Source organism: Myotis nattereri (assembly GCF_964212035.1).
Source record: "Myotis nattereri genome assembly, chromosome: 3".
Lineage (NCBI taxonomy): Eukaryota > Metazoa > Chordata > Mammalia > Chiroptera > Vespertilionidae > Myotis > Myotis nattereri.
In genome coordinates, this window is record NC_138077.1 from 207829666 (window position 1) to 207969317 (window position 139652).

The 139652-nt window shown below is 52.1% G+C and overlaps 7 protein-coding genes across 8 annotated transcripts in view; 2 read left to right on the forward strand and 5 right to left on the reverse strand.

Moving 5' to 3' along the window:
* Positions 1 to 5068: 5068 nt before the first annotated feature.
* Positions 5069 to 13285, forward strand: AGMAT (agmatinase (putative)). Its single transcript, XM_081085632.1, has 7 exons — positions 5069 to 5380; positions 6537 to 6739; positions 8560 to 8608; positions 9627 to 9822; positions 10517 to 10696; positions 12357 to 12441; positions 13110 to 13285. The coding sequence occupies exons 1-7, from the start codon at positions 5109 to 5111 to the stop codon at positions 13181 to 13183; spliced, it is 1059 nt and encodes a 352-aa protein (XP_080941758.1). The 5' UTR covers positions 5069 to 5108; the 3' UTR covers positions 13184 to 13285.
* Positions 13286 to 14037: 752 nt separating this feature from the next.
* DNAJC16 (DnaJ heat shock protein family (Hsp40) member C16) lies at positions 14038 to 43708 on the reverse strand. The gene is made up of 14 exons (XM_081085631.1): positions 43530 to 43708; positions 39360 to 39426; positions 37816 to 38146; positions 35776 to 35960; positions 32961 to 33065; positions 32094 to 32252; positions 23603 to 23733; positions 22351 to 22534; positions 21422 to 21604; positions 21195 to 21271; positions 20150 to 20230; positions 19947 to 20045; positions 17746 to 17916; positions 14038 to 17293 (listed from the first exon to the last, which is right to left on the reverse strand). Exons 1-14 carry the CDS (start codon positions 43694 to 43696, stop codon positions 16900 to 16902), a joined length of 2334 nt encoding a protein of 777 aa, XP_080941757.1. The 5' UTR covers positions 43697 to 43708; the 3' UTR covers positions 14038 to 16899.
* Positions 43709 to 47772: 4064 nt separating this feature from the next.
* On the forward strand, positions 47773 to 59034 carry CASP9 (caspase 9). 2 transcript variants are annotated; one of them, XM_081087362.1, is made up of 9 exons: positions 47773 to 47964; positions 49862 to 50228; positions 50574 to 50608; positions 51470 to 51646; positions 52087 to 52176; positions 52259 to 52406; positions 56583 to 56762; positions 57353 to 57462; positions 58229 to 59034. In XM_081087362.1, exons 1-9 carry the CDS (start codon positions 47833 to 47835, stop codon positions 58319 to 58321), a joined length of 1332 nt encoding a protein of 443 aa, XP_080943488.1. In that variant the 5' UTR covers positions 47773 to 47832; the 3' UTR covers positions 58322 to 59034. The 2 variants fall into 2 exon arrangements, with proteins under 2 accessions (XP_080943488.1, XP_080943489.1); XM_081087363.1 differs by having other exon boundaries at positions 47775 to 47964; positions 51539 to 51646.
* A 481-nt stretch (positions 59035 to 59515) lies between these two features.
* LOC308516411 (chymotrypsin-like elastase family member 2A) lies at positions 59516 to 70607 on the reverse strand (the record flags this gene model as incomplete). The annotated part of the gene is made up of 8 exons (XM_081087364.1): positions 59516 to 59533; positions 62642 to 62794; positions 63798 to 63943; positions 65866 to 66002; positions 67903 to 68031; positions 69153 to 69250; positions 70239 to 70327; positions 70568 to 70607. The coding sequence occupies 8 exons, from the start codon at positions 70605 to 70607 to the stop codon at positions 59516 to 59518; spliced, it is 810 nt and encodes a 269-aa protein (XP_080943490.1).
* A 6451-nt stretch (positions 70608 to 77058) lies between these two features.
* On the reverse strand, positions 77059 to 83630 carry CTRC (chymotrypsin C; the record flags this gene model as incomplete). Its single annotated transcript, XM_081088179.1, has 8 exons — positions 77059 to 77144; positions 77755 to 77907; positions 78533 to 78678; positions 79399 to 79535; positions 80337 to 80462; positions 81616 to 81713; positions 81814 to 81905; positions 83543 to 83630. 8 exons carry the CDS (start codon positions 83628 to 83630, stop codon positions 77130 to 77132), a joined length of 855 nt encoding a protein of 284 aa, XP_080944305.1. The 3' UTR covers positions 77059 to 77129.
* A 3095-nt stretch (positions 83631 to 86725) lies between these two features.
* EFHD2 (EF-hand domain family member D2) lies at positions 86726 to 103274 on the reverse strand. Its single transcript, XM_081087263.1, has 4 exons — positions 102793 to 103274; positions 90309 to 90456; positions 89145 to 89279; positions 86726 to 88279 (listed from the first exon to the last, which is right to left on the reverse strand). The coding sequence occupies exons 1-4, from the start codon at positions 103104 to 103106 to the stop codon at positions 88148 to 88150; spliced, it is 729 nt and encodes a 242-aa protein (XP_080943389.1). The 5' UTR covers positions 103107 to 103274; the 3' UTR covers positions 86726 to 88147.
* Positions 103275 to 112662: 9388 nt separating this feature from the next.
* Positions 112663 to 139652, reverse strand: part of FHAD1 (forkhead associated phosphopeptide binding domain 1) — a 93576-nt gene continuing 66586 nt past the window's right edge. Inside the window, exons 24-32 of the mRNA XM_081087264.1 lie at positions 138751 to 138910; positions 137400 to 137532; positions 133373 to 133499; positions 132653 to 132777; positions 129127 to 129210; positions 128533 to 128753; positions 127825 to 127990; positions 115786 to 115934; positions 112663 to 113468 (exon numbers count right to left, since the gene is read on the reverse strand). Coding sequence (XP_080943390.1) covers positions 115818 to 115934; positions 127825 to 127990; positions 128533 to 128753; positions 129127 to 129210; positions 132653 to 132777; positions 133373 to 133499; positions 137400 to 137532; positions 138751 to 138910 — 1133 coding nt within the window. The 3' untranslated portion in view covers positions 112663 to 113468; positions 115786 to 115817. The remainder of the gene's footprint in view (positions 113469 to 115785; positions 115935 to 127824; positions 127991 to 128532; positions 128754 to 129126; positions 129211 to 132652; positions 132778 to 133372; positions 133500 to 137399; positions 137533 to 138750; positions 138911 to 139652) is intronic.

The window sequence follows — 139652 nt, forward strand, 5'->3', positions numbered from 1 at the left end:
TATTGATTTTTTACAGAGAGGAAGGGAGAGAGAGAGTTAGAAACATTGATGAGAGAGAAACATCGATCAGCTGCCTCCTGCACATCTCCTACTGGGGATGTGCCCGCAACCCAGGTACATGCCCTTGACCGGAATCGAACCCGGGACCTTTCAGTCCTCAGGCCGATGCTCTATCCACTGAGCCAAACCGGTTTCGGCATACTTGTGTTTTTACAAGACATCACGCCTAAGAGGCTGGCTTAAAGGATGAAGCAGGTACTGGAACTTACGGTTTACTAGAATGGTGCTCTGAAACCATTATTCTGTCTTGGTACACAGAGAAAATGATACAATTTGTATGTCTCACTGAGGTAAACTGGGGACAAAGAGTGGGGAGTAGGTTTGGGGGCATTTGAATTTGTTTTGGTAAAAAAAAATTAATTACACTTTCTACATATTGTTTAATTATGATTTGAAACATAAAATGAAAGCATTAGAGACAGCATTAAATATTGAGCTTAGCCCAGCCTGTGTGGCTCAGTGGTTGAGCATCGACCTATGAACTAGGAGGTCATGATTCAATCGCAGGTCAGGCATATGCCCAGGTTGTGGGCTTGATCCCCAGGAAGCATGCAGGGGGCAGCCGATCAATGATTCTCTCTCATCATCGATGTTTCTATCTCCCTCTCCCTCTCTCTTCCTCTCTGAAATCAATAAAAATATGTTTGCCGAAACCGGTTTGGCTCAGTGGATAGAGCATCGGCCTGCGGACTGAAGGGTCCCAGGTTCGATTCCGGTCAAGGGCATGTACCTGTGTTGCGGGCACATCCCCAGTGGGAGGTGTGCAGGAGGCAGCTGATCGATGTTTCTCTCTCATCGATGTTTCTAACTCTCTATCTCTCTCCCTTCCTCTCTGTGAAAAATCAATAAAATATATATATATTTTTTTTTTAAAAAAAAAATATGTTTAATGAAAACATTTACAAAAGCTAAAATATTTTTTTAAAAATATATTTTATTGATTTTTTACAGAGAGGAAGGGAGAGAGATAGAGAGTTAGAAACATCGATGAGAGAGAAACATCGATCAGCTGCCTCCTGCACATCTCCTACTGGGGATATGCCCGCAACCCAGGTACATGCCCTTGACCGGAATCGAACCTGGGACCTCTCAGTCCGCAGGCCGACGCTCTATCCACTGAGCCAAACCGGTTTCGGCGTTAAAATATTTTTTTTTTTTTTTATTTTTTTTTTTTTAAATATATTTTATTGATTTTTTACAGAGAGGAAGGGAGAGAGAGATAGAGAGGTAGAAACATCGATGGGAGAGAAACATCAATCAGCCGCCTCCTGCACATCTCCTACTGGGAATGTGCCCGCAACCCAGGTACATGCCCTTGACCGGAATCGAACCTGGGACCTTTCAGTCCGCAGGCCGACGCTCTATCCACTGAGCCAAACCGGTTTCGGCTAAAATATTTTTAAAAATGCCTTATTCGTCTTTCATGAACAACTATGCAATGGAAATTTCTTTTGATAACATGAATGGATTTCAAATTCAATCAAACTCATGCCAAGCACTTTAAAGTAACGACAGAGCTCTGATTTAAAGCATGTTCCTTCACGGTTGATATCCTCTTGGTATGTACTGCTACTCACTGTTTATGGCTAGCTGGAATCTGTTCTGATTGGTCAATGTCTGCGCCATCTCAGATGTTAACTAGTTTTATTCTCATCCTGCCCAGAAGCATTACTGGAGCAGCCTCCCTGAAGTTAGCTTGGGCACCAGCCGAAAATGGATGGAAGTGTCTGATACGATGTGAAGACAGATCTGGGTCAGCCACCTGGGGCTGCTCTGGCCAGACCCCCAACCAGTCTCCCAGCCCCTTCCCTCCTGCACCTGGAGTTGTTGCTCTTTCTCTCTGGGTCCCTGGGACCCAGCTCCTCTAGCTGGGCCCCGGGTCCTTGTCTGTGATGCACTGCGGTGCACTCTGCAGCTTGCCTCTGAGGTGAGTGTCCAGGTGGGGACACAGGGCAGGATGTCAGACTCTGATTGGACCAGCCTCTTCTTGGACTGCTCAGAAGTGACTGGCCTAGCTGGTGCCCCAAAGGCTATGGGATCTTTATGTTGTGTTCCACCTGTAACCCAATTGCAATACACCAGTGTGCAATGACCGCTGGCCAGGACACTCTGCGGTAGAGGAGATAAAACATACAATGACCACACTCCTATTATTTATCAACTAGAGGCCCAGTGCACAAAATCTGTGCATTCGGGGGAGGGTCTCTCAGCCTGGCCTGCGCCCTCTCGCAGTCCAGGACCCCTCGCTCCTTACCACCTGCCTGCTTGCTGCTCCTCACCGCTTGGCTCGCTGCTCCTTAGCGCTGCCACGGAGGTGGGAGAGGCTCCTGCCACCGCAGCTGCACTTACCAGCCATGAGTCCAGCTTTTGGCTGAGCAGTGCTCCCCCAGTGGGAGCACACTGACCACCAGGGGTAGCTTCTGCCTTGAGCGTCTGCCCCCTGGTGGTCAGTGCACGTCATAGCAACCAGTTGTTCTGCCATTTGGTTAATCTGCATATTAGGCTTTTATTATATAGGATGTGTGGCTTATAACTGACCCTCCATTAATCCTCATAAGAACAACCAGTAAGGACCAGCATCCCATTTTACAGAATGGGAAATAGGTTCAAAAGGGCGAGTTGCTCAGGTTGACATGCTAATCCATACTTCCCTGACTGGTGCCTCAGGGATGCACACATTGGTGGGCTGAGGAAAACAACAAGTTATTAATTAGAGTGACAGCTTCACTTGAAAGTTTTGAGGGACAATTTAACTAGTAAATAATATAAAAGATCAAACATGAAACGCCAAAGAAACATTGTGCTTAATGAGGGCAACTTGGAGCTATGCACACACCCCCCCTCTCCCACCCACCTCCCTCCCCATTCCACTGCTGGAACGGGGAAGACTTCTCTCTTCTGCCATCAATGACTGAGATACACTGATTTAACTTTTTTTTCTGATTCTAGATCTCATACTTACCTCAGGTTAGAAAATTGTTAAGGTTTTAAGAGCGTTTCAAAGTGGTTTAAGCGTGGGTTTCAGCTGAACATTGGGAGTGAGGAGCTGGGAGCTGGGGAGGGAGCGTTGCAGGCTGAGGATGGGGCATGAGCAAAGTTAGGGGGCGAGAGAGTGGGCTGTGGAAGGTGAACACCAGCGGGAGGGACAAGGACGTGAAGACGTGTCATGGGAAACACGACGAGAATGGTGGGCTGGCTTCAGGCTTCAGGCTTCAGGCAGTGTGATCTGGCAGAGAGGTCTGTGTGGTAACGACAGCGGTGAGACCGGGTTAGAAGCTAGAGGTGGGAAGGCCTGAACCAGAGTAGCTGCAGAGGGAAGGAGTGGAGGCCTTGTGAGCAGGAAACCGTCAGGACCTACCAGAGGACGGGGCAGAGAGCAGGGTCCAGGGCGGGGAGGTGGAAAGGCCGCTGACCTTGCAGCCCGCCTCAGGTGCTGTCGAAACACCCAGCTGGTGCCTCAGTGGTTGAGCGTTGACCTGTAATCCAGGAGGTCACGGTTCAATTCCAGGTCAAGGGCACCTGCCCTGGTTGTAAACAGCCAATCAATGATTCTCTCTCATCATTGACATTTCTCTCTCCCTCTCCCTTTCTAAAACCAATACAAATATAAAAAACAAAACCAAAAAGCACCCAGGTGGATTGATGATTCTCTCATCATTGATGTTTCCATCTCTCTCTCCTTCGCTCTTCCTCTCTGAAGAAGCTCCCAGGTGGGGAGTTAGCAAGTCAGCAAATGGCTGACCGAATGACTGCAATTTGGGCTGCGAGTGACCTGCCTACAGGTGAAAACTCTCACTGGAGGCCAGGAAGGTACACGGAGAGCGGGGCTCACCTGGCCGAAGAGGCCACCTGAGGGAGATCTGACGGAGGGGAGTGTTCAGCAGGAGCGAACCACAGCGAGAGGTCCCGTAGTGCCTGACACATAGTAAGCTCTCAAACATTGTGAGAAGAATAAAGGAAAAGCCAGGAGTAAGAAAACGCAGGACGAGCGACATGAAATACTGGTGGAATCCGGGCAGAACCACGAGATGGTTGTCTTTGTTCCAGGAAATGTGGGGACCTACTTCCCAGCAGCCCCTTCCAACCTGAACATCCCTCACTGACCCTAAGGAGGTCGAGTGGGTGGGACTTAATGTGCAACCCCCCCACCCCCCCCCACCCCCGCCCCCCCAAAGGTCATGATTTAATGCGAACTCGAACTCGGGCCTTTCCCATTCCATCTCAGCCTCTGGAAGTTAAGAAATATATCATGCCACCAAGTGGGTGACGTCACTCATTACAAATCACTTCCTTTCCCCCCTCCCAGGACCCCCCTTCCCCCCCCTCCCCAATGCAGAGGACTGCAGAGGAGTGGGCTTGGCCCCTGAGACCTTTTTAAAAAGTTTGCTTAGAAAGGCTGGCTGCTTCCGAGAACCCCACCCAGACATTATTTTTAAAAAGGCATTTTTACTTTCTCTCGCTTAGAGAAAAGTCGTTTCCCTTCAAACCTCTCGGGTTTTAAAAACTTATGAGCCCGAGCCGGTTTGGCCCAGTGGATAGAGCGTCGGCCTGCGGACTCGAGGGTCCCAGGTTCGATTCTGGTTAGGGGCACGTCCCAGTGGGGAGGGTCCCAGGTTCGATTCTGGTTAGGGGCACGTCCCAGTGGGGAGTGTGCAGGAGGCGGCTGATCAGAGTCTCTCTCATCGATGTTTCTGGCTCTCTGTCCCTCTCCCTTCCTCTCTGTAAAAAATCAATAAAATATATTTTTTAAAAAACACACAAAAACAAACAAACAAAAAAAACTTCTTATGAGTAGAAGCAGCTGCCGAGGTCCTTGGGGGGCGCAGACACGCCTGGGCAGGGCCGTGGGCGCCGGTGGGGAGCCCCGGCCTGGCTTCATTCCCCAAAGGAGCCAGGGGCCAAAGTCCAGCAAGGGGAGCGGGAGAGACCGGTCCCGGGGCCCCTCCCCCGCCCGATGCACCGGCGCCCCTGCCCTTTGAGCCCGGCCCAGCCCGGCGCGGGCACTGGCGCCCTGGTCGCCGCGGAGACAGGCAGGCCCGGCGGGCGGGATGCTGCGGCTGCTGGCGTCCCGCTGCGCCCGGGGCCCCGGGGCCCGCGGGGTCGCTCGTCCCGCCGCGGGGCTCCGCGATCGCTGCCGCGCCCCCGGGCGCCGGGCCTCCGACGCCCCCCGGAACCTGCCCCCCAGCTCCGACGTGGTGGCGCGGCCGGTGGGCGTCTGCTCCATGATGCGGCTGCCGGTGCAGGCCTCCCCGGAGGGGCTGGACGCCGCCTTCGTCGGGGTGCCCCTGGACACGGGGACTTCCAACCGGCCCGGGGCGAGGTAAGGCCCCAGGACTGAGGGACACGTGGCTGGAGAACGCGCGGGGGCCTCTGCTCACCGGCTCAGGTTGGAAGCTGGCTCCTGGCTCCCAAGGGCCCCTCATCGTTTGAGGGTGGATTTCCGTTTTTCTGTATCAAGCATGACTGGCATCCCCTGGTAAAGAAAAGGGGTTCTCCGAGCCTCTCCATGCCATGACCCCCCGCCTGGCGGGGATGGAGGCTGGGGGTGACGCCAGCGCACAGGGGCAGGGTCCATCTGCGCGCGGCAGAACTGGCTGACCCTGCCTTAAACCCTAGAGGTCACCTGCTGCAAGAATTGCTCAGGTCAAGGCCCGGGCCGTTAGCTCTGTTGGTTAAAGCGAGAGGCCTGATAAAGCCTGCAGGTTCCATCCCCTGGTCAGCGCACCTACAAGAGTCAACCAGTGAATGCATAAATAAGTGGAACAATAAACTGATATCTCTCTCTCTCTCTCTCTCTCTCTCATCAATCAATTAAAAAAAAAAGAATTGCACAAATTAAAGCAATTTTTCTAAATTCAAGTCAGAGGCAGTAAAATTCATTGTCCTAATTATTGAGCTTCAGCTATTTCTGGTTCAGCTCAGTAGCAATACATCTGACTGCCGGTCTATATGATAAATGCCACTTTATTAAAAGTCTACCAAGCGCACGGCGCTTGGCATAGGTCATTTCATTTAACTCACAACAATGAGGTAAGGTAAAGACTGTCATTGTTTTACAGGTTAGGAAATTATCCACTACCATTTAGGAAGTTGGTGATGGGTGGGCTCCTAAATCTGTGCCTTTATTTTCTCTCTCTTTTTTAAAAAAAAAAAAAAATCTATCTTTATTGTTGAGAATATTACATGCCCCCCACCTTTAATCTCTTCACTATGCAGCCTGGAACAGTGTTTCTTGATCAGGGTTTTTTTGCACCCAGGGCTTTTTTTTGGCAGAGTCTGGAGGCATTTGTGGGTGTCAGAACTTGCGGGAAGGGGTGCTACTGGCATCTAGTGGGAACAGCCCGGGAATGCTGCTAAACCTCCTACAACGCACAAGATGGGCCCCCGGTACATCCGGCCCCAGATGCCACCACTCCCGAGGCTGAGAAGCCCCTACTTAGATGGGGATGCTCAGAGGACGCTCCATCTCCTTCCAGATTTGGACCCCGAAGGATCCGGGAGGAATCAGTGATGCTTCGGACAATCAACCCCAGCACGGGGGCCCTCCCCTTCCAGTCCCTCATGGTCGCAGACCTAGGCGATGTGAATGTCAATCTTTACAACCTTCAGGACAGCTGCCGCCTGATTCACGAGGCCTATCAGAAAATCGTGGCTGCCGGCTGTGTGCCTCTGACCTTGGGTAATGGCATCTGCAAGGGCAAGGGCAGCGATGTGCTCGGATAGCTTACCCTGTGGTCCAACACAGCTGCTTCTCCAGGGCAAGCCCCGGGGAATGTGGGACAGTAGCCTGGAGCCCATTACTAATTCCTGTATCTCAATCCCAGGGGAGAGGGTATTTAAATGTTCGACTAGTGTGACAGACAGGATTAGATTAGGGTGAGGCACTCGCCTCTGTGCAAAATTTAAGGGGTGCCCCAAAAGGCAACAGTATTACTGGTTTTCCTTTTTTGCCTGAAGCTCCCCTATGGCTTAGAACAGCACAGTTACTGGTCCCATCTTTCTTTAAAATTCGTCATGGATTCTTTTTTCTTTTTTTAAGTGTGTTTGTTAAAGCTGGGGACAGTGAAGCAAGGAGGGGCTTATGATAGACAAAGCAACAGGAGAGTCCAGGTGGGGCTGCTTGGGCTCACTGGAAAGTCAGAGAAAAGGGGCCTGGGAGACAGGATCAGGGGTGTTTTTGTTTTTTTCTTTGATGAAATTTTGTTTTGTTTAATGTTACCTTAGAAGAGTATTACTGAGTTTCTCGGCATCCCTTAAATTTCGCATCACCTACCTCACTCGCTTCACCTTTGTCCCAGGCCTGGGATCCAGGTCTGTCAACAGGGGCTCGGTGTGACTTTTGAACGATTTCAAGGACATAGTGTTAATGACTTTGAGAGAACAGGGTGATTTCCTCCTTGGCAGGGTCTACTTCAATGTATCTGGAAGCTTTCCCTTCCCCTCCCCTACCTCGCCCACTCTCATTGTAGCATTTGCTTCTCTCTGGTTCACAGACAGTTAAAATGACACAGCCCTTTTTTGGGATAGTAATTAATGCTTGCCAAAGAGAGCCTGAGGAGCAGAGTGGTTTCCGGATGGCCTGGTTTGAAATCTCAGCTCCACCGCCCCGCTAGCTATTTAGGCCTCATTTCCTCATCTGCAAAATGGGAATAATAATAACAACATCTACCACTTTCTGTTATGCGAGAGACATATAATGAAAATTCATACAAATAGCCCAGCGTTGTGCTTGGCATAGTTAGAGCTTCAATAAATGTTGCCGCCCTAACTGGTTTGGCTCAGTGGATGGAGCGTCGGCCTGCAGACGGAAGGGTCCCAGGTTCGATTCCGGTCAAGGGCATGTACCTTGGTTGTGGGCACATCCCCAGTAGAGGGTGTGCAGGAGGCAGCTGATCGATGTTTCTCTCATCGATGTTTCTAACTCTCTATCCCTCTCCCTTCCTCTCTGTAAAAAATCAATAACATATATTTAAAAAAAATGTTGCCTACTATGATTATAGGTATGCATAGGAATACTTTTCTAGGCCTGTGCTATCCAATACCGTCGCCACTGGCTGCATGTGGCTATTTAAATTAAAAGTAACTTAAACTATTATTTAAATAATTAATACATTATTCATTATGGCTTTAATTAAAATAAAAATTCAGTTCCTCAGTTGCATGAGCCCCATTTTAATAGCCACATGTGATTGGTGGCCGCCATATTGACCAGTGTATTTACAGAACATGTCCGTTCATTGCAGAAAGTTCTATTGGACAGAGCAGTTGTGGGCATTCTACTTGTAAGCCTTAATTTAACTTCTTCTTTTAAATGACAATGTAATTTCAAACACCCAGGGCCCCTTTCCTCACGGAACAAAATCTTATTTTAGCTGGGGTTGTAGTTCTTCGGTCTAACAGAAAGGGTGGCAGAAGTGGGCAAGTTGAGGATTGTTCTGTGTAACACACAGTCCTCTACTTTTATCCACATTCCCGATGTTTTCTTTTTTCTCGTTGCAGGTGGAGATCACACCATCACATATCCTATATTGCAAGCCATGGCAAAAAAGTAAGTCCCAACTCTCTGGGCCCAAGCAAGGTTTCAAAATTCGGGAGCTGGGAAATGAGTTGTTTGCTGCTAGATGGCATCAGGTGACCTCTGCTGGCTCCAGTTATTGGGGGTGATTGGAACTTCGCGACTGAGTCGCTGCTGTGGATCAAAGCTAAGGTCGGGCTCCAGGCGTCCCTGTCAGTCACCAGCTAGAAGCCAAGACTATTATTAACACTTCTGGCTGCCTGCCCTTGGCCTGGGTCCGCCCTGGGATGCACGGTCAGTGTTTGCCTCTGTTTGGGGAAGATGAGCCCCAAACCCCAGTTAACTTGTTTCTGTTTTGCTCAAAGGCCAACCCTAAACACTGCCAGGCTCGGTGGTGCTGCTTGCGGAGGAGGGGCCCTGGGTTTGTCCCTGCAAGGGCCCCTTCCCCAGAAAAGCTGGGAGAAGCTGGCTTTTCCAGTAGCAGAAGTCTACCAGGGATTGACTGACTGTGAATTAGTTTGAGAAAGGGACAGATGGGCCACGTTGGTGGCAGCTCCAGAATTCATAGAGGGGAAAGACATGTGGGTAGAATTCTGATTTGGGGGTGGGTGGGTACAGTCTTGTCTCGAGGCTGTTTGCCTAGCATTACTTTGGATTATGTATTTCTTCTGGGTGGCTAGCAGGGTTGATGAAGATGATGGCGAGAGAGCTGGGTCCAGGCTGCTTCTCGGGGCTCCAGCTGGAGGATGGCAGCTGAGCTCACCCTTCGTTGTCACCTGCCTAGCTCTCTCCATCTGTAAGTGAGGCAATTCTGGGTGATAGGTAGTAGGTGGCAGCTGAAGCACATGTCTATTTTCGGCCTGACTTGTCTGAGTTTATGGCTCTGAGATGCGAAGTCATTTGAAGACAGGAACCAGTTGCAAGGCCTGGAACTGTTGCCAGGTCTCCCCTCCTTGGCTACGCACACTCATCAAGTTTTGGTGGCCTGGAGGGTGGCTGTGCTCAGTCCCTGGGAGGAGGCCTGGCCCCTGAGCTGCCCTGCTGTCACCAGGCATGGTCCTGTGGGACTGCTGCACGTGGATGCTCACACGGACACGGCTGACAAGGCCCTGGGAGAGAAGATCTATCACGGGACCCCCTTCCGCCGGTGCGTGGAGGAGAAACTTCTGGACTGTAAGCGCATCGTACAGATTGGCATCAGGGGCTCTTCTACGACCGTGGATCCCTACAGATACAGCCGGAACCAGGTGACAGACTGCACGCCCTTCCCTCTGTCCCCCACCTGCACAGTGCCTTCCTCTCCGCTGCTCACTCAGTGGCAGCCATGGACTCCAGAGGGCTTGAATAAGCAAGTTCAGAAAAGGGGAGGAAGGCTGAGTTTACCCCCAGAGGGTCATGTGCATCAGAGAGGAGCGAGGATGTTGGTTCACGAGGCAGAGGAGGCCTCCTGTTTCTGGGGTGGGGGGACTAGCAGAGACGAACCAACCCCTGGGATGTTGCTGTCTTGGAAAAGAGCTGGGGAGGTCTCAACCCGAGGCGAGGGGACCCCTTAGTTCTCCTCTTCATACCCGCTGGGCAGAGCGGCTCCCAGGTGAACACATACGACAAGAGCCAACAGGAAAAGCCCAAGGCCCCATGCAAAGGCCGGGCTTCTGGACAGAGCTGTTCGGGAAGTGCTCGAGGGAGCTGGCCTGAGCGTCTCGCTCTTGGCTTGCTGATCCCGTCTCCATAGGTCAGCTCTGACTTTCTCCCTGCCTTGCCCGTCATCGTCCCTTCATTCCTCACCTGTGACATGGGGGTGGTAGTTCCCTCCTCAAGAAGGTTCAGGGTCCAATATGATGGGTACGTAGCGCTTAGCACGGGGTTGGCCCGGAGGAAATGCCCAGGCAGTGTGCCCTGCAGAAGCCTTGACCTCCCACTCTCCCATGCCTCCATCCCCAGGGCTTCCGGGTGGTGCTGGCTGAAGACTGCTGGATGAAGTCGCTGGTCCCTCTGATGGCAGAAGTGAGGCAGCAGATGGGAGGCAAACCCATGTATATCAGCTTTGATATTGACGGCTTGGACCCTGCCTATGCCCCAGGGACAGGGACACCGGAAATTGCTGGTCTCACCCCTAGTCAGGTACGGAGGCTCCACCCTCGACCATTTGTGGGGGTGAGGATTTTTAACGCCCCACGTTTCTGGGCCTTGTGGTGAGTCTTCGGGAATCAGGATATGTTTTTCTTTTTTTCTTTTCTTACAGTAGTGATTAAAAAAATATTGTTGAAAGTATTACATGTATCCCCTTTTCCCTCCCAGGATAGGGTTTTAAAAGCAGGGCACGTGGGCCTTTCCTGTCCTCGGGGCCACCCTAGGTTTGAATACTGACTCGCTGAGGACTGGGTTTTAGCCAAGGCCCTCATTTTTTTTAAAAATATATTTTATTGATCTTTTACAGAGAGGAAGGGAGAGAGATAGTTAGAAACATCGATGAGAGAGAAACATCGATCAGCTGCCTCCTGCACATCTCCTACTGGGGATATGCCCGCAACCCAGGTACATGCCCTTGACCGGAATCGAACCTGGGACCTTTCAGTCCGCAGGCCGACGCTCTATCCACTGAGCCAAACCGGTTTCGGCGAGGCCCTCCTTTTTTATCGTGATGTTACAGTTCTTCATTTGATTTTCCTGCTGCTGGTTCTGCAGTAGTTGGTCCATGGGAACCATATGGTAGTACCCCTCTCAAGGACATTTTGGGGTTAGATTTTAAAAAAGTATGCACAGTGGGATTAACCAGCTACCAAGGTAGTTCAAGAGTTTTAGAACGACCCAAATAGTTTCCCATAGGATGTGCTGAGCATAAAGGCAGGCAGGCAGGACTGGAGCGTGGTTATGGTGAGAAGGTAAGCTCCAGGAGGTAAGGCCTTTGGTTCACTACCCTGTCCCTGGAGCCTAGAATAGTGCCTGATATTTAAATGGTAGGTACTTGAATTTCTCCGGTGAGGAAATGAAGCTTGCTTAAACCTAATCATTGTCTCATACCCTCTAAGAAAGGGCGGTGACAGCTGCCTCTTCAAAGCCCTTTTCCGTTCCCACCAGAGAGATTTCTAAAACACAGACCTCATTCCTCAGCGTCTCGTCCTTCTGGGCTTTGCACCTGCACAATGGAAACTCCTTGAGACAAAGCGATTCTTCCTACCATCCCCTCCTGACCCTGTCTCCCGGCCGTGTCTAACTTGGGTACTTCTTCGCAGTGGTGCCTTCTCCCTCGCCCTGGGCTGCCCTTCCCCTGCTCAGCGGCTTGGTCAATTCATTGCGCTAAGTGTTTCCACCTTGGGGAGGCCTTCCCCGCCTCTGCGGGCTGTCACGTGTTCCTACTTGTTTTTCCTGAAGTCCTTAGTGCAGTGGTTGGCAAACTGCGGCCCCTTGAGAGTGGCTCTCCCATAAAATACCACGTGCGGGCGCGCACGTACAGTGCCATTGAAATTTCATGGCCATACTCAAGGGGCCAAAGAGCCGCATGTGGCTCGCGAGCCGCAGTTTGCCGACCAGTGCCTTAGTGCATGACATTGAAATTATTGGCTTGCTTGTCCCCATCACCACACTGTGGAGCCCTCCGGAGCAGGGGCTGGGCATCGGTCAGCTGTGATGGCCACCGGGGTGCCTGGCAGTCGGTAAATGCTTACTGAGGGAAAGCAATAGTTTTGAGTCGGAAGGTGGGCACAAGTTGGGAGAAATCCACGGAGGCGTCCACTGTTTGTTTTCGTGGTCAATGATTTCCACGTGGCTCGATTGTGGACAGGCTCTGGAGATCATCCGGGGCTGTCAAGGCCTGAACGTGGTGGGCTGTGACCTGGTGGAAGTCTCACCGCCATACGACCCTTTTGGTGAGTAAACAAGAAACCTGTGATCCCTCGGCAGCTGCTAGTTCAAATTTTATTGACCTCGTTAATAGGCAGCAGATGGATGGGTCCTTCTGTGTAACTCAGGAACCTGCTGAGCATGCCCTACAGTGAAAAGAAACCTTTTATTGCGCACCTTACAGACACAGCTAATGAGCCCTGACAAAAGCCCTGGAGGTTGCTGAGTATTATTAGCTTGCCCACCAGTCAGCAAAAGACAGGAACAAGCCTGCAGTTTAGTGACAGGGTGGCACACGGCCATCCTACTAATATTTCAGGAAAAGTGAATTCCCAAAGGATAAATAATAGTTACTAATATCAATAAAGTGGGGAATTAGCTGGCTTAGGAGAGATGCTCAAAGCAGATGCCAGCCTCATAATTTTAATTTAGAAAACCTTACAGTTAGGCCGACTAGCCTCAGAGGATGATAAATACAATACACACCATTGTTATAGGTTTCCTTTTGGGGAAAATCTGTTCTGACAGTAAACAAAGAACCTTCTGTATTTTAAAGTAATATTTCCAAATGACTGATGCGGCAGAATGCCCGGAAAGCAGGACCCCGAAAAGGAAGACAAGGGGCGGAGGGCTGAGCAGTTCTGGGAGGTGTGGCCTGGGGGCTGGTCTTCACGCGGGTTTTACTTCTCTGCAGGAAACACGGCCCTCCTGGCAGCCAACCTGCTGTTTGAGATGCTGTGTGTTCTCCCCAAAGTGAGAGTCGTCTGAACCTTGTGCTCGTCAACACAGAATAACAGATCGCATCAAGGACCAGTTCTTAAGCACCTGTCAGTACTACAGAGTTTGTGCCAATAAAACTTTCTGCTCCAAGTGTCAGTGGTGGCTGTAAAATCAGGGCACAAAGCAGAACTCGAATCCAGACTGCTAATATTTCTAAGGAGTTTGAATTAATTTAAAAAAACAGTAGCCCTTGTGCTGTGCTGATTTCTTCCTTTAATGAAAGATGATGGAGGATAAAGGGGGAAGGGGTGGAGAAGTCAGTTTAAAGTTATCTAAAAATTGGAGGAATGAAATTAAAAGATTATGAAATAATACTGTAAAACCTCCCATATTTCTATAGTATCTTCCTTTAAAGCAGGGGTGGGGAACCTCTTTTCTGCCAAAGGCCATCTGGATAGTTATAACATCATTCGCTTAATATAATTCACTCAATATAAATTTATGTTGCTATGAAAAAAGCGCTTAGATTTATTGAATTTCGAGTCCCGCCTGCGGTTGCCTGGGCAGGGTCAGACCAGATTATTTCTAGGTCCTTATACAGCCCTGGGGCCAGACGTTCCCCGCCCCTGCTTTGAAAGAAAGTCACACGCAGATCCTAATAAACTTCCCACTCAGAAGCCCAGGAAGGTACACGAAATGGCCTCCCAGGAGCCCCCCGAGACCCTTCCTCAGTCTGTTCTGCATTATCTGCTCTTCCAGCTGCCACACCCTCCAGGACAGTCAGTCGTTCCTGAAATCTGCAGTCGCCAAGTGCTGATTGTAAGCACCTGCCGAGTTACACGCAAATTCAGTTTTGCTGGTAATGTGTCTACGATAAATCATCTCGATGCAGGAGCTACCCGTAATCATCACACATTAAAATAGTTTATTTGTTTTCAGTCGGTAATATTCTTAAAACAAAAATAACATCAGCTTTAGTGCCTGTTCACAATACAAAACAAAAACAACATAAAAAGGACACCACTTGCCAAATAAGTTACTTGTTCCTAAGAGTATCAAAAGTGCAAAATATCCACTTTCTTTCTAGGTCTGTCTCAAAAGTATAATCACAAACTGAACAGAGAGTCAGCAGTTGCCACACTTCATTTGTTTTCAAGGGACAATGGCAGGTATTAGGATGCGAGCAACATTTCATTCGGTAAAATGTTTTGCATCAGCTTTTAAAGAGTTTTCCTTAACAATTTTCTTGGAGTGTTTGCTTCTACTCCCATTTCCCAAACGAGGCAAATCATTCAGATCCTATTCTCTTTATATCAGGAAAACATTTGTGTACTGAACGAGGAGGAAATCAACCTATTACATGAAAACCACAACCAAGTTTCATGGTCAGTGAGTGATGGCAGCGAGACCACGGTGCCCAGGGGAAATTGGGGCTGCCTTGCTCACTGAACCAGCTTAGCTGGGGCTGCCCACCTCTGTGTTAGACACATCGTGCCACTGACACCTTGGCAATAAAAAAATATTTGGTAAATGGGTGTGTATTCTACAAAGACTTTTAAGACCACTTTTCATCCCCATCTGCTAAACATGATGCGTAGATGCTATCAACCAGAAAAAGCTACCTCTAAAATCATCAATGTTGCCTTTTGAAGATACATATTTGAAAACTAGGAAGTTGAAACCAAAACTGGGTCTGTGTGGTTACATACATTAGGAAGAGAAACGGTGGCATTGGCTGAGCAGACAATGGCTCATACATTTGACACAAAAGTAAATAAATTAATGGAAACAACATTCAGGAAGAAAGGCTTGCTGGCCACGGGTAAAGTTCATTTTAAAATAAGAGCTCCCAGTGTCCTCTGGCAGACATGCCTGCCCAGAGAGATCTGTAGAATTGGTGGGCTGAAGTATTAGCCAGGAATGTTTCCAATCCTATTATCTTTCCTTTCTTAGTGCAAATGGCAGGTGCTTTTTATTTTAATGATGAAATTTTTAAAAATCAAATCTGGGGAGGTTTTGGTTTTCAGAAATTATGGCCAGGAATCCCATTAGTACCAGAAATTAAAATCTACCATAAAAGCAAAACAAACTCATTTAAGTAAACTTGGCCATAAAAGACCCAGAAAATAACTTTGAGGAGTGATGCATCAAGGAGCCAAATGAATCCCGTGATCACTCCTATCTGGTCAGGTGCCATGCGAGGCGGCCCTCAGAGTCAGCGTCCACTTCTGGAGGACCACGTGGGGAAGGAAGCTTGGCAGTGATTCTTCACCTTTTCCAGAAAGCTGTAGATTCCATGACAACTACAGCAATTCCTGGGCTCAAATAATTGACTACTTGTCACTGTAGCTCAGTAGTTAAGTCATTCGGGATCCAAATGGCTTAGTTTAAACCAGTTATGATTAAAGAAAATACTAACTTATTTTGTCCCATCACTGATTTTGACCTTTTACTTTACAAATTGCTCTTAAGGGGCCATCTGCTTTGACAATAGAATAGACCACTCTTTGAGGTTGTCCACACCCCACTGGTGGTTTTGCCCTAAAGAGAAAAGGTAAGCTCTCCAGCCTGGCGTCCATCTCACCCTCAGCTCAGCAAGCTGGTGCCAGGACTGACCTGCTACTGGTGGAGCAGCTGTAAGTGAAGAGTGAGATGATGAAGACGAGACATCCACATACAGGCAGGAGCTCAAGGTAATAAGCCTTTTGCAAAACAGGAGTCTAGAACAGGTCTTGGTTCACTTGTCACAAATGAGGACTTGACGATACAGCACTTTTGGGGTAACTGCTCAAAATACAATTGCTGAGAAATGTTAGGTTCCTTGATACACAGACGTGACTGGTATTTTACTAAAGAGACACCACTCGTGGCAGGTGGGAATAATTTGTCTTCCGTTTAACATCTACTGGCTTATAGCAGCTTATCTCTACGTTCAGAGAACAAGGTTAAAGTTATGGCTCCTAATACCCATACCCTAAGACTGACAGAGGCAGAAAGGCATCTAAAAACATACGCATAAATGGCTCAAGTCGTTACAGTACTTTCTGCCTCTCGGCTACTTCTCGTGTTGGGGAGGCGGCTGATGGGACGCTCAGGGAGGGGTCACTTCAGTCACTGCTAAGCCCTCCCTTCTCTTGCCTTGGGAAGAACCCAAACTCACATGCAGAACCGCACTCATCCCTATGCTTTTAAAACCATGGCTGACAAACTGCAGAGGGGGATACCCCCAAAATATCCGTTAGCCACTTACTACCAGAAAGACCGCTAAACGTAAGATTGCTGGGACCCGGCCTCTTTCAGGCCGTGGGGCCCAGAAGCTGCTGTGGGCTGTCCCACTGTTACAGCATGCACCGCAGCAGAAGCACAGGGGCCGGGAGCGGGGGCGGGGGGAGGCGGGTGAACACCCCAGCCAGCGACCAGCACACCAGGCTGCTGGTACCGCTGCAGGGCAAATGTCTGTGCTCCCGGGCACGGACACTGGACAGGAGAGGGGGTGTGAGCGCGGGAGGACCGTAGGGAAGAGGGACGAGCGGTCTATTTTAAATAGTGCGGCATTCAGACAGGAAAGAAAATCCCAAAGGAAAATATTTTCACTCCTAGGTTAGAACAGGACAAAGCAGGACAAAGGAAAGGTTCTTCTGGCCGCTGCTCTAGAAGAATCATCTAAAACCTAGACTCTGTCCGTGGTGACAGTGTGAGTCCTGCCAATACCTGTGCGCAGGGGCCTGCAATGGGTCTGAGGAGTTCAAGTCTCCCGCTGCCCCTCAGTCTAGCTCAGGCCAGGACGGGATGTAAAACCTCTGCAAGGAGCCTTCCAACAGGCGCTCCATCCACAGGGACAGCTTGCTCAGTTTCCCTTTGATGGGCTTGGACGCAAGGCTGCCGGCCTGCCCTCGCGATTCCCCCGCGGGCAGGGAGGGGTCAACATCACTCGCCCCCAAGGCTTCCTCCTCTTCCACTGCTCTTTGGGGCTTGAAGAGGCAGAAGTATTTCTTGTGGCCATTCAGAGCCAGCACGTAACCCGTGTAGTCACGCTCCAGGAAGTGCTTGTCATACTGGTTTGGGATCGGGGCTGCGTCCTGAGCAAATTCTAACAAGTATTCCAGCCACTCTCTGTGTTTATCGAGACTCAGGAAGGAGAAGTGCAGGCAGCTGCTCCTGTGGAGGAAGAGAGTGAGGACTGAAGGCTTCCTGACACTCAGCTGCGGGAACACCAATACCTGCCAGACTTCATGCCGGGCGGGGCCAGGTGCAGACGCCACGCAGGATCCTGTGGGAGCTGAGGGCGCCCCAACAGCAACACCCCCCCATCCCCCCACCCCCGGCCTCTTACTGGGTGTCACGTCACTCTCAGTGTCCAGCTCCAGGAAAAGACACAGGAGCCAGAGAATAGTCAGTTTCCTGAAAGGGCCCCAGGAAGAACTGAGGGGCACGAAGTCAAGGGGCAGAGAAGGCTCCCACTTCTGGCTTAGACAGGTCACGGCCACCACGGCGCTGCACGGATAGAGCTCCTCCCGGCCCAAGAGGAAAGGATGTAACTCCCAGCCGGCCCCCTCCTTCCCAGATGTGCCTGCTGTCTCCCCGTCCCGCCCTCTCTCACACGCGCTTACCCAGTGAACATGTAGACCTCCAGAGCGAACTTCTGCAGGAGGCTGGTCTTGGTGGAGTTGGACAGGATGAGGACCACGTTCATGTGGCCTGGCCGCAGGCGCACCAAGTTACTGGTGTACGTTACATCCGTGAGTTCCGTCACCTCCACAAAGCCTTTTCTAGGGTTCTTGCTGTGAAAGAATATGGAGCAGTTAAGATATTATCAGAGGCCCGGCCAGTGTGGCTCAGTGGTTGAGTGTTGACCTATGAACCAGGTCACAGTTCGATTCCCAGTCAGGCGCATGCCTGGGTTGCAGGCTCAATCCCCAGTAAGGGGCATGCAGGAGGCAGCCAATCAATGATTCTCTTTCATCAGTGTTTTGCTCTCTCTCTCTCTCCCCATCCCATTCTAAAATCAATAAAAATATATTTAAAAAAAGATATCAGGGTAGTAAAATGCCATTACATTTAAAAGAACCAAGCAGAAGAAAACGCTATGTTCGGAACATTTGAGATCTTTCTCCCCAGGATATATCATCAGTTTGGATCAAATAAACCCATAAAAATTCTCTACAAAAAAAAAAAAAGAGCCCAGCCGGCATGGCTCAGTGGTTGAGGGTCGACCTATGAACCAGGAGGTCAGGGTTCAATTCCTTGTCAGGGCACATGACCGGGTTGCAGGCTCGATCCCCAGTGTGGGGCTTGCAAGAGGCAGCTGGTCAGTGATTCTCTCTCACCATTGAAGTTTTTCTCTCTCTCTCCTGCTCCCTTCCTCTCTGAATTAAAAAATACATTAAAAAAACAAAAACCCACTATGTTCTAACCCAGCGGTTCTCAACCTGTGGGTTGCGACCCCTTTGGGGGTTGAACAACCCTTTCACAGGGGTCGCCTAAGACCATTGGAAAACACATATATAATTACATTTTTTAAAAAATATATTTTATTGATTTTTTACAAAGAGGAAGGGAGAGGGACAGAGCCAGAAACATCGATGAGAGAGAAACATCGATCAGCTGCCTTCTGCACACCCCCCACTGGGGATGTGCCCGCAACCAAGGTACATGCCCTTGACCGAAATCGAACCCGGGACCCTTGAGTCCGTAGGCCGACGCTCTATCCACTGAGCCAAACCGGTTCTGGCTACATTTTGTTTTTATGATTATTCACTATGCTTTAATTATGTTCAATTTGTAACAATGAAATTGGGGGTTACCACAACATGAGGAATTGTATTAAAGGGTCAAGGCATTAGGAAGGTTGAGAACCACTGTTCTAACCAGACAAGATACGTTATTTAATACTGGAGCCTGGCGCACAAAATTTGTTTATGGGTAGGGTCCCTAGGCCTGGCCCTCTGTGTGTGGGGCGACCGGCGGGGCAATCGGGGCCTAGGCGCCACCACCCACCACAGGCGATTGGAGCCTGCTGGCTGGGGGGAGGGGCCGAGAGGTTGGCCAGTAGGCCTTGATTGGGCCATCGATGGGGGCTTGCGGGCTGGGGGCAGCTCCTGCGTTGAGCATCTACACCACTGGTCACTGTGCGTCATAGCTGACCGGTCATTCTGCTGTCCGGTCAATTTGCATATTATGCTTTTATATATATGGATTCGAGAGCCCAATGCACTAGGAGGACTGGGTGGTCCCTGCTTGGCCTCCTGGGCCTACAAAGAGATTCTCAGTCGGAGCAGAGCAACTTTAGGATAGGACGCACCATTCTCTGCTTCCAGCTCATCTAGCATCTCTCTGATGTGCTTCTTTGTTTCGTGCCCTCACTGTTAAACTTGCGATTGAGAAACCAGTGATCCTGAGCAGAAGGAGGCCCAGTGTCTGCATGTGGAGAGGGTCCCAGTGAACAGGAATCGGCGGCGACCTTCCCTGTTCCCACCTCCCACAGCTGGATGGGAACCAGAGTTCTATACACACATGTAGTCAAACTCTTATTGATGAGACCACACGGGCTGCGGGTCAGCAGCCAGGGGGAGGTGGGCGTGGTATTTTGTTAGACCAGGGGTAGGGAATGTCTGGTGCCAGGGCCATATAAAGCCCTCGGAATCATTTGACCTGGCCCTGCCAAGGCATTAGGGGTGAGTTCATTAAATGTTTGACCAAATAGAGCAGGCTCATTTTTAAGTTGATCGTTTTGTAGGGCCCTCGAATGATCTTATAAATAGCCAAACAGCCCTTGGCGGAAGAAAGGTTCCCCACCCTGTGACAGACAAACCTGGTGTTCTCTCTGGTGAAGCTGGACACGGTCTTCTCGGCCGTCTCCTGGGCTTTCTTTTTGTCTGGATTTTTTGACTCTCGATCATAGTTTGAGTCACTAAAGTGAGAAAAAAGGAGTTTTACAAAAAAAAGAGGACAAACCACCGTGAGGTTTGGGCCCTCCCCACAGAGAGCCATGCTGAGAAGCCGTGGAGGACTCACCAGAATGCCTGGATGATGAAGGTGCCGAAGAGGACGAATAAGGCGGAGAAGGCCAGAGACAGGAGGGGTATCATTTCCCGCCTAAAACGAAGACAACAAGCTTACAACCTGCTCCACTCTACATGGGCTGCTGTGACATAGCAGTGAATGCTTTTAGGTTCCTCTCTCTGGCTCAAAAGAACAAACCCCCAAACAACCCCAAACCAAAAAGCTTTCATATCAATAAACACTTTCTAATTCCATACAAAGAGAGGTTCTTGGGGGTGGGGAAAGCAGAGAGTGCCCTCCGGCTGTTAGGATGCAGAGATTGCTTATTTTCAGTTCAATTCTGTGCCTCAGTATTACAGGCCGTGCCTAACATATCCTGCAGGAGGCAACAGTAAGGAGGCAATGAAGGATTTAGGTTGTGAGCAGGGACAGGGGGGTAAATGGTGACGGACGGAGACTTGACTTGGGGTGGTGAACACAATGCAGTGTACAGAGGCTGTGCCCCTGAAACCTGTATAATTTTATTAACCAGTGTCACCCCAATCAATTCAGTGAAAAGGAAAAGGGGCGTTAAGATGTACCAGGCCAGGAACGATTAATTCCTGACTGGCTTGTACACCTGCACATTGGACTACATGTGTGTCAGGCTCTGTTGTCTGGAAGGGCAGCCAGTGGGAATGAGTCAATCAGCAAATATAAAAAAGTGAAGTGATGGAGAGAAAGAAAAAGGGGAACGGTGTTGAAAAAGTGTAAACATTCTTCCACCTGCCTATGCTGAATATACACTCACGTCAAAGAAGAATAGACCGTTTTCAGATCAACTAAAGGACTTGTATGCATGCATATAAGCATAACCAGTGGACATAAGACATTGGGGGATAGGGGAGGCTAGGGGACTGTCTAGGGCGGGGGGATAAAATGGACACATATGTAATACCCTTTGTAATACTTTAAGCAATAAATTAAAAAAAAAAAAAAGAATAGACCGTTTTCAAAAGAAAAGCAGCAATCCTGCCATTAATAGAGCAAAAGACACGCCATCTCACAACATTCCTACCAGTTGTTGAAATACAGGTCTTCCAACCAGTCTGAGATGTAGGAAAAAGCAGTGACAAACCACCGAACGAGGAAAATCTATTGAGAGAATGAATGACGGTCAAGACCGAGCCCCTGAGCCCCAGTGGGAGAAGTCCTCACCCCAACACAGCGCTGCTGCTGAGCTTCTGTGCAGCCCTGGGAGCCACCAGCCCTGCCCAGCACCCACTCCCTGGGCCACACGCTTACAGGGGCAAGTTCATCGATCAAGTCGGGGAGCACAGCTTCCGAGGACAGAAGAGTGGAGTCTTTCCGCAGCTGCTCGAGATAACTCAGAAGGATGAATTTATCATTCTCACTCCCTGTCCAGGGGTCCTCCAGGGTCTTGTAGACCACCCTGCCTCCCATGTTGCGCCTTTCAAAGATAGACACCTGGGAGAAAAGAGAAAAACCATCAGAATTCTCAAAGAATGGTACGTCACTGTTGTTTGTTTTCTCTTCAGAGAGGATGAGAAAAAGGGTCTAAGGAAGTCAGCAATAAACTCAAACAGATATGGATGAGTATAAAACATTTACAAGAGATTTATATTTTTCTGACAAAAGAAATTATGGTGACTTTTTATGGTGACTTTCTGAAGCTTCTGTTAAAGTTAAAGCTCTTTCTTTTAATAAGCTTTGTTCGATAATCTCTTTTTAATTTTTATAATAAAGGAACCCTTTGTTTTTAGAGAGGTTCTCCATGACTACCAAAATGATGAAGAGAATTTCATGCAACTGTAGAGAGTGATGACAAAGGAGGAGAAAGGAAGGAGAGATCAATCAGGATGCTGTGAGTGCAGGCAGGGGTATTTCGACAGCACATTATTGGTAGCTTAAGGAAGATTTTGCAAACTAGATAGGCGATACTAGACCTGCCATAGGAAAAACTGGTGAAAAGGATTGATGCTCTTCAATCTCTACTCACAGAAAAGGTGCTTTCTGTGGAGGTAAAAGGCCGAAAATCTAGGAGGTGGTCACCAGGGTGAAAGACCTTTAAGAGTAGGCTTTCAAAACAGGCTCAGAGGTTTCTGGGTTTCCTGGAGTTTGTATTCAAAACTCCCGAGGAAATAGGACACAGAATCGAGTGCCAGTGCTCGTCAAGAGCTGGGATCAGGACCAGGACGGGGACCACGACTCACCGCCGACTTCCCTCGGAACGTCTCGCTGTCTGGCAGGAAGGCGTTGGCAAACTCCGGCTGCCGATTGCTGTAGACGTGCATGAATCGCAATGTGTCTTGTGAGTTTGCCTGCGCGAAGGACAGGAAGGCCTCAAAGGCTTGACTCGACTTGGTGGCCTCGGGAATCAGTAAAATCACACAGTACCTGCACACAACAGAAGACAGTATCAGCACTCCCGAGGCACGGCTGGAACCTGTGATGGCAAGTGAGGGTGAAGGAGAGGACGTGCTCATGAAGGGACCCTTTGTCTGCATTCACTAAAGACGTGAATGCATTTACTAAAGAAACTCCATGGTCTGCCGAAACCGGTTTGGCTCAGTGGATAGAGCGTCGACCTGCGGACTGAAAGGTCCCAGGTTCGATTCCGGTCAAGGGCATGTACCTGGGTTGCGGGCACATCCCCAGTAGGAGATGTGCAGGAGGCGGCTGATCGATGTTGCTCTCTCATCGATGTTTCTAACTCTCTATCTCTCTCCCTTCCTCTCTGTAAAAAATCAATAAAATATATTTAAAAAAAAAAAGAAACTCCATGGTCAAAGTCTAACGGGAAAATATTTCCAAGTCGTTCCCGACACACTTCTTTCTCGGACCACCCTCTACCACACTCAGGGCTGTCTTCTGAGGCAATGGTCACCGAGTCCTGGATGCAGATGGGCCTTTCAGAAGCCATCTGGCCTGGTTCTTCCACTACAGGCCGGCTGCTCACCTCTCAGCTCACTGGCTGCTGAGCCTCATTCTGAAGGGCTTCCTTTGCGATGGTTCCACTGGGAAGTTTAGCTTATCATTCACTCATCCACTCTCCCAACATCTCCTGAGCACTTCTAGAATGATTGTGCCCTTGTGGAGCCTCTATTCGAGACCCGCAAACACTCACCCTACTATTGTGGGAATAGTGACTCTCTCGTACTCCATGCTTCTTTAAGGAAACATCTCTCCCTGACACCTGGCTGAAGTCTACTCATCCTTCAGGTTTCGGCTGAAGTGTTACACGGCGGGGAAATCTTCTCTGACCCCGAGGGCAGGCTGGCACATCCAAAACTTAGTCCTAAGGGACCCTGAATTAATACACCCCACTGCTCTAACAGTTGTCAGTCAATATTTGCTACATAAAGAATAAACTCCGACCGCCACAGGGGAGGTGTGAATGGCCTGTAGGAAAGTGCGCCGTGGCCCCTCCACTGCCACGACAAGCAGAGCAAAGCCCGGCCTTACTTCCTCTGTCGGTGAGACCGCTTCACGGGGCAGAGTTCCTGGAACAACTTCTGGTTGGTGAGCCTGGTTGCTAATAGATACTTGTTTTGGCTGATGAAGTCATTAATGACCTCCTTCTTCGTATGTGGGGCCTAGAGGAAAACCAAGAAATAGTTGATTTTATTCAGTTTTCTCACTGAAAATGAGCTTTATGTGTAACTCAATAAAAACGTGGCTCACCCTGGCTATCCTATATAACTGAAGGCTAATATGCAAAGTGACCGAACGGAGGATGACCAGTCGCTGTGACATGCACTGACCACCAGGGGCAGATGCTCAGCGCAGGAGTTGCCCCCTAGTGGTCAGTGCGCTCCCATAGGGGAAGCGTAGCTCAGCCAGAAGCCGGGCTCCGGGCTGGTGAGCGCAGTGGTGGTGGCAGGAGCCTCTCCCGCCTCTGCTACAGTGCAAAGGATGTCTGACTGCTGGCTTAGGCCGGGACTAAGCCGGCAGTCGGACATCCCTCAAGGGGTCCAGGACTATGAGAGGGTGCAGACGGGCCTTTCAGACACAGGCCGGGCTGAGGGACCCCCAAAGTGCACGATTTTCATGCACCAGGCCTCTAGTTGTAACATAAAAAAATAAGAAAGATCTGTTTGAGCAACTAAACATGTGACCTTCAACAATTCAGGGTTGGGGCAATGCTATGGTTATTTCAGGTCAAACGATAGCCATGTGCTCCTTCCACTGGCAAACTCTGTATACTGTTTTATGTTGGCAGATTAAAAAACCCAATCATTTTAGGCAAATTTACTTTCATTTAAGATTTGTAGCAAACTGAACAATTAAACTCCAAAGTAACAAATTTATCCTATACTAGAGGCCTGGTGCACAAAATTTGTGCACTGAGGGGGCGGGGCGGGAGGGAGGCGTCCCCTCAGTCTGGCCTGCACCCTCTCGCAGTCCGGGATCCCTTGCTCCTCACTGCCCGCCTGTTTGCTGCTCCTTACCACTTGGATCGCTGCTCCTTAGAGCTGCTGTGGTGGTGGGAAAGGCTCCCACCACCACTGCAGCGCTCGCCAGCCGTGAGTCCGGCTTCTGGCTGAGCGGCGCTCCTCCTGTGCACTGACCACTGGGAGAAGCTCCCGCATTGAGCGTCTGCCCCCTGATGGTCAGTGCGCATCATAGGGACCAGTCGTTCTGCTGTAATGGTCGCTTAGGCTTTTATTATCTACACTAATAAAAGAGAAACATGGTAATTGGCGTACGACCGCTACCCTTCCCGTTGGCTAATCAGGGCAATATGCATATTAACTGTCAGCCAAGATGGCGGCCGGCAGCCAGGCAGCTTGAAACTAACATGAGGCTTGCTTGCTTCAGTGACGGAGGACTCCAACGTTCCCCACAGGCAGCTGCAGGCCTCTGAGCCTGCAGTTTCCAACATTGTAACAAATACAGACGCTAAACAAAACCCCAGAAACCAACTTTCAGCTAGTCGGGATCTCAGAGCTGGAGTTGATACAGAGTTTCGAGAACCGAAACAAACCAGATACCTGCTTTCAGGAGCGGAGGCCTAAGAGCTGGAGCCAGAGCTAAAGCTGGCCCAGAATAAAAAAAAAGAAAAAGAAAAAAAGGAGCAGTTGGGAGCTTCAGTCCCAGCCTGAAAACAGCCCTCAGCCCCTCACCCAGACTGGCCAGGCACCCCAGTGGGGACCCCCACCCTGATCCAGGACACCCTCAGGGCAAACCAGCCGGCCCCCACCCGTGCACCAGGCCTCTATTCTATATAGTAAAAGGGTAATATGCCTCCCAGCACCGGGATCAGCAGAGCCGAGAGGCCTCCCGGCACCGGGATCAGCGTGACAGGGGGCAGCGCCCAAAACCCCTGATCGCCCTGCGGCTCTGTGTGTGACAGGGGGCGGGGCCACAACCTCCCTATCCGCCCTGCTCTGTTCCTGACAGGGGAAGGCACCCAACTCCCTGATCAGCCCTGCTCTGTGGGTGATAGAGGGCGGTGCCCCAACCCCCCCTCCCCCCAACAGGCCTTGCTCTGTGTGTGATGGGGTAGAGCCATAACCTCCCCATTGGCCCTGCCCTGAGTGTGACAGTGGCAGCGCCCCAACCCCCTGATTGGCCCTGCTCTGTGGGTGATAGAGGGCGGCGCCCCAACCCCCTGATCCGCCCTGTTCTGTGTGTGACAGGGGCAGTGCGCCAACTCCCCTATCGGCCCTACTCTGTGAGTGACAGGGGGGAGCTCCTCAACCCCCTGATGGGCCCTGCTCTGTGCGTGACAGGGGGGAGCTCCCCAACCCCCTGATGGGCCCTGCTCTGTGCGTGATGGGGGGGAGCTCCCCAACCCCCTGATCGGCCCTGCTCTGTGCATGACAGGGGGTGGTGCCACAACCTCCCCATCGACTCTGCCTTGAGTGTGACAGGGGCCGGTGCCCCAACCCCCCAATCGGCCCTACCCTGAGCATGACTGAGGGTGGCATTGCAACCTCCCAATCCGCCCTGCTCTGTGCATGACAGGGGCGCCGCCCCAACTCCCCAACTGGCCCTGCTCTGAGCCCAACCAGGGGCTGCACCTAGGGATTGGGCCTGCCCTCTGCCACCCGGGAGCAGGCCTAAGCCAGCAGGTCGTTATCTGCCAAGGGGTCCCAGACTGCGAGAGGGCACAGGCCGGGCTGAGGGACCCCCCCTTCCCCCCGAGTGCACAAATTTTTGTGCACTGGGTCTCTAGTATAGATAATAAAACCCCAATATGCAAATTGACCAAATGGCAGAACGACCGGTTACTATAACACACACTGACCACCAGGGGGCAGATGCTGGCAAGCACAGCAGTGGTGGTTGGAGCCTCTCCCACCTCCACTACAGGCAGGCGGTAAGGAGCGAGGGGTCCCAGACTGAGAGAGGGTGCAGGCCGGGCTGAAGGACTCCCCACCCCCTCCACCCCCCCCACCCCCCCCCACGAAATTTTGTACATCGGGCCTCTAGTTAAGTATATAAGGCAGACTACAAAATTGTATGACCACTTTGTTATTAGTAGCTTTCATACATTTTGAAGGACTAAAATTATACGGGGGGTGGGGGGTGGGGCGCAAAATTAGTTTTACAGTTGCATGTACATGAAAAAGAGTTTATTCTTATATTATTTACTCTTGTATATTTTTTCCATACAAACTACTGTAAACCTACTTTTGCCCACCCCATATACTGCAGGTTCTCGGACCACAATCTAGAAAATATAAAATGTGAACCAGAACATCCCTGTAGTTAAGAAGCACACACTGAATAACCTATTGATCTAAGAAAATACATCAGATATTAAAAAATATTTTGAACTTGAATGATTAATGAAAATACTATTTACCAAAACTTTGAGATGCAGATAAAAGTAGTACTTAGAGGGTTATATTAAAATGAATATAACATAAATTAATGAATTAGATATCTGTTTCAAGAAGTTTAAAAGAACAGCAAAAAGATAAACACAGAAAGAAGGGTATAATAAAGGTAAAAATGGAAATCAATGAAACAAAAATTATAGAAAAAGAAGAAACAGAAGAATTAACAAACTCAAAATTGGTTCTTTGGGAGAGCTAATAAAATGGACAAATCTCTGGTAAAACCAATCATGGAAACAAGAGAAGACTCAAATAACCATTATCAGTGTGTCAAGGAGGAATTGCTACCTATGTCACAAAGTTAAAAAAAGAAGTTCATTGAATTGAAAAACTTGGATGAAGTAGAAAAATTCCTTTTAGTTCAAATCTCACAATCACACAGACACTTGTCCTCAAGACAACCTTTGCACTTGGCATCAAGCAGACTGTTTTATGCAAACTTCCCATTTTATCACACAGAATATTAAAAACACCAAAAGACGTGTACTCAAGGGCCAATTTATCCTATATAATAAAAGCCTAATATGCAAATTGACCAAATAGCAGAACGACTGGTGGAACGACTGGTTGCTATGAGGCACACTGACCACCAGGGGGCAGATGCTCAACGCAGGAGCTTCCCCCAGCCTGCAGGCCCCAGGCCAGCCATGGCTGGTGCCAGTGGGGAGGCCCCCTCTATTGCCCTGCCGATTTCCCCACAGATCAGCCCTGATCACTGGCCAAGCCTAGGGTCCCTACCCGTGCATAAATTTCGTGCACTGGGCCTCTAGTTTATTAATAAAGTTAATACTTCTTACTGCTTCATCAAGGCTATGAAGTAAAATGAGTGTTGTTTGCTTGTTTTTATGGAAAGGGCTTAGGAAGAAAAACATGACCACTGGTGGGGGGTTTACGCACTTGGTTACCTGCTGGTCGTTTCACCCACCATAGCTTTTGCACCATCAGTGCAAACATCAACCCAAAGGAGGAGAAATTATGTCTAAGGTTATGAAGACAGTTTTGATCTCACAGGCTTCTTCAAGGGCCTTTGGGACTCGCCACCCTGGAGTCTGTGAACCACATTCTGAAAACGGTGGTGGTAGAGAAACTTGTGCTCAGGACGCACTGGACTCATGTCCTGGCCATGGCATCGCTGCTCCCACAGCACGGGAATGTCCGTCAACAGGAGCGTGAGTAAATGACAACGTGGCTGTAAACACTGCACACCCAATGAACACACATTAACTAGAGCCCCGCGAAATAACTGGTGCTTCTAGCATCACACTAAGCCACCAATCGTTGGGAGAACTTGGTTTATGTTAAGCACGCATTTTTACCTCCTTAAAGAGCAAATTGGTGAAGCATCCACTGTGTCAGTAATTTTGCAACTGCATTTGGTTTACAAGTTTCCCTGGGGAAGGAGTAATAACAAGTCTGCAGAGTAGCAGCTATTATTAAAAAGCAATTTAGGCAATCTTCACAGATTAGCCTCGACTGACGGGACCTCTGTCCTCTTCCTTCAATGGCGTTTGTTTCCTTGCTACTCCCTCTCAGCTTCTTCTGTCACCGTCAGGCACCGTTTTCATCTGCTGGTGGTTGTCCAGATTTTGTCCTTGGCCTCTTCTCTTACTTCACATACGATGTCTGGGAGATCTCCCCATACTCAGGACTCCAGCTTCTAACCATTCACTGATGACCTACAAAACTCTATCCCCAGCTCATCCTAAGATCTAGATCCCTGTATTCAATTGCCCAATGGACAGCTCTCCTTAGACTTCCCATAGGCAGTTCCAATTCACTATGTCCATAGCTGAATTCATTACCTTCCTCCTACACCTGTTCTTCTTTCCTTCCAATCCACCTCCCACGTATTGTCCTTCCCCTTCCCCCCGGTCTCAGGTGCTTGTCTTCCATGTTCACATGGCACCCATCTAAGTGAGACGTCTGCTATAGAGGACAGGAATTGCCATTAGGTCTCTCTCCTCCCCAACTGTGAGTTGGGGACAAAGACTAACTCTGGATGTCACAGCTGGCTCTGTATTTATTACATAGCAGTACTACATTCATTACTGAATGAATGACATAAAAATTTTATAGAATTTCTTGGCCCTGGCTGAGTATCTCAGTGGTTAGAGCATTGTCCCAATAAGCCAAGGCTGCAGGTTCAATCTCTGGTCAGGACACATTTAAGACGCAACCAATGAGTGTATAAATAAGTGGGACAACAAATCAATGTTTCTCTCTCTCTCAAATCAGTAAATAGAATTTCTCATTCTTTTCCTTAAAAGAAGGTCAAAAGGTCCTTGTTGATTTTTTAAAAATAACATTAAAAAACATAAAAGAATACATGTTCATTATAGGGATTTCTTTTTTTAAAAAACAATTTAAAAAAATCATCACTCGAGGATCTATATCAGCGATGGCGAACCTTTTGAGCTCGGCGTGTCAGCATTTTGAAAAACCCTAACTTAACTCTGGTGCCGTGTCACATATAGAAATTTTTTGATATTTGCAACCATAGTAAAACAAAGATTTATATTTTTGATATTTATTTTATATATTTAAATGCCATTTAACAAAGAAAAATCAACCAAAAAAATGAGTTCGCGTGTCACCTATGACACACATGTCATAGGTTCGCCATCACTGATCTATATACATATTTTTAATATACTTTTTTTTATTGATTTCAGAGAGGGAGAGGGAGAGAGACAGAAACATCAATGATGAGAGAGAATCACTGATTGGCTGCCTCCCGCACACCCCACACTGGGGATAGAGCCCACAACCTGGGCATGTGCCCTTGACCAGAATTGAACCTGGGACCCTTCAGTCTACAGGCCAACACTCTATCCACTGCGCCAAACTGGCTCGGGCATTATAGGGATTTTTGAAAATCCAAATATTAACATAATTTTTCCATCAAGAGATAACTACTACTAATGTTTTCACCTATTTCCAGTTTTTCCTGTGTATGCACACACACACATTCATGTTATAAACTTGAGATCAGTGTTTAAACTGAATATAATACAATTTTGCATCCTGCTTGCTCTTTAATGTTCTATTATGAAGATAATCCTCATAATTAAGTATTCTTTTTTTTTAAAGAAATGTTTTTATTGATTTCAGAGGGGAAGGGGGAGGGAGAGATAGAAACATCAATGATGAAAGAATCATTGATCGGCTGCCTCCCTACTGGGGATAGAGCCAGCAACCCAGGCATGTGCCCTTGACTGGAATCAAACCCGGGGCTCTTTGGTCCACAGCCAACGCTCTATCCACTGAGCCAAACCAGCCAGGGTCATTACGTACTCTTGAATGGCCATTTTAAATGGCTACATAAGGTCCCTGCTTGAAACGTACTAATAATTATCCTGCTGGTGGTTATTTATACTCCCCCTCATTTTTGCTATTATGAGTGACACTTAACACATTGTATACGGGAAACGTATTTATACGTTCTACCAGTGTAGTAGAGCGTGGGACACATATTAATATGTTTTTTATAGACTAGCGGTAGAATGCGGGTAACGTATAAATACGTAAACTAAAGTTATCGTAATTTTACTGAACGTTGCCATTTGCGCAAAAAATTAGCAAAAATGGCCCGCGCCACCTGTTAGCGCGTGATAAAAACTACCCACAAACAATGTGTCAACATCTCTGTATGTAATCCCATGTCCCTTAGGTCTTTACTCAAGCATGACCTTACCTTAAAATGAAAACTTTCTTCCCCAACACTCCACATTCCTCTTTCCTGCATTATTTGTCTCCTCAGCACTTACCACTAACATACCATAATAGAGTATGTTATGCTGTCTGTGGTCCCCACTAGAATACAGGACGAGGAATTCTGTTGGTTTTATTTGGGGCTGGATACCCGCATGCAGTGCAATGTTTGGCATATGACAGGGACTCAGGAGTACTCTTTTTTTTTTTGGCGCCCAAACAGGGACATGAATCAGGAGTACTCCTGATGAATGAATCTAGGTAGTTGATTCATTACCACCCAATTGCTTTTCTGAAAATTTTAAAGAGTGTTTCTTTCTACCAACACTTCTGAGTATTTTTATTTTGAAAATCTTTAACAATTTGATGGGAGAAGAAAATGTAAAATTTGCCTTTTTCTGATTATTAGTGAGATTTAATTAAGAAAAATAGATTTTTATTGATTTCAGAAAGGAAGGGAGAGAGAAAGAAACATCAATGATGAGAGAGAATCACTGACCGGCTGCCTCTCGCATGTCCCACATTGGGGATCAAGCCCGCAACCTGGGCATGTACCCTGAATGGGAATCAAACCATGATCTCCTGGTTCATAGGTCGATGCTAAACCACTGAGAAACACTGGCAGGGCAATGAGATTTAATTTTTATTTAATTTTTTTTAAGAGATTTAATTTTTAAAAGAATTTATTGGTCACTTGAATCTCTTCTCAGAATTTTGTTCATATTCTTAGCCCATTTTTTGGGAAAAGGTTTATTATTTGATTTTTGTGGTAAAATATACACAACATAAAACCTACCATTTTAACCATTTTCAAGTGTGTAATTCTGTGGCATTACATATCTGCACATTGTTCTGCAACCATCACCACCATCCACCTCCCAAACCTTTTCATCTTCCCACATGGAAACTGTCCCCATCACACACTAACTCCCCTTTCCTTACTCCCCCAGCTTCTGGCAACTGCCATTCTACTTTCTGTCAAAAGATTATTTTTAGATGCCTAGCCAGTGTGGCTCAATGGTTGAACTTTATCCCATGAACCAAGAGGTTGCTGTTAGATTTTGGGTCAGGGCACAGATTGGTTTGCAGGCTTGATCCCCAGTAGGGCGCGTGCAGGAGGCAGCTGATTGATGATATTTCTCTCACTGAGGTTTCTATCTCTCTACCCCTTTCCCTTCCTCTCTCTAAAAATCAATAAAATCATATTTTTTTTTGAGCAAAAGAGTACCAATCAGATGGAAAACAAACTTGTTTGTAAATTCTGTGTCTCTGAAGGAAGAAGTGAAAAGCTAGTTTCTTCTCCTCACCTGCTTTGCTCAGTTTTGCTGTTTAGTGTTTACATGAAGGCCCGAGATAAAATGCGAGGGCAATCTTGAAACCAGCTGGCTCTCACATACCTCGATAACGTCTGTAGGCTTGTTTATGTACTCTTTAAAGATCAAGATGGTGGGAACATAGACGTTGACGTTGTACTGCCCCGTCATCTCTTCCGCGCCTCTCGAACCGACATACACATATCCAAATAAAAAACTGTCTCTGTGTGCAAAAGCAGTCAGCTGTTAGGGCATAAGAGAGAGGAAGAAATGAGGTCAATAGCACAGCATGTAAATTACAAATCAAGTGTGACTTCTTACATCAGATGAACACTAGCTTATGGTATGGCCCCGCTTGGGCTGTTACACCCTTGTACACTTGTAGAAATTCTATGGTGTTCATGCATGAAAACCGCACCAACAAAGCTCAACACAATTCTTTTCTTTCATAAAGAGAAAAACCATCATCTTATTGAGATGCACACTGGGTGAGGGGCAGGGAGTGTTTGAGGAATTACCTGTACCCCAACTATGTGAGATGGCAGTGACCATCTCGTGTCACAGTGACAACCAGAGGTGTGCTGGAAGTGTAGACTAGGGTCTCACTGAGAGGGCAGCTGTGGAGTCAGACAGGCTTCAAGGGACTCAATACTCCCCATACTGCCAGGGGACCTTGGGTTGTTATAAACCACTCGAAGTTTCAGGATCTTGGTCTATAAAGCAGGGATAATGTCTAGGTCATTGGGGTTTTTTGAAGATTCAATGTATCATGTGTGCGGAAAGCACAGCCTTGCAATAGCATCAGGAGCTGCTCAGTGCACAGTGTTTAAGGCAAATTTCTAGTCTTTGAACATTTCTCATGGGATAAGCTTTTACCTACAAAAAGGACACTCAGGCTACAAGTTCTTCCCAAGGAAATAACAGAAAACATTACCCCAGCACACAGAGTACCTTGAATGGCAGTGGTATAACTGGCATTTTGTCGAACAGAAGGACATGTGGTTTATTCTCTTGCTGCCAGCCAGAGAGGAATTGGACATAATTTTTATTTGTAACCTTCAATTGAAAAGAGAATGTTAATTTCAATATTGAATTTTCAACTACTGTACTATCATTCAATCAACAGATAATTACATAAAATAAAATGTGTAAAATATTTTATAAAAAATAAGAAATGCAGGCAACTAAGCTTTTGTCTTCATTTGACTAAAACTATTAAAAAGAAAGAGATGTTGCCCTGACCGGTTGGCTCAGTGGATAGAGCGTCGGCCTGCGGACTCGGGGTTCCTGGGTTTGATTCCAGTCAAGGGCATGTACCTTGGTTGCGGGCACATCCCCAGTGGGGAGTGTGCAGGAGGCAGCTGATCGATGTTTCTAACTCCCTATCCCTCTTCCTCTCTGTGAAAATCAATAAAATATATTTAAAAAAAATAAAAAGAGATGTTGATTTCATATTTTCATGTGTTCCAACTCTGAAAGCATAATCTTTTCTAAAATAATTACTGACCATAATATTTAAAAAATGAGCTTTCAAAGTTGGTTCTTGCTTCATTACAGGCTAATTTTTAATTAACCTTAATCTATTAACCTTAATCTAATGCAGAAGATAATGCACCAATTGGTCTTTTAAAATAGCTTAAATAAAAATAAGTGTGCCTGAGCCAGAGTCAAAACTCTCATCACTCAGAGCATGGGATTTTGCCATTTTGGTGACACAAAACTGGCCCTGGACTAAATGTTGCTCTGTCCTCAATTAGAGAAATTTAAAACAAGACCTGAAAAGACCACTGTTCCCAAGGAACTTAACCACATCCCAGAACAAAGCTCAGGGGTATTTATTGGAAAATAAAGACATCCCAATATCAGGACCCAACAGGTAAAAGGTACACTATCTAGCATCCAAAAGTAGAAACCCTGGCCAGTGTTGCCCAGTTGGATGAGCATTGTCCCATGCCCAAAAGGTCGCTGGTTTGATTACTGGTCGGGGCACATGCCTGGGTTGCAGGCTTGATCTCCCAGTAGGTGTGCAGGAGGCACCGATTGGTGTTTCTCCTTTTTTCTTCCTCTCTCTCAAGTAAAAAGAAAACATATTTGAAACAAAACAAAAAGTAGAAGGCATGTAAAGGAAGGGGGCGAGGCCTATCAGCTGAAACGAATCCAAAAACATAACAGATGATAAAAATAAGTGGGCCCACCTCATCTATACATTACATAATTTCATTTATTGCCATCTGAATTGCTACTTTTGTTTTTCCCTGTTTATGCTTTAAAATAATCCTGAGAGAACAAATTAAAAGCATAATTAAATTTCTATCTAGAAATATGTTAATAATTTAAAAAAGTATCTTTTCACTCTGCTTCTAGAATGATCTCTATAAAACCTCAATCTGATCATTTCTCCTCATTGCTCAATTGCTCCATCACCTGCAGGCCAAGGCCCAGGTTCTGTAAAGATTCCTCTTCATGCTCTAATGGAGTCCTCTCCCACTCACTGATGCTTACTTCATACAAAGCAGGCTGTTCCTGCCCTGGACCGCTGCCTGCCTGGAACTCATTCCCTACTTCCCTCTCCTCACCTGGTAAATACAGAACAGGGTCATTTCTGCCAGGAAGGCTTTCCCAGCTCTAATATACCGGAGGGAAAAAAGCACCCACTAGACTGTGAACGTGAAAATTATCCTCAACACTTGTCCCAGTGCCAGGCAGAGAACAGATGCTATGTAAAGGCTGGAGGAACCAGCAGGACAACGCATCATGGTTTCAGGAGCCTACCGTGCTCTCTGACAACTTCCTTTCCAGATAATTCCACCAAGTATTCCTCCTGCAGGTAATGATCCTGCAGGACAGACAATGAACCGTGCAGGAAGAAATTTGATGGAAATGTCTGCATGTTCACTTTCCCTGGTATTGTTAAAGGAACAAACCATTTAAAGTGAAACAAGAATCCTGTTCTAGTTCCTCTGATCCCTGATTTAAGAGACGGGGGGGAAAATGCTTCTTAAATATAAAACCGTAAACTAGGATGAACTCTTTGTGCCTGGCTTCTTTAGCTCAACCCTGTATGTGAAATTTCATCATACTGTGCATCACTGTATGTTCTGGAAGTTCCAAAAATAATACTTGTGTTCATGGAATCTGGTATTTTCTATAGATATGGTCATTAAATCTACAATTAGACGGAGCTTAATTTGAATAGTCTCATAAGAAAAGTATCTTCAGAGGAACAAGGCGATGAGTCGGAAAGAAATCCTTTATCTTATAGGTTGTGGTCCAACCTTTTGCTTAGGGCAGTGGTCGGCAAACTGCGGCTCGCAAGCCACATGCGGCTCTTTGGCCCCTTGAGTGTGGCTCTTCCACAAAATACCGACTTCTGCGCATGGGCCATGAAGTTTCAATCGCACTGTACGTGTGCGCCCGCACGTGGTATTTTGTGGAAGAGCCACACTCAAGGGGCCAAAGAGCCGCAAGTGGCTCACGAGCTGCAGTTTGCCCACCACTGGCTTAGGGAATAAGAATCACTGTCATTTTAGGCTCAGAGTCCTAGGACCGTAAAACTGCACAGTGGTTATTAACGGGGAGGAGCTCTGTGTCTCTCTACTTCATCTGTTCAATTTCAGTCTCTGACAGACGCCATGGAAAATACCTGGTGTGAATGATACATTAATTAACACGTCGCTTGCCCTGCTCAAGTGACCACAGGTAGAGCCTGGGCAGCCAGCAGTCAGTCCCAGGCACCTCGCCAACTGCTGCTCAGCCAGGTACTTACTTTCTCCACCAAGTTCCCTGGAAGAAGATTCTCTACAAACTGCCGCAGGTTCTCTGGGACAACCGCGTTATGGAAGAAGGAGACTTTCCCGTTTATGACTCCGACAATAGAGGGTGTGCTGTGTGCTCCCAGGTGCCGGGCCAGGCGCCTCTCGTACCCAGCATGGACCACGCCGATCCCTATACCTGAAAAGTATGGGGACCTACATGAAGCCTTTTGTCCCTGGCAGTTGAAGAAATGCTAATTAATTTTTAGGTGTGAAATGATGACCTAGCAGAAGGGGGTATCTGACACTTGTCCTTCTCTCTATTCCTTCTGCCTTAGTTCAGGCCAGTGGTTGCCGCCTTGTCAGGGCTGTAACCTCCTTTCCTCTGCTCTCACGTTCTGTAACCTGTCCTTCACGTAGCTTTAACAGTTAGCTTTCTATAGCGTAGGTCTGATTAGGTCACTCCTCTATATAAAAACTTTTCTTGGCTTTATTACACATTAAAAAATGAAGCCCAGCTTCCTTAGCCTGGACTGTAAGGCTCCTTACTACCTGGCTCCCAGCTCTTCCTCCCCTGCCCGCCCCCCCCTTACCTACACCCAGTCACGCCCTGCTGCTGCTGGCTCTTCTGAGAATGTTGCTCTGCTGGCACTGTTCCTCCTGCCCTAATGTTACTCCCCCGCTTCCTGCCCAGCCAACTCCTAATCACCTTTCAAAAGGGTAAGTAAAAAGTTGGTGCTTGACGGTCATTGAATTGAAGAAAGTAGACTAATACATTTCAGGAAGATTTTTAAAAGAAGCTTATAAAATGGGCGCTTTCAAAAATTTAACTTTGGTAAACTAGAAAACCTAGTTAATCAGAAATTTTCTAAGGTTAATTTATTAAGTGCTTCCTATATATCAGGCACTTAACAAAAAAACTGTCATTTAATATTCAATCTCAGGAAAGCATTTTGGCAAATCTGAGTATCTGAGTGCTTCTGAACGACAGGTTGAAATGTCTGTTTTAGAAGAAATGAACCAATGGTTTTACAGCGCATGGCCTCTCCAGAGAAACATACCCCTCAGGCTGAGTCTGTCTGTCCCTTTTTAGTTACTTAAAATAGGTTTGCGCTCTCTCTCTCTCTCTCTCTCTCTCTCTCTCTCTCTCTCTCACAGACACACACACACACATATTTAGTTCAATAACTCTAACTTTACGGAGTTATTAAAATAAATACCCTCCCTGGATCACTAAGGTTTTCCTGGCACTAAGTGGTAACAATAAACAAAGGGAAGACTAACCTGCGATCGAGAATGGTAACGCACGACCATTGATGTTATGGGCTGAATTGTGTCCCTCATCCTACCCCTTGCAAGACCCTAACACCCAGGACTTCCGAATGTGAATGTATTTGGAGAGTGGGCCTTTAAAGACGTACTGAAGTTAAAATGGGGCCTTCTAAGGGTGGGCCCTAATCCAATACGACAGGCGTCCTTATAAAAAGTTTAGTACACAGAAAAAGAGACACACCAGACCATGCACACAGACAGAGACGGCCATGTGAACACACAAGGGGAAGGCCACCATCTGCAAGCCAAGGAGACTGCAGAGAACACCAACCCTGCCAACACCCCGATCCTGGACTTTCTAATCTCGAGAACTGTGAGAAAATAAATTTCCGTTGTTTATGTGGTATTTTGTTATGGCAGCCCTAGCGAATTAATATACAGAATGAAATCACAAATACCATACGAATAATCTGAAAATCCTACCAGCCTTGACAGTGATGCTTGAGGGCTGCTTTGTTCACCAATCATTTTTAAGCTTCTCCTATGTATTAGGCCCCCAGCTAGATGTTAGAAGACTATATAGGTAAAGCTTCAAATTAATAATGCAAAGTGAAATTGGCTGATTCATTTCCCCTGAAAATGTGTCCTTGAAAAATACTAGTCACCATGAACTTGTGAAGAGAAACCATACCATTCATTCTCCCCAACATCCCATAAAACTCAAGATTTAGAAAGTTACGTTCTCCCATATAAACATCTTCCAGTGAATAAAATTATCTTACCCAATCCTTCTAGTTCTTCGACTACTTCTTTCCAAACAGGCTCTATGTGGATACAGGTAAAGCACCAATCTGAGGTGACCTTAATGAGGTAGGGTCTCTTGAAGCTATCGGGAACCACTTTATTCACATAATATGAAAAGTGCAATAAATGTCTCTCATCAATGGGCTCCTGATGCTCAGAACCAAAGGGGAAGTGCATGAACGATTCCTCAAAATAAAAATTTCCTGGGAACTGGCGGAAGCGATGCTCTTGCTGCTTCTGGTGGTCCTGGCTCTCTCTACCCTGTCCGTAGATGTCATACTCAGATCTCTTTTCTTCATGGGAAAGAATCTATAAAGAACGAAGAAAAAAAAAAGAAATCTATGGAACGAAAAAAAGTTTACCCAAAGAATGTTCCTGTAAGCAGCTTGGAAGATATGAGAAGAAAATAAATGTAGATATGACATGATTAGATATTCTAAATCAGTCACTCTCCATCCAGAACACTCTCTCAATAGAAACATTAAGTATTTCAAGACCAAATTACTCCAGTCACTTACTCATGCTCATCTTGGATTTAAAGACTTTTGAACTATCATAATACTAAGCACATCAGTAAAACAAATAAAACTTAACATAATGTTGACCACCAGGGCTCAACCACAAGAAAATTGACTAGGTCATGCCACTTAATTGGAATGATTCAAACCGAAATATGAAAAGCTGGACACCAAAAAGTAACCCCAGACTGAGCTCAGTGTCTTGTGTGTTGGCCGACTTTGTTTTAGAAATAACTTTGATGTCTGAAATTTGAGACCCCGCTTTAGGATGAAATCATTCGAGGTGCGGGGCTGTGTGGTGAAGAGCATTACCCTGCCCAAAGCGGGAAGCTTATCTTTTGTGTCTCCCGGACACACTACTTAAGCTGACATGTTAGAAAACTGTTGAAAATCTTGTGTTTAAATGTATTTGCAACCTTGTGTCACATTAATAACTACAGGCAAATTGGTCTGTAGTTCTTTAAGTTTCTAGAATATGTGCTGCCAATGGAGTACATCATGTAAGTTTCTAAAGAGGAAATAGAGATATACCTTCACGGTAATCCTACAGTTCTAATTAAAGCCTTTAAAATAGGCCATTTACTATTAATTTTTATTTTTAAAGTATTTTTACTGATTTCAGAGAGGAAGGGATTGGGAGATAGAAAATCAATGATGAGAGAGAATCACTGATTGGCTGCCTCCTGCACGCCCCACACTGGGGCTCGAGCCTGCAACCTGGGCATGTGCCCTGACTAGGAATCAAACCATGACCTCCTTCCTGGTTTATAGGTTGATGCTCAACCACTGAGTCACACCGGCCAGGTTAGGCCATTTTTTAAAAAAAAGCTTACGTGCTCAGGTACTAGTTCTGACACTGGATGTGGCCAAATATGGTCTCTCTACCATCATCTAGAAACTGGGTCAAGGGCATAGGGAATATGCCCTGTCTGAGAAGACTTTATTACACAGTTAGACATGCTTTGTAGGAGCTAATAGATGCATCCCAAAGTTTGACACAATACCTCGTAAGCCTTGCTAATTTCAATGAACTTGTCTTCTGCTTGAGGATGTTTGTTTTTGTCAGGATGCCTGAAACACAAAAGGGCAGGCGGTGAGAATGGGCTTAATGTTTCACATACGGTCAATTAACATCCTTGTCCACAAGGTTCCCTAGCTCAGAGGCAAGTGGAAGGCTATTTTGTTAGGACAGTTTCTTAAAAATGAATGGTAGAAGCAATCAGCTGCTTCACATGACTATTAAAAAAATGCAACTTTAAAACAGGCAATTTCTTCCCAAAGTATTTCAGCCGGGCACGGTTTCAAAGTGCAACAGGAGACAGTCCTGCAGCATTTTCTAGGAAAGGTGGGAAACACGTGTGCCTTTACAGTGCTCCCCAACACGGCTAACGCTGGCTCACGCTAAAGTCACTTATCTGTAAGAACCAACTTCTTTTCCGATGGCGGCATTTCATCCCAAAGCTAGAACGGTATCAACGATATCAATTTCTTCTCAGTCAGACAGAGGAGATAGCTTTAAGGATACAACATGAATTTGTTGAATAGCAACCATGTTTCAAATAGCATCTTGCTGCTATGTTCAAACTAGCTCATTTTCGTTTTTACTATTACTCTGGCTATCATTCTACCTACGCAGGCCTTTTACCTGCAAATAGATAATGTTTTCAAGGCCACATGTTTTAAGATGTGAGCAAAGTCTACAGTTTAAGAAGCAAAATGATTTCAACTAATATTGGAACAACTATTTGTTTGCTATTATACACAGCCAGCAATTATCCATCTTGTGGTCATATCTTATTATGTAATCTGCTTGTTTTTATACCAATTTCAGCTTTGGGGAGTTTAAAGTCCTGGAAAGTAGGGGCTGGGTTTAATGTCCTTAGAACCCCCTAAGATCTAAATCAGTGTTTAATTTTTCAGTGTTCATTTTATTGAAACTCTATTGCAGACCTTATTCTTTATGTAATCACTTCTGCTAACTTCTAGTAAATTTCCTCTAGTCAAGGTTCTGGAAAGAGAACATCCACTGGGAAGCAAATGACTACTAAAAACAGCACCAAGTATATCAGGATAAAAACAATTTGCAACTTGACCAACTTATTCTAGCAGGAACATATTTTTAATGAATTATACCATACATCCTGATTTCAGTAAAAATAAAGAAACTACAAATGGTTGGTTGTTGAATTTGGACATCACTCCCTAATAATACTTGTTATGAATATTAATGGGGAAAATCTCAGCTGGTATAATGAAAATAGTATGAAAAAGGAGACATATGTAATACTTTGAACAATAAAGGATTCAAAAAGAAAAAGAAAAGAAAATAGTATGACTTAAGGAAACAAGGTGATGGTTTTGCAGCATGTTTCTGGATGACAAAAAAAAGGTGCTTTAAATATTCAAACTCAGGCTAGGGGCTGACAAGATAAAAGTTACGTGATCATACAAATAAAGATTTAACAGACAGAACTCTGTAGGGTGAAGGGTAGGAAGGGACTTTTAAAGGGACTGAACCAAAGAGAGCTGTGAGGGCAGCTGGGTTAAAACCACAGATCCTGCAACAGAGGGAACTGCAGGACAGCTTCAGCTTATAAGGAATATTTTTCTAAACACAGGGAGACAGCACAATGCTGACAACAGTTAGAAAAAGATAACTTCAGCTCTAGGAAAGTGCTGTTCAATGCTATTTTCAGTGCATGAAACATTTCACAAACTGCAATCTATACACATCCTTTACATTTCAAAGGGAAGAATATACTGTACTTGGCATCTACAGGTAGTCTAGCTACCTCTAAGGGAATAAAAACAAAGGTAGAAAGAGTAATATAGTTTGAATGACAACTGTAGTTAAAAATTAAAAAATACGAAAAATAGTGAAAATAAACATTAAAAGTAATATAGTAAAGTATTAGAGAAATCTACTGTTCAGGTGACTGGCCATGTTATACCCCTTTGCTTCAAATAAAATTTTGTGTTCCTCTACTCTCATGTTCTGTAACCTGTTCTCTGTAACTCTTTTCTTTGGAGTGGGAGGAATTGTTTATTTTGCCAATGTAGATGACAAAATAAAAGTACCTATGATAAAACTTCTTTATTGGAAGACAAACAGTTCTCCTGAGAAAAAAAAGTTATTTTAAATGGTTTCACAAAGCAAGAGGCTCACTCTTGAGAAGTCTAAGCAACACTATTATAAAACATAGGAGAGGAAGGCTACAAATCCAATTCAGCAATTAACCACATCCCCCTGCTATAGTTCATTTTGAGAAAACACTACTATTTTTCAGTGCATATAAAACCATTACAAAAGGAGACAGACTATTTCAACGATAAAACACTGCCATAGCCAAAATTTAGCAGAAAATAGTACAGCGAAAATCCAAGGTAAAGTAAAATTTTAGTCTTTCACTGGATGATACTCTATATATTTCTATGGTGATGAATTACTCCTAAAGAGAATCTAATTAAGGAAGAGAATCATATAACTCATTTAATTAATATAATACTCTTTCAGCTTTGAAGATAGCAAAGTCAAAACTGTATGTTTTAATAGGTCTTACATACGAAAGCGATCATTTCTGCTTCTTTTTTTTAAAATATATTTTATTGATTTTTTACAGAGAGGAAGGGAGAGGGATAGAAAGTTAGAAACATCGATGAGAGAGAAACATCAGCTGCCTCCTGCACACCTCCTACTGGGGATGTGCCAGCAACCCAGGTACATGCCCTTGACCGGGATCGAACCTGGGACCCTTCAGTCCACAGGCCGACGCTCTATCCACTGAGCCATACCGGTCAGGGCCATTTCTGCTTCTAAAATGCTGCCAAAGGCCATGTCCTGTACAAAAGAATGTGAGTACCTTATGAGTTCACTGCAGATTTATAAATTTTGCTTTAAACATAAAAAGGCAAGAGTTTGAAGTGATGTCAAAACCAACTTTACTGTGAAGAGTCCCTGAAAAGAGCCCATGCATAATTAGAGATTGTGTTTTTTAGTAACCGATTCTGGATTCTTCATGATATGGATAATAAGGTCTAAAATATCCATTCAAAACATTATATTTTAAAACTATCTTTTACTGTATTGCAACCAGTTTAAAACTAAGATACATGTTTCATTGAAGAATAATGGTGTCAGCAGTCACACAGCCTGCAATGCCATCTGCATGTTGCAATTTTGCTCCTGCCTGACTTCCTTCCCACCCAAACACTGATTTACTCACTCTTACTTCTGCCCAGATAGGTAAGTGATTAAAAAAAAAAAAGCAAAGCAATAAACTACCTGTTGGTGCAGAAGGTCAAACTATGGAAGCCAGAGGTAATACAGAATTAACCCATCAAACTGGGACAGCAAAACCCTCCCTCAAAGTGTAATTATAAGGTTTAAATGAGATAAACATAGAACTTGGAGCCTAGCATGTAGGTGCTCAGTGATGGCTCCCATCCCAACCTTCTTCCTGTTCTTATGCCTGGTTCACCCAGCTGTAGTCTCCCGTCTTCTTTCCCTCCTGCTGTTCCCTTCCAGCTATAATCCAGCATTTCTACTTAGGCAAGTCCACAGTATTAGTATTAGTGGAAGAAACTGATGCTGTCTGTCCAAAATAAGCTTTAAATTTCTTGCTATTCTACTAATGCATAAACATGTATATATTCTCTAGCATATATAATATGTACAGGTAAAATTCTGATTTTTCTATAAAATAACAAACTCAATCCCCGAATATTCATTTAAAAAATTGAGGGCAAAAAGCTCTTATTCTAAAATAGTTTGAAAGCTTAAAAAGTAATAATCTAGAAATTAGGATTGAATGGTGTTGCCTTTAACAAGGACACGCATGAGGAGTTACTTTATGAATAACATCATGGGAAGGGTAGCTTATCCATTGTTGAGTACATATATATTTTAAACATTAAAGTTCCCTCCTACTTAATATTAAATATGCTAATGGTATCTAGGGCAACTAAGGGGGTTTCACAGTAACACAGGCTTTGGGTCACATCACTAAAATTATAGAAAAACATGAACATTAGACCTCCCAAATAAAATATTTCAGACAGATATATGTTATATATTTATTGAACACAGAGACAAATAAAAGCTAATCGGAAGTTAGGCTTCATTTTCCTGCTAAAACTCCTAACCTTATATTAAACTATTTCTTTGTTTCACCTACCATTTCCGGACGAGCTTCTTATAAGCCTTTTTAATATCAGCCTGACTGGCTCTTCGAGTGACCCCTAGGACTCTGTACGGGTCAAAAGCCAACGCAGACAGAATTTGCAGGATCAGAACCAGAACTATCAAGAACTGCCAGGAAATGCTCAACTTTTTCACTTCCATTTCTCCTCCTTTCCAGAGCTGAAATAATTGAAGAGGCAACAAGTTTCAGTGGTAGAAACCTGGACAGTCTTCCTTTTTAGGTCAAGGTATAAGACACAGAGATGAAAAACAAAACAAAGAAAAGATATTTTGCAGGAAAAGTGTCAAGCTGTTTGACTTACATTTAAAAAAAGTCAACAACCTCACAACTATTTACATCACAAATAAGAATTATTATAGAACAATTATAGATGAAAAGAAGAGCAATAAGAGTAGCAACTCTCCAGAACCCTTGGATTAAAAAAGCATTAGAAATGACTAAAAATGAATAAGATGAAGAAATGATAAGCAAATGTGGGAAGATGTATATGAAAATCAAGGTGATTACATCTCAAATACACTGTTTCACTTATTCTGACAATAATAGTGCAAACTTAAAATATGAGGCATAAGAATACCCCACTTAGTATATATGATAAATAAATTCATGAAATGATCAGATATACCATGTGCAAAATCACCAAATGAGAGAGTTGTGGCATCCTTGGGAGTTAAGTAAGTACAAATACAAAAGTGAAATACTCTTAAAAAAATGGCGCAATTATGATTTAAATATGCTCCAATTCTGTTCTTTCTCACCAAGCCCATTAGAACAACAAAAAAATGAAGCTGCTCTTTAATTTGATCGTTAGCAATAAATGGAAACCTCAGGAAATGCTCAACGTTTTCACTTCCATTGGAGAAAAAGTAGGGAGAAAAAATTTAGTTTTCCACGTGAAGGGAAATTAATAACCAAGGCTGTAGACCAGACATGGTTCTCAAATATTAAAGCTCCCTCTCTGGTGAGTGTAGTGACTGAATTCACCCAGGGTTTCTGGAATAATCCTGGCTGGTTAATACAGCGGTACTGCTGTATTGCACCGACACTTGCACTCCAGGATTGTGATCTTGGGGATATCATACAAAGGCTTCCCAAGGGCCATATTTATCCCGACTTCTCATAAACTAAGTTTTAAGGTTCAAGTGTCTATGGTGGCACCTTTCTTGAGAGGGTGAGCGCAAGCTCTAACAGCTGTGGATTCTGACAGCTAGAAGTCTAAATGCTGCCTGAGAGTCCGCACCACATTGACTAACCCGATGGCCGACGTTGAGGACTGCACGCATGCTGAATAAAATGGGAAAACAATGTCTTCCTCGATCAGGCAACCTGTCACCTAGTCTGTCCTTCAAGACACGCACAGCCCGCGAAGAGTCCGGATGGGGATGTAGCTACTGGGTAAACGCATGGGCCCTGGGATCAGCCTAAGACCGGGACCCAACCTCCACCACGGTATGACCTTGGGCAAATCACTTAAACTGGTGAAGCCTCAGTGTCCTTATCCAAAACCTGGGGGCGGAGAAGACAGTCTTGAAAGGATCAACCTGGGAGTTAAACGTATGTGGCGTATTTACGGGGCACAGGGTCAAGTCCATCAGCGGTACTTGTTATCTATCATTCTTTTGCTGTCGTGCTGTGCAATCAGGCCTTATTCAACTGTGTCGGTCGCCTCCAGACAGAAGGCCCAAGTGGCGGGGGCCGCGGAGTCCGTTTGCAGACAGCGGGCCGGTGCCGGCCTCCGGGTAGGAAACCATCTGCCCAACAGGTAGGCAGGCTGCCGCCCTTGGGCCAAAGCCCCTAAACCAGGCAGCCGCTCCGCAGACGCGCTCGGAGTCTGAGCAACGCCTCGGGCCCCCGCCGGAGGTCGCCACCCTCCAGGAGACGGGCGCCTCCTCCGCTGCCCGCCGAGAGCCCTGGGCTGGGCCCGGTCGGCTCCCGGTGCCCCCCCAGGCCCAGCAGGGACCCGCAACGAAGAGGGAGACGGAAGGGAAATTCCCGAGCCTGCCCGGCCCCGCCGCGTCCGCCGCTCCGCGCGTCACGCCGGGAAGGAGTTACCGGGAAAGGGCACTGGCCTCAAGGGCTGCAGAGTCCAAGGTCCAGTGATGTCCGCTGGCCAGGAGGGTCTGGTCCACAGCTGCGCTCGCCGGGGCCTGGGGAGGGGAAGAGGGAGAGGGACCAGCCTGAAGGGAGTCACGTGGTACTTAAAGGCCCAGCGCCTCGAAGGCAGGGACTGATTGCTTGTTCGCAAGTGTATTTTGACCCTGGCCCCACGCCGTCTGAGCGCGGACCTAACGCAGTTACCATGGGGATGAGGAGCGCTTTTTGGCTGGATCAAAAGGGATGATCGTAACCAAAGAGGTCAAAACGTGCCTGCTAGCTAGGCTAAGTCGCGGTGCAAGATGGGATGCCAAGGAGACCTCCCCGATCCAGGGAGGAGTTTCCAGTGCTACCAGAAGATGGCCTGCTCTAGCAACAGTTGCTACGGTGGGGAAGCAATCGCTGGTCCCGCTTCTCTTTCAGCCTATTCATAGAATCCTAGAGCGTCAGAATTGAAAGGACCTTAGGGATTCTCTCTAGTCCAACTCCTCCATATGCTGATGGGAAGACTGAGGTCGAGAGAGGGCAGGGACCTTCCCAAGGCCTGGAACCCAGGACTCTTAAACCCATTTACCCAAAAGCCGGCTCCACCTTAGTGCCAGTCCCTGCCCTTAGCACGGGAAAGGGATGTGTGGTGGTGGTGGGGAAAGGGAGAGGCACAGGTGAAGGAGGTAAACTTTCATTGAGCCAATGAGATAGGTTCTTTACAGATATAGATTTCATATCCTCCCTGCACTGTTTTTATTTATGTTTATGTCCTTTGCATTTATTACCATCTAATATACTACATCTTTTATTTTATCACTAGGGGCCCATTGCACGAATTCGTGCACCTTGAAAAGAACTGTGGGCCGCAAGGCTGCAGGGGGCACAGGGGGCACAGGGGCAGGTCTTGGCTGCACCCCAGCCTGGCCCCTCCCACTGCTGCAGCCCCCATTCCCTGTCTGCTGGCAGCCTCTGCTTGCACCTGCTGACGGCAGTGTGGAGAGATTGGGGCCGCCAGCAGCAGGTGCGAGACCGTGGAGGACCATGGAGCACAGGAGCAAAGAATTTTCAGTAACCACCAGAGGCTCATCCCCATGACAGCGACAGGTGCCCTGCCTTGGTCTGGCACCCCTGCTCACCTGATCCACCATCCCCCCATGCCCGATGCTTGCCATGTTCTGTGTGTGCCCCCTGTTGGTCAGCACACATCATAGCGACTGGTTGTTCCACCGTTTGGTCTATTTGCATATTAGCCTTTTATTATATAGGATTTCTCTTCTCCCACTGGAATATAAGCTCCTAATGTCAGGGCTTTTGTTGTGTGTGTGTGTGTGTGTGTGTGTGTGTGTGTGTTTTCTCAGAGCTTGCGCAGACCTTGGCACAGACAGGATTGCAATAAATATTTGTGGAATAAATGAATGAAAGGGGCTGAGGTTTTGCTGCTCAAGAGTATACATTCTGAGAGCGTGGACTTGCAGTCAGGTTCCAGTGTAAATCTTTCCCGCCTCTGCCACTCACTGCCTCTGTGATTGTGACCGGTGACTTCACTTCCTCCAGCCCCAGCGTCCACATACGTAAAGGGGGGAAAATACTTCCCTGGTAGTACGGTAGTCAGGGACAGATGAGGTAATGTGATGTAAAGTGGCTGGGACTCCATAAACTGGAGCAATTGCTTTTCAAATGTGGAAATGAGCGGTGCAAACTGGCGGTTCCAAAGAGTAGATTTCCATCCGTGTTTTTCCTCTGTGGGCGGGAGGAAAGATGGGAAGAGCAGGGAAGGGAAGGGGAGACCGTGTAAGGTGGTCTTGGTTGGATGAGACGCGAGTTTGGAACTGAACGATGAGAAACGGGCAGCGGGGCGGCAGGTTTATGGTTTTACGGGGGGCAGAGAAGGGGCCTCTAGGGACAGACCGTGGCTCCAGGCACAGCAGTGACTAGCAGTGTGACCCACTCCAGGCCTCTGTAAAAGCCAGAGGTCTTGGGGGCCAGCCGCAGCGTCGCGGGTGTGTGTTTGGGGCGTGGTTTGGCGCGGGGGGCGGGGCAGGGCTCGGAGGCGGAGCCTGGAGGTGGCCGGGCCTGGGGGCGGGACCCCGGGGGTGAGGGAGAATCGGGGGCGGGTCCCGGGGAGGGGGCGGGGCGCGGTGGCGGAGGCCCGGAAGCTGACGGAGGCGGCTGGGGTCCCAGCGGTCTGCTCGCCATGGACGAAGCTGACCGGCAGGTTCTGCGGCGGTGCCGGGTGCAGCTGGTCCGCGAGCTGCAGGTGGCCAACCTTTGGGACGCTCTGCTGACCTGCGAGCTCTTCAAGCCCGACATGATCGAGGACATCCAGGTGCGCCCCGCCCCCTCCCAGCCAGCAACCCCCCCCCCGCCCCCCGCCCCTGTTCCCTTGCCGGGCGCAGACTTCAGTCACGGATGGGGACGGAGAGGCCGCGCGGAGAGAGTTGCTGGAGCCACAACGTAACTTAATGGCCGAGAATCCCCCTCCGTGCCAACCAGTACCCCACCCCCTTTGGGAAACGGTTGTGGGGAACCTCGTTTTTCTTCCCGGCAGCGAGCCCACTGCATTCATTGCTGGTAAAGCCATCCCGCGCCTTCACACCAGCGGCTGCAGCGCTGTGCTTTGGCCAGCAGGAGGCGTGTTTGTTTCCCCTCTAGCATGGAGGTCCACAGCATTATCCACTTGGGGGACAGATCGCCTGGCACCCTGTCCCTGGGCAGGTCACCCTCTTTGAGCCAGTTTCTTGGGCTGTGAAATGGGGACAACATTAGTACTGCCCTGCGGGCTAAATGAAATAACGCGTGTGAAACAGCAGTGTCAGCCACAGACTAGGGGCTCACGTGTTGGAGTTGGCTGTGCCCTGTCCTCCTTGGCCAGCCCCTCATGTGTTAAGTTTATGTTTTGTAAGGGGTTTTGGAGATGAACGGCCTTATGCAGGTAGTGGAGGGAATAATAAAGTTGAACATTGGAGGTTCTCTTTAAAAGCACTTTCTTAGCTGCCGTATTGGACAGCGCAGACAAAGAACATTTCCATCATCTCAAAATGTTCCCGTGGGCAGTGCTGCTGAAGGACCTTGAGGATAGGGCCGTGTCTTATTCCTGTGGATCCAGAGGAACTTGCCCAGGGCTGGGTCTCAGAGGACAACCAGCAGATAACCAGTATCTTCTTGCTCCCACTCCACTCCCTGTCTCAGTGACCGGCCTCTTCATCCCCACACCTGTCAACCTTAACCATTTCTCCATCTTCACCGTCCACCCAGATCCTGTCCATTCTCCTTCCTTATTTCTGTGGTCTGCCCTCTCACTGCTCTCTTCCACCTTTGCCACCACCCGACCTGGCTGTGGCTCACTCCCTTCATTGTCCTCCCTGCCTCCAGGGTGAATTTTCTAAAAGGCAGATCTGATTCTGTCACTCCCTTCTTAAAACTCTTGCGTGGCTTCTCACAGCTTCCTTGACATGACCACACAAATGCCTCATCCCTCACTACAGTTCCCCATCCCAACTTACATTTTCTATTTCACACTTACTTTTTTTTTCTTTTTGTTAAGGCAACACATATGTATTTTCTTGCCTTTTTGGCAGTCAAGGATCCAAAGTGAATCCTAAGTGGTTAAAATAAAGGTGTCAGCAGGGCTGCTTCCTTCTGGAGGCTCAGGGGAGAATCCATTCCTTCGAGAGGCTGCCGGCATTCCTTGGCTTGTGGCCACATCACTTGAGCCTCTGCTTCCATCATTACATCTTGCTATTCATATCCTAATATTCTCTAGGGCAGCGGTCGCCAACCAGTGGTCCGGGTGGTCCGTGAGGTCCGAAAGGTTGGCGACCGCTGCTCTAGGGCCTCAGCTAAGGTCCCCTGCTGGAAGACTTTCTGACCATTGAGGACTGAGTTGGATGCCCCTGTACTCTCCCAGTCCCTTGTGCTTCCCCGGGGGCACATCTCTCTTTGCTGTGTCATTATTGATTTATCTGTGTGCAGTCCCCACATGATGTTTGCTCCTTGAGGACCGAGATTGTTCCCTGCTGTATTTTCAGCACTTGGCACAGCCCTGGGCACATAGTAAATGCCTCTAAAATACTGAATGAATAGATAAGGAAAGGCAGGCTCAGTTTTTGCCCATATGGCTGATTGTTTATAGATTTATGCTATCTGGGAAATAGGGGGACAGGGTGAGAGTCACAAGAAAGTGTGTGAGTAATAAATAGCGCCATGTGTTTCTGTCCAAACAGAGGGCCGGCTCTGGGTCTCGGCGCGATCAGGCCAGGCAGCTGGTCATAGATCTGGAGACTCGAGGGAGTCAGGCCCTTCCACTGTTCATCTCCTGCTTGGAGGACACAGGCCAGCAGAGCCTGGCTTCACTGCTGAGAGCGAGTAGCCAAGCAGCAAGGCGGAATCCGGAAGCCATCAGACCCCGGGACCTCAGGCCTGTGGTGGTCGGACCAGAGGAGCTAAGAGTAGTGAAGCAGGATCCGTCGAAGCTGACCCCAGGCAGACTCACTCCAGTGGTGTTGGGGCCAGAGGAGCTCTATCCACAGGTTCTCAGACCAGGGGTGCCCCGGCCAGTGGACATTGGTGCTGGAGGATTCAGTGATATCCGTGAGTACTGAGAGAGGTGGGCGTGGCCATTGGTACAGCCAGGCAGGCTGAAATTCAGAATTTAATTTTGGTTTTGCCTTTCTGAGTACTCATAGGGGATGGGTGGAATATTTTAATTTTGGGAGCCCCTCCTCTGAAAAGCATGTATTCTTTTCTGAATGGGTACTTTCAAATGACTCGTCTTCTGCGTCACAGATTCTTTCTTCTATTTGGTCAAGTCTGAGATTGATGTTCTCTGTTGCATTTATTTTATTTTATTCATTGTATTCTTCAGCTCCAGAGCCCCTGGCCCCTCCCCTGTTGGACCTTGACATTCATGTGTTCCCTCTTTGTCTCTCTCTCCAGGTTCTCACGGGCGACGGAGGGGAAACGCTGATTTGGTGAGCATTCATATGATTTGGGGCCAGTTGCGTTGGCTTTGGGCCCTCTTGCTCCTTACTCCCCAGGCCCTTCCCTGCAGCTGTGTCGGGAGCTCAGGGAACCCCGCCCAGCTGGAGAGAGGGTCCCGGTCCCAGACCCCTACAGCTTCCTGACTCCGGCTCAGCTCTTTCTGGAGCAGGTTGGCCCACCCTGCCCTTTCCTCATCTGTGACGTCAGGGGGTCAGAATTGGCTGTGGCACCCACCCCAGGCCGAGTCACTCCCTCGCTCACTCACAGCGTTTATTGTGTGACTGCTCTGGCCTCTGTGCTGGGATACTTTATATGTTTCTAGGAAGAAATATATGAGTAGAAAGAGTGCTACATACCACAGACAAAATGAACAGGCCGATGGGAGAGAGGATTACAAGGGAAATGCTGAGCCTGGGGAGGAAGTGGTGTCAGTGCTCCGAGGTGGGCCTGGGCACGAGCCTGCCCACAGAGTCACCCACATGATCCTCAGCGCTCCCCTGGACTGGGCGGTCTGTAGGTCCTTTGGGGGTGCGTGCCTGTGGGGTTGGATTTCTAAGCTAGCAGCTCCCACCCCTGAGCACGGTCGTGGGAACTGATCTCCCCACTTTGAGCGATTTGAACATCACACCTAGTGCTCCCCTCGGTCTGCTTTGCAGTCTGTTTGCTGAGCCCTGCGATGCTGGGCGTAGACCCCGCTGTTCCTTCAGAGGCAGGGCAGACCCCTTTCCTGTCTCACTGCTCCCGATTGCCCTTTGCCCACCACCCGAGTGAAACCCAGGGGCCGCCTTCCCGCCTTCCCGCCTGGTGAGAGCAGCGAGACCCCAGTTTACGTTGGTCCCTGGGCTTGGCAGGCGTACGTCCTGAACGCGGACCCCTGTGGCCACTGCCTCATTATCAACAACGTGAACTTCTGCCTTCAGTCGGGGCTCAGCACCCGCAAGGGCTCCCACGTGGACTGCGAGAAGCTGCAGAGATGCTTCCGCTTGCTGCACTTCGCAGTGGAGGTGGAGAGCGACCTGACTGCCAAGGTGAGGCCTTGTCCTTGCAGAGAGGCGGGCGAGGCGGGGCGGACTCCCTGTGAGGGACCCTGAATGCAGGCGACTCCCCAGGACTAGCCCTTAGGTCTGTTGGACCATGAGAGGCAGTGTTGCCCAGTGGTTTCCAGTTTAGGTTCAGACTCGGAGAGCCCTGGGTGGAGGACTGGCCCTCCTGGTCCTTGCGGTGACTCCTAGGCCTCAGTTTCATTGCCTACACAGAGAGCACAGGATTCGCCTGCCAGCGTCGCTGTGAGGATTAAGTGAACAGTGCCCAGCAGCACCTTTGCCCCAAGAATGGTGGCTGCTGTGACTGCTACGCGTGTCATTACTCCCATGTTGGCCCTGGGAGCAGGGAGGGTGCTCTGCCCAGGTGCCCAGGATGGGGACCTGATCCGCCGGTGTCTGGCTCACCTGCACCCTTCTCTCTGCAGCAAATAGTCCAGGCTCTGATGGAGCTGGCGCGGCGGGACCACGGGGCCCTGGACTGCTGCGTGGTGGTCATCCTCTCTCACGGCTGCCAGGTAGGGGCCTCAGCTTCCCGGGCAGGCTGTTGGAGTCCTCCCTGGCTTCTTGGTTTTGTAACCAGGGTTCTTGGTCTTCTAGGCCAGCCACCTCCAGTTCCCGGGGGCTGTTTATGGCACAGATGGGAGTCCTGTGCCCGTGGAGAGAATCGTGAACATCTTCAATGGGACCAGCTGCCCCAGTCTGGGAGGGAAGCCCAAGCTGTTTTTCATCCAGGCCTGCGGGGGAGGTAAGCAGGTCCTCAGCCTCCCTGCGGGAGAAGCGGGTGGAGAAGGAGCTGCCGCCTGCCTCCTGCTCCATCCAGCCCCCCACGATATCCAAGGGGTCTCTCCAGGCAGGCACAGGGCCCAGACATGGTCGCTGTTGTTCAAGCGGCAGCACCTGCATCTGGCGAGAGTAGGTGTCAGCTCTGTCCAGCCTTTCGAGGTCTCAACGCAGAGGTTCCTGCAGCGTTGGCACCTTCAACGCCAGAGACTTGACAAAAATAAACCAAGTGGCGGAGAAAGAACAACTCCTTCAGCCCTGGCCGGTGTGACTCAGTGGGTTGGAGTGTCATCCTGTACGCTGGAAGGTTGCGGGTTTGATTCCCGGTCAGGGCATGTACCTAAGTTTCGGATTCAATCCCTGGTTGGGGCATGAAAGGGAGGCAACTGATCGATGTTTCTCTCTCACATTGATGTTTCTCTCTCTGTCTATCCCTTCTCCTTTCTCTGAACATGTCCTCGAGGGAGGATTGAAAACAAAAGAAAAAGAAAAAACTCCTTCGTTTTCCTTGTTGTCATTCTCCTAAGCTCCCTCAACCAGATCTCCTTCCCACTACCCCCAAGAAAGGGAGGCCAGCTTTCTGGGAAAGTTAGTTAGCCTGTCTTCCAGCTCCGTGCCCGCCCCAATACCCATTCTCAGTAGCACGGAGGATCTTTGCCATGTCTTCGGACTCCTTAGTGGGGCCCACAAGGCCCTTGGTGATCTGTCCCCGGCCACTTTGCCTCCCCAAGCCTGGCATGCTGTGCCTGCCCAGCGCCGCTCAACCTTCCCGGGCTGCCACAGGCTCTGGCCTGCCCCTCTGCCTTTCCTTGTGCCATCCTCTGCCTTGTCTCCTGGCCAACTCTTGACCATCCATCCTTCTGGTTAAAACTTAACTGTCACCGCCTCCAGGAAGTCTTCCCTGAACACCTGCTTCCTCCAACCTCAGGGTTAGCTGGCTCTTGTGCTCCGGCCGCTCCTGTCTTTCCCTGTCACAGCACCTTCTTCTTCTTCTTCTTTTTAAAAATATATTGTATTGATTTCTCACAGAGAGGAAGGGAGAGGGACAGAGAGTTAGAAACATTGATGAGAGAGAAACATGGATCAGCTGCCTCCTGCACACCCCCCACCGGGGATGTGCCCGCAACCAAGGTACATGCCCTTGACCGGAATCAAACCTGGGACCCTTCAGTCTGCAGGCCGACGCTCTATCCACTGAGCCAAACCGGTCAGGGCTCACAGCACCTTCTTGTGTTGAGACAACCTCATGCCCTGGTCAGCTCTCCCAGGGCAGGGGCAGGCCTGTCTGCCCTACAGGCGGGTCCTCGCCTGGCACAAAGCTCACAGTTTGGTTGCATCTTATGTAGATTCTAATTATTTGAACTTGAAATAGAAGCATATAAAAATATCTGCGAGTGAAATCTGAAATAATGGAGACTCCCGCCATGAAAAAACAAACCCAAACAACTCGCTGGGAAGACCAAGGTTCCCGCGCTGGAATGCAGCTGCCTTGGGCGGTCTGGTCCCTGCGGAGCCCCCGCAGGTGCTTGTGATGACCGCTGTGGCCACACGGGGGCGGCCTGTCAGCTGAGAACAGAAATAGACATGTCCCCATCTCAGTGTGTCTGGCGGGGTGTCCTGTTGACATGCAGCAGAAAGTCTGTCCTGGATTCTGGTTGCTGTTTTAGAGCTCCCTGTTGTTACAGTGTAAAACCATTTAAAAATCCTCTAACGCTCTTCACGGAGAGGCAGCGCGGGCACCCGGGCGGAAACCCGCGTCCAAGTGGGGAACTTGGGTGTGGAGGGTTGGTAAGCAGCATGGTGCACGGTGACACCGCGTGGCGATGCACGGGGCGGCCGCCGAGGGCCTCCCTGTTGGAGCTCCTGCCGAGAAGGCAGGTGGAGGCGCGGGAGGCTGCAGTGCTTGTGGGTTGCAGGTGCTCAGCCAGCAGGTCCTCTCCCCACTGCATGTTCTCGCTGACGGGGAAGGAGTTAGTCCTGCCCCCGGGGAGTTCTGCATTTGAGATAGGACCGTATGAAAGTATCTGTGAGCGAAATCTGATCGAGCCTCCTTAAGAACAAAGCTGTGCATACAGCGCGTAACCCGGGAGCTAGGCTTTCGTACCAGGTTTGTAGAATGAGGGTGACACGTGAATACACACGGCTAGCGTCCCCTGTTCGACCCACTCATTTCTCCCCAGAGTCCCCTCTCGGATCCTATTGTCTCTGCTCCGCTTTTCACGGGCAGTCCCTCTGCCCACCTCTGTCTCCTTAGCCAGTGGTTCTCAACCTTCCTCATGCCGCGACCCTTTCATACAGTTCCTCATGTTGTGGTGACCCCCAACCATAAAATTATTTTCGTTGCTACTTCATAACTGTAATGTTGCTACTGTTATGAATCGTAATGTAAATATCTGATATGCAGGATGTATTTTCAGGGGTCACGACCCACAGGTTGAGAACTGCTGCTAGGCCATTCTTAGTCATCCCCCACTGTCCACTGAAGTGACCCCCGACCACCACACCTGGCTCCCCAGGTGGCCCTGGCCGCAGTCCCACGTTCACATCGCAGGTCCCTCCCCTGGTCCACTCAGGTCAGTCCCAGATTCTAGAATCTCAACCAAGAAAATAACCAGACACAGCGACCTGAGTAAGCTGCAGTCCAGCTTCCACACCCTCAAGCCCCCTTTGCAGGTGTGGGGGCCTCCCTGGGGCACAGCATGGGGGCCGAGAGGCAGGAAGATATAAGGCAGATTCCTGGCCCCTGCCCATGAGCTGTGAGAACCCAAATTACCAAGTTTCTGAGCTTCAGCCGTGTGGGGTGCGGGGTCAGCAGATGTTGGAGTGGCTGTTATGGGGTTGCCAGAACCATCGCTGTCTCATCTTTGTTCCTGCAGATGGGACCCCAGCTTCCTGGGTGAGCTGTGACCTCCTTGCTATTTCCCACCAAAAACGAGCCACCCAAACCGCTGGCCGTTTTTCCCACCAGGACTGTCCTCCCGTCTCACATCGGAGGCTGGGTCCCAGGCCCCTGCTCCAGACACCCTGCCCTCAGGGACCCTCTGGGCCACTCCGCCTCCGCCTCTCTTTCCTGAAGCCCTTTCAGCTGCCTTCTTTCTGTGACCGGCGTGTTTTACTTTGCAGAATGTCCTCAAGGCCCGTCCAAGCTGTAACACGCATCAAAATTTCCTTTCCATTTAAAAAAAACATATTTTTGATTTTTTTTATAGAGAGGAAGGGAGAGGGATAGAGAGTTAGAAACATCGATGAGAGAGAAACATCAATCAGCCGCCTCCTGTACACCCCCCACTGGTACATGCCCTTGACCGGAATCGAACCTGGGACCCTTCAGTCCGCAGGCTGACGCTCTATCCACTGAGCCAAACCGGTCAGGGCTCCTTCCCATTTGTAAGGCTGAAATACTATGACTTGTTTTCTTAATGACATAAAACTTGCTATTTTAACCATTAAGTGTACAACCCAGTGGCATGGAGGACATTCGCATCACCACCATCTAATTCCAGAACTTTCTCATCACCCCAAAAGGAAGCTCCGCCCCAGTCCCCGCCTCCTCCCAGCGCTGGCGACAGCGAACCTGCTGTCCTCTCTGGGGATTTGCCTGCTCTGCACATGGAGTCGTATTCCGAGGCCTCTAGTGTCCGGCTTCTCTCACTCCGCGTGCTCCCACGGTTCACCCACTTGTGCTGTGGACCAGCGGAGGCTCCGTTCCTTTCTGAGCCTGAGCACTTCCCATCCGACGTCTCTGCCACATCTCATCCAGCCACCTGTGGATGGGCACTTGCGCTGTTCCCATCTCTGCCTGTTGGGAATAGTCCGGCTGTGACCCTTTGGGCACACGTTTTCCTTTGGACACCTGCTTTGAATTCTTTTGGGTGCACACCTTGTAACTTTTTATAGCTGTTTTTTACATTATAGCTGCATCTTTCCACCCTCTGCCCCCAAATTTTACTTAATGAATGTGTAAAACGCTTGTCATAGACAAAAGTAAAACTTCTGTTTCAGTTTCCAACGTGTGTTTGCCCAGCACGGGAACCCCACTCCAGAGGGAGCGGGCGGTCTTGGGCTGGGACAGGCGACATGGGGCCCGAGCTGTGGTCTGTGTGTTTCAGTGACGAGTGCTGTCTGGTTTCGCTCCCTGCAGGGCAGAAGGACCATGGGTTTGAGGTGGTCTCTGCTTCCCGTGAGGACAGGGCCCCTGACGGTAACCCCGAGCCAGACGCCTTCCCGTTCCAGGACCACCCCGGCAGCTACGACCAGCCGGACGCCGTGTCTAGTTTGCCCACACCGAGTGACATCTTCGTGTCTTACTCCACCTTCCCAGGTGAGTGCATCCGCCAGGGGCCCCCCATCGGTCCCAGAAGCAGCTGTGAGAGAAAACACCTGGGCCTGAGTCTCCGTTCCCCTCTACCCACCTGTGTGGCCCTGAGCAAGTTACTTCACCTCTCTGAGCCTCGGGTCCAGGCAGGCGAGGCGCCGGGGATACAAAATTTATGGAGGAATGCGCCCTGGGGCTTGTGTGCCTCACCGAATCCTGGCCTCGCCTCATTTTCTCATCTTTAAAGTGGGACTAAGGATCCTACCTGTCACGGGGCTTCTCGAGGTGACTGGCACGTCGCTGAGCGCAGTGCCCGGCACGTGGCAGGTGGGGCAGGAGTTAGTGTCCTTCCTTTCTGGTCCCTCGGAGGAGTCACTTGACTTCTCTGAGCCTTGGTGTCCTTGTTGGAAAGCTGGAATCCTAGCCAACGCCACGAGGTGGTGGTGAGGATGAAATCAGATGGCACGCGGGACAGGGGAGTGGGACAGGCGCAGAGCGGTGGGCTGGATGTGTGAATGGGTCAGAGTTGGGGGGGTGGCGCCTGCATGCATGGGGCGGGGTGGCTCCAACAACGCCCGGCCTTTCTCCTTCCCAAGGTTTTGTCTCCTGGAGGGATACCAAGAGCGGCTCCTGGTACATCGAGACCCTGGTTGGCGTTTTGGAGCAGTGGGCTCACTCGGAAGACCTGCAGAGCCTCCTGCTCCGGGTGAGCCCCGCCTCTGGGGAGGAGAGGGGAGGCTGCTGGGAGGGCGGGGTGCTGGGGGGAGCACGCAGGCATAACACCTTGGCTTGCCATGCGTCAGTGCTTTCACTTCTCTAACGCGAGATGTTACTCCCTGTGGTGACATTGGCCCCTTATGCCAAGGGCCACATCCTCCTCGGCTTCTCCGAGGTCCCAGGCTGACACCTTCCGCTCCCCTCTCTCTCGACGGAGCCCGTCCTCAGCACCGGGGTGGGCTGGCTCAGTGGACAGAGCATGGCACCCCGAAGGCAGGTCGTGGGGCTGTCCCTGCACCCTTCGCCCCACTGCATGGTCCTATACCCTTGACCCTCCAGAATCATGGCTCCTCTTTAGGGTGAGGCCCCAGCGAGAGAGCAGGGAGGATGTCCTGATAGGCCCAGCCTTGATGAGTGAGGTCCCACTCAGAGCACTGGCTCCCTTCCAGGGTCCCAGAGCGCGTGGCCCGCTCTGCTCAGGTGTCTGTGCCGTGATGCAGGGCCCCACGTGCCATGGGCAGGTGAACTTGGTAAGGTTTGGATTTGGAAATTTTGAATTCTGAGTTTTTTTTGAATTTACGGTTGAGATGCTTGTTCTGTAACCACCCCCAGCCGCCCAAGGTGGCTGCAGTTGAGCCGTTTAAAGGTGTTTCCTTAGGAGACATGCCCCCACCCCTCTGGGATTCCAGAAACGGAAGGAATTCTTGGTTAGATGGAGAGAACTCACAGAGCTCCCCGTGGTCGTGTTTTCACAGGTCGCTAATGCTGTTTCCGAGAAAGGCATTTACAAACAGATTCCTGGGTGTTTTAATTTCCTCCGGAAAAAACTCTTCTTTAAAACTTCATGACGCCAGGCCCCCGACCCTGCCTGACCCTTTACCCCCTAACCTTCCTGCTCCCCGCCCGGTGTCTGCCGAGGCCTGGACTTTCCTTCAACTCCGGCTGTCCCCTGTGGAAGGATTTTGTAGCCGTTGGGGGTCTGCTCTTTCTCAGCTGGTGGCAGACAGGCTCTTAGCAGCTTCCAAGTTGGAGACAAGCGACCGACGATGGAGGGAGAGGAGCAGAAGAATGCCATGGACGGTGTGTGGCTTTCCCCCGTGGCTGGCTGCCTGGCTATCGACCGGGTCTGATCCTTGTATTTCCTCTAGAGCAGGGCTTCTCAGCCTCAGCGCCTCTGCCAATTGGGGCCAGACACTGCTCTGCTGGGGGTGGGGTGCTGTCCTGTGCGTGGTAGGATGTTTAGCAGCATCCCTGGCGTCTACCCAAGGAGGTGCCTGCGGTGACATTTGCCCCGACTGCCAGTCGCATCTCTCTCTGGACCGTGACAACCAAAAATGCCTCCAGACATTGCCACATGTCCCCTGGTGGGCCCCCACTTGCGAACCACTGAACTGTGGGGATGTTTTAGCTACGCACAAACCAGCATCTCTTAGAGCAGCGAGTTTGGCACTACTGGGGTCTGAACAGCTGCCCTCTGTGAATCTTAAATGAAGTCTTAAAAATTATTAATTTTTCCTGCATTGCAATGTCCTTAACAAAATAAACCTCAGGTGAATATGGACTCTCTTGTGCCTATTTGCCCCCTCATTTTGCTTCAACCGTTTGTTCTTCCTTATAAAGGAGACTTGATTTTTTCAGAACATTTCATTTGACCCCCACCCCTACCCCATCCCAGGAGGTGGCTCAGGGAGGTCAGGTGACTTGTCCAGGGGAACCCCGTTAACCCGTGGAGAGACCTGGCCACACCCGGGTCTTCTGAGTCCAGCCTGCGCCTCCAGGGGCCTTCCTGGCCGGAGGACCCTGCGCTGCAGGGCGGCCGTGCTGGGGACAGGGACATGATTGGCTGGCCACCCCAGAGAAGGCCCCAACCCTGAGGTCTTTTGAATGATCCTGATCTGGCCTCTTTTCTGCTTTTGGAGCCTTGGATGTGGGGCTGGTTTGCTAATAAGACTCTCACTCAGGTGTGATTCATGTTGTTGTCACTTTATTATTTTCCTCTGGGGCCTGTCCAAGTTTGAAACAGTGCTGGGAACTTCTGGTGGTTAGTTATTTTCCATCACCTGCAGGACACGTAAGAAAACAAGCAGGTTAACCCAGCAGAGCAGAGAGCTGCACGTGGCCAGCTTTCTCCTCCAGGCTCTGCGCTGCTCGGTCAACCAGAGGCGGCCGGGGCGGAGCCGCGCTCGCCCGAGGAGTTCTGGTTATCACAGCTTTCCACCGACCTGCGCGAGAACGCCTACAACTGATAGCTTTTTGATTCCATGTGTTTCGCAAAGGGTTCGGGAGCCCTGAACTCATTAACAGGCACTGCGGTTTGTGTAGCGCTGCTGTTGCCTGTTTTCCGAGGCGGTTTAGCCGCTTTCTCTGAAACGTGTTCACGCGCCACCCATGACCCGGAGATGCTGCTGGATGGCTGGAGCAGATGCGCAACCCGTGTGCAAGAAGGTGTCCCGGATGTCCCTGCGGCCGTGTGCGGGTGGGGACCAGGAAGCGGGGGGAAGCTTCGTTCGTTACAGTCACACTATGGGATATTAACTTAGCTGTTCCAAAGGATGCCATAAATATATGTGCTCACGTGTAGATGTGGTTTGGTGTTAAGTGAAGAAAACCAAGTTGCAGAGCAGTATGAAGAGTAAAATTCTATTTTCGGTTAGAAGACAGTGTGTATAGGTGGACATAGCCTAGTCCAGAAGACGGCTCTGTTAGCACTGATTATCTCTGGGGCGGGGGTGGATTGGAGATGAGAGACAAGGGGACTATTACTATATTTTTTCCTTCCTTTTTTTGGCGTATTTTTTTTACTTGATATACTCCTCTATTGTTTTAATGTTTTTGTAAAGAGTATGCATCACCTTCTAAAGTAAAAATAAAAAAGTGGTGAGCGCTGAAGACTCATGTGTTGCTGTCGTTCAGTGAACATTTGTTGAAACGGTGACTGCCCTCGGCCACCTGTCTCCTGTCACTTTCCTGCTCCTGCCTTTCCATGGCAACCTCCTGACCTTGACACCTGTCTGGGTTTGTCTGGGCTGGTGCTCCCAAGCGCCTGTGGGTGACACCGGGCGTGCCACTGGGCCGTGACCGCTGCAAGGGTTCACCAGCCTCTGCAGCTGCCGGGCAGCCTCCACCAGGGGGACAGCTGGGTGCTTGGTTCTGCCACTCCTGGAACCCGTTACAGGCACATGTGCCTGCCTGGCTGCTGTCCCGTGAACCCAGGACCGCTGCCTCGCTGCCTGCAAAGGCTTACTTTCCCGTTGATCCCCTCTGACATCTGGCCATGCTTTCGGCTGCGGCCTCCTCTGTGGAGCTTGTGTCTGTCCCTGGGAACAGCTGATGCTGGGACAAAAACTCAGGACAGTTTCCTTTGGCCTCCGCTCTGGGCCCTGAAGGTGCTGCCGGGACCAGCTGCCCGAGGACTCACATGGCAGCGGGGCTGGGAAAGGATCCTGGGACGTGTCTGGGAAAAGTCCTCTAAGCATCCTTCCGTCCAGCCGGTCTTGGGCCAGGCTGCTTTGAAATGCTGGTGACACTCTAAAAGCCAGACTCCAGTTTTCCTCTGCCAAAACGGAATCGTGGCTTTCCCCCAATGTACCCAACACAACACAAAACAAAGACAAAAGCCTACCAGTGAATAGCCACTCTGTTCCTGATTTTACTCTTTTCTCTTAAACAAACTTGCCTGGAATCCCTGGTGTCTGTGACACTTGTTGGAAAGCGGTGCCAGCGGCAGACGGATGAGCAAGGAGCCGGCGAGCGTGAATGGGAAACTTGGAGGCAGCCACCTGCTTATTTTGACGGGGCCCGTCTGATGGCGTGTTTCCCCCTGTGACCACATGCTCATGGCTGTGGTTTCATATTTGGTTTCATAACAGTGTCACTTTGAGTCCGTTGAATAGTTTTTGAAAATTAAAATAATGAAATCGGATGCCAGCTTCCCCTTCTGTGGGGCTTGGCCATAAACACCCGGCTCCCACTTGCTCTGGCTCCTAAACCCACAGGGGAGTCCTGGTCACATTCAAGTCCATTTCACAGAAGAGCCAACTGAGGCGAGGGTGATGCCAGAAGGCGGGGAAAAGTGCCGCTAATCAACATGGAGTGTCTTCCCTCCCAGCAGCCATCACTAGGCACAATGCCTCCTCCTTTCATGCCCCCAGGTTCCCCAGGCCCAGCTTTTGTTTTTGTTTTGTAATCCTCACCTGAGGATATTTTTTTCCATTGATTTTAGAGAGAGTTGAAGGGGGGGGCGGGGGAGGGAGAAACATCGATGTGAGAGAGACACATCGATGGGTTGCTTCCTGCACTCACCCCGACCAGCGCGGGGATTTGAACCTGCAACGGAGGCATGTGCCCTTGACCAGAATCCAACCCAAGACCCTTCAGTCCCAGGACTGACGCTCTAACCACTGAGCAACCGGCCAGGGCCAGGCCCGCCTTTCTTGTGATAACTCTTCCCTTTGGGGCTGCTCAGACCTGCTGCTGATTATAACCCCACTTCTTCCAAGATTGGTGCCAGTCTTTTAAAGAACAATTTTTATGGTCATTATTATAAATGCATGTTCTTCATTAAAATAGGAATTGGGCTGGCGTGGAAGCTTATGAGGTCCTGGTTTTGAGCTGCCAGGAGACAGCTCTCTGGGGACACATTCACTATAACAGTGAGACCAGCTGAGTCCCATTCTCCTGGCCTGTTCCCATCTAAAATGGAAAGTCCCGCCTCCCAGGAAACCTCCAGTCCTGTGCAGAGCGAGATGGTTGTCACCTACCCTCTGCACGGGGGTGGGAGTGGGGGTTGTTTCCCATGATTAAGACTGTGGTGGGTCTCAGCCCACCAGGCTTTGGTCTTTGCAGATAAACACGCTGATAGCATTGGAAGGTGGGGTCTGGGCTGACACACAGGTAAGCAGACACAGAACACCCCACTAATCCTGAGGCACCCACTCTTAGTGCCGGAGGACTGTCCTCTGTCGTCAGTCTCTACGTGCATTTTCACGTCACTTCATCCACACAGAAACTGTGGGGCCCGTAGGGGGCCGCGCAGGGGTTGCCCAGGTCTGCGGCCTCCTCTAGGGGCTCCGGCCTGGCTCTCAGGGGGAAGGAGGGGGTCCTCCAACCCTAGATGGAGCCAGGTCCGGAAGGGCAGGCCCCGGGGCCCGAGGGCAGCCGGTGCTTACCGAATGGATCCAGTCGATGTAGTTGGAGACGCGGGTGAAGACGGAAGGCTTCTGGTAGTAGTTGCAGCCCAGGGAGGACCCGAAGCTGACCACGCCGTGCACCTCCCACTGGCCGTCGTCCTTCTGGCAGTTCAGGGGTCCTCCGGAGTCTCCCTGGGGAAGGCGGGGCTCTGTCAGGAGGGCCTGGCAGCTTGGGCGGGTCTGGGAGGGGGAGGGGCTGCCCCTAGAGACCCGGGTTCCCACGTTTGCAGTATGTTTATATTGTTCCGCCACAAGTCGCCATGGTCTCCGACCAGCTGCCCTGTGGCACCTCACAGCTCAAGGTGGCACCATAATACCAACAAGAACGAGCCTTTATTCTTTCTGGGTGCCTGGACCTGAGCCAAGCATTTCCTACTCCTCATCTCATGGATCCTCACCGAAACCTATGCGGTAAGTGGTGTTAGTATTCCCATTTCACTGACAGGAAATACGGAGGCCCCAGAGGTGGTGACTTGCCTGAGGTTGTACAGGCAGTAAGGGAAGGAGCAGAGACTGCGTCCCACAGTTAGAATGGCGGGCGCTCAACCACCACCGGCCATTTCCACCCATGGTGAGGGACCTTGCCGGGGGCTGGTCTGCATGGGGCAGCGTGTAGGGCACAGTGTGATTGGCAGGACATGTGAGGCTTCTTGCTCTGCCCTCACTCTGATACAAGGTCCACCCCCTCGCAGTTCCTTCTGGTTAGGACACGGTCTCCAGGAAGGCTCTGTAGCAGCTACCATAAGGGGACACACTGGGCCATGAGTGCAATTAATTCAACAGATAAACCCGAAGTCACTTAGAAAGGCCCTAACCCAGACCATTCACCCCTTGGCTCCCTTCCGACACAGAGGGGAGAATATGAGAGATGAGGTGATGAGAGACCCCAATGAGACCCAAGGAAGGACCTTCCAGCAGTGAGGGGAGCGAAGGGAGGGGGTGGATACTACAAGGAACACCTCAAAACATCTTTTCTGGAGACGACAAGGATGAAGGTCAGGGACAGGAATGTCTGGAGTTGTTTCTGGTGCTTCTGCTGGCAGGAAGGGGGCATATTTTAGGGCCCCCGAGAACCTCTCCCCACCCCCAGCCCCATTTCATCGTGGAGGGGCTGCACTCGACTTTCTGCACTCACGTTGCAGCTGGAGATGATGCCATCACCCCCAGCACAGATCATGTTGGTCTTCACAGAGCTGCCCCACCAGTCAGAGCGGGAGCACGTGGCATAGTCCACAACCAGCAGCTTTCCCTGCTGCAGGATGTCAGGAGTAGCCCCGTTGGCTGATGAGGCAAGAGAAGAGAGAAGGCGTTACAGGGACAAAGGGACTGCTAAGAATTAAGGAAGTAGTAGACGCCTGCTGGGTTTCCTGCCCAGCCCTATCTTCTGGTCACTCTGACTTCCCATCCATTCATGGTTGCAAGGGGATCAGCCATGTTTGTTTATCCTGTGTCCTCACAGTTGATTGGTTAGTGTTCTGGCCACTGATGATTGGTTCAGGGGTGAACAGCTGACTCAACCTCAGCCAATGAGCTCCTTCCCTGGGAATTTGGGACTAGAACTCAGAAATCCCAGGCAGAGAGGTTGTAAACCTGGGAGCGGTTGGCAGTGGCTGCCATTTTCCTCTAGGGAGAGAAGAATGAAGTAGATCTACCAAGAAAGACATTTTGAGAGAGGGTTTCTGGAGTTTTTTAGTCTTCCAGCCCCTGATTCTCTCCTGTTCCTGAAGCCTGGCTGTGTCTCTGTCCTTGGTTGAGACTGGCTATTTTCATGGGCTTCTATCACTTAGCTTAAATATAACAGTGAACCTCCTGGCATTTCGAGCCCCAGTTGGGAAAAATATTCTAATGTGGTTAAGATAGGGCCTTCCTAATGGCCCCTAATGATACTGTCACCATCACCTCCATTACTATTATCACTGCTACTTATGGCAAGGATTGATAGTATTATAATTCTACACCTGTGCTTTATTAGGCTTTTCAAAACATGCTAAACCTCACAGTAAATGTATTTTCCTGTATGACAGACGGGATCTTGAAGCTGAGAGAAGTTAAGCAGCTTGCCCAAGACCACTGAATAAATAATTAACACGTATAATGTTTTACAATGTATAAAGTATTGTCATATCTCTTTTGTCACCTCTTTTAATCTTGCCACCTGTATTTCCGTTTTGCCAGATGCGGAAACTGAGGCTGCAAAGTGGCTTGGCCAGGGTTACAGAGCTCACCCACAGAGCTGGTACCGAGAGCCAAGCCTGTGGACCTTTCCCTGGCTCTCGCTGCCTCCGGCGAAATGCATTCTGCCCCGGTGCTTTCTGGGTAAATGAGCAAGAGGCTGTGCTGGTGACGCCTCCCCTGCTTCTCACTTCTGCTGAGTTTCCCCGTGTCCTTGTTTGTGCACATACGCCCGTCCAGGGGGCGGTGGTAACTTATTTGAGTGCATGTGTGTTGATGCACCTCTGGGAAAATACCTCACTTATACTAATGGGTTTATGTCATTATGAAAGGGACAGTTACCTGCGTGAGCCTTCCAGACCTCTGGTGATATGACAAGGAAGGCAGGTCCTCTGTGTCTTGGGGCCTACCATCATCGGCTTTCTGACCCTGGAGTTTATGTCAAAAGGAGACTCGAACAAAGCCAGGTCTGAGCAGTAAAATCGGTGGCACGTGGGACAGGTAAGTTTGATGTGTGGAGAGAGGGTGTGATGAGGGCGCCAGGGACGTTTGTGAGGCCTGAGGTCACAGGGTGGATGCTGTTCCGGACTCCGGCCTTGGGCCACACAGAGAAACTTCTTAGCCAGATGTCATGTGGTCACCATTACCCTCATTCTGTCACAGTGACATGACAACTATCACACTGCCCCTACTAGGTGCCACCCACTGCCCTAAGTGCTTTACCTCCTTCAGTCACTCCCCAGGTCCCTGTGATGTAGGTGCTGTTATTATTCCCATTTTACAGACGAGGAAACCGGGGTATGGAGAGGCTAAGTCATGTACCCAAGGTCACAGAGCTAGCAAGTGGAGGAGCTGGGGTTCGAACCCAGGCAGCCTGACTGCTTATCAGTCTATGCTATCCTGCCCCTCCCAGGAGAGCCAGCATTTCTCCCAGACGCCCTGGGATGAGAGTGTGGAGAGAGCCCCTGGTTGGACAGGGGTGACACTGCTTCCCTCCCTCTCAACCCTTGGGGCTCCCGGCCCCCACTTACTCTGTAGCCTTCCCCAGCCTGTGACGTAGCAGGTGTAGTTGTTGGGAAGGATTTTGCCGGCGGGAGGGAGGCAGCCCAGCTGGATCTTGTCACTCAGGGGCACAGGGCTGGCCAGTTTGAGCAGGGCAATGTCGTTCCTGGGTCGGAGAAGCGGGAGAGCGTAAAGAGAGGGCTGACGGTGCCTGTCCTCATTTCACTCCTGGCGTGGCCCCTGCTGGAACCGCTGAGCCCCTCCCTGGCCAGCCTGACTGCGAGGCTTCCTTCTGCCAGGGCTCCGAGGGACTGGGGAGCAGCTGCCTCTAAACCCCAGGTTGCATTTTTGTCTCTGGTGGAGCTTGGAGCCCTGTACTCCCCCGAGAGCCTTTCAGGGGATTATTTAGAACAGGGCGGGCAGGGAGGTTTTGTCTTGCAGTGTCCACTCTGATGGCTCAGTCATGGCTGCCTGCTGGGCCGTGTTGACAAGGACACATGCCCCGATTGGTGATGTCTGTCCTGACCATCTCCTTCCTGGGTTCAGTGAGAAAACGGCAGGAGATGCTCGGATGCAAAGGCCTTCTGCCCTTACTCCATGCTCTCCTCCCGCCTTGAGCCTGCCCAGGCTCCTCCCTACTCTCACGCTCTCGTCTAGGAGACGGTTCGTGATGAGCAGGTGCCTTTTCCATGGTGGCTGCAGTGGGATCTCCCAGCCCATTTGCTACGAGGTGATGTAGATGCTCTGGCCATCAGGAGGTGGGGTCTGGGTTTCTCCCCCCTGGATTGACAGGGGGCCCGGGGCCTGTAATGTGGAGGAAGTGACAACCAGGTGACCTTGAGTCTAGGACGTGAGAAGAGATGTAGCTTCCATCTGGTCCTCGGGGCCCCTGTGCTTGGAACCCAGCCTCCGCCACAAAGAAGCCAGGCCACACGGAGGCCACGTGTGGAGGATCTGGACGACAGTCCCAGCCAACAGGGGCATCGACCCCCAAGGGCGAGGGAGGAAGCTCTGCATATGATGCAGCTAATCCCAGAGCAGCGAACTATGCGCCTCCGCTGGCCTGCCCCTTGAGAGCAGGAACGGGCAGGAGCGAGTGGTGGATTCTGCAGGGGACCTTTTCCTGCCTCGCTTCCTCCTCCTCCCCTTCCCCAGGAAGTCTGGGCCACCCTCCTCCCAGGACGCTGTCTAAGTGCTTTCCATACAGTATCTCATCTAATCCTCACAACAACCCTAGAGGCAGGCCCTGTTAGCGAAGAGGAAACCGAGGCACAGAAAAGCTGAGGAACCCAGGCGGGGTCAGCAGTCATCTTTCATACCTGAGCCACCAGGCTCCAGAAGCTCAATTCCTAACCACCACCCCGCACTGCCCCACTGCCACCCGCATGCCCTGAGCTCCCTGCGACCTGGCACGGTGACCTGTGCCCCTCTGTGTGTCCCGCACCCAGAGTCCAGTGTCCAGCATGGCATGGTACATGGTGGGTCAGTAGAGGCTTGGGGTGGGCATAGGATGGCATCTGACCATCTGAGAGGAAAGGGGGGATAATGACTGTGGGCGTTGGAGAGCTCAGACAGAGACCCTGGTCATCTGCCTGTGTCCATCACCCCCAGGCTGTCCCCGCAGGCTCTCAGGGTCTCTTTGAAAATGTAAAAGGCCTTGGAGGGAGGGGTACAGGGTGGGGGAAGGCAGGAGACACCGTGTCCTACTCCACTGAACAGTCATGGGGTCTGCAGACCCATCCCGGTGTTCCCAGGGATTGGCCTGGAATCAATACCTTGTCAGTGAGTGCCCGGGGGGGGGGGGGGGGGGAGGGGCCCACAGGGCATCTGCGGCTTCACTGGCAGGAGACCCAGGGGGCCCTGACCGTCTTTGACTCTCCCTCCCCCAGTTCACACCCTCATCCCAGGCATCTTTGGGGCTGGCTCTACTTCTAAAGGTCATATAAAGGTCAGAGCTTTCCCCCCCTCCCTACAGAAGGAACAAAGGAGGGGGTGCCTTCTGGGAGACACCCTCCTGTCTGTGCCCCTGCTGTCCCCGCCCCCAAGTGTGCCCAGACAGGAGGTACCCTTTGGAGAGCTGGCTGGAGTTCCAGTCCTTGTGCACCACGATCTTGGAGACCTTGACGGCCAGAGAGCCACGCTCGTCCACGGAGAGGCTGTGACGGCCCACCACCACGCGGTAGGTCCTGGAGGAGCTGGGAGAAGGGGGGCGAGCGGAGAGGGTCAGCTCCTGGCTGTCTGGTCCTGTCTATGTCCCCCTCTCCCCCATGGGCAGGGACACCCCAATGCACGGTCTCCAGAAGCCTGGCTTTGGATAATGCTGGGATGGGCCCAAGTATGCCACTAGTTGGCACTTGGGAATTTTTCTTCCCTGGGGCAATTGGTTAGTTATCGTATAACATAATGACTATAACTATAGAAGCATGATAACTAAACGATACTAACGATAAACTATAATGTAAAACAAAAGTTATAGTAAACTCTATGTTACTATGGGGAAATGAGATGGGCACAGAGAACTCAGAGTCATTTGCCCTCAAGGGCATTTTTCAGTTTAATCTCCCAAACCTCTCATTTTCAGATGGGGAAACCGAGGCTCAGAGAGGAGTGCCTGGTCCAGAGTTTGACAGCTAATTAGCGAGAGTCTAGAACTCGAAGCCAGGACTCCTGACTCTCAGGCCTGTTATTCCCCCCACCACCTCCTAAAGCTTATAACTTAGGTGAGGAGAAGGCACCCCTCCAGGCAAGGAGAGAGTCATACCAACCCAAGGCCAATGCCACTGGGCACCTGCTGGGGCGCGATAAGCAGAGGTCTTAAGGACAGGATAAGACAGGTGGACAATGAATGCCAGGGAACCTTTCTTTCCTGTGGGCCTTTGTAATGGAAACAGTTGGAGTTCATTGAGCACTTACTAAGTGCCAGGCCTGTAACACATTTAATCCACATGAAATTCTGTTACCTGCATTTTTCTGTAGGTGATGGTTTCGAGGCTTGGAGAAGTCATTCAAATTGCTCAAGGGAACCCAATTCCAGATCCGGAGGCCACACCCAGTACCCCGGGAGGGCAGGAAATGAGTCCCCCTCCCCCGCAAACATGCCTGCTCAGTGTCCTGCACAGGGCACTCAGGCCACCTATTGATCCATCAGTTGCCCAGCAGACCAAACTAAAGGTTGACGAAAGCTTGTTTCTTGGCCAGGCAAGTGGATATTTGCAAGGCTCCTTTATACAGGGGGGCTCAGGGCCCTGGGGCTGAACGCTGGAGATGAATGCTGGCTGGCGGGGTGAGCTGCTGGGTGTCTTGGAACAGCACTTACCTGATGCAGTGGGCAGCGGTCAGGACCCAGTTTTGGGCCACCAGGGTCCCTCCGCAGGTGTGGCGCCACTGGCCATTGGAGCTGAACTGCAGGGAGACCTGGGGAGAAGCATGGGTGCTCTGGTAGCCAGAAGAACTGGGCCTCCTGCTCTTCAGCGTCCCATCCCGCATCCCTGAGAGCAGGGCCAGGGCCAGGTGAGCCAGGCACTCATCTCAGGTGCGAAATGTAAGGGGCACCAAGAAACTCAGGAATCAGGATCAATAACATTTTAATGCAACATTAAAAATTAACACAAAATATCCATGTTTCTTCTTTGCCCAGACCGTCCAGTGTAAAATCCAGATCTGTAGAAAGGTCTACAAAGCTCTACATGACCGCCTTCACCTCATGGGCTCCCACTCCCCTCTGCTCTAGCCACACCGACCTCCAGGGCATGGAAAAGTACACCGAGCCCACTCTACCCCAGGGCCTTTGCACTTGCTATTCCTCCTGTCTGGAAGGTTCTTCTCCCAGGTATTAGCACAGTTTTCTCCTTCACTTCCTACAGGTGTGTGGCCAAGGTTACCTTCTCCAGTCCTAGCTGGTTTGGCTCCATGGACAGAGCAGACTGGAGGGTCCTGGGTTCAATTCCAGCCAAGGGCACATGCTCGGATTGTGGGCTCGATCCCCAGTGTGGGGCGTGCAGAAGGCAGCCGATCAGTGATTCTCTCTCCTCATTGATGTTTCTATCTCTCTCTCCCTGTCCCTTCCTTTCTGAAATCAATAAAAATAGATTTTTAAAAAGATTATCCTCTCCAGGAAACCTCTATGACCACCCCGCACACGCATATGTGCACACTCATGTCCCCACACTACCTGTGCTTATGGACACGCATATGTACGGGTAGTTGGATGGGGCGGCTCCTTATTGCAGCTGGAGAAGGTACCCCTTCCTCTACCCTCCAAGGTTGACCAAGGCCACAGAAACATATTTTATTGGTGAATTTTCTCATCGTTGCCAGTGCAGTAGACCCCATGGTGGAGGGCACAGGGGTGGTGTGAGGGGGTGGGGGCAGGGGGGGAAGAAGTGGAGTGCGGGCGACTCACCTGCCAGGGCCAGCTGTTGGGCCTCACATCTTCACCGCCAACCACCCTGGGCAGATGGGGCAGGTAAGTGGGGAGCCCACAGCTGAGAGCTGTGCAAAGAGAAAGGGCTGTGAGTCCAGGAAGCAGTGACCCAAGTAATCTCACCTACACTTGTTGCTTCCCCCAACTCCAAAGAGAAGAGGCCATAGAGTCCTGCCCTTTGCTGCCTGTCCTTGGGATGTCACTCCAGCTTTCTTATAACCGGAGGGCCGAGCCCAGTGTGGGCAGGGGAGTCCCGTTCCCAATCCCACCAGGGGACTGGGACAGTGCCTCTGGGTGGCAGGGCTTACCTCCAGCCACCAGTGCAGACAGCAGCAGCGCCCTGATCATGGTGAGTCCGTAGGAATCCTGGACTTGGCTGGGGCCCTGGCTTTATGAGCGGTCTTATCGGCCGGAGATAGACCAAGAGTGCACAAGGTGGGGATTTTCTCAAAGCCCAGTGGAAAACAGGGCCTGTGTTCAAATATTGTTTTTCCATTTTCTCCCATCTGTCACCCTGGAAATACCTTGGGAAAAGATGCCAAAGGTGGATATTGAAATATGGTTTCAATCTGCTTTCAAGAGACTGTGTTATGGGCTGGGGAAGAAGAAAAAGATGGGTTGTTGGTCCTTGGAGTCGAGTTTTCAAAGACAAAGCTGGCATGCTGAACGAAAAGCATTCTGGGCAGTGGTCCTCCATGGAGCTGGTACTGCCCCCCACCATCCAGGGGGCATTTGGCAATGTCTGGAGACATTTTTGATTGTCATGGCTCAGGAGGGGTACTATGGGCATCTGGTGGGTAGAGACTAGTCCAGCCGTGGGCAAACTACGGCCCGCGGGCCGGATCCGGCCCATTTGAAATGAATAAAACTATTGAAAAAAAAGACCGTACCCTTTTATGTAATGATGTTTACTTTGACTTTATATTAGTTCACACAAACACTCCATCCATGCTTTTGTTCCGGCCCTCCGGTCCAGTTTAAGAACCCATTGTGGCCCTCGAGTCAAAAAGTTTGCCCACCCCTGGACTAGTCAGTGATGGCGAACCTATGACACGCGTGTCAGAGGTGACACGCAAACTCATTTTTTTTGGTTCATTTTTCTTTGCTAAATGGCATTTAAATATATAAAGTAAATATCAAAAATAGAAGTCTTTGTTTTACTATGGTTGCAAATATCAAAAAATTTCTATATGTGACACGGCACCAGAGTTAAGTTAGGGTTTTTCAAAATGCTGACATGCCGAGCTCAAAAGGTTCGCCATCACTGGCCTAGAAGCTGCTAAACATCCTACCACACACAGGCAGGATCTCCTTGCCAATGTCGATGGTGCCAAGGTTGAGGAACGCTCTTCTAGGCCGTGGCTTGCCGTGTGGCCTCAGATGAGTCATGTACACCTCCGGGCCTGGGGCCGGCCCATCTGTGACCCAGGCAGAGAAAGATGTGCCCTCTGTTGTGCAACATTGTGGAGAGGATTTGAAAAGCACGGGGACATGCCTACAGAGGGGGAGCACCAGAGAGATCCCCCGACGCCCCGCGAGTGTTTGGACTCTCGTTTGTAGTCTGCCGCAGTCTTTGCAACAGCAAACTATTTCTGAAGGCTCCTCTTCGATCTTGAAAGTTAGTGTGAATTTGGCGCTCGGCTTTGTGAATCTGTGTTTGTTTTAATATAAAAACACAGTTTGTCCTGTGTGAGGTCACTGAGCAAATACCAGTTGGCACATGCCATGAGCTTGCTGTGTGACCTTGGGCCAGTCAGACAGGCTCTCTGGGCTGGGACTGCCCATCTATAAAGCAGAGAGAAGAACGTGTGCCCACCATGCTGCTTGGAGGAGTTGAAAGTGACAGAAAACTTCATCAAACAGGCGTAAGCCATCGGGCCATTGATGGGGCCACAAACTGGAAAAGCACAGAACAGGGCTGGCTTGAGGCCCAGCCGGGGCCAGGGCTCTGAGGGTGTCCCCAGGGCTCCGCCGCTCTGAGGGTCCCTTCTCGGCTCCACGGAGTGGCCTGGAGCAGCAGGTTCTCCCATTCATGGGGACGGGACGGCTATAGGATCTTTGACTCAGGGTTTCCCAACTGCAGCCCTACTGACATTTGGGGTGATGATCCGTTGTTATGAGGGCTTTCCTCTGCATTGTAGGAGGCTTGGCAGATTCCCTGGCTCCCACCCTCCGCTCCAGCCCCAACTCATGACAACCAGAAATGTCTCCATACAGTGCCAAATGGTTCCCCAGGGAAGCAACATCACCCCTTCTTCCCTTTCTCTCCCTCTTGCTGTTGTACCCTCACACCTCATCCTGCAGCAGGGACAGAGAGCCTTCTTCTAGGGTTCAGAAGTCCCACAACTCTCTCTGATTGGACCTGCCTTAGTCACATGCCCATCCCTGAGCCAACTGTTGTGGTCGTGGTGGAGATGCAACACAATGATTGGCCAGGCCTCATATGTCCCACCCCCAAATCTAGTCATGGGGTTCCACCCAGACCACGTGTAGGAGGAGTGGGGAAAGGGGGGCACAGACACAAAAATCCAGGGTTCTAGAGAGGGAATGGGGGCCAGGGAGGAAGAGAGAAAACAGTCACGCAGCCCACTTCCCCCTCAGTGCTCGGTTCCCCATTTGTCTGTTGTTGGACAATGAGAGAGTTTGTCAAGTTCTGAACTGTGCTCTGTCCTGGAGGTCTCAGTGGGGGCAGGGAGATGTAGATGTGAACTTCTCATGGGGTTTATGACTCATTCATGCAAAAACATTCTTCTGGAAAGCCATGCGGCTCAGTGGTTAGGGGCTGGGTTCACACCGGTGCTTGTGTGCGCTGACTCTGTGGTTTGGGTCCTTGCTGCTCAGAGTGGTGTGCACCTGCAGCATCCGCACAGCTGAGGGGCCGGTGAGAAGTGCAGGCTCTCCACCCAGGCTGCCAGCTCCGCATCTGCAGGTTAGCAAGCTACCCAGGCGGTTCTGCCTGTGGTGAGTTGGGAAGAACTGGGCTAGGGCAAGTTGCATCTATTTCCTCACTTTCTCTACCTATCAAATAGGAACAACAAGCCTCCCACCTATCTCTTAGGTTTGTGGGTAAAATTAAACAACAGCGTATTCACTTAAGACAGTAGTAAATGTGCAATACAATGTTCACGCTTAAATCCTGAGACGGGGGCCTCAGATATGAATAGCACAGAACGCTTCAAACGTTTCCATCAAAGAATCCTTGTAGACCGGGACTTGGCAGACTTTTCCTGTAAAGGCCCAGAGAGTAAATATTTTAGCTTGTGGGCCATATGGTCTCCGTTGCGACTAGTCAACCTTGCAAAAGCAGCCATCTGGGCATAGCCGGGTTCCAATAAAACTTTATTTACAAAACAGATTCGGTTCGCGGGCTCCGGATCTGAGGTCTAGCACGAAGCAGTCTCCACAGCAGCAAGATGTCTCCGAATTCTCAGTCTTCATCTGGAAAACCTAGTCTGAATTTTGTAGCTTATTTCCTAGCATCGCTGGCTCAATGTCAACTCTCTTTCTTCCCACCCAATCTTCACGGAAGATCGATGCTTCGGGGAGATGCTCCGAGTTTATTCTCTGTCTTTACATGCCCCGCTCCCCCGGCCCACCACCACGAGAAGTTTTGCAGACACATGCCCCAACCTCAGAAGAGGGAGCGTGGGGGAACCGGCCCCCAAGGCCTGCTGGGAATGAGGCTCTCTCTCCTGAGGAACAAAGGGAGAGGGAAGATTTGCTAACAGGAGTCCAGGTGTGGGGCCAGTAGACGTAATTACTCCAATCACAAGCTGCTGTGAGTTCATTGGGAAACGGAGAGGGAGGCAGGTGCCCATTGTACAGATGCGGAAACTGAGGTTCTGAGAGGTTAAGTGACTCAGTCACTGTCACTGCCTGTCAGTGGCAGAGTTCAGCGCTCCAAGCCCGTGAGTGCCCAGACTTGACCAGCCAACCCCCAGGCCCTTAGACATAGGAGGGATTCCAGCCACAATCAGCAGGGCCATGTAGCGGGTCCCCAGCTGCCCCCACACGTGTGAGCAGTAACTCCTGCCATGGGATGCCACGGAGGGTTTGAGGTGGGTTGTTCCCCAGCATTATTCATTGTGCCCGCAGTAGCCCGTTCAGTGGGTGCGAGCCCTTTGTGAACATCTGTGAGCAATGATTCTCCTCTCAGGTTTCTGTCTGTCTGGGCTCGTTGCCAGCCGTGCTCAGGCTTGTCAGCACACCCACAGCCTACCCCCTCCCCCCCCCCCCGACAGGGCCAGGGGAGGGCTTCAGGGTAAGGGGCGCCTTAAGATTTGGGGATTAATGGCAGAGTAATATGGTTGCTCGCCACACAGGCTCTGGAGTCGGACTACCTGGGTTCCAGACCTGGCGCCCATCACTAGCGGTGTGATCTTGGGCAAGTTTCTAAACCTCTCTGAGCCTCAGTTTCCTCCTCTGTAAAGGGGATAATAATCAGGGCTGCCATGATGATTAGATGAGACAGTGTATGGGATGGTGCCTGGCACACAGATTCCCTGGGGCTGACTACACGCCAGCCACGGCGACTGCATCAGCCATACACACGATGGCATTCTAGGGGGCTGCTGGCAGGGTCAGCGCCTCAGTGCCCCCTTCCCCCCGCTTCCAACCACCGGTTTGTGACTTCTTGGGCAAAATGCACAAATCCTTGCTGTCACCGCAGCCAGATCCCAGGGAGTCCTTCCTGACCTGCCCTTCCTCCCCACCTGACCCCCACCGCGGACTCTAGATTTCGCCAGAAGACAGGAGAGACGGTGTATTTATTTCCCGTTGCTGCTTCAACAACTTACCGTGACTGCAGTGGCTCAAAACGCAGACCTGTGTCCTCTCACAGTTCTGGAGGCCAGAGGGCCACAACCAGTGTCACTGGGCGACACCAGGCTGGGTCCTTCCGGAGGCCTCGCGGGGAACCCCTGTCCCTGCCTTTCCCAGCTTCTCGCTACAGGCCGCCTGCCTTGCTCGGCTTGTGACCCCTCCCACGTCCACGAAGCCATTAGGGAAACATCTTCGCATCTCCCGGACCCGGACCTGGACCCCTGCTTCCGTTCTTAGCTCTCCTGACTCTAACCCGCCTGCCTCCCTCTTATAAGGGCCCTTGTGATTGCATCGGGCCCACCTGGGTAGTTGAGGCCACTCCCCGTCCCATGATCCTTAAATCAGTCACACCTGCGAATCCCTTTCGCCATCTCAGGTAACCCTCACTGGTTCTGGGACTGGGATGTGGACATCTCTGGAGGCTGTTGGTCTGTCCACTCACATAGACGCTGACTCTTGGCCACAACAGTGGGTCCTGTCCCTGAATCTCAGATTTGTGTTCTCGTCGAGCAAACAGAACCGTGGCTTATGTTTCAACAGTTATTAGCTAATACGAGTAGGTGCGCTAATCCAACCACATTCCCAAAAGTTATATAGATTTGGGACTGGGGGCTGTTGTTTAACACTGCACAGGTGCCTCTTAAATAAGTCAGGAGTTATTGCTGAATTCCTGAGCCCCCTCTCTCCTTTCTATCATCACCTTGGTCAGGGCCACCGTGATGTTAGCCTAATTGCAGCTGGCCTTCCTGTCTCTAAGTCACCCTCCATCCAGCTGTCAGATGAACACTCCAGTGTGTGCATTGGACCACAGCGGTCATCTCTCTATCTAAAACTCTCTATGGCTCCCTATTACTCTGCAAATACAGTCCCAACACCCCCTCCATGGCTCTCTCTTTGCTCATGCTCCCGTCACATCTCCTGCCCCTGCTAGGGCGACCAACCACCCCAGTGTGCCTGGGACGGCCCTGGTTTTAGCGCGGAAAGCCTCACATCCTAGGAAAGGACCCTGCACCGGGACTGTCGGTCACCCCTCCTGTCCTGTGCCTCGGGCTCTGGCAGCACCAGCTGCTTGGTGATGTCTTTCTTGTTGAGTGAGCTGTCTTTCCTGAGAATGGCCTGGCATAGTGAGGCAGGAGAGGTCTGCCACGTCCCACCTCCCGGCGCCAAAATCCGTGGGAAAGCGGGACAGCTCGCGGACCAGCCACAGGCGGTACAGCGAGGGCTCGCCCAGGAGGAGCTGGGAGTTCAGAGGTGGGGTGCGGGCACCTCCCTTTCTGGATCAGCACATTCTCAGGAGTGCTGTGGTCAGGGGTCAGGGTCCCCACTTGGTCTTTCCCTCACTGGACACTGGGTCCCTCTCTTTCTTGGCCACACTTGCCCCCCAATGGGCCTCAGGAGGGCCCTCCCTTCCCGGGGCCCCTGTGGCAGGTGCATTACTGTCTCCCTGTTCCTGTGACCTGGCCCAGCTCCTTCCTCTCTTGCGGCCTCAGTTTCCCGGCCTGTCTAATACAGTGAAAGTTTTCCAGCGCTGACTGCTGTGACCATGTGTGGCAATGATTGCTTTCTTCAAACCTGTACCCCTGAGGGCTGGGCTGTGCCTTCCTTCTCTGTCTGCACCCTCCCCATGCCAGCCGCTGAGACCCCATCCTCCACCTACAGCTGACCCACCAGGCTCCTCTGGGGGGTGGGGGACAGGATCAGGAAGATGGCGATTTGATCAGGGCCACAGCTGTGAGAAGTTGGGGGCAAGTGTCTGGTGTGTCCCTAACTCATATCCCCTCAGGCACCAGGTGGCTTCCTGGGGTCCCCTCCATTAGCACCTCCAGGACCAGGAGCAAACTCCAAGGCCTGACCAGCCTGGCTGGGGGGGGGGGCAGGGGGGCTCTCTTTGCATTCCCAGTGTGGAAAGGGGCCACCCCTACAGAGCCCGGGAACTGCTGTGAGACGGAGACGCAAATTAAGAGTGCAGGCGCTGGCTCAAGGGCAAACGAGGTTTATTGTGGTTGCGGGGATTTGCGGGGATTTGCGGCTGTGGCTCCGGAGGATGACTCACTGCTGCATTTTCTGCAGAGCAGAGAACAGGGTGAGTGTGTGTGCGCCTGCGCCCACATCCATGTCCCCTGCTGCGGGGGGAGTAGGGAGCCCCGGGACTTCACGAGCCAGCCTCGCCTCTGCCCAAGGGCTCTGTACCCCTCCCCCCAGGACTTCAGGCTGCAGTGCAAATGGGCCTCAGAACACATCTGCCCCCCACCCGCCACGTGAAAGCTGCAGGCTGAGGGACCCTCTGCTCCCCTGTCCTCAAGGTCTATATGGCCAGCCATGCTGCCCTCTCCTCTGCTGAGCCCCACTCTCCTGGGGCCACATTTCTCTTTTGGGGGCTGGGGTGGTGCCTGGGATCAGGATCTGAGTATTTGCTGAAGCAAGGACGAATGGCAATGACCGTGTCCTTCACTGCACCTGACTCGAGGCTGTGCACAGCACGCACTCAGTAATTCTTGACTGAGTGAGTGCATGAATGGGTGCATATGGGAACAAGCACGCGAATGAATGAATGATGGAATCAGCCAAGGAATGAGTGAATGAATGACTGAGTTGGTAAGGAATGGGGGCGTGAGGGCGAGTGCGGGCGAGGGGCTGGCGCCTGCAGGAAGGAGGCTGGGGGGCAGGCACGCACCTGGTTGATCCAGTCGATGTAGGCGGACACGCGGGTGTAGACGGCGGGCTTCTTGTGGGTGTTGCAGCCCAGGCCGGAGCCGAAGCTCACGATGCCCCGCACCTCCCAGGCGCCGCTCTCAGCCTGGCAGTTCAGTGGGCCGCCGGAGTCGCCCTGCACCAGACAGGCGGCATCAGCCCCAGGCCTCCCCCAGGCAGGCTTGGGAAGCCAGAGCGAGTCGGAGTGGGGGTGTGGGCTCCTCGCAGCCTTGGCACCCCCTCTTTTGGCCTCAGCGTGTCCACGGTGAGGGGGGCAGAGAAGAGGTGGCTTGGGGCTATCTTGGCCTCATTCTAGGAGGCCCTGGGGTGTCAAATGAGCTCTTGATGTGCTGTGTGATGTTGGGATGATGGTAACCCTCTCTGTGCCTCAGTTTCCTTCGCTGTTCAAGTCACCATGTCCAGAGAGATGCCCAGAGGGATGAGGATGCTGGGAGCTATGTTGGAGAGCTGGGAACATGAGGCAGGTGGGAGTGGGGAGAGGGGTCATGTGTTTGAAAACAGGACAGTCCCTGATTGTCCTAGGTGCTGCCTGGGTCTGTGTCAGGCCCCCCGAGTCCCCTGTCTCCCTGGACGATGGAGCTGATGGCACGACAGAACATGTATAGAGACTTCCATGAAGTTCCCTCTCCACTTGTTAGACTCAGTTGATCGTCATGGCAACCCTGTGAAGCGCTTACTCCATGTCCATATTCTCACTTGGCCATCTGGCTAGGGACAGGGTGCGGGGCCCGGACACTCACGTTGCAGGCGGAGGTGACGCCGTCACCGCCGGCGCACACCATGGTGTCCTTCACCATGGCGCCCCACCAGTCGCTCTGGGTGCAGGTGGCGTGATCCACCACGGGCTGCAGACCCTGCTGCAGCTCCTCAGCGATGGGGCCATTGGCTGCGGAGAGAACAGTGGTGAGCGGGCACCCGTCCAGGCAGCCCAGGCCTTCAGGGTGAGTGCGGCTGGGACAGGTCCCCAGGGAGTGTGTGGGAACCACACATAGGCCCTCAGTGGAGAGGAGAGGCTCTGAGCCAATGGTCTCAGACTGTGTGGTTGGAGGCCCCTCTGAGGAGGGGGAAGGGAGAGTGGCCGGAGGCAGGACCAATCACAGAAAGCCCTTGGAGGTGATTCTGGGGGTTCACTGTCCCTCGTTTCCTTGTAAGATTCTGCCGTAACGTCGCACAATAAACGGTCTTTCTCACCCCAAGATTTTCCAAGTATTAATCTGCATTTTTCTCTAAGTCTTCCATAGTTTCATCTCTTTGCATGTATCCTTTTAATTTGGCTGGAACTTATAGGGCATACGGTACCATAAGATCTAACCCTCCCACCCCCCAAAAGGTTGTTGAGCTCATTGAATAGTCACTTATATGGCACTTAGTTGTGCCAAACCTTGTACAAGCACTTGACCAATTCTAATCCATTCAATCCTTGTGGGGCCCCTTCTTACGTGGTAGTGTCTGCTACATGGTAGGTGCTTAATGAATAGTAGCTGTTGTGATTACAACGTTAAGAGACTCTGAAGAGGAGAAGTGATGGGCCAAGTGGGTGATGTGCTTGTTGGGAGAGCCACTTCCTCCAGGAAGGCTCCCGTGATTTGCCAGGGGCGGTACTCACTCCAGAGGCGGCCCCAGCCGGTGACGTAGCAGGGATAGTCCTGAGACAGCATGGCGCCCTCCGCTGGCAGGCATGCCACCTGGATGGTGTCACTCAGCTCCACGGGTTCCGCCAGCTTGATGAGGGCGATGTCATTGCTGGAATTCAGAGCGGAGGACTGACTGAGCAGGAGGTCTTGGCTCCCCCGCCCAGGCTCAGAGGCCCAGCTGTGAGCTAAGAGTCAGGCCCAGGGTGCCTGGGGTCCTCCCGGAACATCCTGACTGCCAGCTTCTAATGGGCTGACAGAGATGTCGGAGGACAGATGATCTGCCTTCTAACATGGCCATCGCCCGCCCCTTTAGATGTAGATGACGCCTTTGGGACCAGCAGGTTAAGTACCCACCAGCAATTAAGCAAAGGGAAGTAGGGAATTACAATGATAGAAGAGGGACCCTTGTGGATGCAATTTTTTAAATGTGTTCATGTCACCAGGTTGAGAGCTGGCAACCTTAGCAGACCTGGTTTGATGTCTAGTTCTGGCAGGTACGGGCTGTGTGACCTGGGACACATTCCTTAACCTCTCTGAGCTCCTTGTGCAGGGCTGTTGTGAGGATTAAATAAGAGATGGCACATAAGGTGCTTATGGCAAGGTGTAGGCACTCAGTTAAGGCGAGTGCTAGCTCAGCCCTGGCTGAGGGGCTTCAGGCAAGACCTATGGGGGGGAGTGTGGGGTGATTCCCTGCATACCTCTGGGGCACCCTGGCCCGTGACGGAGATGGGAAGGGTGTCTGTCTCCACTTAGTATTTTGCCATTTTGCGTAAAGGAGTCATCTGCTGGCCGCGCAGGGCAAGGATGGGGCCCAGGGACAGGGTGGGGGCAGGTTCTGCAGCTCTGTCTTGGGATCCCCTCCTCCTCTGCGCTGCCCCCCGGGGGCGTGAGATGTCAGGGGGCCACTCACCGCACCAGGAAGGAGTTCCACTTCTCGTGGACAAAGATGGTGTCCACATCCACGAACAGGGAGCCCGGCTCGTCGTCCACTGCCAGGTTGTTCTTCCCCAGGCCCACACGGTAGGTCTTGGATTTGCTAAACAGAGGAAGGGGGCTGGTCAGGGTGGCCTCCCGTCCCCGCTGGCTGGTGGGGTAGAGAGGGAACTCCCTCCAGCCGGTTTGGCTCAGTGGATAGAGCGCCGGCCTTCGGACTGAGGGTCCTGGGTTTGATCAAAAGGGCAGGCGCCTCGGTTGCAGGCTTGATCCCCAGCCCTGGTCGGGCTTGTGTGGGAGGCAACCAATAAAGGTGTGTCTCTCACATCGACGTTTCTCTCTGTCTCCCCGCTCCCGTACACTCTCTAAAATCAGTGGGAAAATACACTCAGGTGGGGAGTAACAAAAAAAATGTAAATAAAAATAAAATAAAACTAAAACAAATACAAAAAAGGAGCTTCGGTGACTCGGCTCTGTGGCCACATGGCCACCATTTGGGGGAAGGGGGTGTCCATCCCCGTGGACCCTTCCCAGGGGGCAGAGAAGGGCCCTGGCCAAGTCCGCTCTGCCTCCTAGGTGCGGAGCCCTGGGCCTCAGGTTTCTCATCTGTAAAGTGGAGATAAGAGTGGAACTCCCTTGCAGGGCTGCTGTGAGAATCGGGTGCTTCTTGCCTGCATCATCTCACCTGCGTTTCTCTCTAACTCTCCTCCTTCCCAACACCCCCGGTTACTGCTTCTGCAACCCCAGCTTCCTCATCATTCCTCAAACATACTAAGTTTGCACTGGCTGTTCCCTCCACCTGCAGCACCCTTCCCTCCCCCTCCTCCTCCTCCGCTTCCGCCTCCTCCTCCCAGACCATGAGTCCTCGCCTCACTTCCTTCAGGTCTTTGCCTGCATGTCCCCTTTGCAGAAAGAGCTTCCTGGCCGCCGCCTTTAAAATAGAACCCCTTATACTTTTATTCTCTTCCAGCCTTTTCTCTTCACTGACATTTGATATATCACATATTCGATTGTTTAATGGTCTGTTGCTCTGTCATCTGCTAGACTATAAGCTCGTTGGGAGCACAGACTTCGTCCTGACTGCCGTGTGCCCTGGCACATAGTGGGTGCGCAATAAACACTGCTGGATGGAGAGATGAAAAGGCGGTTACCGGAGATAAGAGGCTTATTTAGCGCCGTGCCTGAGTGAGTAATAGGTGCTCAATAAAAGCAGCTCCTCAGGCCCCACCCCCGCTCTGGGCGTCATCCCCGCTCACCTGATGCAGTGGGCAGCCGTGAGGACGAAGTTGCTGGCGATCAAGGTGCCACCGCACGTGTGCCTCCATGTGTTGTCCTTCAGGTACTGGAGGGAGATCTGGAGGAGGGGCCACGTGTCAGTTCACAGGGACCCCCATCCCATGTCCCTCTCCTCCCACCTCCCACCTCTCACCTCCCACCCCTGCAACAGTCCTTACCTGCCAGGGCCAGCTGTGGGGCACGGCATTGTCTCCTCCCACCACCCGGGTTGCTAGGTTGGGCTGGAAGGTGGGGACCCCGCAGCTGGAGGCTAGGGGAGACAGGAGAGGAAGGACACAGGTGAGGGGGCTGGCATTCCCGCTGGGGAAGGGGCAGGTGGAACTTTGGGGCTGGGCAGACACGGATTCAGATTTTACTGGATGACTCTGGGGGAGCCATCTAGTTCTCGGGGCCTCAGCTTCCCTTTCTGTGAAATGGGAAGAATAGCACCACCTGGTGTGCTTGTCCTGGGAACAAATTAGACAATGCCTGCAAAGGGTTCAGTGAAAGGCCTGTACAGAGGGACTAAAAGGTGGCTGGCATGCGTGCGAGTGCCCGGGACCACCAGGGTCCTTCATCCTTACCCTGCTGTTGGTTTTAGGCTACAGCAGTGGTCGGCAAACTCATTAGTCAACAGAGCCAAATATCAACAGTACAAGGACTGAAATTTCTTTTGAGAGCCAAATTTTTTAAACTTAATCTACATAGGTAGGTACATTGTTACTAACTTAATTAGGGTACTCCTAAGGCTTAGGAAGAGCCACACTCAAGGGGCCAAAGAGCCACATGTGGCTCGTGAGCCGCAGTTTGCCGACCACGGGGCTACAGTGTAAAAGGTGTGTGTGTGTGTGTGTGTGTGTGTGTGTGTGTGTGTGTGAGCATTGAGTCCATACAGGCCCAGACTGTCATAGCTGGGAGCTGTGTGGAGTGGTCAAGAGCATGCGCTCCACAGGGAGACAGACCCAGACTCAAATTCTGCTCTACCACCGAGCAGCCACGTGATCTTGGGCGAGATACGGAGCCTCACTGAGCCTCAGTCTCATCTGTAAAGTGGACGTACTAATGGACCCTGCCTCCCAGGGTCAAGTTAGCTCCTTCCTGCACGTGAAGGGCTTAGCGTAGGCCTGGCACACGGTAAACACGCAGTAATGGGGAGTTGCTGTTATTATTACTGCCGTGGTTGTTAGCTGGAAGGACTCTTTTACAAATATTTTTTTAAAGATTTTTAAAAAATTGATTTGAGAGAGAGAGAAACATTGATGTGAGAGCAGAGAGCAAAACATTGATCAGCTTTGTCCTGCATGACCCTCACTGGGGATTGAACCCGCAACCCTGGCATGTGCTCTGACCGGGAATAGAACCAGCAGCTTTTAGGTGCAGGGGAGCCACACCAGCCAGGGCAGGACTCTTCATCAAGTGCTGCCATTTGCCAAAAGAGCCAGTGAGATTTAAAGAGGTGAGTGGCTTGTCTAGGTCCTGCCGAGAGTGAGGGACAGACAAGCCACGTGTGTGGATTCCTAATTGGGCAGAAGGCCACCAACACGGGGAAGGAAAGATTCCCCAAGGGAGAGATGGCCCCGCTGGCAAAGGCAAGCCCCGGTGGTCGCTGGAGAGACCAGGGTGAGCGCGGGCCTGGGGCTCTCCTCATCTCAGCTCTATCCTCGCCCTGGGAGGTCAGACCATCAGCTCTATTGTGCAGATATGGAAGCCAAGTTGCCAAGCGGGCAATGGCTCATCTGACACACAGCAGCCAGCAGTATCTGAACTCTCATAGGACCCCAAAGCTCCTTTCCTGGACCCCCACCCCCCACCTGAGAGCAGAGGGCCCCCTGCTCCGGTCCCTGTTCCTGGGCGGCCGGCCCGAGCTCACAGCCCGTGGGCTGCAGCTGGTCCCGACCCACAGCTTACCGTAGGCCAGGAGCGCGGCGAGGACGGTGACGCCCAGCATGTTTGCGTGCTCAGGAGCGAGTGGCCGGTCCAGGCGGGAAGGGCGCATTTATAGGCAGCAGCGGGTGAGCCCACCCGTCCAGGCTGAGCCACCTCTTGGGAGGAAACCTGCTCCTACAAGGCCCTTTCCCTGACCTTGGCTGGTTACTGTTTAATTTGGGCAGCAGATAGGGCTGGCTCGAGGCATGATTTCCCCAAGTAACCGGAGAGAGCAAATCCTGAGGTGTGCAGGTTTGGGGGGGCCCACCACTCTGCTGGGAGTGTGTGCTCTCTCCCGAACTCATTCTTGTAGCTGTTATTTACTGGGCACCTACTAGATGCCAGGCATCGTGGCTCAGTGCTTCTCGCACGCACTGAGTCCTCCCGACACACCACAGAGACACTCGTACCCGCTCAGTAAAGATGAGGCAGCTGAGACTTGAGGGCCTGGGGCCCTCCATGGCCACACAGCTGGGCAACAACAGAGCCGGTCCGGGCTTCGCACTGCTGACACCCATCCCTTCTGTCTTCATAGCTTCCTCTCGTTTCTTTCTTCTCTTCCTGTTGCTTTCTCTTTTTCTTCGCCCCCCCCCCCCCTCATTCAACTAGTATTGTCCGGGCTTGGGGCATCCCTGCTCCCCAGCACCTCCTCCCGGGCGGCGAACAGAGGCTGAGGTGTGGGCGTCCCCTGGCCAAATTCCGACCCAGAGCCAGCTCGGTTGTCTCCCTGCAAGGCCCTCAGTCTCCCCATCTCTAAAATGGGCAATTAGGACCAGACACACTCTTAGGTTCCTATCAGTCCTAAGCGTCCATGACTGGAAGGTCAAGATTGAGTGGCAGATCTGGGTCTGCCCTTGGTGTGGGTCTCATTATGGTGTGCCCAGCGGTTCCATCCGGAGCCCCAGCAGTTTGGGGTTAATCTGTCCCTTAGAGCATCTGGTTTAATCCATTTTTCCCAAGGCATGACCTCAGCCTGGACTTCTGCTCTTGTATGCTCAGACGGCGAGGCACTGATATACCATGCACATAGCGGCCACTGACTCATTCATTCATTCATCCCCCATTCGCAGAGCACCTCCTATGTGGAGGCCCTGTGCTAGGGCTGGGACCTCAGGGATACTAAGACCCAGTTCAGCATCGCTGGAGCCCCCTGCTGGGCAGGGTGGTAAGTGTTCCTTGGGGTGTCCCTGAACCAGAAGTTAGTTCTGGGTGGGAGCTTGATGGGGTGCGGGTTGGAAAGGACTCCTTCTCTACAGATTCCAAAATGCACTTGAGGACTTGAGAGTGGGAGGCTGCTGCCCCATGCCAGGCCCCATCCGCTGGGCCTTGTCTGCCAGGGTGGAGCGGGGCCTCGGAGGATGTGGGACCTCAATGACCCGCAGCCACGCAGGGTCAGGCCGCGATGGAAAAGTACCCAGCAAGACTCGGTGGAGGCTGGGCTCCGGAGAGGGGACCTGAGGAGAAGCAGGCCAAGGTCAGGGAGGCAGCGGGGAGTCTGAAAAACAGCAGGTGCCATGGATTGGGGCCCTTATCTCCTCGCCGCTGGGACAGGGCATGCCGGTGGCAGCTGTTACATCCCAGGTGAGGTCCCTAAGGGGCGGGCCTTGGGGCTGGCAGGGTTTCTCCTTAAAACAGGATGGCCCTAGCCGGTTGGGCTCAGTGGATAGAGCGTCGGCCTGCGGACTGAAGGGTCCCGGGTTTGATTCCAGTCAAGGGCATGTACCTTGGTTTCAGGGTCCTCCCCGGCCTGGGTCCTGGTCGGGGCTCATGCAGGAGGCAACCAATCGATGTGTTTCTCTCACATCGATATTTCTCCCTGTCTTTCCCTCTCTCTTCCACTCTCCCTAAGAATCAATGGAAAAGTATCCTCAGGTGAGGATTTAAAAAAACCAACAACTCCCCCTCCTGCCAAAATCAGGATGGAATACTGGGAGTTCAGAAACGGTTTGGGGGCTGAGGGGTTTGTGGCCAGGACTCGGGGGGGAGGGGAGCGGGGAGGAAGGGAAGGCTTACTGAGAAATGGGACCGGGGGAGGGTTTTAAGGAGCTGTCTGCTTTCTCGCTCTTTAAAAAAAAATATATATTTTTATTGATTTCAGAGAGGGAGGAGAGATAGAAACATCAATGATGAGAGAGAATCATCGATTGGCTACTTCCTACTAGGGATCGAGCTGGGAACCCAGGCATGTGCCCTTGATCGGAATCGAACCTGGGAAGCTTCAGTCCCCAGGCCGATGCTCTATTCATTGAGCACAACCAGCTAGGGCTCCCTTCTCACCCTTGACCCCCAAATCACTTCGGGCCTCTTCACTCCTCAGCCTGTGCCCACTGTCCAGGCTGGGAGTCAGGGGGGTCCTGTGCAGAGCCCCCTCCCAACTGAGACCCATTGGGGGAGGGCCCTGGCATGGGACAGCCCAGGCTCAGGGCATCCTGGCTTTTGTAGTACCACCCATGTCCACCCGGGGGCAGTAATACCCAGCCTAAACCCAAAGTCCAGGGACCCTAGGTTGGGCCTGGGAGAGGGGGTACTCTACCTGGAAACCAGAGGGCTGGGAAGGCCTTGGGACCCTAGCCCACCCTTGCATCACACAGATGGGGAAGCTGAGACCCAGTGTGTCGGTGATCTGTCCAAAGTCATACAGGGAGTACCCTGGCTCTGTCCTCATCACCCCACTACCCCCGCCTGTGTGCGAGGTTGGGGAGGTTTGGGGTATCTGTGTGTGGGGGGGGGGAGGGGAAGGGGACTCGAGAGTACATCAACTTATAATATTGATGGCTTTGATGCTACTTCCAGCCACAGTGATGTGCACCACGGCCCCATGGACATGTATGCCCCCCCCGAACTGGCTGGGGGCACAGGCTGGGGGCTCAGTTGCCCTGGCCTGCACCCTTCTTGCCTGTGTGCCTCTGAGACACCTTCTGGGTCTCCCTGTTCTTGTCTGGGAAAGAAATAGCATCCTGCCATGGGCTGGCTGTGAGGATTACATGAGTTAATCTACATCAAGTGACAGCAGGTGGCCATCAAACTCCACCCCTCCCATTAGGCAGGGCCCCTTATCCCTGGCTTCTGACGTGACACGGGAGCGCCCTGGCACCCAGGTGACCTCAGCCCGCTCCCCCTTCCCACCCGCTCCCTCCCCACCAACCAACAAGAACCACAGGCACATAAGAATATAGAATTTTTATCTTATTTTAGTTAAAAAAAAATAATTGTACCACTGAATGAAGAAGTAGCTCTTTGGGAGGGGCGGGGGGAGGAGTGAGAAGGGAGAAAAAAAAAAAGCAATAAGCCAAAGAAAAAGAACTTCTTATATTCATCTGTGTAAACAGATCCACTAAGGCAAACGCAATCCGGGGCCAGGGCTGCCGCTGGGGTCGTGCCCCCTAGTGTCTGTAGATTCTAAGGCCAAAAAAATAAAACCTCTGCATGTCCGACAGGAGCTTCTTAGACTCTTGGGGGGCATTTTTACTAAAATAAAGTTATCGAGCCCGAACAGCAGGGACACACACCGAAAGTTGCATAACCGTGGCCTCGGTGGCCATTCACTGGTTGGGACTGGGTGACGGGCACAGCTTCACGACACAGCAAGAGACACACACAGACACGCACACACGTGAGCAAGCACATGGGGGCTGCGTGGGACCGGGCCGGCGGCACAGGGAGGCTGGGGTCCCCATGCTTCCTCGGGGTGGGGGTGACAGGATAGTCCCGTCGCTGGTGACAAGGCGCTGAGCGTCACTCTGGGGAAGGGGGGTGTGAAAGGCCCAGGGAGGTCCCCTGCTCCCCACTGCCTGGTCCGGGCAAACCTCTTAAAGCACTTCTTGGGCGCCTCCTGGAGAGTGGAGACGTCACTGTTTTTCCTTCCTATGAGGGGGCCCCCTGAGCCCCCCTGCTCTCTCCAGAGCCCCCTGGGACCCTCAGGTGGTCCCTGGGGGACTAGGGTGGTGTTCTGCCCCCAGGGCCTTCCCTGCCATGGCTGCGAGAGTGAGGTAGATTGACACAGCTGTCCCCTCACCCTCCTGGCTGGGCCCGAGCACTGGGGTTGCGTGGGGTGCCAGGGCCTGGGTCCCCTCACAAAAGTAGAAGCCTTTCCCCTGTCCCCCCGCCCCGTCTATGCCAGCAGGGAGGAGGCGGGGCTGGAGGAACAGGTGCAGGGCGTGGAGCACGCTGAGGTCCCCCTCTACGAGCCAGCCGAAATTCTTGCCATCTGTCGCTCCCCCAGTCTAGGAGGGGGCGGTGCAGCCTGCCGGTGAAGGGCAGGTGGCCTCTGGGCAGGAGAGGAGGTGACAGGGAGAGGCGTGTGTGGCGGGCAGGCTCACGGGCAGAGAGCAGCGCTGGAGCAGGCAGGGGACAGCCAGGGGTGTGAGAGGGGCAGGACGCAGGGAGGGCTGGGCCTCAGGAACCTGGCGGAGGGCGGGAGAGGCCGGGCCACCCCTGCCAGACCCTCGACGGGCTGTGTTCACAGACGTTTGTAGGTTTCAGTATGGTCCCTTCAGACACGGGGAGGATCCCAGCTCAACCTCCACTTTGTCCCCCCTCGACCCCCGCCGCCAGCCAGACTGGGCTCTGGGTCGGGCCCGGCCCCGGCTACTTGAAGGTGGACTGCAGCTCCTTGAAGGCCGCCTTCCGCTGCTTCATCTCCTCCGCCTGCTTCTTCCTCTCCTCCTGCTCCGCCTTGATCTCCTCCTCGAAGCGGCTGGACACGTTGATGGCCTGGACCTGGGCGGCGGGAGGAGGAGGAGGCTCAGGGCTGGAGGGGTCTCCGCGCCTCCACGTGGGCTCTCTCGGGGGTCCGCCCAGCAATGCCCACACAGCTCCCCCTCTCACTACCTCCCACCCTGGGCTGGGCTCTCCATTCACTTCTGGAGCCTCAGTTTCTCCAGTGAGAGCCTGATGCTCGATAACGCTGACCTCGTGGATTCGTTGAGAGAGATAACAGGCTCAGCGGCTGCTGCACAGCACGGCCCTATACGGGGGAGCTTCAGATGCTGCATCGTTAACCCGTTTCCTGTCCCGGGGAGACAGCTGCACAGGGTCCCCCCAATGGACCCGAACACCCCCTCAACCCCAGAAGGAGGCGGAAGGCGACCTCTGAAGGAATGTTCTTCGCTAACATGGGAAGAGGGAGCAACAAGGGAAGGTGGGTGTTCTGGCCCAAGGAGGGCAGGATCCAGGAACCACTGTCCCCTCCATCTGAGTATGCACTGAAAGGGTGCTGTGCATGGAAGTGGCCTCTGGGGTGCGCCACACTTCCTCCAGGCGGGGGCTGGCGGGGGCCAGTGTCTCCCAGAGGCCCCAGGAGCCAGTGTGTGTCTCTGGGCCTACCCTTTAAGGCCCAGTCCTGAATTAGTGGCCAGGGGCCACTATCCCCTCTTCAAGAATACACACCTCGCATCCACCCGGGGGCAGCGGGAAAGGATCACAGCCTGGGCGTCAGTTCCCCATCTCCCGTCTGCAGCCCCTCAGGGCAGGAAGGGTTGCTGACCCTCGAGCTAATCCAGGGCCTATCATACCCCGGCCACCCCCGTCCCTGAGCCAGGGTCAGGGCAGCACCCTGGGCTCTGTACTTCCGTCCATTCCTCACCTTGGCCTCAAAGAAGCTCTTGGCCCCCTTGACGCCCTCGGTGGAGACGTCGATCTCGGAGAGGCGGGCCAGCACGTGCAGCCCGCTGTCCTCCTGCAGCTCCCCAGCCGCCGCCTTGCGGAAAATCAGGAGGAACTGCCGCGGGGAGAAAAGCAGGGGGTGTCAGGGCGAGAGAGAGAGAGAGAGAGAGAGAGAGAGAGAGAGAGAGAGAGAGAGAGAGAGAGGAGCCACCCAGCCCCAGCCCGGCCTTCCTGGGAGGTGTGCTCCCGGGACTGGGAGCCAGAGGTCTGGGTTCTTCCTTTCCTCTCTGGGCCTCAGTCTGCCCATCTGTACAATGGGAGACTAGGGGACCCAGCTCCTGTCCTCCCAGGACGCGGGGCTACGGCAGGCCTGCTTGTCCACACTCAGCTGCTATTGAGAGTCTTGATGACTCGGCCTGGGGTTACCTCTTAACGTAGTCTCCAACGTTCCCCAGACTAACTCACTCTACATCCCCTTTCCTGAGTCCTAACAGGACATGATGGTGTCCACTTTACAGAATGAGGAAGGTTCAGGACAGGAAGAAACTTGCCCCAAATCTCAGCCCCAGAAATGGACGAAGGATCTGAACACATGTCCTGAGTCCAAACCCTTATCCTGTACTGCCCGCCCCTTTCTCTTGCCCCGCCTCCTCTCTGCTTCCTGCTAGTCCTCCAAGGCCTGGCCCTTGCTCTCTGGAGGCCCCCTTCCCGGCACCCCCCGCCACTGGCATTTAACCCTATGCTGCCTGGGGGCCACTGCCACGGGTGGGGGCCTGTTTCCCCCTCCCAGGAAGGCCTGCCATGGGCCCTCTCTCAGAGTGAGGCCTGAGCGAGATCCAGAGTGCGAAGTGCCCCAGTCCTCAGCTCCTCTTGGACCCACAGCACCTGTCGCTCCCTCCGCCTGCCCCCCTCTCCTCCTGAACACAGCATTGTGTCATTTCACGCTGGCGTCTCCCACTCTACACTCTAGGACCCGTGGGGCACAGGGCCTTCGCTGCACCCCCAGCGCCCACTCAGGGTCGGGTATACAGAAGTCACTCTGTAAGTGCTCACGACATGAAGAAATGGGTGTCCCTCCTCCCTTAAGAGAAACCCCATGCCCAAGGACAATGCCACTCCACGGCAAAGCGGGGGCGGGTCTCACCTCCCGGAAGCTGAGCTTGCTGTCAAAGTCCTCGTCCACCTCCTTGATCATGTTTTTCAGGCCCAGATGGGTCTGGGGGGCTCCAAGTTTCTCCATCATGAGCTTTAGCTCCATCAGGTCGATGAAGCCATCCCGGCCGGCATCGTATCTGTGAGCACAAGGAGACAGGCCTGAGGACACCCTGACACGGCATACTTGACCAGGCAGAGCGGTCACAAGCCAGAGTGCCAGGGCTCAGAGGGCACCACCCACCAACATGTCATCCCATCACAGCTGAAGGGGACCTCAGCCCAGGCGGAGTCCTGATCTATGGCCCAACTAGTGCTTGGTTACCTCTGATGATGGGGAACTCACTACACGGCCTGGTGGCCTCCTGCATGTTAAACAGTACGGTTTGGGGCAAGCCTGCTGTACAGGGAACCTGAAACCATAGCCTCTCTGTGCTGAATGAGATAGGAACAAGCAGGGAGAAGAAGTTCACAATACCATGGGGGTACGGATAGGGGGCGTGGGCTCTCATGTTAGCGCTCACTAACCATCTCCAGGGTTACCTGAGGGGCATTGTGCCCCATCTCTCTCCTACTCCATGCCCCCTCCCAGGAGGGAGGCAGAAGGTGCCACGTGTCACAGGGCAGGCCCAGAGGTCACAGGAGGGAGGGCCACTTTTAGTTTTCCCGGGGGGTGGCTGGGTGTGCCCAGGGAGCGAGCTGTGCAGGGTGCCTGCAGCGAGCTGAGGGGTATGGCTGGTGGCTGGAGAGGCCTGGAGCCGTGATTAGGTGACGACAGGGTCTCTGCTCTACATGGTACAGGTCTCTTTCTACCACCCAGGGCCTGGCACAGACAGGATGGGGTGGGGAGTGGAGTCTCAGCGTCCCTCTCAACTGGCCTCCTGTGTCAGAGCCTGGGTGGGAGCTGGCCTCCAGCCCTGTCCCCCGGCCCCCGGCGGGGGAGGCGCTGCCGTGGAGCGCAGAGCTCGGCAGACGTGGGTGTTGTTTGCACAGACCAGGTGGGCCCTCTATCAGGCTAAGCAGACCTCGGCCTGCCTGTCTCCTGCTGGGCTGGGAGTGGTCGCAGGGCTGGGAGAATGGCCCTTCTGAGCCTAAAGAAACCTTGTGCAGTCCCCAAGGCCTCAAGCTGGCTGGGTGACAGAGGGGCTGAGTTCCAGAAACCTATATGCTGAAGACTGGACATTCCTACCTAAACACCCATCTCAATCCTCTGCCCTCCTTGGGGCTCCCCAGCCCCCTTTACTTCTCTGGTTACACATGAACTTCACACAACTTTGGACATCTAACAGCAACTACTCTTTGAAATCTGTCCTTGTGCCAGGAACGTGACATACTTTATTTTACTTAATTCTCAAAATAACCTTATTTTTGCCCAGCCGGCGTGGCTCAGTGGTTGAGCATCCACCTCTGAACCAGGAGGTCACGGTTCGATTCCCAGTCAGGGCACATTCCCGGTTGCAGGCTCAATAACCTGGGGGCGTGCAGGAGGCAGCCGATCAATAATTCTCTCTCATCACTGGTGTGTTTCTGCCTCTCTCTCCCTCTCCTTTCCTCTCTGAAATCAATAAAAAAAAATATTAAAAAAACAAGTACTTTATAATGGAGGCTCAGAGAGGTTCAGTGTCCTGCCCAAGGTCACACAGCAGCAAAAAAAGAGAGCTGGGCTATCCCTTCCCCCCACAATGTGTCTGGCTCATAAACCTGCACATGTGCTCTGGGCCCAGCCCCGCTCCACATGTCCTGGGGCTGCCGGCAGAACAGAGACGCCTGCCTGGAGCGCTGAGGGGAGCATTTGTGCAAGGGGTATAAATAGTTCCCGAGAGAGTGAGTCAGTGGTTGGAAATGGTGCGGCACATGGAACACAGGATCCTCAGGGCTCCTTCCCCACCACGCGAGCGGGTGGAATGGGGATGGACGGGCCAGCGGTCCCTAGGGTAGTGGCCATCGCTGGGCTGGAAGCAGATGCGAGTGTGTAGAGGGCTGTGGGAGTCTGGAGGGCTGGGCAGGCCCATGATCCCATCCATGGTCCCGGCTCTACTTAGAGCTGGAAGAACTTTTTTTTGGGCGGGGGGGGGGGGGGGGGGCAAGGCAGCAGCCCCTCCTTCCATCTTTGGAGGCTGTTTGCCAGTTGGGAGCGGGCTGGGTGGCCGCTGCGTCACCCTTCGCGACAGGGTGGAAACAGCCTGGTGAGGACGTCAGCTTTCCTAGGGACTCCCCTCCTAGGAAAACAAGGCTCCTACTGCTTCCTGAACTTGGGCTCCCGTGAAGGTCAGGGACATGTCAGGGCCAGTGCAGGCTGCCTGGGTTCCAGGAGCCGGTGCCATGTAAGCCTCCAGCCATCCTGGCGACTCTCACAGGGCCACTGTGAGGGCTGGGTTCATGCACGCCAGCACTCAGCACCTGCATATAGAGCTGGCTCCAGAAATGGCAGCCGCCACCACCTTAACAAGATGCAGTTGCCGTTAGCAAGCTCCTACTGTGTAGCAGGCACGTTCTCTTTACACCCTCTGCGCTCAGCCATCCTGGGAGGTCAGCAGCATGTCCCCATGGGATGAGGGGGGAACCAGGGCTGTAGAGGTGAAGGCACTGGCCCGGTAACCAGCAGGCCGGGGATTTGAACCCCCTCCCTCCGATTCCCACACTCCACTCTCCGCCGGCCCACCCTCTCCTGAGCCCAGCTTTATTTACTGCTCAAGCGGCCGGGTTTCTCCCGCAGCCACTGGTGGCTTAGTTTCAGAGGAAGTGCAGATAGAGTGTCCAAACTTGGACGGAAACTTGGGCTCTGGATTTCTTGGTCTCTGGCAGCTCCTGGGCCTGGCTGCGCTGCAGCCTAAACCACAGCTTGAACCGCCGCCTGCATCAATCAAAGGGCGATCAATTACTGAGCCTGGGCCCCATCCTGGGCAGGCTCCAGCCCCCAGGGGGGCAATGCAGGGACTGGCCAAAGTGCCAGTGGATTGATAGCCAAGGGGGCGGGGGTGATGGAGGTCAGAGAGAGGCCAGGTGCTAGGGTGGGAGCCGGGCCCCCAGAGGTGACATTGGAGAAGGCTGTTCCCATGAGATCCCCGGGGGAGCGGGCACCCACATGTGCCCGGGGCTCTGATGAGGGTGGGCTCAGCCAGGTACCAGGGTTAACCTGAAGATGACCTTGAAGGTTTGCGCTCACATCAACTCTGCTGAGACTGACCTGGGTCCGAACCTCTGACCTGCCACCTGCTGGCTGGGTGATCCTGGTCAAATCAACTGGCTCTGAAATCCTCCATTTTCCCATCCTGGGTATCAGCAGACCCATCTCAGGATTGAGGAAAGGGTTAAAAGAGATCCTAGCACAGATCCTAGCCCAGGGGTGGGTAAACTTTTTGACTCAAGGGCCACAATGGGTTCTTAAACTGGACCGGAGGGCCACAATGGGTTCTTAAACTGGACCGGAGGGCCAGAACAAAAGCATGGATGGAGTGTTTGTGTGAACTAATATAAATTCAAAGTAAACATCATTACATAAAAGGGAATGGTCTTTTTTTTTTTTTTTTTTTTTTAGTTTTATTCATTTCAAACAGGCCGGATCCGGCCCGTGGGCTGTAGTTTGCCCACAGCTGTCCTAGCCTATGGTAAGCACTTAATTAATACAAATAAATAATTAAAAAAAATAAGTCTATTATTGTTAATATCTACCTTCAGGATCAAAGATTAAATGAGATTATAGATATAAAACGCCTCATACACTAAGTGCTTAAAAGCTGCTAATTTCATTATAACAACGGTGGTCATTGAGAACCTTTTGAGAGCCAGACACTATGTTAAGTACTTTGCACATAATTGTGACAATAACGTTAATGATAATAAGAAATACAACGGCTTCTCCCCTGGTACCAGGCCTGACGGTGCATGCTGGGTGGACATGCCCTTTGTAGGCTGGCCGGGAGGCAGGGGGTGGACAAGGTGTCCCTGAGGTCCCTCCAGCATCTCCCCCTCCTCTGAAGGTCCCACCACCTCCCCCACTAGGCCTGATTCAAAGACCCGGCCCCTGGGGGAGGTGGAAAGATAGCAGGACGCAGTCCTTCACTCTCCTGTTGGGCAGAGGGAGAGAGGAGCCCGGGCCTAGATTATTCTCCTGTCCCTCCTCTGACAGGGAGGGAAGCGACAAAGGCAGGGACTGTCATTGCGCCACAGCAGGTGGGCGACTGGCCACACAGGAGAGAATGATGCTCTAGGCTGGAGGGAGACAGGCATCTCCCTGGCTGGGGAAGGCCTCTCATCCATCAGTTCTCTCCCTGAGCTGGAATGGAAGCTGCAGGTGACTCAGAAGATCCAGGGAAAGAGTTGGCACAGGAGAGCCATCTGAATAGCCTGGTCTACCCCCTTCATGTTATGTGGGGACACTGGGGCCCAGAGCGGGCAGCAACCAGCCCAGGGTCACACAGTTGGCAGCTCTCAAGATTCCAAAATCTGTCCTCTCTGCCTACCTGCCTCCTTCTTCTTCCTGGTCCCATGGAGGGTCCTGAATTCTCAAGTTTGCAGGGCGAGAGGAGGCTGGGCTGAGAGCCCGGAGTGGGGCCTGCCTGGGAGGCCCAATTCCGTCGGCAAGACTGGCAACAAAGCTCCCGGGCTGGGAGCTCAGCACTTTTCTCCAGCACTGGAGGGAGGTGGCTGCACCTGGCACCGTGCCCACATTCCTCCCCGCCTCCCCCTGAATAGTTCTCAACGGGGAGGGCTCGGCAGCTGCCGCCCGGGATGCTGGTGACAAAATCCCCTCCCATCCGTCCTTGAAAGTGGCACAGCCAGCCACCACCCAGGCGGACTTTGTCCTTTGGGAAGAGCAGGTCCCACCAGCCGGCTGCTTCTCCACCCTCCCGGCCGGTTCTGATAGCCAGGAGTCATGCGGGTGGGCAGTGGCTGGCTCCTGCAGTGGACAGTGGTGTCCCCATTTCATAAGAAGGTTATCAGTGCCTACTCTTTACTGAGCACTTACTATGTGCCAGGCACTGTGCACGTGTTCTGAATCAGATCCTCACAGGAACTCTGTGAAGCAGGCATAAATATCCCCATAATACAGATGAAGAGACTGAGGCTCAGGGAGGAAGTGACTTGGCTGAAGCCACAGTTCACAGGAACATAGCTGGGGTCCGAACCCAGGCCTGCTGGAAAACACGCACTTTTAACTACTGTGCTACATTCTGATGCCTACAAGACCCTGTAGCAGAGAAGCCCAGGCTGGGGCGGGGATGCTGGAGGCCACCTCATGTAGCCATTTGTGAGGGTCAGATTGTAAATGTGGTTTTCCGGCTTGGTGTCTGACATACTACTGAGGGCGGGAGGCTCACTGCCTCCTTCAGGCAGCCCGTTTTGGCTTTGGCCCTCCCCATCCGTCAGCTGTGCTGCACAGCCCGGTGGCAGATGAGGAGCTATGGCAGCTACTGCACAAGGGGAAGGCAGGAGCAGCTGGTTTGGGAGCACAGGGGACCCCGATCTGTCTCTTCTGATTCCCATCCTAGGCCTTTGCTGATGGCCCCTCTGCCCACCGGAGTCCAGGAAGACAGACAACTGGAGGTGGTGTTTATGGACCAAGAACCCGTCTTCCCTCCCACGTCCTCCCGCCGCCCGCCCCCCCCCCTCCCCCACCCTGGCTTTGGTCTCAGCATTCACAGACCTGGTCCTCCCCCATCTTGTCTGGGGAGGCCCCAGTAGCTCACAGGCCTCTACTCTTTGTCTTACGAAATAGAAACCTAGGTCCCTTGGGGGCAGGGACGTTCTGCCAGAGAGAAAAATCCTGGCTTTGCTGTTACATACAGCCAGCCTGGCCCTGCCAGCCTCCCCTCACCAGGGTGGATGCACACATGCTGGGTGACGACTGCTTGGCAGTGCCCATCCGTTCCGCACGCCCCCACCAGAGACTGCCTGACTCATGCAGGGAAAACCCAGCCGCTCACCACTTCCTCTTGTCTTATCTGCAGAATCTGAAAGGTAACCTGTTGCCCTGCGTCAGCCAAGGGTGTGTGTGCTCACACGCATGTGCTGCTCTGAGGATCCAGTGGGAGACCCCAAGCTGATGGCAACCTGCGGGGGGCTGTCGGGGCTTGGGAACATCCGAAGTGGGGGGTTCAACCACTTCACGCTGGCCTGGGGGGGGGGGCAACACCCTCCCCTAGTGTCAGCGGTGGGCTTCCTGTCCGCTCACCCTGAACCGCCTCCCTCCCTCCCGCTCTCAACATGCACACCCGGTGGATCTGGTTAAAATGCCGATTCTGATCCAGTAGATCTGGGGCGGCACCTGGGCATCTGCATTTCCACCAGCTCCTGAGCGATGCGGGTGCTGCCCTATCTGGGTCCCATGGGAGCCAGGGACTTGGAGTCGAGGCAGACCTGATTTCAAGTCCTATCTCATGTTCCTGTCGAGCTGTGTGGCTTTGGACAAGTCATGTGAAGCTCCTGGAGGCTCAGTCTGCTTATCGGTGAAATGGGTGATGATAATTTCACAGGGTGTTAAAGGAGGATGAAAGAGATACAGTGCCTGGAAGGGAGGGGCCCTTTCAATCAGAGGAAGGCCGAGTGCTGGGGAGGGCTGGAGCTGGGTCTCCACACAGGCCTCCTTCCTGGCACTGAACCCCCACTTCTCTGCAGGCCTTGAAAAGCAGAAGTCAGCCCAGCAGAAGGCTGCCCGGCAGCCAGAGGGAACTCAGCTGCTGGAGGGTGTGGGGACCGTCCCTGCTGAGGTGGCAGCGACGCCCTCCCCTGGCAGGAAAGGCCTTTAACCTCCCGAGGCAGCAGGGCCTGGCCTCCCAGAGCCCGGACAGCTGAAGCCGGCCCTGGGCCCAGAGGGCAGGGAGGAGAGAAGGCTGCCGGGAACCCGGGGGAGGAGAAAGGTGACTCAGAACCATAAGGGAAGGAGGGCGAGCAGAGGGTGAACAACGAGGTTGGAAATCCTCTCTCCCCAGAGAGTCACGCTTCTGGCTGCTGCTGGTGGGAGGTCCCAACCTCCGCATCCCCCAGAGGGTCTCCCCCTGAAGCTCCGAAAGTCTCCTGTCCCCCAACCATAAACACAGCCCTCACGTGGCCCCAGGAGCTCCCTGGACCTGGTTCTAATCCTGCCACCTCCTTGAGCCTCAATGTCCTCCTCTGGCAAATGGGGATAATAAGGACAGGACTCACCTCACTGTGCGGGTGTGAGGATTAAATCCAGTTTCTGAAATAACACACAGGGGCTCCTTAACTGACCTTGGTGTGGCTCCATTGAACAGGGAGAGGGTGTGGAGGCAGGGGCTGGCTGCGGAGAGCCCAGCGTCATGGCCAGTGGTCGGCAAACTCATTAGTCAACAGAGCCAGATATGAACAGTACACCGATTGAAATTTCTTTTGAGAGCCAAATTTTTAAAACTTAAACTATATAGGTAGGTACATTGTTATGAACTTAATTAGGGTACTCCTAAGGCTTAGGAAGAGCCACATTCAAGGGGCCAAAGAGCCGCATGTGGCTCGCGAGCCGCAGTTTGCCGACCACTGGTCATGGCAATCCCTTAGAACTTCAGTGCTCACGGGAGAAATAAAGAAATGGAACCTCCCATCTCTAGCCCACACAGCAGAACCTTAATGTAACGTCTGTTAGATGAGTGATCCAAAGAGTGGACTTGAGGTCTTTCAGAATCACCACCTATGTTCCCCAAGACCCACAGACCAGACCCGATGGTGGACTCTACAAAGGCTTAGGACTTTTAGAATTTAATCCTCAGAACTTCACCTGGCACGTGCTGCAGCCCTGGGGGAAACCGAGGCTCAGAGAATCTGGGCGTCGGAGTTCTGCTTTTGTACCACTCCGGAGCCGCTGTCTGCTCTTCCCCATTTCCTGCCACCCGCCTTCCGCGTAACTACGTGATAATGAATTCCTGTCCCCATTTTTGCTATTTATCAAAGCCACGTGGAGCTGTCAATCAGAGCGTCTGTCAGCAGGTGCGCCTGCCTTGCGGGGTCTCTGTCACTCGGGCCCAAATCAGGCTCGCTGCCAGCCCAGGAACTCCCTGGGGGTAGGTGGAGGCAGCCTGGTGACAGGAACTCACGAAGGCCTGACTTCGTGCCAAGCACTGGGTTACGTACTACAGGCCACCCCTGTGAGGGGGGTGCCATGATTCTCCCTGTCCTGGGGTGAGGAACTGAGGCTCAGAAAGGGTTCAGCATTCCGTCCCAGGACCCAGAGCCGCAGAGTCCAAAGGCCCTTCCCCTAACCACTGCACCACACTGCCTTCCAGGAAGGAGGTGGGGGGTGCTGTGAGTGGCAAGGATCTGAGCAGGTGAAGAGGAGGGAGGGCAGGACAGGAGGGAGGAGGAGTCCAGGAGAGGGAAGCCTCCTCTGACGCAAGGGGTCATGAGATGAGGTGGCTGGGGACCGGGCTGGGCAAGGCAGGGAACTAGGGCATCTTCCTCAGATTCCGCAGCCGGTTCAGAATTACACGGCTGCCTACGTCTCTGGCAGGTCTCCGCTTACAAAACACTGCAGAGTCCCACGCAGGCTGTTGCCAGCCCAGAGGGCCCTCCTTGATGCTCTCTGGGGCCACACCTTCCCCCCTTGTCTGGAGGGTTCCAGAGACAGCCCTGGGGGAGTGGGTGGATTAGAGGCAGTGGACGCAGCCCAAGCTGCACAGGGAGGGAGGACTGAGTGTCCAGGCTCCGCTGACGTGGTGCACCCACGTGCCGGCCGGCGCCAGAGCTCTACCTGCGTCACCTCACGGAGCTTCAGCCCCAGAAGTGGGCACCGTTATCCCCACTGTCCAGCAAGGATGCTCTGGTTCAGCCACTGAAGACCTCCCTGTGACCCCAAGCAAATCACTGCACCTTTCTGGGTCTCAGTTTCCGCCTCTGTAAAATGGGGAGAAGGGCTGGGGCCAACCCTCGAGGCCTGTCCCTGCTGGAACCCGCATGGCTGTGCGTGAGGTCAGTGACGGTGGAGAGTCCCTGTCCCCCGCCCCCTTCGCTCCCCCCGCCTCCCTCCTCAGGAAGCATCTGCCGTCGAACACGGATGGATGGACTGGAAGACCCCGGGAGGCAGCCCTGCCACCTAGAAGGGCTCAGGACCCCTCGGTAATCAGGCCGCTGCCGAATGCCCTTTGGGAATCATCAGGGAGAGCCTGCTCCTTGACAGGTGGGGAGACTGAGGCCCAGGGAGGGCAGGCGCACTCGGTGACTCGGGGGCAGAGCCACAAGACGCCCAGGCTCCTGGCCTCCAAGGAAAGGCCGGCTCCCAGCTCCCTCTGACCTCCCGTCTCCTGCACAGGGCTCTGGTGGACGGCTTCCCAGGAGGGCCGGACCCCCCTCCCTGCCCCGGGAGCTGGGGACCAGGGTGGAAGTCGCTCGGCAGAGCCCTGGCTGTGGTCTGGAGGCCCGGCTGGGACCCGGCGGGTTGCAGCCCCTCGCAGGCAGCAGAAGCAGAACGGGGGTTTTGTCCTCCACGAGAGCCTGGCTGCTGGCGGCTCACCACCGGCCTGGGCGGGCTGGGCTCGGCTGGCACAGTGGAGCCTTGTTTCCTTGAATACAAAGTCTGCAGCTTTCCATTCAGGCCAGGGCCCCCAGCGGGCAGCACTTCCTTCCCTAGAAGTCCAGCTCCCGGGCCCCTTCCTGCCCCTCACCCCTCCCAACGCGCCCCAGCAAGCAAGCCGCAGCGGTGCCAAGAGGCGGCCTGCTAGGGTTCAACTCCCCCAAGTCTTCATCAAAGTTCTCGTCAAACTAACACCAAAAACAGCCTCTGCAAAAAGCCAGCTGGTTCTGCAAAGGCAGCTTCGAGCCCACTCCCCCCAGCCACGGCCCCAAGGCCCTGCTCTGGGGGGTGGCTGGGCTCTCCCAAACAGCCCATGTTTTTCTTGAGGGCGGGGAGGGATGCTGTGGAACCCCAAGAGAAGGAGGGCTCCCGGGGAGAGGAGGAGGCTGGTGCTGGGTGGCTCCACAAGGCAGAAAATCACCCGTGAACATGAAGGGGTGTTGGAGGCGTGTGTTTTTCCACGTGGAAGCCGATGGCTGTGACGGGAAACGCGGAAAGGAAGGAAGAGCATGGGTTTTGGAGTCAGAGACCCGGGTTCAGATCCTGACAAGTTACATCTGTGCTCAAACTCCCCAACTGTGCCGTGGGAATGATGGCCCCGTGGCTCGGAGGATCAGTGAGCTCCTTAGTGCCTTGGTGCTACTGATGCAGGGATCGCGGCTGCGCTGAGTAACCTCGCCTGCACTCCGCGGCAGCCTTGACAAGGAAGCGCTAGACCAGCGGTTCTCAACTTTCCTAATGCCGTGACCCTTTAATACAGTTCCTCATGTTGTGGTGACCCCCAATTTCATTGTTACAAATTGAACATAATTAAAGCATAGTGATTAACCACAAAACCAGTATGTAATTATATATGTGTTTTCCGATGGTCTTAGGTAACCCTTGTGAAAGGGTCGTTCGACCCCCAAAGGGGTTGCGACCCACAGGTTGAGAACCACTGCTCTAGACAGTGAAGCGACACACATCCTGAGCTCAAGGAAATTTCAATCTATTCCTGCCAGAATTCTGGAAATCTTTACCTCCTGGAAACCCCGGAAATGTCCTTGTTGGGAGATTTCCTTGCTTTCCCGACGGTGCCAACCTCTGGCTGGCAAGAAACTTCAGAACTCCCAACAAGTCGAGTCAAAGAGGCAGCCACAGGGCCCTGGGACCGGCAGGTAGAGGCCCAGAGGGGAGCCAAGGGCTCTTTCCCCCCAGGATGGCCCCTAGAAAAGTATGGGGCACCCAGCCCTCCAGGTCTGGGAACCAGAAACCTCTTCCCCTGCGTTGTTGGGGCCAAATGCAGAAGCAGCAGCTGCAGCAAGTGTGAGAAGTGGGAAGAGCCTTTATCCAGCTCTGGGGTTGCAAAACCCCACCTTCTTGGGCTTCCTGCTTGCGGCTGGACAGCCAGCTGTCTGTGGCTGAGACACAGCCCCAGCCGGTCTTCCTCCTGCCTGGGGCAAGGTGGGCCCAGCACCCCTCCCTGGCCTTGGGCTGTTTGTCCCTGGTCAGAGAACGCCTGACTCCTCCACCCTAGACCTGGCCTCCACCCTAGACCTGGCCTCCACCTTAGACCTGGCCTCCACCCTAGACCTGGCCTCCAGATAGTTCCACTTCCTCTCAGATCCACTCCAGACCAGGACTCCTGGGCTGGGTCCCCTCTAGAAGTCAAGGGCAGGACAGGAAGTGGGAAGGGTGCCAAAGGGAGGGGGGCTAGCGGGGAGCGTGGCTGACCATCTCAATCCCAACTGGGCTGAATCAGGGATGACCAGAGTGGACCTGGAACCCTTTCTCTCTAGTCCTTCAACAGAGACAGTAGGGTGTTTTTTGGGGGGGGAAGGGCTAAGTCCACCCACCAAGGTGCCTGGCCAACCTGCTGAGAACACAGGTGTGGGGCTATGGGGGGTGAAGGGCAAGGCTGGAGCAACTGGGAAGTGAGGAAGGTGTGGGGCATCTGGGACCCTGTGGGGCAGGAAGGGGACACACAGTAGCAAGGAGGGCACAGGGGAGGGGGTGAGGAGAGATGGGACTTTCTGAAGGAAGCAGGGGGCAGTGACAGCAAAGCGGCTGGGTGGGCTTGGGGTGAGGGCAAGAGAAGGGAGGGGCAGTGTGTGCAGAGAGGAGGGGACTGAGCCTTAGGAGATATTTGTGGGGGGGGGGAGAGGTTGCACATACCTACAAAATGGGTGGGGGGGCAGGGACTGAGGGGTCCCTCCCTAGGGAGACCACCTGCGGGACAAGGTTCAGGGTCCTGGCTAACAGAGTGGGGGGCAGGGGTGGGAGGGGCTGAAGGGTTTTGATGTAGTTTGCTATCAGATGCTGAATAACTAACTACGGGGGAGGGGGGAGTGGGTCTGAGACAGGCAGAGGGAGTGAACAGACCCCAAGGTGAGGAAAGTGCGGGGCATGGGGTGCAGGGTATGATTACCTTTGCCCAAGCGCTGGGGAGGGGTTTTGGGGTGGGGGGGGATTTGAGTAGCTTGTGGGGGGCGGAAGGGACGCCTGGGGAGTCCTCAGTCTCAGTGTCAGATGGTGGGGGGAACGTCACTAACAGGGCAGGTCCTAGGCCAGCGACCCGGAGTGTTCAGAGCCAGGTAACCAGGGATAGCGGGGGCTCCTCGGGCTCGTGATGATCTAGACGGAGCCTCCGGGTCCCCCACTCCGGTGCATGTGTCTGGTGCACTGGGGGCGGCGTCACCCCGTCACCCTGTCACCCAGCGAGGGGTTGCGAGCCAGGGCCTGGGGATGCCCGGACCCTTCGCCTGGTGGGGTGGAGGGTTCAGCTCGTGTTTATCTGGAAGGGGCTGCCAGGTCCCCATCCCCGGTTGCCGGGATTCGGGGAGCCAGGCTGGCAGCAGGGTCCCCATCCCCGGTGGCCGGGATTCGGGGAGCCAGGCTGGCAGCAGGGGTCCCGGGGCGGCGCGGGGTCGGGGTTGGGGCCCGAGGCGGCTGGCGGGGTGATGGTGGGGGCACTCACTGCTTGAACATCTTCTCCATGTCCTTGATCTGCTTCCTGGAGAACTCCTTGAACTCGGTGTAGGGATTGAAGACGCGGCGGCTGGGCGACTGGGGCTCGCCGATGCCCTGGTTGAGGTCGGCGCGCCGCAGCAGCTTGGCGCTCAGCTCGTCGTCCGCGCTGCCCAGCGCCTCGGCCGCCTCGTCCTGCGCCCCGGCCGCCGCCGCCGCCGCCCCGTTCAGGCCGGGCTGCTCGGGGGCCTCGCCGCCGCCCTCGCCCTCGCCCTCCATCTGCAGCCGCCGGCTCAGCTTGCTGGCCAGCTCGTCCGTGGCCATGGTGGCCCGCGCGGCGATCGACTCGGCCCGGCCCCTGCTCGCTCGCCGCGCGCCCGCACCGCCTCTGGCGCGCTCTTCCTCTTCCTGACACTCCCCGCGCCCGGCGCCGCCCCGGAGGTGGGACTTGCGCCCCTCGGGGCCCGCCCGCTCCCCGCCCCCGCTCCGGGCCCTGCGCGGCCGGCGGGCTGGGAGTCAGGCGCTGGGGCTGGAGGGCGCCGGTGGCGCCGAGCCTGCCACCATCCGCCCCGTGAGACGGGGATCTCCGTAAAAATCCACCCCCGGCTCCATTCTCACTGCGCCCCTGAGCGGGAGAGGTCGGGCAGGGGCCCGGCACCGGCGGGAAGGAAGAGGGGCTCCCCGCTTTGCAGTCTGGGTGTGCGGGGGTCGCCACCCCCAACCCCTGCTCTGGAATCTCCACGCGGTGGAGTCGTGATCCTGTGTCCGTGACACCCTGTCGGTTGTCATGGAGACGACTCGTTGTTACACTCTGGCGTGATCACGGAGGGTTGCATGGGTATGAAGAAGGTGGACCCGGTAAGCAGGGACCCTCCCCCCCACGCACACACCGGTTTAGATTTAAGCTGCTGCATCTTTTAGAAAAGGATGAACCGGAGGCGGCAAGGGAGATGGGGCTGGGCCCCAGCCCTGAAAGGTGTGGGAGACGGGGAGAGCGGAAGGGGAAGGGGCTGGTCCTCTCCCCCTGGCCCAGCTCATCACAGGGATGACTTGGCGGAACAGGTGCTGGCCACGCTGTCTGCTTCCGTGATCTGCGTGCCGCCGTTTCGCAGAGGGCCTCCGAGGAGACACGTCCTCTCCGAAGGCTCACGGGATGCCGTTTCTCTCTATGGTCTGGCCTGTCACCTTCAAACTGCAAAGCTGTGGACCTCCAGCCAAAGAAACCCAGGGCGGGGAGAGCGGGTAGGAGGAGGGTGATGTTTAATAATCAGAGTCCCTCTCCGATCCAGACAGACAAACCCCATCTCTGGGGTAGGGCCCGGAACTCTGCATGTCAACCAGCACCCGGGGGAGTTCTGCTCTCTGACGTTAGAGAATCACTAATCTAGAAGGAGGGGTGCGCTTATTCTTGAAAATGTTACGGGGGGGTGCTGAGGGCCCCTACGCAGAAACCCCTCCCACCAGCCAAGGCGCAGAGAAAGGATGGACAGGGTTTAGGAGACCCGCGTTCTGGAGGCAGAGGAGCACCCCGGAGGGTAAAGCGAGCACCTGTTCCAAAGTGATTTAAACAACAGACTCTCGACTGATATTTGTCGGTTTGCCAGAGTTTAAAAATATTGCTGAATTAATTTAAAAGGCAGTTTTAAAAGAACGAAATTAAGAAAAAACTTTGGCGTTCAGAAAACATGAAATTTTCATTAATTTATTTTTGAGGTTGTTTCTGGATTCAATAAAGAAGCTCAGGTTCAATGACATGATTTTGTCTTTTTTAAAGCTTGGAATGACATTCCTGTTGGTCTTGGGCAGTTTGGCCCAGCTACTTGCAGGAGACAGGTTTCTGTATCTCCCACATATGGCCTTGAAGGACCTCCCAGAAGTACAGTAGCTTGTTTGCTATTGAATGCAAAAGACTGGGGACAGGGTGCAGATGCAAACCTCAAAAATGGTGTCTACAGAGGCTGGGGTTTGCCAAATTCTTAGTCTTCCTCACAAAGCGGCTAATAGCTTAAAAAAATAGGATGAACCTCAACTTGCTTTAACCTGCGATTTGTAATGGGTCTGCATGAGGCAGGGCTGCCTTTGTTATGAAATGCTCTGCTTCTGCTTGATGTGGGAGCGCACTTTTATCAGGGAAGAGGTTGCGTGAGGGTTTGTGTTCTTAAAAAACAACTTGCATGTGTGTGAAAAACCTGTTTCGTTTGAATTATTCCCACGGGCTGGCGGTCTTAAACACCCCGATCAATTACCCATTTGGCTTGTGTGGACACCACTCTGGGGCAGCAGGCGGCTCCCTGATGCACAGGTTGGGGAATTCCGACCATGACCTATTCCATCTGGTAGCGGGGGAGTGGTACGCGCAGGACTTGCCGTTATACGTTATACATTATACGCAGGCAGAGCTCAGGAAGAGCTGCCTGGGAGGGCGAGCCCGTGGAACACCTGGGATTGATTTCTGCACAGGTTGTCTGGGTTCGCGAGCTCTGCGGCTCTGTGGCTGCAGGATGAGAGCTCACGCTGCCAGTGCTCGGCCCCATTTGCAGGCCGTGGGCTGGGCTCTGCCTATAAAAGACAACGGTTGATCTGCTCTAAAGCCAGAGAGGCATGTTAGGGGCTGCATTTTATTTGAATCAATCGCTCAATCGATCAATCAATCAATCAATTAATTAAATCCTCACCCAAGGAGTGAGGATATTTTTTACCACTGATTTTGAGAGAGAGTGGAAGGGAGGGGAGAGGTGGGAGACAGAGAGAGGAGAGACACATCAGTGTAAGAAAGACCCATTGCTTAGTTGTGTCCTGCACGTACCCCGACCCTGGGTAGGATGAACCTACAACCCAGGTACATACCCGGGACCGGGAATCCAACCAGAGACCCTTGGGTGAGCAGGCCGACGCTGACCACTGAGCCACTCTGGCCAGGGTGGGCGGCTGGAGGGCTACATTTTATGTGAACATTCTGAGGCTATCGAACTTCATTGAAATCACTTTAGAAATTAAAGAAACGGTGAAGAAAGGAAAAGCAGGGATAACTGCTGAGCACTGATTAGGTTGTGAAACTCCCAGGAACCCTTGGTGGCCTCTTCATTAGGGAAACCACTTGTGAATGACCCTGGCGTGTGCCCCAAGCAGGGATTTGGGCAGAGAGAAATGATCTGGACTGGTTGCGCGTTACAGCATTTGGTCATGTGGAAAGAATGATCTTCAGGAAAAATCACACCCTCCGCAAAGGATTGTTACAGAGGCGGGGCCGGCGAGAGCCAACGCTGACGGCATCCCAGCAGCGAGGCGGCTTGGCTGGCTTAGTCATCATCGGCTTGTTTCTCTTCTTCCTCCCACATCCACTTGTGTAACTGTCTTTTGGGGAGGGGTAACGTCGCATTAAAAAACACAACAGCACTTTGAAAAAGAAGGGGGAGAATCCTAGCTGGTTTGGCTCAGTGGATAGAGCGTCAGCCTGTGAACTGAAGGGTCCCAGGTTCGATTCCGGTCAAGGGCACATGCCCAGGTTTCAGGCTCAATCCCCAGTAGGGGGCGTGCAGGAGGCAGCTGATCAATGATTCTCTCATCATTGATGTTTTTATCTCTCTCCCCCTCTCCCTTTAGCTCTTAAATCAATAAAAAAATTAAATATATATATATGTGTATATATATATATATATATATATATATATATATATATATATATATAGACAAAGAGATATTCACTCCAATCTGCCGCATCAGAACTGGGTGGTCCCTCCACCCTGAGATGCTGGAAACAAGAAGGGATTAGGGAGGCCGCCGAGATGAAGTTGGCTCAAAGTGCAGTACACACTCAGCACTTTGTAAATACCGGCTTATTAATTAATCGTCGAAGGCACTCTGTGGTCAACAGGAAACCCTTGAGGGAGTGAGAAGACGCACAGAGGTCAAGATTTAGGGACAGTCCAAGTCTGCATCTGGAGCAATTGGAGGAGAGATGACAGGGAATGGGTCACAGCCTGGTGGGTCTCAGAGGCTCTCTCAGCTCCTGCCGAGTCTGGGAGCCGTGGGAAGGGTGCCACGGGGAAGGCGCTGTCAGGGAAGGGTGCCACGGGGAAGGCGCTGTCAGGGAAGGGTGCCACGGGGAAGGCGCTGTCAGGGAAGGGTGCCACGGGGAAGGCGCTGTCAGGCTCGCGCTGAGGGACCCGCCGAGCGGGGTGGGGGTGGGGGAAAGAGTGCTGGGGACAGCTGCAGTCGCCCCATTGGCAGGTCATTAGAAACCAAGCATCTATCTATCGAGCTCCGTTTTTGTGGCTATCTGGGAAGGGAAGACTCTACCTGAAAACTGAGATTTCCCTTTCAAATTAGTTGCATCTGCTCAGCTGGGCAGGCTGGGGAAAGCTGTTTTCTGCTTCTGTTAAACCCCAGGCAGTTCACTGTCCAAGTTGAACAGCCTGAGTTTTAGCCTGTTTTAAACTCTCAAAGGGTCTGTGTGTGTGTGTGTGTGTGTGTGTGTGTGTATGTGCGCGCGTGCACTTTGTGGCTTAAAACCCAGCAGAGCTGCACCCGAGGTGCCCTGGGGACCCCTTCCCGAAGTGGCAATGATATGCGTAGCCGATTATGATCGTTATATTACACCGTGAAAGCAGTGCACGTCCACACCCAGGCAATCAAGCCATATTTATTCGCTGTTTGGGCACAGACAGGCTCTGGTCCTGGAATTCTGGTCGTGGGCAGGAGTGGGGGAGGAGCAGGACTTGGCAGTTGGAAGAGTGAGATTTGTTGGACCCCATGCTGGGGAGCTGGGCGAGGGTCCGGCCTGTGGCTGGCACTCAGCACGTATTGCACCCTCAATGAAGCTGCTAATGAAATACCTGACACTGCCCTGACCCGGTGGCTCAGTCGGTTAGAGTGTCAGTCCCGTATACTGATAGGTTGTGGGTTCAATTCCCAGTCAGGACACATACCTAGGTTGTGGGTTTGATCCTTGGTTGGGGCATATATGGAAGGCAACCAACTGATGTTCTCTTTCACATCGTTGTTTCTCTCTTTCTCTCTCCTCCTTCCCCTCTCTCTAAAATCAATAAGCATGAATGAATGCAAGATGGTCTGCTCTGTCTAGGGGCTGGGGTCAGACTGGGTGCTTCCTCAGTGTCCCCTCCAGAGCATCCAGTGGCCCATTTTTAGGTCTCAAGGTCACTGCCAAGAAAGAGAAGCTGCTAAAGTGACACCTCTATGCACCCACATGACTCAACACAAAAGATAACAGGAGCGCCGCAAAAACAAACCTCTCAGGTGTCCGTCCCCTGCTCCCCTGAGGACAGTGTCAGCGGCATCAGATCGAGGCCGGTGACCTGCTGGTCCTTGGGCATCAGGGTGGCCCAGAGGTCATCTGGAGCTCTCTGCTCAGCAGACAGGGTGGAAGGAGTAAATGGAGGTGCAGATAAACACCGCATGTGGCCGCTGCAGGGGCACCCGACAGGGAAATTGTAAAATTGGCACCATGCAGAGATGGGCGAAGGCGGATGAGAGGGAGAGAGCCCCGAGCCTAGGCTGAGGTCTTACCTAGGGAAAGCAGGTGACTCTCAGCAGGGGCTAGTGAACCAGGTAGCCTGGAACAGTGGTCGGCAAACTGCGGCTCGGCAAACCGCGGCTCGCGAGCCACATGCGGCTCTTTGGCCCCTTGAGTGTGGTTCTTCCACAAAATACCGGCTCTTCCACAAAATACCGACTTCTGCACATGGGCCATGAAGTTTTAATCCCACTGTACGTGTGCGCCCGCACGTGGTATTTTGTGGAAGAGCCACACTCAAGGGGCCAAAGAGCCGCACGTGGCTCGCGAGCCGCAGTTTGCCGACCACGGGCCTAGAGCAGCAGTCGCCAACCTTTTGGACCTCACGGACCACCAGTGGTCTGCAGACCACCGATTGGCGACCTCTGGCCTAGAGGAAGGATGTGTGTGGTGAAGACTCAGCTCTTTCATGCTGGGTCCAGTGGAAAGCAGGCGTTTTCAGACTCACCAGCCAAATTCCCAGTTGTCCAGGCATAGGTGTGGTGAAAGGCAAGGTGGGGTCGTGGTTAGGAGTTTGAAAATCCCAGTGGGTGACTTTTCATTGTTTATAGAATGGCAATAATTATATCCTCCTGGAATACTTGAGCGGATTAAATGAAAACATTTATGTAAAATCTCAAAATGCTCTCAGTGGTGGAGATGCTGATAACCTGCCTCCCAGGTGGCCATGCAGCAGGCTCTAGCTGGGCAGACATTAATAATCTAGTCTGGGTGAGAGTTTAATGCAGGGCTGGCATATCTGGCCCACTGCCTATGTTTATAAATAAAGTTTTATTGGAACACAGTCATGCTCACTTATTTGGGTATCATATCGCAATGGCAGAGTTGAGCAGTGATGACAGAGACTCTCTGGTCCTCAAAGCGAAAGGGCCCTTTACAGGAAAAGGGCTTTTACTGCCTGGCCCTTTACAGGAAAAGTTGCTGACCTGTCCTCATGGAGTAGTAGATAACCAGCTGGGTCCTGGACTTCACTGAAGAAAGAGAGAGAGTGGAGCAGTTAAGGGTACGAAGTCTGGCTTCTGACGCTTTTGGTCTTGGGCCGGTTACTTCCTACTCATCGTTTTCATAGGTAAAACCATAGTGAGTGCCACCCAAGTCTGGACTGTGCTTAGCAAGTGTCTGATGGCTTGCCTAGGGCACTGGAAAAGGTTTGCTATTGCCCGACTGGTGTGGCTCAGTGGTTGAGCGTTGACCTATGAACCAGAAGATCACGGTTTGATTCCCAGTCAGGGCACATGTCTGGTTGTGGGCTCCATCCCCAGTGTGGGGCATGCAGGAGGCAGCTGATCAATGATTCTCTTTCATCATTGATGTTTCTATCTCTCTCTCCCTTCCTCTCTGAAATCAATATAATAATAAAAGCATAATATGCTAATTAGACTGGACAACCAAATGACCTTCCGGATGTCATTCCAGATGTCCTTCTGGATGAAGCCGAGGTGGCGGGGGGCTGAGGCAGAGGCGGTTAGGGGTGATCAGGCAGGCAGGTGAGCGGTTAGGGGCCAGTGGTCCCAGATTTTGAGAGGGATGTTCCTGCAGGATTGGGCCTAAACTGGCAGTTGGACATCCCCCAAGGGGTCCCGGATTGCGCAAGGGTGCAGGTGGGCTGAGGGACCCCCTCCCATGCACGAATTTCATGCACCGGGCCTCTAGTAAAAATATATTTAAAAAGAAAAAGAGGTTTGCTATTATTAGCTACTGAATGTCCACTCTTGAAAGGCAGAGAGAAACTTCCGGAAAAGGGTCACTGCTGCATGCAGCTCTCGCTACAGAATACCCAGCAGTGGTCCCATAGAAAGCCGAAAAGCAGGATGTGAACGCCACAGGCGGGCTCTCCCATGCAACATACCCAGTAAATGAATGATCCCCTCTTCAGGAGAGCAGTAGATCAGAACAGGAAAAGAAAGGGGAGCAAAGGTCAAGGCCCCAAGGTCTAGCACAGTACCCATGAGTACCTGGTGCATAGTAGGTACCCAGTATTTGTTGCCTGAATGAATGAAGGCTGGTGGTTTAACCACAAACGTGATTTATCAGTCCAAGAGCACCTCTGGCTTCTGCGATGGTAAGACCACAATTAGTCAGAAGATAAAGCGTTCCACCTCCAATATCTTAGGGTCTTAGGATGAAAGCAATATGAAGCCGAGGGGACACTCAAGGCACGGAGGCTGCTGAGAATTCCCACTGCGGGACCGGACATGGTGGTGGATTCCCGGGAACAGGTAGGCCAAGAAAAAAAAAAAAACGCTTCAAAATAAAAGCAGGCACATAAGGTCATGAATTGGCCCAAAATAACTTGGGACACTGAGCAGACGGATGCAAGCGGCACATCTTGATGGAAAGGAGGCCAAGCTGATAAGCCGAAATAGTTTCCCCTCCCCGGTGACCTGACTCCTGCTTTGGAGGCCTCTGCGGAACAGAGGAACCCATTAGCCTGGGCAGGTTTGGGTTTCCTCTCATCATTAGGGCGTTGCTTTCATCCCTAAGACCCCCCACAACGTGGAAACCACGCCACTTACCAGGAGCGCACTTTGGAATGCGATCTGGAAGCTGCTTTTTGCTGCAGACGCCTCATGCCTGGTTTCCACAGCAGCAGGCTTCCGCGCTCTGCCAAGTCTCTAGGGAAGGGCACCTTATCTGCAAAGTCACGAATCCAGGAATCCAAATGGGCTGCCACTGGCGAGGGTGGAAGTTGTTTGTCTTAGCTTCCTGGGGGATCAGGAGATTGGAAGGGTTTAGGGGCTGCGGGTCCCTTGCTGGACCGAGATACAACCCCAGGGGAAAGGTTTCTGGTAGCTTCCCAGAGCGGGCTGTGGAGCAGAGTGTCTCAGTAAAGGTCATTTTGGTAGCAACTAACAGAAATTCAAACCAGCTGAAGCAGAAAGGGAGGGAAAGCCAGTTCCCGACGGTCCTGACTCCTCAGATTTGCTTGCCCTTTGATCCTCTAACTTTCCTCCTTTCCTTTGTTTTTTTTTCCTTTAAAATATTGTGTTTTCTTTAAAAAAATATTTTAATTGAGTTTTTTAGAGAGAGAGGAAGGGGGGGGAGAGAGAGAGAGAGAGAGAGAGAGAGAGAGAGAGAGAGAAACATCCATGTGAGAGCAAAACACCTATCAGCTGCCTCCTGCACACCTCCTACTAGGGATCCAGCCCGAAATCTGAGCATGTGCCCTGACCAGGAATTGAACCAGTAACCTTTCGGTGCACGTGAGGACGCTCAACCAACCGTGCCACACTGGCCAGAGATCCTCATTTCCTTTCACTAAACTCCCTTTCTGCTTAAGTTAGCCACAGGAGGTTTCTGTTGTTTGCCATCAAAGAATCTTGAGTGATACAAATCTTGAGTCCTAGTGGGACCCCGGGGCAGGCATTGGAACTGGCTTTCTGAAGAAAAAAGATTAGGAACCAGAAAGTTATCAGGAATCAAGGCAACTTTCTCCATTGGTATCAGTTGGACTGCAGTCAGTTTCAAATAACAGAACACTGGACGTGGGTAGATTGTGAAAATCCGGAGCCCCTCCCAAACGGACTCTGGCCACGTGACTTGCTTTGTCTGATGGGATAGGAACAAACACAAGGCAGGTAAGTGCTTATGCTTTGGGGCTTGATCTCTCCTGCTGCTCTTGGGAACCTGTGCCACCACACATGAAAGAGCCTGGTCTAGCCCGGCCGGTGTGGCTCAGTGGTTGAGCATTGACCTATGAACCAGGAGGTCATGGGTTTGATTCCCGGTTAGAGCACATGCCCAGGTTTCGGGCTCGATCCCCAGGGAGGGAGGGGCATGCAGGAGGCAACTGATCAATAATGCTCTCTCATCACTGATGTTTCTATCTCTCTCTCCTTCTCCCTTCCTCTCTGAAATCAGTAAAAATATAATTAAGAAAGAAAGGAAGAAAGGGCCTGGTCTAGCCAGCTGCATCACGAGAGACCACCCCAAGCAGAGATAAACTGTCCCAGATGTAACCTCTCTAGACAGTGGTTTCTCATTCTCGCTACTGCTAATTTTGGGTCAAATCTGTCCTTGTTGTGGGGAACACTGGGCACTGTAGGATGTTCAGCACCCCTCCCAAATTGTAAGACCAAAAATTGTGTCCAGAAATTGCCAGATATCCCCTGGGGGGCAAAAATCACTCCAGATTGAGGTGATTTAACCACTGACCTAACCCAACTTGCCTGCCAGTGACCAGGCATGTAAATGCGGCCCTTCTAAACCAGTCCCGGCCAAGCCAGCTCAGCATAGTACAAGTGCCCACCTTGGTGCATGGAATCATGAGAGATAATAAATCGTTTTATTTTCACTCACTACGTTTTGAATGGTTTGTCCCACAAGTACACCCGACTACAGTGGCTTAAACAGGAAGAAATTTATTGTCTTCCACAACAGGAAGTACAGAGGTAGGCAGTTCAGGCATGGCGCAGAGCACAGGGATGCGGCCCCAGGCCCTTCTCATCTTTCCATTCCGTTGTCGTTGGAGGCTGGCTTTAGCCTCTTGCTTGCTGCCTCGTGATCCCCAAATGGCTGCTCCGGCTCCAAGTCTGAGCTCCAGGAGACAAAGAGGAGACAAGGAAAAGGGAAAAAGGGCAAAAACCTTTCTCCTAGCAAAGATGTGCCTTTTATTGCCAAAGAGAAATCCTCCCCAGGGGCCTTCACTTACATGTCATTGGTCAGAAGTGAACAACATGGCCAACTCTAGCTGCAAGGGAGGCTGGGAAATGAAGGGGACCAGCCTTCAGCTTATGCAGCAGAGGGAGGCGATAACTAAGGGACTGGTAGTATCTGCTACATTGTCTCTCTGGGGTCTTGGTTTCTTGTCTCTGCCATTGCATATCCACCCCAGCCTTCTCTCTCTCTGAAGGCTGGCTTTGTTCCTCCAAATACAAGGTAGGAAGTGGTCATCCCAGCCCTGGGACTGCATCAGATTCTCAGCTCCAGGACCACTAATAACTTGTGTGACATCCCAGAGCCCCCTTCCAAACACTAAAAACAGAGGTGCTGATTGGCCCAGCTTGAATTAGAAGAGAAACCTGATTGGTCTGGCTTGACCAACCAGCTGTGGCCAAGAGAGCAGTATTAGGCAGGGCAAGCCTTTTTGGGGTCAGGGTGGGTGCATTATCAGAGAAAGGGGTGTGTGGCTGGGGAGACACCTAACAAGTTACCTAGTTTGGTGGGGATAGAGGGGGGGTGCAGGGGGAGGGAGAGGGAGAAAAGAAATTGCCATAATGAGTTATAATGTTCATAGGATAAAACTGAACACATCCTTAGAAAGACCTAAAATATATGGAGTCATATAGGCATTACATTTAACTTATGCAAATTCAAATATTCAACCAACAAGCATTTTTTTCCTAATACAATTGGCTCCCAAACATGAGCCAGATGCTTGAACTACTGCCCACCCAAGTGGTCTCTTCAGATGCTAGAGAAAAACTTGCTGATTTGGACTTCTGGGATATGGTACAGTATAAATAATAAGTTTTAAAAAAGTTCCAGAAATTTCAAGAGTGTTGTTAAGATCAGGTAATGCCTACCTTTCTCACTGACGTTAGAACAGCTGTGGGCAAACTATGGCCCGCGGGCCGGATCCAGCACATTTGAAATGAATAAAACTATTGAAAAAAAAGACCGTACCCTTTTATGTAATGACTAGAGGCCCGGTGCACAAAAATTTGTGCACTCGGGGGGGGGGGGGGTAGGAGGGGGGGGTCTGCTGGCGGGATCGGGTCCGGGTTGGGGGCGTGAGTGTGGGCGGACGCCGCAGCTGCCCCGCTGGCCCGCGTCCGGGTCTGCCGGCGGGATTGGGTCCCGGGCGACGCCGGCACTCACGCCCCCAACCCGCTGTCTGATGGCGCTGTACCATCCTGCCTGCAGTATGCAAATTAGCCGCCATCTTTGTTGGCGGTTAACTGCCATCTTAGTTGGCAGTTAATTTGCATATCACCGTGATTAGCCAATGGGAAGGGTAGCGGTCGTACGCCAATTACCATGTTTCTCTTTTATTAGTGTAGATGTTTACTTTGAATTTATATTAGTTCACACAAACACTCCATCCATGCTTTTGTTCCGGCCCTCTGGTCCAGTTTAAGAACCCATTGTGGCCCTCGAGTCAAAAAGTTTGCCCACCCCTGCGTTAGAACCTAACCCTGGGTTAGGTGGACCTTCGGTGGAATATCACACCAAGAAAATCTATTTCCTTCTAGTTTTAATCAGTATAAAGCATGCATTTGGTTTTGAAATATCAAATTATTTTTATTATGGCTTTTGAAAAATAAAAAATAAATGATATTCCTAACTTCTGGCTCTTCCTCCCATTTTGTTTGGTGGTCCTGGCCATAGAGAGAGGCGGTAAGAGGATGGCTGGCTGGAGAGGGAGCAGAACATGGGAGAAGTAGAGAGCAGAGCAAGAAAAATGGGGTTCTCTCCACACACCATGAAAAAGGGGTGTGGTCCACCTGGCCAGTGTGCGCTCTTTGGTGACTGGGTACTTGGTCTGTCCTGAATTACGGGGCCACCTTGGTGCAGCAGGATGGGTAGTATGAAATGGAACTAGAAACCTGGATTCCAGACCCAACTCTTAAACTCACTAGCTGTGTGATTTCAGACAGGCCACCTAACCTCTCTGGGCCTCAGCTTCCTCAGTTGTCAAATGGGGAACATAATGCGACAGTATTTACCTCCCTGGGCTCGGGGGAGGATTAGATGAGAAGCGTTTTGAGAACTGCCGAGTGCCATATCAATGTTAGTCACTATAATGGCAGCGACAAAACTGATTGGCGTTCTGAATTTATTATAATAAACTCACAGCAGCCCTGCGGTTACCATTCTAGTCCGTGGCCCTGGTATCCGTCTTGGGTTTTCTTAACTGTGAGCTTCTTGGAGCTCCTTGGTGGTGTGACATTTGGGTGCGTCACGACTCAAACGTGGAACCAGATAATTGTATCTACTAGCCCAGTGATGGCGACCCTTTTGAGCTCGGCGTGTCAGCATTTTGAAAAACCCTAACTTAACTCTGGTGCCGTGTCACATATAGAAATTTTTTGATACTTGCAACCATAGTAAAACAAAGACTTATACTTTTGATATTTATTTTATATATTTAAATGCCATTTAACAAAGAAAAATCAACTAAAAAAATGAGCTCGCGTGTCACCTCTGACACGCGTGTCATAGGTTCGCCATCACTGAACTAGACTCATATGTCTGGGTTTTGAACTTATATTCTTCACATGCCTACGTATGTATACATTATTATTTTTAATAAAGAACGCCTCACCTCACACATTCCAAAATACAGTATTGTGCAGAAAAAAATAGAAAAACGAAAAGGAAGAAAAAAAAAGAAAGAAAGAAAAAAACAGAACAAAATACAGCACTGTGTAAAATACCAGTCTCGGAAGCAACACACGAGGGGAGCATGCTTTAACATCCTGCAAAAGCATCTCAGTATTTTGACCCAGCAGAGTCACACCGACTCACAGAGGATCTTGCAAGGCCAGCTGATGGCATTTCTAGTTCCTTCCGCCAGGCTTCGAGACCTGCAGACTCTGGCTGGATTTGCTGGGGAACTCTCTCTTCAGCGTCTCTCTTTCTTGGTCTGTCTTTGGGGTGGCTTTTCTGGCTCCAGCCTTGAACCAACAAGAGACATAAATGCGTTAAATCTATAAGTGCAGTGAGATCCCCAAACATTCCACTCAAATGTTTTTTGTTGTTTTTTTTTACTCAAAATAAATCTTTCCTTAAAAAAATACAGTATATATACACATAGATGTGAGCAAAGGAAGCTAAAATGATCCGCCATTATCGCACCGCCGAGGTGAGCATTCGGAAGGCTTGTGGTGTCCACCCTTCCAGGTGTACAGGTGACATTCTCCCTGTCAACATTCATGTTTCTCAAACTAGGAGCATCTTAGGATGAACACATTCACTGTGATGGAGTATCTTTCTCCGAAAAGCTTTCACCGAACAGCATGTGTCTTAGGTCTCTGATGTCACAGGAGGGACAACACAGGAGATTGGAGGGTCTAATTAGCCCTTTTCCGAGCGCTGCCCGACTCCCGGAAGCCATGGTGTGGCTCTGGCCCTGGTCATGGTTGATTGGACCCTTGGCACAGGCTGGGCTTTTAAGGTGACCACTCCCAGGATTTGGGGTTAATGGGCTCTGAGAGGTTACTCGCTCCCTGGGCTGGGCCTTTGAACTGGGGGACCTCGAGGTCATCCCTTCCTATCACATGATTGAAGAGAGATTGCAGAGATACGGAAAGACAATGCAGAGCAGAGATATGTGTGTGTGTGTGTGTGTGTGTGTGTGTGTGTGTATAAGAGACACGAGGCCAGACTCCCTTTCAGCTCTTCGTTTTTTTTAGTTTTGTTTTTTTTAACATTTACAAAAATTGATTTCAGACAGAAAGGGAGAGGGAGAGAGAGATAGAAACATCAATGATGAAAGAGAATCATTGATTGGCTGCCTCCTGCATGCCCCCCACTGGGGATGGAGTCTGCAACCCGGTCATGGAATTGAACCCCAGACCCTTCAGTCCGCAGGCTGATGCTCTATCCACTGACCCAAACCAGCTAGGGCTCAGCTCTTCCATGTTTATCCTTATAAAAGCTCCTGGTATCCTTATCAAAGCCCATTCCTTATGTCTGAATAGGGCTGTATTCATTGCAGCCTAAGATTCTCTCTGTGTCCTGCACCTACTGTAGGCAGATTGCAACCTGCAAGCTGTACAACTGGTTTCAAATTCCAGCCCTACTCCCTGCAGGCTTTGACTCTACAGTGAGGACACAATACCCCTGAGGGAAGAGGGCTCTGGGTGGTTGAATTTCAGTTTTGCCACTTACTACGGGACCCTCGGTTTCCTCATCTGTCAATCAGGGACCAGAATACCCGCCCTGTCTTCCTCGGCGGCCGAGAGGCGTTCTAGGTAGGTCTCAATGGAAGGGGCCGTTGGGCCACCCCTTGAGCTCTTTTCACGTTCAGACCGGTCTGAGCGTCCCTCCCAGAGGCCTGGGCTGTGGCTGGCAGGGCCCTGGGTGTGCTGTGCTGTGGACTGTGCTCAATATCATCTCGGAGTGAGAAGCGCTAACGTCTGCACCAGCCCACAAAGCTCCTTGGTCTGCGTGCCGGAGAAAAGGAAAACAGACAGCAGATGTTGAGAACTTTCCTCTGGAAACCACCTTCCCTTCACATCCTCTTTCATTTGATTTTCAATAAAAGTGCTTTCTGGGGATGGTTCCCCAAAGCCAGTGCCCTGACCCGGCGTGGGGCTGGCTGTCGGAATTAGAGCCAGGGAGTTTGTTACAAGTCAAGCGTCCCCAGTCCAGGGTCCCCTGCTCCGAGGTCTGCCAGGAGTTTGGGGGTTTGGTCCACTTTTCTGAGTGACAAGGGGAGGGGGGCAGCAGAAGGCAGCCGGGATGGGCGCCTGGGAAGAGGAAGAGATGGGGAATGAGAAATGTGAAAATGCAGATGAGGGCAGGAAGGGCAGGGAAGACGTGGCAGGGTCTTCCCTGAACCGGGGACACAGGTGACCACCAGGCATTCCGCTGGGATGTCTGGAAGCACCTGGCTCATCCTCAGACTGAAACGGCGCGGCTAGAAGCCGGTCACTGAAATAGCGACACCCAGGTGGGCATTTTTTTCATCACATTAGCCATTTTTCCTTAGTTGCTCCCACACCCATGTTAACATTACAGATAGCACTGTCTGTACATCTGTGCTTTAGACATTTCCCAAGAGGAATTTTGCCCTCTCGGGGGTGATTCTGCCCCCACTGAGAATTCGTGATTGAAACCCAGCACCTGGACAGTCCCTGCCCATCCGAGGCTCTGGGTGAATATTGCTGACTGAATGGGGGCCGGGGAGTATCCTTTTGTTTACTTTTCCAGCCCCAGTGCCTGGCACAGCATGTGGCCTAGACTGGATATTCAATACACGTTTGTTCAGGAGGAGAGTTTCCTCATTAGCATACAACTGACAAGTAATTGTAAAAGATGGTTAGCTGCGATGAGTATCACATCAAACCAAGGAATGGCGTTTGGAGGACAGAACACAACCCTCCCAGGACCTTGGAGAGGAAGCAGCTGCCAGTTCTGAAGCTCGCTATGGCGGAGACTCCTTTGTGAGTGGCAGGGCTGAGGGATCCGATCCCACGCGTCCTTTCTCAAGGGGCCACGATGGCTCCAGGCCCACAGGGCTCAGGGCACACTTGGAGGAAGGACACCCCAAGCCACACTGTGCAAGGAACCTGGAGGAAACCCTTCTGTGCAGAGCAGGTTCTAGACACAGCTCTATGAGAGGGCTGGAGGGCCGGGGAGCTCGGTCTGTGCTCTCAGTGGAAGCCCCGCCATCCCTCGCATCACCTACTCACATCCTCTGCATCATCTACTCACATCACCTACTCACATCCCCACATCACCTACTCACATCCTCTGCATCATCTACTCACATCACCTACTCACATCCCCACATCACCTACTCACATCCCCACATCACCTACTCACATCCCCACATCACCTACTCACATCACCTACTCACATCCCCCGCATCACCTACTCACATCCCCACATCACCTACTCACATCACCTACTCACATCCCCCGCCTCACCTACTCACATCCTCTGCATCATCTACTCACATCACCTACTCACATCACCTACTCACATCCCCACATCACCTACTCACATCGTCTGCATCACCCACTCACATCCCCCGCATCACCTACTCACATCCCCCGCATCACCTACTCACATCCATCTGCATCACCTACTCACATCTTCTACATCACCTACTCACATCCCCACATCACCTACTCACATCCCCCGCATCACCTACTCACATCCCCCGCATCACCTACTCACATCCTCTGCATCATCTACTCACATCCACCGCCTCACCTACTCACATCCACCGCCTCATCTACTCACATCACCTACTCACATCCACCGCATCACCTACTCACATCACCTACTCACATCCACCGCATCACCTACTCACATCACCTACTCACATCCACCGCATCACCTACTCACATCCACAGCCTCATCTACTCACATCACCTACTCACATCCACCGCATCACCTACTCACATCCACTGCATCACCTACTCACACCCACCGCATCACCTACTCACATCCATCGCATCACCTACTCACATCACCTACTCACATCCACCGCATCACCTACTCACATCCACAGCCTCATCTACTCACATCACCTACTCACATCCACCGCATCACCTACTCACATCCACTGCATCACCTACTCACATCCACTGCATCACCTACTCACATCCACCGCATCACCTACTCACATCCTCTGCATCACCGACCCACATTCTGTTAAGTCCAGAGGCGGTCTGAAATTCCAGGAGGCTTCACCTCTCAGGGATGTACATCTTCCTACAACATCCAAGATATCGGGCCCACCCCAGCATCTCCTCTGTCATCTCACACCCCCAGTTGGTCCTCAGACAAAGCCTAGCTGCAGGGCGGTGTCTGCCTGCTCCGGCTCGGCCATATGTGCAGATGAGTAAGTGACAAGGCTCCCACTCGTTCCCACTTTGCAGGGTGGCAAAGGGCTCGGATCTAGGGGGGCCCTCGGGATGCGCTTTGCCCTCCGAACATCCTGCTCTGGGGAGTACCCACCCTCTAGTCTCAGACCGCGGGGGTTGGTTGAGAAGAGACTTCTATTTCCCAAAATGTCCCTGACCTAGGATCACCTTGTTTTTTTCCAATGAGAATTTTGTTGTCTCAGAATGACTGTGGCCTTTTATCAAACTCAAATATATCTCCTCTCTCCTTCCCAGGGAAAATGTGTCTGCTCTTGAGCTTCCTGAGAGCTGCTTCTATTCTCTGCAAAGTGCGAGTGTGGGTTGGGTCAGTTCCAGTTCCGGGCCTGAACTGTGAACGGCAATGTTTCAGCAGGTTTAGGATTTCATAGTCTTGCTTCTCAGCTCTTAAGGAAAGAGTATTCTAGAGGCTGCTTCCTGGGAATTCAAGAGAAATGCCAGCCGAAACGTTATCACCTGGACGTTTTCTATCTCGAGGAAGGCACGCTGTGCTCACCTGGGTGAGGGACCTGCATTGAGTTCCAGCTCTCTTACTGAGCTGTGTGGCTCTGGACAAGTTACTTAAAGTCTCTGGGCCTTAGCCACCTCACCTGATAACTGGCGATAATGATATCCACCGCATTGGGTTGCTGTGAAGATTAAAGGCGACGATGCTCAGCTCTGTGCCTGGCAGATACTAAATGCTCACACACATAACAGACGTGGGACCACTGACTACGGGGTTTCCTGCTCCCTCCTACTGCATCCTCGCTTCTGCTTCTGGCTCACCTGCAAACCGGAGTTCTGCATCTTGTTCTTCACCGTCTCTACAAACACCCGTCTCTTTAACACAGAAAGAATAGGGACGACATTTAGCCTACGTTCTTCTTTGACTTTTGCATCGAAGAAAAATGGATTTTTCTCACCCTTCAGATGCTACCCATCTGGATGGAATGCTGGGCCTTCCTAGGGACGGGGGCGGGGGACAGTGGGGTCTGTGCAAGCGGACTTGGCTTTGGGGCCGGCGATGCCACACTGTCCTGCAGAGCCCCTTAGGGGTCTCTGTTCCCCACTCCAGGGGAACCTGAGGGGAGGAGGCTGGTCCACCGAGGCCCTGGGGGAGCCTGTATCCCTCTTGGAGGAAAATTGCTTCAGCTGGAAGCAGGGCCTCCAGGCCGGTGGGTGAGGCTGTAGAAGTGGTCCTACGGTGGGTTCCCCCCAGGAATCCCAGGCCCCAAGCGCGATGACAGCCACAGCAGCCAGTCTCTGCGGGGACAGCCAATCTGGAGCTCACCCTGGGGTTTGGTTACCGTTGCTGACGCTGGTCTCCCCAAGACCCCACATCTCAGGGACAGTTCACTGAAGAGCCAGCAGCCCCTGTGAGAACGCGAGCTGGGGCCTCCCTCACAGGTGGCACTCGGGAGGTGGGCGTGCAGGGGCTTGGGGAAGGGGCTGTTCTCAGAGCCCTGAGGGCCAGGGAAGTAACAGAAGTGAGGCGAGCGGGTGGGGCTGCCAGCAACGCCCCAAGCCCAGCCCCTTTCTAAGGGGCCTGGGAGATGGCGGCTGTGGGACTGTGGGCCGAGCGTCACCCCATCTCCCGCCGCTCCCAGACAAGCCAAGAATCCAGAGTATTCCGTGAAGGTGCCGTATTTTGAAATGTTACTTAAAAAAAATAAAACTCCCATGAGTCAAATGAGAACGTCTGCGGCTGCCGCCTCGCAGCATCCGCTTCAGAGCCTGCCCCGGGCGCCTACCAGGGGCTCAGTAAATCCTTGCACGCGGGTTGCCAGGTGAAACACAGGATGCCCAGTGCAGTCTGAATCTCAGAATGAAGCCAAAGCATGTTTTAGTGGATGTAGGTCCCGTGCAAGGTTTGAGACAGACATACACTAAATAACTGTGTGTCGTGTATCTGAAATTCAGGTTTAACTGGGCATCCTGTTTTGTTTTGTCCCCTTTTAATTCTGGCAACCCTACTGGGCACTCGCAAAACTCACGGAGAAAGGAGGCCGGCCTTTGGGACGGGCACGGCGGCTCTAAGTCTCTTCCCGCCCCATGGACGGTGCTAACTTGTCCCAGAGCGCGGGTCTCTGCAGGATTAGGCCCGTGTTTAACCAGCAGGTGCCCTCCGGCCTCTTCTGTGGAGAAGGCCTTGAGCCTGCAGCTGCTCAGTATTGATCACAAACTGAGTTGAGAGGACCTACGCTCAGAAGACAGTCACATCCAAATCCCCAGGTATTATAAAACAGTGCTTTTAAACCAACAACTTTCCTTCCTTCCTTCCTTCCTTCCTTCCTTCCTTCCTTCCTTCCTTCCTTCCTCCCTCCCTCCCTCCCTCCCTCCTTCCCTCCTCCCTCCCTCCCTTCCTTCATTTATTTTTTTGTAGGAGAACCCTTTACCCAAGCAAAATCCCTGGAAGAACTTGGCATATAAAACAGGCAATGGAGAGCTTTTCTAGTGGAAGTGAGGTGTGTGCGTGCGTGTGTATATTGAGTCATTCTCTTCCATGGCACCCATGGGCTCCGGGGAAACCCAGTTTTGAACATTGCTCCAAAATATCTTTCTGGATTAGGTCCCATCAGTGGACAGCTGAGCGCTGAAGGGCAGAGCCTGGCCCCCGCACACCCGCTTTCCCTGGACTCACTGGGATGTGTGATGACATCAGTCTGCCTCAAAAGCTATTCTCAGACGTGGCCCAGCCAACCTCGCATTGCTATTCTTAGGGATGCTGTTCATTATATCACAGTGTCCTCGCCAGGGAAGAGCCGGCATCGCCTTTGTTCTGAGAACACTTCTGAGCATCACATCCTTCCTGTCTCATGGACACCGTGAGTCTGGACCACGCTGGGTTCTCCACTTCCCAGCGGCAGCGGAGAGCCCACAGGAAGTCAAGCGAGGCTCCCTGTGGTAGGGAGGAGGTGGCTACAATTGGCACCTTCACCCTCATTCCTGGCTCCATTTTGTACCCACTTTTTCCTTTCTTTTACCCACTTGTTTCATTCTTGGGGCAGGGGTTCCTGGGGCTCCCCACTCCTCTCTTCTTCTTTTACGATCTGTCTCCAAGTCCCCAGCTCATGTGACCCTAGGATGGCTGCCCCATCAGCCACAACTACACTTGGACTTCCCCTCTGCCCTCTCTCGCCTCCGGGTACTGGGTTAGAGGCTTGTCTCTTAGGTCATTTGTTCAGATTGCAGGCAGGGGAGGGGCAGGAAAGGGGCAAGGGGGGAGGGGGCAGGGGCTGGCTGGGGAAGGGGAGGGAGGGAGGTGTGTGGCTGTTCCCCAGGCAGCACACCCTGGCACTGACGCTCCATAAGCTCCCACTCTTTGCGTCTGGTGGCTAGGTCAGAAACCCTCTCCATACCTGCCTTTCTTTCTCTTTGAAGACACAGTTGCAAGATGCTGATTCTTTTGCATTTCTCTGTTCGTGGTCCTCTGAATGTTCCTGAGGGAAATCATCAGTGAGCAAGACCGTGTTTAGTGTGTCCTGGCCTGTCCCGCTCTGGGACACACCTCTGAGGCTTCTGGGAGACGTGAGGATTCGAGTTGGTGGGCAAAAATGGGGGTGGGGGGTGGGTAGGGTGCGGGGGAGGGTCTTTTTCTTCAGCCACCTTCTGTCCCTATCCTGGGCCATCCTAACTACGTTTTTATTTTTTCATCCTTGTGTGGGCCAGAGGGTACCACCTCCCACCCCCTGACCCATCCCATTCACATCCTACACGACATCTGCCAATTTCTACTCCGTGGTCACACACACACAAGTGGTGCTGAGGGAACCAGGGTCTTGAGGATACCTGGGCCCAAGAAAATCTGGGAAAATAGTGAGTTGAAAGAACAGTGATGATAATGATGATGGTATAAGAGCATCTGTTGAGTGGTCCTAAGGGTTTTGTATACATGTTCTCATGGGATTGAATGCTATGTGATCGGTGCCATTTTTATTCTCATCTTAAAGATGAGGGATCTGAGCTAATAAAGCAGAGGAGAGGTGGTACCTGAGACCACCTGGCAACGCTGTGGCCACGCCCCTTGGCCGGGGTTCCATTGGCTGGAAATTTGACTGGCAGGCGAGCGGGGCCTGCTTCCCCAGCCAGAAGCAGCCAGTGCACTTCAGCCTTTCTCCCACTTGGGGCCCTGAGAGAGGGCTAAGGAAGGGCTTGCTTGCTTCTCAAACGGCCACTTCTGTGCGTTGACACATTTCCTATTGAAAGTCCCAGCCTTAGCCTCTTCACAAAAAGCATCTGGGCCTTTTCTGGGCTGGAGCCCTCGCTGTGTTCACCAAGTAGAAAGAGGCGACAAAGGAGCCGCGGGCTCTGGGAGCACAGGGAACGGAAAGTGGCTGTGGGTCTGCTGGCCCGACAGCGGGCAGGACGCTCCCTGGAAACCAGGACTTAGTTGCCTTTCTCTCCCTGGTGGTAACCGAGCTTGCTGTGTGCCAGGCACTGCGGGCATCGTATCATTGTACCTCCCTGTGCCCCGGGAACAGATCCCATCGCTACCATTTTTGGTGGTTTTTGCTGAGGACCCTGAGATACAGAGGTTCAGCCCCTGACTCAGGGTCCCTGGGGCGGAGGTGGGGCTTGAACCCTGTTTGTTAGACTCTGAAGTCCTCCTGCGTGAACTCTGACAGGCACTGCCGTCTGCTCTAGTGACGTGGGGAGTGGACTGGACTCAGCACAGCCTGGGCCACGGTCCCTGCCTGTCTGTCACGTGGACGGAGCTGCGGACCCAGGACCCTCCAGAGGCACCTGGAGGCGGTGACCACAGGGTTCTCTGGGGATGCCCAGCACTGAGGGTTTCTCCGCGTTTTATATCAAGCCTCGTTTCCACAGCCACAGGTATTAATTAGTATGGAAGCATGCCTTTTGATTCTGGAAAGTTCCGTTTGGCGAAGAGATGTTCAAACATTAAAACTACAACTAAATTTTCTGGGTGGAGAGGGAGGGGGCTTCTGAAGCTCCAGGTGAGTAATTTCATTCCCCAAGGCTCCACCCACGCCGTTTCTGTGAACGGGTGAAACCGTATGCTGGAGACTGAAAAAAAAAAAATAAGGCTCTTTGTGGAAACACAGATATTAGGTGTAAAACTTAAAAAACAAAAAGGAATTCTATTTCCCTTTAACTTCTCTTTTAAAAAATGAGTATATACTCCTTGGAAGGAACTGATGAGAGACAGATGAATATAAGTTCCCTTCAGAATCCTGCAAAACTTTAAAAAGTTACCATTTTTTCCCTGACAAACAGGTATTTCTGACAACACATCAATAGCCAACCTCAAGTGCAAACCCAAGCCCGAGTACGAAAACCAGGGTAGGGGTGAGTGGAGGGCGAGGGGGCGGGGGATGCCCTGCCGAGGGGCATGGCGAGGAATGGGCGTGGAGAAGTGAGCCCGGGCTGGGGAGGGCAGCGGTGCCTGTGGGGATCCTGCTTCTGCGCTGGGCAGCCAGGCGACATTACCCTCTGCCAGCCTCCGTGTCCCCCCTCTCCGATGGGCTGCCCTCGCCAGCATTCCTCGAAGGGCTGATGGGACAGAGCAAGCATGTGTCGTGTGGAGCAGGTGCCTGCCACTTGGTAAGCGCTCGCTAGATAATGCCAACAGCGTTGCCATGCTTATGGCTCCGGTTCATACAAATCTGCCCCTAAGTTGTGAATTCCATACATCTGAAAGTTCCCAGCTCTAGCTCTTCTGGGGTCCCCGTCACAGGTTCAGCTTGGCCAACTCAGACCCTCTCCACGGAAGGATGTCCAGTGCCTGCATTGTGTATGAAGAGGCAGCTCATGAATAATGCATGTGAAGCTTGATTATGTAAATCCTCGGGTTTTCTTACATTTTTAGCCAGCACATGACAATGGCCTTTTTTTGGGCCCTTTGCTGTCCCATTCTGTGGTCTGGTGCTTTAGGACGGAGCCTGCCAAACCCTGGGGGGAGGGACACCCCCAGGAGGGCACCTCTCCAGAGGGCACATCAAAGGCAGAGCCAGAGCTCTGCCAGGCCCGGCTCTCCCCGCGGCCCGCCTCTCCTGCGGCCCGGCTCTCCTCTCCCCGCGGCCCGGCTCTCCTCTCCCCGCGGCCCAGCTCTCCCCGCAGCCCGGTTCTCCCCGCAGCCCGGCTCTCCCCGCGGCCCGGCTCTCCTCTCCCCGAGGCCCGCCTCTCCCGCGGTCCGGCTCCCCCTGGTACTCGGTGTGAAAGGAAGCTGTCCTGTGCTGAGGCAGCCCTGTAACACATGCAGACGGCAGGCTGCGATGTTTAATTTAACTCAGAGCGGCGGATGCCACATCTGGTGCTCCCTCAAAGCCGCTTTCATTTCTGGGGCTGCAGCCAGGGAGCCTGCAGTCTGGAAGGTGTGCAGGACGGAGGACAGGCTTCTGCAGGTATCTCATCTAAGTCAGCTCTTTACCTGTCTGCTCAGCACTAAAGGACACGCTCTTCAAGGACATCCATCCATCCCCATCCACCTGTCCATCCATCATCCATCCATCCATCCATCCATCCATCCATCCCCATCCACCTGCCAATCCATCATCTATCCACCTCTCCATCCATCCATCCACCCATCCATCATCCATCTATCCTTCCATCCATCCATCCATCCATCTATCCTTCCATCCATCCATCCATCCATCCATCCATCCATCCACCTGTCTACCCATCGTCCATCCACGTCTCCATCCATCCATCCATCCATCCATCCATCCATCCATCCACCTCTCCATCCATCTATCCATCCATTCATCCATCCATCCATCCATCCATCCATCCATCCTTCCATCCATCCATCCACCTCTCCATCCATCCATCCATCCATCCATCCATCCATCCATCCACCTCTCCATCCATCCATCCATCCATCCATCCATCCACCTGTCTACCCATCGTCCATCCACGTCTCCATCCATCCATCCATCCATCCATCCATCCATCCACCTCTCCATCCATCTATCCATCCATCCATCCATCCATCCATCCATCCATCCTTCCATCCATCCATCCATCCATCCATCCATCCATCCATCCATCCTTCCATCCATCCATCCATCCATCCACCTCTCCATCCATCCATCCATCCATCCATCCATCCATCCATCCATCCACCTCTCCATCCATCCATCCATCCATCCATCCATCCATCCATCCATCCTTCCATCCATCCATCCATCCACCTCTCCATCTATCCATCCATCCATCCATCCATCCATCCATCCACCTCTCCATCCATCCATCCATCCATCCATCCATCCATCCATCCATCCACCTGTCTACCCATCGTCCATCCACGTCTCCATCCATCCATCCATCCATCCATCCATCCATCCATCCACCTCTCCATCCATCTATCCATCCATTCATCCATCCATCCATCCATCCATCCATCCATCCATCCATCCATCCATCCATCCTTCCATCCATCCATCCATCCATCCACCTCTCCATCCATCCATCCATCCATCCATCCATCCATCCACCAAATACTGGGTGTCTCCTATGTTCTGGGCAATCAGAACCGTGAAACCAAATCTCTGTTCTCAGAGAGTTTAATCATCTATTTATCCCCAGGATGTGGCAGAACAATAAAAACGCAAATAACCGCCACTATGAAAACACACACACATATGCACTTGAGGGAAGTTAAGAAACTGGCCCGAGCCCTGACCGGTTTGGCTCAGAGGATAGAGCATCGGCCTGCGGACTGAAGGGCCCCAGGTTCGATTCCGGTCAAGGGCCTGTACCTTGGTGGCGGGCACATCCCCAGTAGTGGGTGTGCAGGAAGCAGCTGATGGTGTTTCTAACTCTCTATCCCTCTCTGTAAAAAAATCAATAAAATATATTTAAAAAAAGAAAAGAAACTGGCCCGAGATCACACAGTGAGTGGCAGATCTCGGGTCTGAGGCTAACGCTATTCTGCCACCTTCCTCTGTCCGGGGCGGCGGGGCAGCCTCGGAGCTGCAGCTCCCAGCGGGGCGGGGCCTCTCACCTGCTGCTGCCTCCTGGCCCGGTTGACCCTCTTCTCCTGGCGCAGCTGCTGCTCCGTGCGCTCCAGGGCCTCCTTCAGCAGCGCCTTCTCCTCGGCCCCCTTGTAGATGTCGTCCTCCAGCTTCGCCACCTGTGACTGGTACATCTGAATGGACACTTGGCTCTGCCTGAGCGGACGGGAGAGACAAAGCCTCTTTTCCCCTCATCCTTCTCAGCCACCGTCAATGTCCCCGACCCGGGGGCATCTCCAAATACTCCCAGACCCCGCTGTCCTAGTGTGTTCATTACACGCAGGAGGGAATGACAAAGCCTTGCGGGAGTAGAGAGCGGGATAAATAGCGAATCGGCTGAGTCAGTGAAGCGTGAGGGGGCAGAGGGTGTGTTAGCGGCCCCTCCCAATTTCCCGGGGCGGGGGAGACCTGCGGCCCCTGACAATGTGATGGAGCTGTGGCAAGTCCACAAAGGCTGGAGGGTGAGACTTGGTCACAGCAGGTGCAGCTCACTCATTGAGAGCAGAGAGCGGAGAGCCCTGCGCACTCCGGTGGCCGCTGTGTCACCGAGAGACTTGCCACTTCCAGGCTCTAGTCCTCCATCGTCCTGCCCGCTCAGAGCCCCACAGATTTTAGTTGTTCCACACCCAGGTCGGTGCCCCGCCCTGAGGCTGAGCCGGGGGCCTGGGGGCCTGGGCCTCCGCGGGGACCCGGGGTACCTGAGCTGGTCAACGTCCTGCTCGTATCCTCTCAGAAGCTCCTCCTTCCTCTCCAGCCGGCTCTTAAGCTGGGTGATCTTATCGAACACCAGGCCGAGGTCCCTTTGCCGCAGCTGGTTGACTCGCTCCCTCTCTTTGGGGGAGAGGTGTCTCATGGACACGTGACCTGCCATGTCCTTGATGTTCATCAGGCTCCCCAGCGTCCTGCTCATGTCCAGGTACTGCGTGCGAGGAAGGCGGCGCGGGTAAGGGGCCTGGCCGGGGCCGCTGCCGGCCGCGCTGAGGCGGCAGACGCCTAGTTCTCCTTCACCCCTTGTTGGCAATCGCAGGGAGCAGACCCACGTTTTGGAAATGAGTGCAATTAGGGCGTTTAGGGCGATTTTCATTTTCTCCACATGCATTTACAGCCTGCCTTTTTGAGAACTGGGGGAAGGTGACAACAGTTATAAACATTCCGCTGGGGCCGTGGGCGGGCCTTGCGGAGCCATTGTACCCGCCAGCTGTGCACGCAGGGCGGGTGTTTACACTACCCCGCGGTTCACACGGACTGCAGGGCACCCGGGGTCCGACAGGAGGCTGGCTGGCTGTACGTACCAGCTTTTCACTGAGATCCAAAGCCTCGGACACGTCCATCTTCCCCGGCTTCTCGGTGGCCAGGCTGGCAAAGCTATTTTGAGACTGAAATAAAAAAAAAAAGAGTTAAAAACTCGTGGCGTCCCATGATGGATGTCTGCATCCGCAAGCTGAAGCGCTGTGTGTTGCCAAAGAATAACTCGGCAGAGTTGATTTTGATTTTAGTCCCCGACCGTCTAGTCTGATTCCTTTGCCAACTGCTTTCCGGTAACTGTGTCCCCACCCTTCGGAGCGCAACTCCCTTTGAAACGATACGTCGTTTGTCTTGTTCTCTGGTCACTGTCTTCCATCTAGACCAGCGGTTCGCAACCCGGGGTGATTCTGCCCACCCTTGTTCCCCCTCCTCCAGACATTTAGCCATGTCTGGGCACACTGTTGGTTGTTAAGCCTGGGGGTGGCGGATGCTACTGGCATCAGTGGGTAGAGGGCAGGGATGCTACTACACACCCCACAGCACATAGGGCGGCCCACGACAAAGGATCACCTGGCCTGCCAGGCTGGTGTGGCTCAGTGGTTGAGCATTGACCTATGAACCAGGAGTTCAACTCCCGGTCAGGGCACATGCCTTGGTTGCAGGCTCGGTCCTCAGTGGGGGGTGTGCAGGAGGCAGCCAATCAATGATTCTCTTTCATCATTGATGTTTCTATCTCTCTCTCCCTCTTCCTTCCTGTCTAAAATCAATAACAAATATTTTAAAAGAAAAAAAAAGAAAAAGAATTACCTGGCCCCAAATACCGGTAGCACTGATGTGGAGAAAGCCTGGTCTAGATGCCCAGCCCCCAGGAAGCGGGAACGGTGCTGTTTTTGCTCACTCTCCCATTTCCTGGGCTGCCATGGCCCCTGGCAGAGTGGCACTCCGTGGGCGTGCTTGTCGAATGAATGAGTGAAGGTTAAATAGAGAACAGCCCTCCTCCTTTTACGAAAGGAACCTGATTTTTATGCAGTGGAAGCTACACCCTCACAAAATTTGGCCCCGCCTTCTCCTGGTGCTGGGCCTGGTGGGCGAGGGCCCTTCGGAGCCTTCCCAGGGACTACGGGGGATGGTGCTCATAGCTGTGCACTCACTAAGACCTAGTCGGCCAGCTGGCTGCTGGAAGGCCCTGCCGACTGCGTGGAAAAGCCACCAGACCGATCAGGGAAGGACCACAAAGGGCCAATACATCTCCTTCAAAAGCTAAACTGGGTGTTCGGTGCTTGCCATGTAGCATCTCTTAGCCCAAAGCCTTTGCGGGCACTATGCTGCAAGCCTCTGAGATTAAAAAACAACCCCCCCCCCCCAAATATAAAAGCATAGAGGCCCCCAAAGTGACTGTGTCAGAGAAGAGTAGAGACATTGATTTATATATTTATTGAGAGGAGAATAAAATAGGGTGTTTGAAGATTACATTAAGCTGGGCAGGTCTGCTGCAAAAAGAACCTGAAATGTTGCTCAGTGTCCTCACCTCCCTGAGCTGCGGCCTCGGCACCCCTCTACAGACCCCCCTCTTCTCCTGAGGGAGGGTCACCTAAGGAAGAGCCTGGGCTCCAGGGTGCAGGCACACAGCCCCCGCCCCCTTCTCTGCAGTCTAGCAGGGTGCCAGAGGCAGACTGCCAGGGACACAGCCCTGGCTGCATCATCCATCACTCTGTGACCTTGGGTGAGGGAGGTACTTGACCTCCAGAAGCCTTGAGGTTTCTTATCTGTAAGCCAGGGATGAGAACAGTCGCTAGACGCAGGCTGCTGTGAGGATTAAATGAGGTAATGTGTGTAGAGGGCTTAGCGCAATGCCTGGCGCTAGTCAGCACGTAACAGATGTCAGCTGTTCTTCCTCCTGCTGCTTCTCGTCCTCTGACTTTAATTACTGCCGACCTTGAAGGAGCGAGGTCTTCTAGGAGAGTTGGGAGGTTTCGTGCCCTGTGGTGTCAGGGGCGGGATCAGCGGTCAGAATATGAGATCCGGCTGAGCTTCCCACCTCAGAGAATGAAAGTTTGATCTTACCAAGCAAACCAACGGAGTCTTGAAGACTGGCGCATCTCTAGCAGATGTCTAGAAAAACTGTTGGGGAGAATGCTAGTACAGATAGGATGACTATTGTTTCTCCTGAAAGCCTGAGTATGGTTTGGAGTTCAGTGGTTCTCAACCTTCCTCATGCCGCGACCCTTTCATACAGTTCCTCATGTGGTGGCGACCCCCAACCATAAAATTATTTTTGTTGCTACTTTATAACTGTAATGTTGCTACTGTTATGAATCGTCATGTAAATATCTGATATGCAGGATGTATTTAAGCGACCCCTGTGAAAGGGTCGTTCGACCCCCAAAGGGGTCATGACCCACAGGTTGAGAACCGCTGGTTTAGATCCAAGGGTGGCAGCAAGCCCCGCCCAGTGGCTCCTGTGATTGGTCCTGACCTGAGCTGTCCATCCTTATGTGTCAATCAAATACCCATTTAGGGTACAGGGCACTTTCAACTTAACAACAGAATTACTTCTGAAAATCCTGTCAAATAAAACTATGCCAAGAGAGGAAGACTTTCTTGTATAAAACTGTTTCCATCCTAGTGAATAATAACAGCAGCCATCACTGGTTAAGTGTTCACTGTGAGCTAAGTGGTGGGATAAGCACTTTACACAATTACCCCCTTTCATTGTTTTCATCATCACTTTACATCCGGGCCGTGGAGGCCCCGAAAGGTTACCAGCCTCACCTAAGGTCACACAACGTTCAGAACCAGGATTCCAGCACAGGTCTCTCCTACTCCAGAATGGCGTCCTCTAAATCATGGCTCCCTCTGCTACCCTTTATGTGTTCGTGTTTTTCAGTTTACAGCAAAAAGCAAACTTTAGGCCAACTCATGGCGTCACGCCACAAATTAGCCCGTTGAATGTTTTCTGCAGAATATAACATGCGATGTGAAAAGCAGGGTCCACCAGAGGCTGGCCTGGCCCCGTGTCAATGCAGAGCTGCATCATGCAGTGCACAAACGGGGCCACCTTTCTATTCTAACACGGGGCTGCTGGGACGCGAGGCACTGACCGGTGGGTATAGACCAGCGGTTCTCAACCTGTGGGTCGCGACCCCTTTGGGGGTCGAACGACCCTTTCACAGGGGTCGCCTAAGACCGTCGGAAAACACATATATAATTACATATTGTTTTTGTGATTAATCACTATGCTTTCATTAAGTTCAATTTGTAACAATGAAAATACATCCTGCATATCAGATATTTACATGACGATTCATAACAGTAGCAAAATTACAGTCATGAAGTAGCAACAAAAATAATTTTATGGTTGGGGTCACCACCACATGAGGAACTCTGTATTAAAGGGTCGCGGCATTCGGAAGGTTGAGAACCACTGGTATAGACAATGGCCCATCTGGAGGGTCCTGGCCCCGAACCACCAATATGCACGGCCGTGCCAGCACACACAGCCAGTGTCTGCCTTCATGCCCGCCCTCTCCACGTTGTCTGTCAGGCAGGCAGAGACAAACTGAATTTGGTTACCGCTTGGATCTCTATTCCTGAGAGAGCTGGCCAATCGGGGTTCCCGTCCAACATTTTCTGGACATTTTTTTCCATTCTGAGAGTCTTTAAGTCTTGAAATGATTTATTCTGGTGAACCTTATCGTCTAGAAAAGAAATGGTTTCGATTCAGAGGAAAGGCTCAGTGATTGCATGTAATACGCACAGCTACTCTTTACTGGTCTTGTCCAAGGGCACACAGCTAATGGGAGGCTGCCTCACGGGAACAGGATGGAACTTGAACTCAGGCTTCTGGGTCCTAGCCCAGTGCCCCACCCAGCAGCCACCCCAGCACCCGGAAAGCCCCATCCCCTCTAGGCAGGGAATTCTGGGAGGTTCCCCAAGGTCGATCCTTGTACCGTGTTGGTCCATGTGAAAGTTTCCACCAGGCCACAGTGAAAAAAGAAAAAGTAGGACAATGTATGGGTTTCATGAAACCCTACTTCTTTAATATCAAGTTCTGCCCTTGACTCGGAGATCATGTCTGCCCATCTTGCTTTTTTGTATTAGAACATCCTTTTGGTTATGAAATGACAGGGACAGAAGACGGTGGTCCTGGCAAATTGGTCAGTTCCCAAAGTGAACCCACCTGGAGGTTGTTCCTCTGCACCCAACCTCTGAGAATGTTTGATCATATCAAGAAAGCCCCCCCGCCCGACAGCTCTACGCAAGGAGAGGCAGAGGAGGAAGGACGACACTTACTTGAGCCTGCATTCTCGAGTTCTTTAATTCGTGCTCGGAGTTCGGATAAGGCCTTTTTCTGACGCTGTATGATTTCCTCGTGCCGGGACCCTTTGCACTTGGCCCCCAGGTCACAGAAGGACTGCTCCTGCGGTGAACAGGACGGACGGCGGCTTTACTAGGGATGAGAGCCTCTCCTTTACACGTGGAGAAACGTGAACAATTCGCGCGCAGCAGAAACCTGGCCACCGAGTACTTTGGAAAGTACCGTTAAGGGGGCTTCAGCTGAGGAGGAATTTCAATCTTTCACTTCAAATATAAATTCACAGCTCGGAAGATTTCCAACTTTCCTCCCTGCTTAGCACAACCGTAAACAAAAGATCCCCTCCGGGTTACCTCCCCACGTCTCATTTATATTTCTTCTAAGCTCGGTTTCCATATGTTGTCATTCTGGGCTCATCTCTGAACAACACATCACATTCTGCTCTGGACGGACATGTGTAGACGAGAACACACAGGATGCCTGCTTCTTCACTGGTAGCAAGGACGGTGAGCGAATATTTGCCAGGGGGGGTTTGGAAAATGGGCTCTCGGCTGGTCTGGAGAGAGGAAACGCTTCCCCGGAGCCCCCAGGAGCCCCCAGAACAGCGTGTCCAGCGGAACTTCTGAGATGGAGGGAGCCTTCTGTATCTGCACCGCGGCCTGGCAGCCGCCAGCCACACAGCTGGAACGGGGTTTACGAAGGGTACAGACAAGGGAAGGCCTTCCTCATCGTCTAGGGGCCGTGCACCCCTTTGAGATTCGGCAGAATGCAGGGTTCCTTCCTCCAGAAAAATCCATGTACACAGAACGCAGTGCATATAACTTCTGGGGGTTCAGGGGTCCCCCTGAAGACCAGTCATGTTACGTGTTGTTAAGCAACACTTTTCTTGGGTAAGCAATTCACCTCTGCATGCCAAGACTTATTCTAAGGCTCTGGGGACTCAGCAGCGAGTAAAACTGGCCGAATCCCTACTGTCCTGGATTCTGTATCCCGGGGTGGGAGACAGACAACAAGAAAGATAAGCATGGGAGATACAAGGGGGACGGTGGTAGGTGTTAAGGAGAGAAAATGGAAATGAGATGGGATGTTAGCAATGGCGTTCAGTTGTAGATAGAGCTGCTAATGAAGGTCCCAGGCAAAATGGCAAGAAAGTGAAGGAATTGACCATTTGGTTCTTTAACTTATTTATTTATTTATTATCTTAAATATATTTTTATTGATTTCAGAGAGGAAGGGAGAAGGAGAGAGAGAGAGATAGAAACATCAATGACGAGAGAGCATTATTGACTGGCTGCCTCCTGCACGCCTCCCACTGGGGATCGAGTCTGCAACCGGGGTCTGTGCCCCGACTGGGAATCGAACCATGACCTCCTGGCTCACAGGTCGACGTTCAACCACTGAGCCACGGCAGCCGGGCTAGACCAGGCTCTTTCATGTGTGGTGGGCACGGTTCTTACGAGCAGCAGGAGCGATCAAGCCCCAAAGTATAAACACTTACGTATCTGCCTTGTGTTTGTTCCTATCCCATGAGACAAAGCAAGTCACGTGGCCAAAGTCAGGGCCAAAGTGTGGGAGGGGCTCAGATTTTTACAATCTACCCACGTCCAGTGTTCTGTTATTTGAAACAATGCAGCAGGGCAGCGAGGCTCGGGGGCAGCCTCTACTCCGCATAAAGAGCGCGCCCGAGCCCGGCGTGACCCCAACTCACGGCCCTCTGGGAACTTGTTTATTTAGGGAAGATGGAGATTCTTTCTCATACAACTCTTAAGCCCTCTGACCCGCTCTGGCTTAGAAAGCAGGAAGTGGCGGGAGGGAGGAAACCGTTCTGAGAAGGAACAAATACTTTTTCCCTTTTATCTGGCTCTGCTAATCCCACCCCATCAGGGAAAGTACTAACAATCCATCCCAACAAACACAGGTCCCCTGTGGGCAGAAATCCCGTGCGTCCTCCCCTGCGCCCAGCACAGGACCTGGCATACAGCAGGTGCTCAATAGTTGTTGAACGAATGAATGAATGAATGAATGAATGAATATGGGCCAGGTCTCGCACTAAGGGCCTGGGGCTCCAGCAGGAGTGAGACCTGCTCTCTGCCCCCACGGAGCTCAGCCCGTGGACCCGCTGCAGCCCCAGCTCATGGCCACCCTGAGCGACAAGGAGACGCTGTTCAAGGGCTCTCGACAGCGGTGGGTGCCAAGGACAGCTGCTGGGCCCCGAGCCCTTTCGTTTGAGCTGTGTGCGGCCCTGGCTCACGGCTGCTTGGCAGGAGGGAGGCATCTGTGAGGACACGGGAAGGCAAGCTGACACATTTGGCCCCGTTTCCAAGTGAAAATCCAAAGCCCGTGACTGAAGCGCCCTGCTCTCTAGTTTCATGAAGCAAAGGGGGAGTCACATCCGGGCCTCCCGGAAACCCGGGGCCTCCAGGGAGCACTGGGCTCACATCAGCCCGCCACGGACAATGGGAGCACCACAGCCCCAGCCACGACAGAACGTGAGTGCCACCTTCGAGGGCGGCGTGATGGAGGCTGTTCGCACACGCACCCCCTGTTGCTGCGAGGCTGGGACTTCAGGCCCACGGAGGATTCTGGGTAGGGACCCGAGAGAAGTCGCCAGGGGACAGCCACGGAGCATGAATGGCACTGCTCTTTGGGAAGGCAGAGTGGCCCTATCGAGCGCAATTAGGATGTCCTCTGGACCCAGCGATTTAGATACAGTGTTTTTGTTATTGTTGTTAATCCTCATCCAAAGGTATTTTTCCACTGATTTTTAGAGAGTGGCAGAGAGAGGGAAAGACAGAGAAACATCGATGTGAGAGAAACACATTGATTGGCTGCCTCCTGCACAGGCCCCCACCGGGGCCTGGGCCGGGGAGGAGCCTGCAACCAAGGTACCTGCCATTGACTGGAATTGAACCTGGGACCCTTTGGTCCGCAGGCCGATGCTCTATCCACTGAGCAAAACTGGCTAGGACAGGATACAGTATTAGCTACAGTAACGTGGGAATGCAGAAGCCACTGAAATCTCCATCAGCAGGGGGCTGCTGGGACAAAAAGGGACACAGTGGATTCTATACAGCCATTTAAAAGTAGAGGTAGATCTTAGTTGAAAAGATGCCCATTCAATAGTTATGTATGTAGAATGTATATGGCTTGGTACCATTATTTCGCAAAAAAAAAAAATCTCTTCAAGAAATATATGTACGGAGGGAGGAAGGGGAGATAAGGACACATATGTAATACCTTAATCAATAAAGAAAATTAAAAAAACTTAAAAAAAAGAAGTTAAAAAATAAATATATGTACAGGGTGGGATGCAAAGTAGGTTTATAGTTGTGAGTACATGAGACAGTTTATTCTTGTGTTATTATTTATTAACTAGAGGCCTGATGCACGGAATTCATGCATGGGGCTTGGCCCTCGCAGCCATGGCTTCGTCTGAAGGTCATCCAGAAGGTCGTTCAGCTGTCTGGTCTAATTAGCATATTACACTTTTATTATTATAGATTATTGTATAATTTTCCATACGAACAACTGTGAGCCGGCTTTTGCCAACCCCTGTGTATACAGGTCTGTTTGCGCCGAGTTTATAAATAAAATGTATTTCTCAACAACCCCACGAGGTGACTAGTGAGGGTCACTTCTCCCACTTTCCGGACGAGGGAATTGACTCAGTGACCTCCTGAGGTCACAGTTTCTGAGAAGAGGACCCAGGCAGACTAGACCTGAGCCCGGTCTCCACCCACTGCCCAGTCACGCTGCGTAAGGATGTGCAGGGGCTGCTGGTGCCTGTGCCAGCCTGCTGACAGCTGGCACCTCTGGTGACGGCATTGGAGGGGCAGGACTCCTGGTGTGTTACTGGCACCCGGCACAGAAGTACGTCCTTTGCACAGAAGCACGTGCTGATTTGGGAACTTAGGAGGAGAATGTTTTCCAAAGCCAGGAAAGCCACCACTGGGCTCTTCCTTCCTCAGCCTGTCCTTCGGGTGCCAGGGCGGGGCGGACACTCACCTCCTGGCTGCTCACGAAAATGTCAGTGAGGATGGGCTCCATCGGCACCGAGATGTCACAGGTCTGGGCCGTGCTCCTGGGCCTCGGCGGCTTCTCCTTGGGCGGCTGGGGCCTGCGTTTCTCCTGGGAGACTCTGGGGCGGAGGCGATGCGTCACGGGGCTGCACAAGGTTCCGGGGGCCACGAGTTCCCACCCCTCACCCCCCACCCCGCAGGACAGGAAAAGGAGCTCCATTTTTATGGTAACTGAAGTCTCCCGGCCTTCAAGTCTCCTGCCCACAGATCGCTAGGGAGTTTAGTCTCAGGGGACTTGCAGGAGAGTGGCCAGGGCGGCGGGCACCTGCCTGCCCTTGCTTCCACCTGGGTCTGCGGGACACCTGCTGTGCCCGTACAGGGCATTTGTTGTGTGACGCTCTTTCCTACTCTCTGATGGGTAAGCCCTTCCAGGTCTCATAACAGTCCCATGAGTGGGGGACGCTCCTGGCCCTATCTGACCGACAGGAACAGAGACACACAGCAATTTGCCGTGGTCACGGGGCTTGTAAGTGGAAATGCCCGGCTTTGCACCCAGACAGCACGGGTCTGGAGCCTGTTCTTTTAACCACTGTGTGACTCTGCTGTGGCCATGAGCCCCGAGGCACGAGAAGCTACAGGGTCTACACAAGGTATCAGTTTTGTTCACACTTTCTTGGGGGAAAACATTATTTTTATGTCAACATTTGGACAAACTATGGATGAAAATGCAAAGTCACATGCACTTTTTAGACAAATCCATGGGATGGGGGTATTTAACATTTCTTTTGAGCTGACCTCGGACACCCCTAGTGGATACATTTGTTTAATAAATATTTATTGATTTCCTTCAGTGCTAGGCACTGCGTGACTGCCGGGAGGCAATGCCAGGCAAGGCCTGTTCTCAGGGAGAAGGCAGACCATTGAATGGGCAATTAAACACAGCCTGACTGAGAAGTTAGGGGAGGTGAAGTGAGGGGCTGAGGGTCCCAGGCAGAGCAGGAGCCCTTGTCTATATTTGGGGAGGGTGAGTGACAAAGGACTTCCTGGAGGAAGTGGCATTTAAGCCGGGACCAGTCATCTGGAATATTGGGCAGGAATCTTTGGGAAGCACAGGACTTAGCAAAGGCCTGTTCTACCTGATAAGGCTGTGGAGCAATGAAACACGTCATTCATTCGTCCCTTCATTCATTCTTCGTCCATCCATCCATCCATCCATCCACCTACCATGCATCCATCCCACTCCTCAATCAGCACTTACTGCCCACCTCTCTGTGCAAGGCTCCCGGGGCACTCAGGTGTACCTGGGCCCTGCACGCCCTGCAGACCTTCTCACACACCTGAGTGCCTCCTTGAGGTCCTCCAGCTCCCGGTCCTTCTTCTCCACCAGGCCGGTCACCTGGGCCATCTTTTCCTTGAGCGCACCCAGCTCTCTGTTTTGCTGTTGGACCAGGGCCACGTTCCTCTCCAGTTCCACCTTCTGCTTCTCATTAAGCTCCCCTGGGAGCGACATGAACGCTGGTGAGGGGGTGTCCTGCCTGGGGTCTCCACGAGGGGCCACGGCAGGGTCCCCTGCCAGGGTTCGAGACCCACGAGGAGGGCCCGCCCTCCAGGAATTCTCTGGGGGCTTCAGCAACAGCCAGGCTGTCTGCTTGCGTCTGAGCAAACAACTCATGTGAGTGCTGGCTCTGGGAGGACCGCGTGCTCCGGCCTTAGCCTAGTATTACACCGCAGGTGCTGTCTGTCCCCGGCCCTGTACCTATGGCACTGTAGGGCACTCCGGCCACTTTCCGCTGCCTGCTTCTGCATCTCTTTGCCCAAGGCAGTGGTTCTCAACCTTGGCTGCACATTAGAATCACCCGGGAATCTTTTTAAAATCCTGGTTTACGCCGAAACCGGTTTGGCTCAGTGGATAGAGCGTCGGCCTGCGGACTGAAAGGTCCCGGGTTCGATTCTGATCAAGGGCATGTACCTGGGTTGTGGGCACATCCCCAGTGGGGGATGTGCAGGAGGCAGCTGATCGATGTTTCTAACTCTCTCTCTCTCTCTCTTCCTCTCTGTAAAAAATCAATAAAATATATTAAAAAAAAAATCCTGGTTTATGGGCCTCATCCTCTGGAAATTCTGTTTCTTTGTTACTAATGTTGTGGCCCCACCCCATAACAAAGAAACAGAATTTCCGGAGGAGGAGGCCCAGAAATCAGGATTTTAAAAAGATTCCCGGGTGATTCTAATGTGCAGC

Coding starts and splice junctions, on each gene's coding strand:
- AGMAT (XM_081085632.1), top strand. CDS start 5,109: ATGCTGCGGCTGCTGGCGTCCCGCTGCGCCCGGGGCCCCGGGGCCCGC. Junction 6,740..8,559: donor CTGTGTGCCTCTGACCTTGG/GTAATGGCATCT, acceptor TTCTCGTTGCAG/GTGGAGATCACACCATCACA. Junction 12,442..13,109: donor ACCGCCATACGACCCTTTTG/GTGAGTAAACAA, acceptor ACTTCTCTGCAG/GAAACACGGCCCTCCTGGCA.
- DNAJC16 (XM_081085631.1), bottom strand. CDS start 43,696: ATGGAAGTGAAAAAGTTGAGCATTTCCTGGCAGTTCTTGATAGTTCTG. Junction 33,066..35,775: donor CAGGGAACTTGGTGGAGAAA/GTAAGTACCTGG, acceptor TTTCAATTGAAG/GTTACAAATAAAAATTATGT. Junction 20,231..21,194: donor GACCTGTATTTCAACAACTG/GTAGGAATGTTG, acceptor TCTTCGTTTTAG/GCGGGAAATGATACCCCTCC.
- CASP9 (XM_081087362.1), top strand. CDS start 47,833: ATGGACGAAGCTGACCGGCAGGTTCTGCGGCGGTGCCGGGTGCAGCTG. Junction 47,965..49,861: donor ACATGATCGAGGACATCCAG/GTGCGCCCCGCC, acceptor CTGTCCAAACAG/AGGGCCGGCTCTGGGTCTCG. Junction 52,407..56,582: donor CATCCAGGCCTGCGGGGGAG/GTAAGCAGGTCC, acceptor CGCTCCCTGCAG/GGCAGAAGGACCATGGGTTT.
- EFHD2 (XM_081087263.1), bottom strand. CDS start 103,106: ATGGCCACGGACGAGCTGGCCAGCAAGCTGAGCCGGCGGCTGCAGATG. Junction 90,457..102,792: donor ATGGAGAAGATGTTCAAGCA/GTGAGTGCCCCC, acceptor TTGTGCTCACAG/ATACGATGCCGGCCGGGATG. Junction 89,280..90,308: donor GCAAGCTCAGCTTCCGGGAG/GTGAGACCCGCC, acceptor TCCCCGCGGCAG/TTCCTCCTGATTTTCCGCAA.